Raw genomic sequence first — 144,179 nt, forward strand, 5'->3', positions numbered from 1 at the left:
ACTGTCATTTAACTGTTGTTGATTGATTTCTATCACTTAAATCTGTTTGTGTCTTGGGGTTTTTTCTCATATATTTACACTGCACTCCCTTGGCCAAACACAATTTTGCTTGTAACTTGATAGCTAGTAAACACAATTAAAAATTAAAAGAGTTTATGGCAAATCATATGAGATAATGAAGCAGTATATTTTGTTATCATTGAAGAGTGCATTTTCAGTTGCATAAATCTTGTTCAAGAATGGAATAGTAATAGGGTTATGGGCATGGCTGGTTAAGACAATGCTGCTAAACTTGCAGTTGTAGCAGGTCCCACCAGTGCCAGCAGGAGTTTAATGCTCATACTGCAGTGATGTGTGTTGTGAAGTACAAACTGCTTCTTGTTGTCTGAGAGCTCCTCAGGGTTAACTAAACTGGGAGAATGGCTCACTTTCTCTGATCTGGTTGTTTGCATTTGTTTTGTGTCAGCATTGTGCTCTAGCACAGAGCATTTTACCCCTCCAAAAGTATAGCCTGCCTGCACCACTCCCCTAACTATGTGTCAGTTCTGGACATACTTCTGCTCTGTGGGACTTCCACTCCCTTCTGGAATAGTTTAGGCGTTTGAGGCTTGAGCAGTGCAGGTGCAGGTGTAGGCAAGGCAGTGTTTGGCCTTCTTCCAGTACAGGGTTGGCTGGCTGCTGTAATCAAATATCACCTGCTCAAAAGGTAAGATGAACCCAGAATGCATTACTCAGTTCTCCCCACTGCCCTCAAAAATCCCTTGGATTTGCAAGGTTAGATAGAAGCTGTGAGTCCAGTGAAAGACAACCAGACCTGCAGAGAGATTTCAGGATAGAAATCTGTTGCAAGTTGGAGGATCTGTACGGATTCTCCTTTTTAACCTTAAAAAGGGTCAGATATGGTTTGAAATTGTAGGATTGTCTTATTTCAAACTGGTTTACCCATCTGTAGCTTTTTCCATAAGGGAAAAACCATTGAGTAAAATGCCTTAATATTGCAGGTGGTATAGATTGCTTAGAACCAACCATTAAACAATACAAGAGTAGAAGGAAACTATTTCTAAATAATCTTAAGAAACAAAATACGTTGTTTATATTTTGCTTTTTTAATAAAGGCGCCTTGTTTGGTTGGTTTTTCGGTATTTATTTGGAGTTCTTATAGAAATCAGGACTACGTGTGCTAACTGTTTATATTCCCCAGTTTGAATCTGCAGTTTGAAATCAGACCAGTCAATGATTCCTAGAAGCAGCTCCTCCCTATCTGTGCATGAGTGTATGTGGGTAGTGGGAAATCAGGTGACCATATTTCAGTGTACCCAGAGGAAGGACATAAGAATTCTGGAAGCAGCTGTAGCAGGCTTCTATTAGACATGGAGGGATTTTCACAGTCGGAGTCCTGATTACTGGAAAAGCCCTGCCTGCAGCCTAAGCCTTAATGAACCTCAGCCTGGAGAGAATGGACAGTCTTACTAATTTCAGTTGATTTGTTGGCATGCAAGACAAAACAGAATTTACATAGAATAAATATTTAAGAAATAGCATCAAACTGACTTTTCCGTAGATACCAAAAACATTTGTTAGAATCCAGAGCCAGCAAAAGAATCAGTGAGGTACTGTGCAACATAGGTCAGAGAATCCAACACGGTGTCTCTATTATATCATAGCTCCTCTAGTGATTTAATTATTTTTATTGCTCTTAAGCCACTCTCCAATGGTGATGTGGGTCATCTTCTTGATTTACAAAAGGAATTGAAACCCATACAGCATATTTGCTACCCCTTACTACGTGTGACAGGACACGCATACCCTGCACTGGGTTGGAAGGGGTTAACTCCACACTATGGGCTGAGGAAGTCCCATCCCTCAGGCCATGCTGCCCTGAATGCAAGGACTGCAGTATTGACTTTGGCTGCTAGGCCACGCTGTCCTGCACCTGAGGGCTGCCGTTTACACCCTGACCCTTGGATCTCATTGTGGCGAGACCTAAGACAGTCTGATAAGCTGTAACTGTGGTATCAGCACGCCTCCTGCCTACTTTGACCAGAGATTGGACATGCATACGCTGCCACATGATGCAACAGCCACCTCTATAATAGTAAAATTATAGACTAGGTTTAGTTACGGTAACTCCATGTGGACTAGTTCTACAACTGTAGTCCAGACCACTGAGTTCAAATTAACTTGACATAAGATTTGTTCCATCTGCAAACTGAACTACTTTCCTTGTACCAGACAGAATGGATCACTAGCAGGGAAGTTTTATTATTCATAACATAATATACGTAAGGAAAACAGTGCATGGCCACTTACACTGCTAATGCTGATTTCCTTTTTTCCAAGATGCAGCCTGTAAGCAGTGGGAGAGCCTCTCCCCATCAACATGGACACAGAGAACAGGGTCCAAACTTACCCCATTCTTGGGGTTTGCCTTTAGGCAAAGATTTTCAAAAGGTGATTTTTGAATTCCAACTGAAGGAACCCACATTTTCTGAAAAACAGGCACTTATCAGGTGTCATGTTGATCACACAGAATAACTGGTCACTCTTGAAAAATGTGGCTTCTTATTTTCTTAAACAAAATATAATGACTCAGCCTAGACTTTCTTTTTAATTTTTCTGTTCTTGGGGTTTATCCATGCAGGACTCCTCCATTTCTGCCTCTAGTAGGTGGGAAATAATAGGACTTCCCCAACCTGGCTGCTAAGGTGAATCAGAGAAATAGGTCTGCATCTTTGCATAGGGTTTTAGAACATGACACCAGTGAGGGTGAGAAGGAATGTTCTACATCTTTATCCATAGCCCTAGAATCTGACAATCCCATTACACAGATCATCTGAAATACATATCTGGTTTGTGGGCTGTAACAGGGGACTAGGAGGTCCAGGCGGCCTAGTGGTTGGTCCACTGCCCTGAGCTATGTACTACTGCTGTCTTTTCAGTTTGGGGCATGGCCCCTATAGCCCAAGTTGCTGTGCTAGCCTGTCTCTAGTGGTGCTCCTTGTGGAACCTGGGCAGCATACTTCTGCGCTCCCAGGCTCCTCCAGGTGGGGCAGCCACATGATTTTGGCAGGGTTGGAATGCCACAAGGCCTCCATGCTTTGGTCCCCTGCATTCCTCCCAGGCTGGATGCTCCTAGGCCTTTTTCTCAGTTTCCTTTGGCCCCAGAGATAGTGCTTGGTTCCCGCTGGCTACCTCAGCTGGCAGGCTTGTCATCCTTCCCCCCAGGTAGGGAAGTAACTAGTTCCTGCTCTTTTCCAGGCATGCCCAGACTGAACCAGGTCCCTCTTTTTTTCTCCCCTGCAGGCCTGGCATCAGCAGCAGGTATAACAGCTGGCTAGCTGGGTCCAAAGGCTCTCTTTAACCCCTTCCGTACTGGTAGGTGGTTTATCTGCTCCATTACACAGCCCCCCATCATTATTCAGATCCTCCCACCCCAACACACATCTGCTCTTCTTGACCCTATAAAAAGAAGTCAGCATTCGGGTGGGGTCTTCATCCCAGTATTGGAAAGAGAAAGGCTGGAGGAAGAGGTACCACCTCATAATTCGGGGTTTAGGCATGCCATGTAGCCATCAGAGAGGGGCATGGTCGGTGACTAATGCAAAGTGAGCACCCTGAAGGTGGTAGTGGAGTGAGCCCATAGCCCATTTTACTGCCAATGCTTCTTTTTCAATCACAGAGTAAGCTCTCTCTGAGGTTGGAGTGCTCATCACTTTCCACTGCATGGGATAAAATGGTTCCTATGACCACACCCGAAGCATTGGTCTGTAGCAGGAACTCTTTTGTGAAGTTTGGGCTGTATAAAGCAGGTTTTTGGCAGGGCTGGGATTTCAAGATTTGAAAAACCTCCTCACAGGATCTGGTCCACTGCATCTTCTTCGAGCTACCATTCTTCAGAAGATCAGTAAGAGCGGCCGCTATGTTTGAGAACCCTGGAATAAATTGGCAGTATACCTGGCCAGTCCTAAACACTGGCATATCTGTTTCCTGAGGAAAGCGTGTGACATGACTGGAGGGCCTGGACCTTATTGAATAACGGTTGCACTGTGCCTTTTCCTAAAGTGGACTCAAGGGGGGTTGTCTCATCCTTGCCCTGGTGACACTTAGCAGGGTTCATGCTCAGTAGCGTAGCTAGGTAGGGAGCGGGGCAGCGGCCGCTCCCCCACCGAGCAGAAGTGGTGCCTTTTTAATTCTTTGGTGCCTTTTACATTTTTACTCACCCGGCGGCGCTTTGGGTCTTCAGTGGCACTTCGGCATCGGGTCCTTCACTCGCTCCGGTTTTCGGCGGCATTGCGCTGGCGGGGTGGGGGGCATTGCGAACTCAGCCTCCCCTAGCTGGTCGAATAGTTCATCAACACAAGTCATTGGGTACACATCAAATTTTGACACTGCATTGACCTTTTGGAAATTCAGGCAAAACCGAATGGTCCCATCAGGCTCAGGGACCAGCACTGCTGGGCTTTCCCCGTCACTAAATGATTCTTCAATCAGTCCCAGGTCTAGCATTGATTGATCTAGTTCTTGTATCATAGTTTCCCTCAAATTCTGGGAGGGGGTAGAGGGTTTTCTTTGACCGTAACTCCTGCTTCCATCTGAATGTTATGAGTCATTAGATGGGTGCACCCAGCTTGGATAGAAAATACTGAGGAGAAGGTGATGATCAGTTGCTGAGCCTTGACTTTCTGGGGTAAGGATGTTCCCAATCTTGACCATCCCCTGCTTTGAGGCCTTGGCAGGCTGCGGGCCCAGTTCAGGTGCCAGAGGGTAGGGAACTGGCTTTCCTGAGTTTTCCATGGTTTTAAAAGAAACGTGATAGATTTGTCACATCTTTCACTTGTCTATTGTCAGATTTTGTAATTCACGTGCCCTGCCCATTGGATCACTTCATATGGCCTCTGCCAATGGTCTAGGAGCTTCGACTAAGAGATAGTAATAAGAAGACTAACTACTCACTGGGCTGGAGCTCCCGCAGGCAAACCCTTTTATTACAACTGGGGTAGGTTTGCTGGCTCTGCTGGAGTGCGTGGCTGTAGTATTGTGGCCACTTGCTGGACCTGCTGCTGTTAGCTTGCAGATCAACTGCTGCTGCTGCTGATTGGCCATCTGCTGAAGTAGTTGTTGCTGCTGTTGATGAGGGTTTAGTTCAGCCATCTATGTTAGCCGCTGTTCCATTTCAAGTCAGTGAGAGGGGAGGGTTGGGTGTGGTGGTTACTTGAGGGATTTTTTTTTTGTTTGTTTGTTTTCTAATTCCCTTAGGCAGGGAGAAGGGGATCTGTCAGCATTCTCCACCAAAACTGTAACCGGGGGCTTTGAGGTCCAGGCAGCCTAGTAGTTGGACTTCCAGCCCCCTTCTTTTCAGATTGAGTTGCCTCAGTCTTTAAGAAAGAGGGGATGGTGGGGGGACCCAGGCCCTCCCACTCCACTGTGTCCCAGCCCAGGAACCTGTGTAAGTCACCTCCTGTGTAGGTCACCTCCTAGCAAGAAGTCTATAGGTACTGCCCTGGGCTATTATCTACTGCTGTCCCTTCAGTTTGGAGTATAGCATGGCCCCTATAGTCCAAGTTGCTGTGGTGGCTTGTCTCGAATAGTGCCCCCTTGAGAACTCTGGGCGGCATCCTGTTGCGGCCCCAGATTCCTCCAGGCAGAACAGCCATGAGTTTGGTGGGGCTGGAACCCCACAGGGTCTCTGTGCTTTGGGTCCCCAGACTCCTCCTGGGCTGGGTGCTCCCAGGCCTTTTTCCTCAATCTCCTTTGGCCAGGGAGACAGTGCTTAGCTCTTGTTGACTGTCTCAGCTGGTAGGCTACTGATCCTTCCCCTCAAGTAGGGAAGCAGCTAGCTCTTGCCTTTTCGGGAGTCAGGCCTGAACTGAACTAGGCTCCCTCTTCTTCTCTCCCTTCCAGGCCTGACATTGGTTGCAGGTAAGTTCTCTTGCATGTTTATTCTTGATATTTGGGTGAACTATTCTATACTAGTTTTAGTAACAGTTCTGTTTTTTCAGTTTCATTACAGTTTTGAAGAAAAGTGCACTCCTCTGATTTTTTTCTTCGTAAAACTACAAAGCCATGTTTGACTCTGTCCTAACTGAGCTGGAAAGTACCAGTTAGGATCTGAGCTCAGTAAATCAGGTTCTCTAGATGAGGGCTCAAATAAAAATGTCCTTTTTTTTCTTTTCTTCTTTTTTTCTTTTTTTGAAACTGCTGTACCACTAGATAGTGACCTACAGGAAATGCTCATGGCTCACCTGAACTCTGTGCCTTTTATACTGTCTGAATCATCTGAGAAAAGAGCTGCAGTGACAGGGGCACATTAGGCCCTGTCATCAACATGCAGCCCAATTCCCACTGACTTCAGTCAGACTGGCATCTATTTACACCAGCCTTACTTTCGTTTGTTATTTTTAATGCAATGGAGGCGATATTTTGTATTCGGGGTATATCAGCTTCCTCCCCTCCTCACTAGCTCTTGTACTAACATTTTACTAGCTATCTCTAGCTGCAACCTTTATGTTGGCAATTATCTTGTGTGTAATGGTTGGTCTGCCTTGGACGATTAGGAATAGACTACAGAATGAGGAAGGGAAAGAACAATGATCAGCTGGTGTATGTAAATTTCAAACAGCTAGCGATGTCCCTAAGAAGGTCCTGTATTGCTGTCTTACATTTATGAATTGAACAGAACAGAACGTCATGCATATCTGCTCCCTTTAAAATTAGAGATGAGCCCCAAACTTCAAAGTTTGATCTGAGGCTGTACTGCGGGATGTTTTTGGTGCAAGATTTTGATTTAGGCTTCAGCATTGTACCTCTATTGCAGTGATACATACGATTAGTGTTGTTATTGCATGACTTAAGACATTTATTATTCCATAGACTGTTGAACCATGGTTTCAGAACTACTCAGTGAATTTTTTATTTCTTTTTTAAGGGATAAGCACCATAGCAGCTAAAGCACAACACTCGATATTCAAAGATCTGTGGGTTCTATATTTGACTCCATCAGTGACTCACTGCTCAACTTTGGGCAAATGACAGCCTCCCTGTGCCTCCATTTTCCCCATCATGAAAGATGTGAACAATATCCATATCATGAAGTTTGACAGCCCTCATTCATTATTTGGAAAGTGCTTGAAGATCCTCTCTTAGAACTGTAAAAATGCAAAGTACTTTTAAGAGAACAAATGATAAAATTAATCAATTTCAAGCTAGAATTTTCAGAGAAACATCAAAGAGAAATGTAAACGACACTTGTACAAAAGGAGGAAAACTTGATTGTTTAAAAAAAAGAAAAAAATTTTGGTACCGACTTTCTATCCCATTCCCTGCATATAGACAAGGGTGATTCACTATTGATAAAACTCTTACCTATGGTCTCACTGGAAGACTACAAAGTGAAACAGAAATATCCTGATGTGAGTATTGTTTTTGCATGTTAGTAGCGGAAAAAGTCTGCTCTTGTATGTATCAGCATCGCATACCATCAGATGCAGAAAAGCAGGACACATAGATTACACTGCTAAACACTTCCAGGCATCTCTGAGGATTGTAGGAACAATTTATTCCTGTATGTGTTTATCACTCTAGACGAAGGACAGTCAGATCCCATAGATCACTTTTGCATTAAATGAAAGCATTCAATGCCACCTGTGAATTTGGGACTCTGAAGGATTAAATAAGCATTCAGGGCACAAGAAGCACATGGGCAGGGATATAATTTTAAGGTAGACATTTACCCCTAACTTTCAGCCCATGAGACAATGTTCCCCTCTCCCCACACGTAAAGCAAAGTGAAGGACATGGGGGCAATATAAAGATCTTTAATGAAATAGCACTAAGCCCCTTCCAATGTTGATCAGCTGTTGGGCTGATTGGTTGGGCAAGAAGGAGGCGGCTGCATTGTACTTTCCTGCCACTAGGGATCACTGTCTCAGAACTGCACAGGCAGGAGGCAGTTCTCCGGAGTCTGCTCAGGTCCCTCACTGCACTCTTTGGAGAACAGGTGGAATGCAAGGGGGTGGATAGAGGCTGTGGGAGCCTTGGTGAGGGGAAAATGATGTGTGGTTGATAGGAGAGGGAGGACAAACTAGAAATCTGGAAGGGGAGAATATTCGCGGCTGGTGGGTGCTTAGATCTTTATTGGCAGAGTAGGAGGCAACTTATGCCTGGTAGTGGCGGTATTATGGGGTAACCCTCTCCCCCAACTTTGTTGGCAAAGTTATGCACTGAGATGCAGGTTCCGGATGAGGTTGCTGAGGAAAACCCAAAGCACATTCGCTATGTTACAGTCATGTCAGAAATGGTGAAATTGCAGAAATGCACCTGTGAAGGGTAAGTGTTGGTAATTCAGAGGAAGGAACAGGAAGTTATTTATAGTAAAGAATAGAAGAGAGAGAATATGTGGCACAAAGGCAGTCCAGCACAGACTAAAGAGGACCGTTAGCATGGTATTAGGCATGCTACAGGCAGAATGTTTAGGAATAGTTTGTAGAAAATAAAGATTTTTAAAAAATTCTTTTTGCGTAAGCCTAGAGGTAGGAAAGGCAGCAAAATGAGTTATTTTAAATCTGAAATCACACAGCTAAGTATATCCAGTGAATCTACATTCGGTATTACGCATTATGTAGCGGCAGTGAAAATCATGATAAAACAATGCTTCCTAATACTGCATCTGAAAGTGACAAGCACTATGCCAAATGGGCAGTGGCTTTGCATGTAATCTAGCCATGTACTAGAGATATGTGAAACTAATGACAGACTTTCTACAGAATTTTGTATTAAAATAGTTGTTTCATTCTGCTGGGTGATTTTCTTTCAGGTTGATCCAAAAACAAAATTTGTTCAATTTTTCATCAGGTCAGAAAGTAAAAAAGCCCCAATAATTTCAGGGCAAACAAAACATTTTGTTTGACCTCAAAAGAAAAATCTTGATTACATTTAAAGCTTTTTCTAATAATAGAATTTCTAATTTCTAATAATTTCAGCATATGAACTCAAATTTACAAAGTGTTTTAGAGGGCCAGAATATGCATTTCCTCCCCTTGCCTCCCCCCCAGAAATTTTGGTTGAAAAATTTCACCAGCTCTACCACGGACAAGGAGGTGCTTTAGACATGCTAGCCAATTGATCAAATGTTTTTGCAACCAAGTAAAGGAGCTGCTTATGACCCATAAAGTCCCCCACTCTGGTATGCACTTATTTCTAAAGAGAAGGCAAGACCATTTAACAGGAGATTATAATCACTGATTTCTAGGAGGCCAATCCATTTAAGAGCCACTGCTAAAATTACAAATTTTTACAAAAATAGTTTAGTCAACCAATATAGTGGTGACTGGTAATAGTCCACAACCTACGTGTGAAGAGTTTAATCATTCTGGAGTTTTCCCCAGCATATAAACTCATTTTAGTATGGTCATAGGTCAGTCTAATATTAAGGTCAAATCAGCAGTCCAAGCAAAGGTATATGGAACTTGCAGAATACCCCACCCAAATTCAGGAACAGCAATGCCATCTTTTTGTTCTGTGTTTAGTACAGTGCCTAGCACAATGATGTTCTTGTCTGTGACAGGGCTCCTAGGTGCAATAATGCAAATAAATAATAATAAATTATACTGAAGCTAATTGCAAAGCAAATCCAAGCTGGTAAACTAATGCTGGCATACCAAATAATCAACTGCTCTCATAATTAAAGGAATGCTACTGCCAAAGGAACAAGGAAAACCACCTGAGCTGCAGATAGACCTGAATACAAGGGTGAAGTCATGCACAATGGAATTATACCAGGGATGAATTTGGACCAGAGATCAGTGGCTACTAGAGATTTATAAAATGGACATTTTTGCTAGAGAAACTGCATTAATAATCAGTTGCCAAATGAAGCTGATGGTTTTGTTATATGTATTGGAACACCCTTTTATCCAATAAAAAAGGGGACATTTCAAGATAGTATACTAAGCACCGATGCACAGAAAAAGCTAATGGGTCTTACAGGTTAAATTGTTCACTTATGTTATCATTCTGCTCAGTGAAGTTTACAATGAAGGCTTTTCATTGAAAGACTGAGGACAGCAAAGTCAAAGTAAAAATAAAGGAACAGGTATGCGAAAATTAACACTAGATCCCTGTGGGTTAATTTTGTGGTTTCACACACAGGTTTTGGTTCTAGTGTTGATGGTTATTTTTAGTTAGAATATTTAGAGGTTTTTTTTAAACAATATCTGCTGAAGCTCTACAGCTGCTCTGCTGTATATTCTTGGGTTAAAAAAAGACAAAAAAATCATTCATTTGTTTAAGAGTACTAACACCATTTCCATTTGGCAAATATTGATTGTGTATATGCGTTTGAAATTTTAACAAGGCAGTTTTTGATTGTCAACAGCCTCAGATTCTACAGTGTCTATCATGCCAAAACGTCTGTTTGCTAATGTGCAGCAGCATCACTAATTGATGTCAGCACAGAATCATATTTAAGAGTTGCTGTAGAATCAGCAAAGAGAACATAGTGTGGACCCACAAAAAGATGCTCCTTTTATCTCTCAGCACTAATAATAGAAGTAAAAAGCAGCTAAACATTTTGGATAGGGTGTGTTTTCCTCATCAGGTTACTGCCATTCTAAGAAGTTCAAGCTTAGGGTAAAATCCTTAAGATGTTTGAAAATTATGTATTTATTTTTCAACATGTATCCACTGACGTGTCACATAAGTTGTATAATTCCTTTGTCTTTATTTTAAAGAAAGATGGGCCCACACGATGATTCTTTTTATGATCTGCATGGCTGGGTCTTTGTAAATAGAAAAAGGGGACATGTTCAGATAGTGACAGTGTCTAGAATTCAAGAGGATCAATTTCAGTTAAACATGTCTGTATTTTTGGCATAGCTGCTTTCAGAGCAAATGTAAACAAAGCAAAGAGATGAAGTGTCACTGTGAATTGATCTTTTTAGTATGTTTGCATGCACATTTTAATTGGCAATCATTCTTGAAATATTGATCCCCTCCCTCTCCAATGTGGCATCTTTACTTTCATATCCTCTTCTGCACTTTTCAGATGAAATCATTTGTTTCCTGAAATTATTTTTTCATTGTTTTCCTATAATGTGGATGTTGGGAAATGTTTAGTAGACAGGGCAGGATGTGAATCAGAATTGCTCTTTAGTTCATTATCAAGTCAGAAACTTGTTCTGAGAAAGAAATTTACAAAGTTGTCTCATCCTCTAAAATGAGCCTCAGTGAAAAGGAACCAAACAAACAGCTGATGTCCTTTAGGCAGAAGAATTATGCTGTTTGCAGAAGAAACTGTCACAGTTGGACATGCAATAAGATTCCTCTCGGGTGGAAGAATAATATCCATTCACCTTTCTTGTACGCTATTTTCATCCATTGTTCTCCAAGCTGAAATTTGTTTCAAACTTCTCTGTAAATAAATGAATTATGTATAAAACCAATGTAATTTTCAAATAACTGATATTTTGGTGCAGTTTTAATTAATATTTGTTTTCTTACTGCATAGGTTTCTGATATGTGCAGATAACATTCATATTGTATTGTGACCCGCATGCCAGTTGGCACACTGTTATTGGGACATACCCAAAATATGGCATGAAATATATAATTGGAAAACTAATAAGTCACCGAACATTTATATTCTTGAGTGATGTATGTCCAGTAAACCCACAAATAGATATGTGCTGGGAATGCCTAAGCCTAAGCCATGCCCGTTCCAGAAAAATAAATGAGGGTCTGTCTGCCTGAAAGTGTCTCTGATGTACATTAAACAAGGTGTGGCCAAAGACAAAGAAAAGCACATTTACATGCAAGGTAACCAAAGCCACCAGGAGAGCAAGTGGGGACAGATGAATACTTAATCTCAGTGTGGGATGGAGACTGCACCCTCAGGAAGCCTTCCTGCCTCTTGAAACAGGGTCAATGAACTTTGAGACGAGAGAGAGAGAAAAGGCCATTTTGTCATCCTTCCGAGCAGACAAAGGAACCAAGCACTTTAAACTCTGTGAAGGGTCCTGGCCAGAGAACCTGGTCAGCCATGTTGGAAAAGATACTTGATTTAAAACATTTCTTTGAACAAGAGACTCTAGTTTGTTAAGTCAGGTTGTAGTCTCAGAAGCATATTTTTACTTGTGTTTGCTTGTAAACAGTGGTGAGCTGGAGCTGGTTTACACCGGTTTGCACGAACTGGTTGTTAAATTTTGAAGCCGGTTTAGAACCGGTTGTTAAAGGGGTGGGCAAACTCCGGCCCGCATCCCCTGTCCAGCCCGCCTGAGCTCCCAGCTGGGGAGGCTCCCCTGGCCGAGAATCCCATTTTAATTTTGCTCCAGGTCTTTGGCGGCACTTTGGTGGCACGTCCTTCACTGAAGGACCCGCCGCCGAAGTGCTGCAGAAGACACGGAGCAACTGAAGGACCCGTCGGAAACCGGTTCTTAAGATTTTGGCAGCTCATCACTGCTTGTAACCCTTTCTATCTTTATTCCTTACACTTGATATCACTTAAACCTATCACTTTTTTAATAAACTGGTTTTATTTTTACTATAAACCAGTTCAGTGCTTTGATTAAAATTAACCCCAGTGAAGGTAATAAGCTGTGGGGTGCTCCCGGTTTAAGGGAGCAGCAAACTTAATTACTTCTGTATGTGTTCAGGGAGAGGGCTGAAAACTACAGGGCAGATAGTTTTGGAGAAATTCAGGACTGGGGAATGTTGGAGTCATCCTGCAAAAAGTAACTGGGTAGTGGAAGCCAGGCTGTGACCTGCATTCTTGTAGGCTGGCTATTGGTGTCAGAGCTATAAGCCACAGCAGCACAGCATTTAAGGCACCCAGCGTTACCGGGCAGGCAGTGACACAGCCCCTTACTGGTCTGGGTTGAACCACAAAGCAACACATATAGATAATTTTTTCCCCGCTTAGTTTCCACATGGCATGAAGGATGCGAAGGCTACACATTTGCAGTTATACATTGTCTGCTTTCAACAGCATTATCTGCTTTCAACAGCACTTCCAGGGCTGTATTCAGGATCTTAATTTATAAATGAGAAAGGCTAAGGTGTTTGATCACATAAGAAAAAAACTAAGTAGTCTCAACTCCTTCAATGGGAGCTGAGGGGACACATTACATTGCAGAATGTGGAATTTGTTTCTAAAATGTCATCGCTGTCATCTTTTAGAAAAAGAAAAAAGATAAAGTTGCTTATTTTTAATTAATTAAATTAATTAATTTATCTATTACTAGATTGACATATCTGCTCCTCACTCCTAGCCTTCTGCAACAGGGGAAATCCCCCAGCCTGGAATGGTAAGATTGGGAATTTCTTTTCATCTCTTAACTTAGGGTCTGATCTCAATCCGCATTGAAGACAATGGTACTGTTCACATGAGTAAAGTTTAACATGGGCATAGGTTTTTGCAGGGTCTGGGCCATAATTTGTGAAAAATGAAGTACTGCTCAGCATTCACAATAAAGGTTGGAGAGGCAGTTTTGAGTTAAATTCCATTTGTTAGGAAGACTTTTATTGCTATAACTGTTAGTTAGATATGAGCAATATATGTATATTTAACAAAAATCGGAGTCAATTATTTTCTTAGATTGTCAGCTCTTCAGGGCATGCCCTGTTTCTCTATATTTATTAACATTTTGGGTGCTATGAGAATGCTAATTAACAATAAAGGAATATAAATAATAAATAAGTTGGTAAGATTGGGTTCATTTCTTTGATCCAGTACAGCATGCGGTTGGGACAATGAGTTGACCCTTCTTGAAGGCCCTTCTAGAATCCCCCTCAGAAGTTCCTGCTGGTTAAGAAGTGATTTTTCCTCCCTGGAAATGAAGTTGCCTCAGACTTCAGGCAAGTGGAGCAGGGTTCTGTGTGTTGGTTGTAAAATGCCTCACATAAAGAAGAGTCACAGGGCACTCTACTTCTACAATCATAAGCAGCATTAACTTTCTTTCTGAGGAAGGCATTAGAACTTTCTGCTCTGTAATGTTGGAGGTCTGAACAAGTTTCCAGCCCTTGAAGGAATCAGACCAACAACTGTAATTTATGTGCCTTAGAGATGGACTCAAACTGCATAAATGGAACAAGGTACATGACGCCACTCAATCTCTTGAATTCTGTGGATGATCAGATCTGAAGTTTGTGACATGGCTTGTTTCTCTCTTTCCCCTCTTTCCAGCTAGTATTCGAACATAATTCTCTGTCATAACATGGAAGTACATTGAATTGCAAATAGAGCACCATGAACCAAGTAGGGAAAGGAATTCAACAATTTCTGCAGATAGTGGTTAATTTGGGTTATGCAAAATAAAACACTAGAAGCTCTGTTTGCGAAATGTTTTGTTCCTCAAAGGATAAAGCCTACAACAGAGTCCTAGATAAGTGTTGGTTATCTCCTTTTTAAAATGAGCATTTATGTATCGATGGATAACGCAAAGTATACTAGGTTTCAATGTTCATTCTTCTGGCGTAAGTCAGAAGAGGAGTAGGTAGGATGCATAGCATGATACAAACTCTAATTCCCCTCATGTCCGATGTGCTATACAAGACTCCAGAAAAGAGTATGGCTAGATAGCATGTGTTCTAAAGTATTTTAGCACAAAATCATCTTCACGGAGGAAGAGAGAGTAGATTAGTAGGCTATGACATCAATGCGTGATTTCACAGTTCATGTTTGAGTTTCTATACAAACAACAAGTCCCAGTATTTATTTCCAGTGATATGGGAACATTTTTAAGCCATGTTTTTGTTAGAACAATTAATTCAAAGTTGTTTTTTCTAACCATCTCAGTACTATACTATAATAGCCCAATGTGACTCATGTGTTTAGTTATTTATTACAGTTATTTATAATAGCATTCTGTTCCTGTCCTTAGTATTTCAAAGGACATGTGCATGTAGGCTAATATTTCCATAGCTAGGTTCATGAAGTTTAGCTTCTTAGTCCATATTTAAGGACCTAAATAATAATGGCCTCACTTACGGAAATGTCTAGTACTCCAAAATTCCAATTAATTTTATGGGAGCTTCCAGCCTTTGAAATAAATCAATACATTCAAAAATGTTGGCCATAGGGTATAATTAAATTAATAAAATGCTGATATAAACAACCTATGATTAACATTTATAGCAAAAATTTTCATTTTGGAAATTCCCACACTGAAAATTGCTATTTTTTAAACTTCACCTTTGCCAATTAATTAAAATAGAATACAGATTTATTCAAACCAATACACTCCCATGAATGTATTTCCTACGGGTATTAACTTACACTGACTGTGTTTCTCTTCAAGTTGTGATTTTAATCCAGTTAAAAGAAAAGGAGTACTTGTGGCACCTTAGATACTAACCAATTTATTTGAGCATAAGCTTTCGTGAGCTACAGCTCACTTCATCGGATGCATACTGTGGAAAGTGTAGAAGATCTTTTTATATACACAAAAAGCATGAAAAAATACCTCCTCCCACCCCACTCTCCTGCTGGTAATAGCTTATCTAAAATGATCACTCTCCTTACAATGTGTATGATAATCAAGTTGGGCCATTTCCAGCACAAATCCATGTTTTCTCACCCCCCCCCACAAACCCACTCTCCTGCTGGTAATAGCTTATCTAAAGTGACCACTCTCCTTAAAGGAGAGTGGTCACTTTAGATAAGCTATTACCATAAAGCTATTACCAGCAGGAGAGTGGGTTTGTGAGGGGGTAGAGGGGGGGAAACCTGGATTTGTGCTGGAAATGGCCCAACTTGATTATCATACACATTGTAAGGAGAGTGATCACTTTAGATAAGCTATTACCAGCAGGAGAGTGGGGTGGGAGGAGGTATTTTTTCATGCTTTGTGTGTATATAAAAAGATCTTCTACACTTTCCACAGTATGCATCCGATGAAGTGAGCTGTAGCTCACGAAAGCTTATGCTCAAATAAATTGGTTCGTCTCTAAGGTGCCACAAGTACTCCTTTTCTTTTTGCGAATACAGACTAACACGGCTGTTACTCTGAACCCAGTTAAAGATCTTCATCCTTATTATATGTGATGGGAAAAGGACTCCTAATATATTTGGTTTCGCTTCTGTTTTGTATTAGGAGACTTAAAGTACAGAGAGTATGACTTCAAGTTGGCATGTATTTTTATACTAATTAAGCAAACAGGAAACCAGTATGTATTAATCCATTTCCTCTTGAAAGCAACCAAAGAGAGATTTTTGAGCTAAGGTTTGTTTCTAGAGCTGGTTGAATAGTGTTGACAAAGTTATTTGTGAATAATTCTTTCTCCAATTGATTGGGGAAAAAAAGTGACTAGTTTATTTGATAAAGGATTGCAACCAGTGGCGGATTAATGATTTTGCCACCCCTAGGCCCTGAAATAATTGCTGTCCCCTCCCCCGCAAGCTCCCAGCCCCCCCTCCACAGCTCACCTCCGCTCGGCCTAGGTGTTAATACGCCACTGATTGCAACATATGAAACCGGTATCCAGTTTTCAAGTTGTATTGACACATCTTTGATGTCCTTCAACCCCACACAATCCATACAAATGTTGTATACTATGGAGAAAATGGTCAGCTACCATTTTTGATAGTATATCAAAAACTGATGCCCAGTTCAACTGTAAATGCTAGATAATTGAAAATACAAAGTAAAGTGGAGTTGGATATTGCACAGCATGCATACAATTCTGTAGGGAGTCCTTCTTTAGCTGGAACTTTGCCAAGAAGAAATGCTCAGTTGTCATTTTAATTTCCTGTAATTATATACTCTGAAACCTGAGAGTTATTAGTTTTTCACTGCCCTCATTTAATAGCTAATTAAGAATGTCAGGGTTTTTTTTTTTCTCGCAGAAAGTTCAAACCAGCAAGGAAACCTATGCATCAATACATTGTTGAAAGCCTAACTGTGAGATGATATATTTAAAAGCAGCAATTCAAACATTGGTTGATTTGTTCAACATCATCTGAAGCAGATTTTTGTTGTTACCTCTTTTGAAGCATGACCCTGCTCATGTTTAGGCAGGTTGAGGCTCTTAAAACTTGATACTTTCAAGGGTCGAGCCCTCTGGCCCCAATGCAATGACATGCTTAAACATGTGTCTAACTTGAAGAACATGAGCAGTCCCATTCACTTCAATAATCCAGCTCATGTGCTTGAAGCAAGCACATAGAATCATAGAATAACAGAGTTGGAAGGGACCTCTGGAGGCCATCTAGTCCAACCCCCTGCCCAGAGCAGGACCAATCCCAACTAAATCATCCCAGCCAGGGCTTTGTCAAGCCTGACCTTAAGACATGTTTAAGTGTCTTACTAGACAAGGGCTCAGAGACTTCCTAGGAGCGAGACTTCAGAATGGTTATGATATAAGGGAACATTCCTTATTTTTCTATTGGTCTTTTGTGTTCTGCAGGATGGGAAAGCGTCCAGGAAACCTTGCCTGGTTTATCAGGCCCCCCATAGTGAGCTGTCAATCCTACTAAGACCAGGGGAGTTCTGAGGAGCCACCAAAGGCTTGAGAGAGGGTTGGGTTTTGGGACCCCCTCAGGTGAGCCTCGATCTCTCAGTGGGTCAGATTGTAGACTGTTTTGGCTTTAGGTGATGTCTCAGCAATGGGTGCAGTGCAGCAGGGACCATGACTGCAGTTATCACAGTTAGTTATGAACATGACATTGAACAGAACAGGGAATTAATGGAAATAAGGGTCTTCTCATAACAGGCCACATTAATGACAGTCCTTGAACCCCAGTCAAAATACTTTTAAAATAATCAGAGATATTATTTTCCACATTGGGGATGTGGGAGAATAAATTTTGTTTAACAATTTTTATTTTTTCCCCAGAAAACCTTGAGTACATCGTGTACACATGTGTGTTAGTAGGTCAGCAAGGAGGAATATATCAGGCTTTTTAATTTTCATTGTAGGCAGGTATGATTCTCTCCTCTGACAACTGCAAAAGCCTGCAGAGCTTTCTTCTGTAAGGTGGGTAGGGTGTGATGGGTAGGGGGCAAGGAGACACTACTCCTTTTCCTAGGACTCCTGGACTCTATTTGTGGCAGCTGACTCCCCGTACCTTGGATAGCAACATAATGCTACAGTTGAGCACTAACTGGTTTTGTCTCATGCTGTTTCTTGTAGAACTTATGTGGTATAGCCCTAATGTATTACTGTAATAAAGGAGACTGAGTTAATATTAATTTTTCACCTAGCCCTTTTAAAAAATCCTTATAGGAAACCACATTAGGGTCCGTAAGTAATGAAACATTAAAAAAACATCTGGAGGATGTAAAACAATTGCAATATAAAGAATTGTAGTAGCACTGGAGCATGACTGGAAAGACAGGGGATATGATCCATTGTTGTAAGAAGCACTCAGGAACATAAAATTAGGGTATTTCAGAAACAAGTCTTCTTAATATTGTTATAGTTGAGTTATTCCAAGATTACAAAGATTAATTTCTGCTTCGTGCACACAGTACAGTGTCCTTCATTGAGCTATACACAAAACTAAATAGAATGAATTGATTAGAGTGGGGAACTGGCATATATTTTACATTTTTTCCAAATCGTGCAAAGTACCTCTATAGTTAGTTATTCTAACTTTCAGCAACCAGTTCCAGTGATAGTTTTTTTCTTTTGGCACTTAAAAGTAAAACCCAATACTAGAGCTGTAAAAATGTGTTTATGGAGGGGATTTGCGTCCTGGACCTGTACAGAGCTCAGTTGTTTTCCCTTTTTCCACACAGGAAAAATAGCCTGGTTAAACCGTCTTTGAGGCCTGAAGACCTTATTTGCATTGCTGCCAAATTTTAGCCTATGTATTCTTGGGGATGTAGGTAAAGAGTGTGTGTTGATGTAAGTTACATAGTGAGTCTTCCCTGTCACTGATTGGCTGAGATTATCCTACCTGATCATTGTGATGTTTCCTATGGATGGATATGCAGAGACAGTTAAAAAAAGGTGGGAAATACTTCAAAAGCTGTGAGATTCTTCTTGCCCAATTTACTGAAGTAAATAAGTGTTGAAGGTGCTTCAGGATCCTGCAGAATCATGCCCTTTGCCAGAAAAACTCCTCCTGATGTCAATGGGAGTTGGACTGCCGCAGCCATGTGTGAGAGGTTCAGTATCACACATGGTACCCATACAACATGTGTATTTTCACTGCATTGCCACAGTTACCACAAAGTATTATAGGAGAAGCCCTAGTTTTCCCTTGCACATAGTACAGGAACTGTATATTATACGATGGGAATTTTTCTCTTTTTGATAGTAACCACTTTGTATATACCATAGCACCTGATTATGCTGTGAGGTAGTCAACAGGCAGTATATTTGTTGAAACAAATTGAATTTGGTTTTAGTTCAACAGACCTGAATGTGACTTATGCAGGCCAGCTTGGATTGTGACCCAACTGTCCTTCCAACTCAAAAAAGAGTCCAAATTTGTCACTAAAAGTTTTGTTAGCCATTTGTTTAGTAACTAAACCTAGTGATTATTGACTCTATAAATATCCACTCTGGCACTCTGATTAAATAAATCTCTTCAAGGAATACAGTAATTAAGATTTTTTCATATGAATTCTGATATCTTTCCTTGTTTGATCTTAACAATTTGATAACTTGTGTGTACATCCTCTTAATACCATTTTAACTTATCTGTACAAAGAAGGCTGCTTTCTGAAATAGCCAGAAAAAGGAAGGAGCTTTCCAAAAATTCAGGCAACTCTCTTGCTCAGCAAATTACTCTTTTTTATATGTTAAGTAGAACTGATCAACATTTTTCAAAAGGGTCACAGGTTTTTTGCCTTCCTCTACTGCATGGGGCACAGGTCACTTATGGGTGTAAACCAGTGTAAATGGCAGATTCTCTGTAACTTGAAGTCTTTAAGCCATGATTTGAGGACTTCAGTAGCTCAGCCAGAGGTTAGGGGTCTATTGCAGGAGTGGATGGATGAATTTCTGTGGCCTGCAATGCACAGTAGACTAGACTAGATGATCATGATGGTCTCTTCTGACCTTAAAGTCTTTGAGTCAGCAAGAATCTAGGAGCACCTTCCACTCAGTAGCCCATGCAGCTAAGCAGCACCCTCTTTTTCGTTTGTGTTTCATAAATTTTGTGTTCCTTCAAGATGTGGGGTTGAGAGGGGAAGGAGAGGGAAAAAACCCACCTCATTCCAAACTTTTGTTAAATAGCTTCAGTGAACATAGAAAATTATAAGAGCTGTAATATTAGGCTGCCTGTGGCAATGCATTAGGCTAAAGCACTGCATTTTACAAGAGCCAAAGCCAGGAAAAACAAACTTAAGGCTGCAAGTCTGTCCTTACCTCACCCTGTACTGCAGTGTATGCTGTATAAGTGAAGTCACGTGGTATTTGGAGACCTTTCAGTTCCTCACGTGATAGGGTGGGCTGAGGATAAAGTTACAGCTTGAACTCTGAAGTTTTCATGCTTCAGTAGGTATGAGTTTGTTAAGTGAATGTAGGTTAATTCCTTTTATTGTTCTAGTATTTACAAATAAAAGTGCAGAGCTAAGAAAGGAATGCAAACTATTGAATCCATTGAACTAGTAGGTCGTTAAGGATCAAAAGCTGTTGCCTTCTGAAGGCTGATTTAAGAAGTAAAATGGTGGATTAAGTCCTAGATGAGGAGATATCTCACAAGGTGGAGTGACCCTCTGAAGGGAGATGGGCTCAGCCCCCACCTATGATGGATCAGCTACCTCCCCGCGGGGATCTGTGGGGCTAGAGGCTAGGTGATAACTTGGAGGTCACCTGCTCTTCATAAGAACAAGCAGATAGCTCAGTTGCGAGGGACAGTTGCAATGAGTGGGAAGTTTGTACTTCAGGAGAATAATAGAGTTAGTTTGTAGAGTGCAGACTAAAACAGGGACATTTGGACTTCTGGGGTGTCAGAATTTTCTACAGTTTTAAGTGGACTTTCTCTGCCTTGTGCTGACTGAGTGTATGCTCCACTCCGCTACTGCCCTCCTCACAGTCTCTTCACCTCAGCCTCACTCCACTGCTGGACCTTGCACACATCTCTTTTCCCCTTTCCTGTCCTTCCCTTCAGTGTCCCCTCTCTTCTTGCCATATGGCTTAAACCCTAACTAACCCTCAACCCTGCCCCCCACCCAAACATGACATTTGCCACCCTCACATTCATTCCCACCCAGTGTCTGTTTTGTCTATAGAAATTGTAAGCTCTTCAGGGCAAGTGCTGTGTATTATTCTGTTTGTATAGTGCCGAACATCATGAAGCCCCATTCTTGGTTGGTCCTTGGGCACTATCATAATAAACATGGTTGATTAATAAATGTTACCTTTTACACAGATATCCAGGAACGTTATCCACACAGGGGGGCTTAGGGTCCCTGGTTTTTTAAGTATGGTACAAAAAGGTAGTAAAATACATTCTGGTCTCAGTCTTGGGAAATAATACAATCCTGAGGTGGCTCCTTTAGTCTTAAATACTCAGATGAGAAAACAAGTGCAAGGCAGTTTCCTTTTGTTTCATCTGCATACCCAGAAAGAATCAGGCAAAGGATGGCAAGAATCTTGGTTGTAGTCTGTACAGAGGTGAAAGTAAGATGGTCCGGTCCGGCATACCGGCAAGATCCAGTACACAGCTGAGCATACCGGCAGGGGGCAGCTTCCCCAGGTGGGCAATTTAAAAGGGCCCTGGGCTCCCAGCAGCGGCTGGAGCTCCTGGCACTTTAAATCACTGCCAGAGCCCCGGGGGCTCCTGCCCGCTGCTGCAGTTACAGCTACCATGGGGCTCCAGTGGTGATTTAAAGGGCCCTGGGCTCCCAGCCACGGCTACCACAGCCAGAGCCCCAGGGCTCTTTAAATCGCCACCAGAGCCCCAGAGTAGTGGTGATTTAAAGCCCCCACCCCTTTTGCCCAAACGCCCCCCCGCCCCCGCTCAGCACCCCGGCCCTGCATTCTGGTAGGTCCCTTAAGTTAGTTTCACCCCTGACTCTGTGGCTGTGGCATAGACCTCCTTCATTCAGGGCTGGCGGTCAGTTCTCCCCAGTTATGCCTGCCTCCTAGTTTGGAGTCTGTATTGGGAGCCTCTGTTTCCCGTTGATTGGTGCCCTCCTCCATTTCCCAGTTAGGAGGCACAGCTCTTAGTTCCTCCATCCTGCAGCTGAATGAGGAACAGCTGCCAGCTCTTCCTTTCTAGTTTGGCAGCACTGGAAAAGATGATGGGCCAGACCCTCAACTTGTGTAAATGGTATTAGCTCAAGTCAAGTTGATGGAGTATGAAAATGTACACTGTCTGAGGATCTGCCACCCATCTGCCTGACTGCCCAGAAAAAAAAAGGATTTAATCCCTTATTAGTTTCCACAGGGACAGGGCATTTACCCCTTGTGAAGGGGCCACACTGATTGGATAACAGAAAGAACTAGGAAAGGCATCTCAGATTTAGATAAAAGGAAATGGTATTGTGTGGGTGGGCCCAACTTAGCTAATTAAAGGGCCAAGGCTGCACCTGGGGCTCTAAAGAGATGTCAAAGGGCAGGAAGGGGAAAATGATGGAGGTAGGCTGTGCCTGGAGAGAGGAGCTGAGATACCTCCTGGGGAGAGGCCCTGGAACAAGGTGCCCAGGAAGAGTAGCAGAGCCAGTGGGGAACAGGACTGGCTGAGAAGCGTGAGCTGAAGAACTGTTTGTGTTTTCTTTTACTTATGTTTAGCCAATAAGCCTATTTAAAGAGTACTGGGTGGGGGCAGGGCATGCTTGAAAGCTAGGGAGAAGCCCTGTCTTGTGACAGGTACTGACAGGTAACTGCATCATCCGAAACAAGATAGAACACTGGATTACAGCTGTTACAGTGTCACTAAAATGGTCACTGAAGGGGGATTAAGAGAACTGGCAAACAAAATGCTTCATTTATTAATCAGTTATTTAGTATATTAATTTATGGGTCTAAAGACTGATGTATGGCCAAAACCAGGTGATTGTTCCCACTTGTTAATGATCTACCAGAGAGTCTAGACTCTGACTACTCTATCCCATGTGCTAAAGTGAATAATTAGTGGAGAGGGGAATGTCACACTGCACAAGATAAATACAAAAGAGTACAACCAGCAGCTTTTGATATTCAGCTGAATGCCAAGTGGAAGTGATCAGCATTCAACAAATAACTGATATAATTAGGTAAGCAGCAGCATTTTCCCTATGGCTGCCCATTTTCTCCTCCCCAAGAGTCATGGGCAGCTAAGTGCAACCAAAGTGCACTAATGCTAACTACCCCCTATCCCCGGGTGACTTGTTTCCTTATGCAAGTTGTAGTCCTGGGGGAGGGGGTCATTTTTGCACCCCTGTACAGACTTTTCGAAGCACTTTTTTTTATATTAATCAGTCTCTGAATCTTTTGAGGAAAATATCTATCTAGGTGAACAACATGGAATGCTCCGTTTGACCCCATGAGAACTGCAGGAAATGGTGGCGGAATAGCTTAATTCCATGCAACCTTTCATCAGAAATAGTTTGGGGGTATTTTTGTTTTTACACAAGGTTATGTTAAAGCACATTGGAAGGAATAACATGAAGTATTGCTGCACAATGTGTTCTGTGTTCACTGTAACCACTGAACGAAAGGAACTGTATGTCCTTTTGGACAACTTGGTTAAAACAACTTCTTGATGGGCATAATCATCAAATACAAACAGGTGGTCGGGCTTTAATAAAAAAAAATAGTATAATGCCGTATGTTATCAAGGGTAAGTCTTTACCTCATATAATATGTTTATTTTTAGTCACCCATCTCAGAGAAGATTTAACAAAAATAGATAGTGGACCAAGGATGGGTGATGAAAATGATCACAGGCAAAAATGGACTTCCTCTCTCTTGTTCAGACAGGAGATATTTTGTGGGATAGACTAATTACAAACTATGTGAGGATGGGAAAAGACTTCTCCTCCTATCATAAAAGCCATATTACTGCATAAAGGGTCAGTTATGGAAGTTTTTCATCTTCCTTTAAAGCATCTAAAATGGCCCACTATTGGAGACATGGTTTTTAACTCTGTCTATGATTGGTTTGACCTGGTGTAGCAATTGCTGTGTGTGTCTCTGTGTTAACAAGTTTGGGATCATTATTTAAAAAAAAATTGGAAGGAGTTAAAGGGCACATACAGATTCCCCACAAATATGAACAAAGTGAATGCTTTTCGAGTGGATTTGCATGCATTGTGAAGTCAGTGTACTACATATTAAAAATGTCAATGCTCACAGATCATACCAGTCATATTTTTGCTTAAAACTTTATTAAGCCAAATACCCAAACAAACAAACCGCCCCAACCCACAAAGATTCTATTCACATTCCTCACAAGTGTCTATACATTCTTTTTTACTTTAAAACACGGGCAGAATCAGCTTTTTCTATAATCTACTGACATGTACTCCATATTTTAAAGCATCTGACCTAAAACAGCAGGGTTTCTCAAGCTTCAGTTAAAGTCTCTATATAAGCAAGAAGACTAAGAAAGTAGATGGGGATACAGCATCAGTTTTACAAGGGGAGAAGGCAAAGTGGGGAGGGACAGTTCAATGGTTTGAGCATTGCCCTACAAACCCAGGGTTGTGAGTTCAATCCTTGAGGGGGCCATTTAGGGATCTGGGGCAAAAAAAAAAATAATTGGGGTTTGGCCCTGCTTTGAGCAGGGGGTTGGACTAGATGACCTCCTGAGATCCCTTCCAACTCTGATATTCTGTGATTCTATGAAAGCTCACTAAAATGATGAAATATACTATGACTCCAGGGAACCTGCTGCAGACTGGTATATTTTTGAATACCAATCAAGCATTAAAAATTAAGATTAGAATCACACTTCTCTAAATCAGAGAGAAAGGAAACAATGTCTCAGCTATCTGATCACTGCCATAATCAAGAAAATTACTGGAACTATACTGATTAATGTCATGTTCAAGAAAAACAATTAACCAAAAGTGATGTAGCATATCACGAAAAATAGTACTCTGCTTAATTTGTCTTAGATAAGCCGTCAACAGATATTGCTAACTTCAGGAACTATTACACTGAACAAACTGAGAAACTTGGGAAGGCTGTGTAAGTCCACAGGGAGTGATGGTGATTAAATGTTCTATGGCAATGGGAAACTTGCTGAAGTCCTTAACTATTCATTTCCAGATAACTGAACTCTCAGCTTTAAGTGTGTGTGTGTGTGTGTGTGTGTGTTTTGTTTTTTGTTTTTAAATTAGTGTGTTCAGAGAGCACTAATATCTGCTTCTTTGAGTTGACGTGTAGGGCTCACAGGAGGGGAGCCTTGCTTTGACTGATCTTATGTGATCCTATCATTGTTGTCTGCCAGAAGACAATACCTAAGAGTTGTGAGTGCAGGAATGTTGCGATATAGGGGTAGTGGAAGAAAATGGAGAGACTCCTATGCACACTGAAACTTTTTAAATGCTTTGAGTTCCAATCTTAAATTGTGTATATCTGTTTAAAGGCTAACGGAGGAGGGGAAAACCTCTGCCTTTCCCTATTCTCCTCCAAGCCTACCAAGTTTTCGGTACCTCCCTGCATCATTCTCTGCACCTACCTCATACAATCCCCTTCATCTTCTCTTCGTCCCCAATACCTTGTCAGTCTCCTGCCCCAGCCACTTCACCCAGAGATTCCATTCCAAGACTGGACAGGACATTTCTCTATCACCCCATACTTATTCTTCCTGATCCACTCTTCACACCCCACTTCTCCCCTTTTCCCCCCCTCAAGCCAACTTCCTGGACTCCTGCTACTTTCTCTATTCTGCATCTCCTACTCTCCCATGCGCTATGCCCAGAAGCTGCAGTTGCAGCAGCACAGCCTGGAGCTACTATTAGCATTAGTGTGCAATATTGTATTCGGGCACTGCCCAGAATGTGCTAGGCTCTGCCAAAACACAGGGGAAGAGACAGCCCATCCCAAAGATCTTCCCACCTAATAATACAAGCAATAAATGAAAGGGAAGGGCTCTCCATGTGTAAAGAGTAGTGTGAAGGAAGGTGCAAAGAGACACATGAGAAAAACAGACAAGGGCACCTAAGGGTAACATCATTTGCAGAGCATGTCAATTTATGGCCATGTTCATCCCTGGTGTAACACCATTGATTTCAGTGGAGTTATATAGAGATTGGTTGGTGGAGGAAGGGCAGGCAGACACTTCTGTTTTCATACACATTTTTATACCCTCCTCTTCACCTTCCTGCTAGAATCCAATCCCATCCTCCTCCTCCTCAGTATGTAAAAAGCCCCATTTACATCTGTAACCTTTGAGTTTAGCCAGATGTTTCAATTATTTTATTTTTTAATTAGGCTTTCAAATGTAGACAGGGTGAGTTTGGTGAAAGAATTGATCATCAGTGCACAACTATAAGAAGCTGTTTGCAGATGCAATAATAGAATATAATTCAATTTGCAGTTTAGATGATTAAGGCATCAAAGCAGCCCACATGAGCCCTATTTTGCACAGGAAGTTCTGTCACTGATTGGGGTAGTTAGTGGAAGAGGCAGAAGCCTCCGCTTTGTCACTGGGCATAGTGACACTCATTCTAATCACTGCCGTATGATTGTTTTCTTTTAGAGACTAATGCTAGAATTATATCAATACTTTCCCTAGCTAATAATTTTAGCAACTTTTCTTGAGTCACTTTTCTGGTCAGTAAGGACAGTGGGAATGTATTCTATGTAGAGCTGGCAGAAAGTTTTCTGTCAGAATTGTTCTTTGACAGAAAACTTGTTTTGTAACATTTTGTGGGGAGGGAATCAATTTGTATTTGCTTTCCATGGAAAATTAGTGGGTTTTTTTTTGCGGGGGGAGGCGATTAAAACTGTCCAAAAGCTTTTAGACCAAAAAAAAATATATTTTGATTCTGAAATGCTGTCATAAGGATTCATGGGAGTTGTATTTTGGGCACCTTGTGCTCCCATTCTCTGGGATCTCCCCATTAGATTTCACCTCCCATGATTCATCCTGGCGATGTGACTGCCATGACGCACTATCTCTTTCCACCAAGGAGGGAGACTATGGTGCATCATGACCAGGGAGCCCAGTCCTTGGGGTGGATGTGAATATGAGGCACCTTAACGACAATTCCTATGCACTGCATCAGCATTTCCAAATGGAAATATCAGATTTCATTCCCTGCCCCCACCCCAAAAAAGTATTGAAATTTGCCATGGAAAACTTCAAAGACTTTTTTGTTGTTGTTGAAATGCTGGGGGGGGGGGGGGGGGGGGAGAGGAGGAGGGAGGGAGAGAGAGGTGGAACCAAATAAATATTTTTGACCAGTTCTAATACTATAGATTGCTTAAGCTTTAATATCCTAGACTCTCTGAGAAGAAAACAACTGGCAACAGCTTTTGACTGTTTTAAACTTACTGTAATAGCTCTCAGCCATGCCATAAAGTAATATAAACGATGTGCAGGTTTCAAAATGTCAAATAATTTTGAAGAGAGCCAGGTACTGATTACAAATTTGAAGAGTCACAATTCACTGAATGAAGATTTACACAGACAGAAAACTTGACTGTCTGAAAATGTGCAGTTGTGTACAAGCACTTGAAAGAACTCCGGTCCCTAGTTAGAGAAGATTCCATATTAGAATTGGCAATGCGAGTAGCTTAAGAGGAGTTTCTGTCCTCTCCTTGATTCTTCCTCTTTGACGGTGCCATAGTTTTGAACCCAAACAAACTGTCGTTTACTGGGTATCCCCTTACTTCTTGTTCACTGAGTTCTCTTAAAGAAATGTTCTTCCTTCACTAAGATCTAGAAATGTGGAAAGATAGGATGGTTTCTTTGGAATTTCTCAGATTTATATCAATTTGAGCCCAAATCACCATTGGCCTATAACTTGCAAAGTGGGAGTAAGATGCTAAAACTGATTTAGCAGCATTTTACACTAGTATCAGTGACTACACAAGGTGCAGGGCAAGAATAAATAGGGCTCATTATCTTTACTTACTGTGAATGAGGAAATCTTTCGCAGGGTTTGCGTAAACATAAAGTTGTACCACATTAATCATACCAATATAGTTAAATTGGTACAACCCCCTAATGTGGGCACAGTTACTCTGGTATAGAAGTGTTGTACACTAGTATACCTTACTCATGTTCAGGAAAGGGAATAAGCTACACCAGGACAAGGCATCTGTGTCCATTATAGGGCTTGTAGTAGTATAACTTTTGGTTAAAAATGAAATAATCCACCCCCCCCACCTCCTAACCAAAATTGTTATAACAGACTTTGAAGTGTAGACCAGATCTTAATTAATACAACACAAATTTTTGCCATTTTGAGGGAGATGGTGAAGAAAAGCTGTAAGGGTTTAGACAACTTTGAGACGCCTCAAACATAAGCAGGATTTTTAATTATTTTTAAATATCTGGCTGTCGCAGCAGTAAATTGTAAAATTAGATACCCTTCTATAGTCAAATTAGAAACTTCAGGATGCAAAGCCACCCTTTTGTATAGCCATATGGTGACTGGAAGGCTCAGTGGCCAGACATTAACCTTTTATCCCAGAGAATGGAGTTCAGACTTTTTAATGTGATGAATATGGAAAAACAGTCAACCACTGTCAGACATATGATGATTAAAGATGAAAAGTCTAGCTGTGAATTAGCTCTTACTGAACCATTGTCAGTTCATGCTTAGATTATGGTTACAACTGTTCTGTTATTATTCCCACTGGGATTTTACTAGCATGGCAGATCATTTAGATTTGAATGGTGTGCTATATTACAGGAATGTGCTCAGAATTTCCTAGTGTTAAAAAAATCACAACAGAAATAGGTTTGAAGACCAAATTTTCATTTTAAAATTGTTTAAATGAGCTGACTTTTTTTTTTAAATTACAGAGAGTGAGCTTGTGTTACGGTAGGTCCATTAAATTAATTCAACATCAACGCTTACTTATTTAAAGGTGTTCTGTAAAGCTAAAGTTAAAATCAAGTAAAGAGTGAAGCATCCCCATCAAACAACCTGTTTTAACTCAATCTTATTTATTTTTGGCTTGTTTTGTAAGGGACTCATGGGAGAACTAGTTTATTCCAGGTGAAATTCAAATGGGCCTAGAGTGGTGCATATTTCTTGTGCAGCTCTGTGCAAAGAAGTGAATTTTTACCCCCTGAAGTTTTTAGTAAACTAGGATGTGTGAAAACTCCACAAAAAGGTAACGTAATGAGGGTGGAGGGACAAATTACTTACTTTGTACGTTTATGCAGAATGGCTCCTCTTTCTACCACTGCTTGATTAATAGAAACATACAAAACATTTTTATTGGCTTAGTTCAATTTAACTTTCCTTTAACGCTTGGTTTTCTTGGAATTTTATTTTGTCCTAAATGCTAGTTTGGAGACCTTCCACTCCAATTATGCCATTTTTATTTTTGTCCGATGAAGAGGGAGGCTATATCTTGCTTCTCTCTTCTTTGGGGTAAAGAGAAGTTATAAATCTGGTTTAACCAATGTGCACTTTAAAATCTATGTTTCGGTTTAAAATATAGGATAGTTGTAACCAGGAATATATTTTAAAGAGTCTCCTCTTCAGTGCAACACTTTATTTTAAGAGAAGTTTGTGAACTTAATGGTACATGCAATACAGTGAATCTGTTCTGCTCAATTTGCTTCAGAGATTTTGAACACTTACATTAATCAATCCATAAATGACCCCCACCGTTACGTCGGGAGTCTTGCATTAGAGGGCTGCTTCCCTCACACGCTTAACAACAACAGACGTATTAAGTGACACTTCAGTTGTCAAACCAAGAAATGTGAAGTTAGTAAATCAGAGTGATCCTATGAGATGTTGAGTATCCTTAAGACCATCTGACTTGGACCACTGGGAGTTGAGCACACTAACCATGTCACAAGCCTGGGCCATCCAAACTCTCACTCTCATTTGAATGTCATGTTTTACACTTTTCTGATTTAGTCTCCTTTAGTATTGCACTTTCCTTCATAATTTAAAAAGTGAAGCCTCAATTTTTCTCCCATAAATTCAGCTGTATTGTAGATTCTGAAGTAGCTGTAGTACAGATGTTTTTGATCCTATTGGGCTCTATTTTCTAAATTTTTTTGTAAATACTTTTTGGCAAACTTGTAGTTGCATGTTTACTGTGCACACTTCTCACTTTTTCATTATTTGTTTGCAACTGTAAATGCAATTGCATGTCTTGCACATACAGCACACTTGTATGAGACGTCCGTCCATTGTGTCTACAATCTGCGTAGGATCAACAAGCTCATGTTTGAGGAGTCTGTTAATGACTCACTCAATTATCTTGGTAATCAAGAAATGGCAGAGAATGAGCCCACGTCAGAGTTCAACAAATTTTCCTGATTAAAAATATTGCCATGGACACTTCCCCCTGGGTCTGATCCACGCCATAACTTGTAACCTGATTTTGCAAACTGATCCACGTGCAAGGACACTTACACCGGGGATAAGCCCTGTTCACCTCAGTGGGGGCTTTTGTGGACAAGTCTGTCCATGTGGATCAGCATGAAGGATTAGGTCCAAAGATTGTAAACCCCAGAGGGCAGGGACAGTGTCTTATTTGTCTGTATAGTGTAATGCACATCAACGGCACTATATACATAGGCTATGTTTGATTGACATCCACTAGCAGTGCGGTGACTTGCAGAAGAAATGGTTCTGGAGTAATTACCGAGTGAGAAGCACTAACTGATTAGGGTTGTGAAGAGTGCCTCTCTCGTTTGGAGAGAAGGGATAGACTGAGTTTGAGTGCTGGGAAATATTGTGTAGAGCTATGGGAACATTTCCAAAAAAAATAAATGGTGCAAACAGTCACTTTAAAAAGAAGAGATGTTTATCAAGCCACAGGCAGAAGAGGAGCTTATCCAAAAACATTGTCTCTCTCAGACATGCCAAAAAAAAGTGCATACCGCTATCCTCTGGGGCTGCCCCGCTCTGTCAAAAAGAAATCCTTCAAGTGGGGTCAGTCTCTTCTTCCCCTCTTTTTCTTCTTCACTACATCTTTTAAACCCTGCATGTGGACACTAAAGAAAGAAGCCTACAGTCAGAAGGGATGGGAGAGATTATGAATACAATGATTCTGTTCACAATGGCATCTTTTTGTCTCAGCAGCTCCGTTTGCTCAGTGCACTGATGCTCTCTGGTTGAAATTTATCCCAGTCTTCTGAGGGTTAGCACAAAGCCTGTGGACCACTAAATCCTAATTTTGAGTGCTTATAGGCAGGGACATCATTTGCTATATGGCAAGAGGGGCAGTAGTCCCTTCTGACTTTTCATATGCTCCACTATGTATTCCATTTTTGCCCCCACCCCCAAGAATTTGCAGGATGTAATATAATCACGTATGTGTTCTGTACTGACAAAACTTTGCCTGCTTCTCCCCTTCTCCTGAATATTTTTGAAATGATGCCCCTGCCTACATGGGACTTAACGCAACAAAGCCTACATATCAGTATTCTGCTGGAGATAACCTTTAAAAACAGTTTGACCCTGATACTAATCTGATAAACCCTGATGTCAATTCAGAGTAACTCCACAAAAGGCAATGGAATTTCTCTGGATTTACACTGCTGTAAAGAAGATCAGTAATCTGTTGTCTGTTAGATTTTGTCTACAATACAATCTGTTTTTAATTTGTGTTAGCGAAAATGTTAAGCAATATGATTGTAAACTGCAGTGTAGACAAGGAACAATACAGTTTGACTGCACTGTAGTTGCTAGTAGAAGTTGTGGTATGGGCAAGGGTAACACTTACAAAAGCACCTAAGTCAAGTGACTTGTCACATTTTCAAAAGTCACTAAGGCATGTAGGAGCCTAAAATTCCCATTGATTTCAATGGACTTTCGGCTCCTGTGTGTCGCTCTCGAAAGCTTTACCTAAGTTCTCAGGCTGTTACTTCCATTTGTCCGTCTGATCAGCAGCTGAAGATTTCATAAGCAGCTAATTTTTTTTTAAAAGAAGCAGCTCTACAAGCTGTGACCCTATGAGTCCATCAGTGCCCACAGGCAGAGAGTTCTCGGGCGGTAGCAAATGTTACCAGTCCTGACAGGCTGCCGACACAAAACACCCTGCAGTCATAATATTCATCCTAAGAGTATCTTGTAAGGTACTATGAAAACTGTTGACACGCTGGTAATGAATATCTTTGTGTTATACGTCTGGGTTCTGTATAAACAGTTACATGTATGTCGAGTGACACTCAGGTATGGATAAACCAAGCAATCAACGTACAGCTGATAAACAAGTTTGTCCTAGGCAAAGGAATGTTTTGTCTGTGTTTCCAATGCAGATTGAGCAAGGTGATGCCAGAGATTAGGGAAGATACCTTTGCCTCTAAGGGCTTGGCTACACTTACATTTTATAGCACTGTAACTTGCTGGCTCAGGAGTGTGAAAAATCAGTTCCTGAGCGCAGCAAGTCTTAAAGCGCTAGTGTAGACAGGCTCCGAGCGCTGGGTGCTGTGCTCCCAGGGCTTGGAGCTAATCCGCTCGTGGAGGTGGAGTATCAGGAGCGCTGGGAGAACTCTCTCCCAGCGCTCGCGCGCGACCACACTCACATTTCAAAGCACTGCCATGGGAGCGTTCCCGTGACAGCGCTTTGAAGTTTCCAGTGTAGCCATGCCCTCAGTCAACAGTAAAAGCAAATTAAGAAAAGGCTGCAAAGACAGCATGCTGTCAGCTTCCTGAAACAGCAGGGGTGAAAAACTTTGAGTCTATTTCAAAAGAATATCTTTCAAAAATTTAGTGGACTATAAAAAGGGGAGAACCCCTTAGTTGTCCATCACTTAATGCACAAAAAAGAGGCCCACACTCTTGATATGTGTGAAAAGTGGATCCTTCAATTGTATGGGTTGAAGATGCTGAGAACTGACTATCGGTGAGAAATTCCTTGTGATGAGGATTGTAATCTGTTAAATTTAAAACTCTAGAAAGTTTTTTTTTACTTGAAGCCATTTGTCTGTTACTCTTACTTAGTATCAGTTAAGCTTGTTAATAAAGAACATAGACTTATGCTTAGATTTACAGTAAAATTATCTCAGTGCTGTGTATTAAGATAAAGCTTGTGTCCTCAGTGAGCCAAGAGGCTGATTGGTATTCTGTCTCTTTTTGGAGATAGCGGACTTCCTTAATTTCTGTGAGTGGCCTGTAAGAGGGACTGGACACTGCAGAGACTTGCCTCTGGGGAACTTGGGAACTGTGTTCAGTGAGTGTTACCTGCAAGGCAAGGTTTAGACTGGCAGGGTCTCAAGGGATGTGCTGGTAAAATGGATAAACTGGGGTGGCAAGGAGCTGAAGCTCTCTTGGTGAAGCACTCTTGGTGAAGAGTGACAGTGGCTTACAATTCTGGGCCCCCTGAAAGAGCATCACACAATCTAAAGAGGATAAAGAAACATTAATTATAGAGCATTTCTTGCCAGAATGCTTGGAAATCTTACTGAGCTATCTTTAACATGACATACTCTCAGCTATAGCAACACCTCGTCTATATTTTATTTGTATCTGACATATTTAATGAAAACATGCAAACCTCAAGAGTAAATCAAGCTAAAAATGACAGAGGAAAAGAAATCCCCACAATCTAGCCTCTTCACTGCCAACTTATTAAAACTATAAGGCTTACACTAGCATGTTCCAATTTTGCAGGTTCCACATTAACCATTGTGAAAGCTTCGTTTCCCTTTAGGTGAATGATGGCTTCAGGTTGGTTTTTTTTTTTTTTTTTAATTTTAGAAGATAACTAAAAATGTATTTGGTTGCAACAACTGGATAGATGCTGGGAAAAACTTACTTGTGTGCTTACTGTTGAATTAGAAACTGACTTTTTTAAAACATGGTCTGGCCTTGTAAAGTAATTTTTCCATTATATAATACAAGTGTTCAAACGAATAATATCAATTATTTCTGAACACATCATCTGTGCTGCAAAAATATATTAAAAACAAATAAAGGATGATAGCTACCCATTTGAATATTTTATTTTAAAGTCTGGCATCAAACTAAATAAGTAGCAGTGAATTTTCTTTTTAATCACTACAGTTCAGGTCCTAGAAATGCAGACTAGAAACTTGTGACTAGCACAGATTTTGTGCTTATTGGTAGCTGGATAGCTGCTAACGTCTTTCATTAAAAGTGGATCTTATCAATGATGTCATCACTAGATAAGAAAGAATTACTGAGAGAAAACAGTGGGTGTTTAGTTATTAAATCACTGAAATAATGCTGAAAAACAGCCTAATTTATGGGAATTATAAACTCTCAAGTATTCACTTCAACAGTTTTTCTTCAACCATTCTTGCATGCTTTTTGCTTTTCACCAATAATTGAGAAGTGGAGTTTTACTGGCAAAAGTGTTCCCAAAATATTGTATTCTATATAGATTATTGTACTGCCCTCATCCCTATTGATCAAATTCAGGTGCATTAATCAATGTGATGTACACGTCACATCTGGTTCATTTTCTCTGTAAATACAAATTTACGTTGTTTTGGACAGGTACTCACAAAAAAAAAACAATTTTAAATTTTATCAGAGGCAATGCTTGTGCATTCATCCTATCAAATAATGGTAAAAATATCTTATGACCTATATTACCAATAACAACACAGCTAAAATTTTTCATATGCATTATTAAGCCACAGACTAAGAAATCTGAAGAGCTGTTTAAATACATTTTGAATAATGATGTTCCATTTAAAGAAAAGGAGGACTTGTGGCACCTTAGAGATTAACCAATTTATTTGAGCATACGCTTTCGTGAGCTACAGCTCACTTCATCGGATGTATGCATCCGAGACTAACCAATTTATTTGAGCATAAGCTTTCGTGAGCTACAGCTCACTTCATCGGATGTATGCATGAGCTGTAGCTCATGAAAGCTTATGCTCAAATAAATTGGTTAGTCTCTAAGGTGCCACAAGTCCTCCTTTTCTTCTTGCGAATACAGACTAACACGGCTGTTACTCTGAAACCTGATGTTCCATTTGCAGATATTCTACAAGCGGGAGACAAAAAGGGATTTTTTAAAAAAAATAATTTGTTGCAAATTATTCACTCACTCCTAACTAGTATACAACAGAAACTGTGTTTTGTACACTGGTAAACCTGCTTTTCAATTACTTCCTCTGTAGCAACTGTAAAACGTAATACATATTGGGGAGGTACCATACTTACCTCTCACACAAGCTAGTTCATCAGAAATACACTACTGTAGCTGCAGGCCATATCATCATTTTCTGCCTTATCCCCAGCTCAATTAAGACAATTATGCTTTTTATTTATTTATTAATGCATATTTTCAATTATGCTTTTTCTTCCTCACTATTCTCCTTTTATCTCCCCTTCTTCTCATGTTTCTATGGTTTTGTTTTTCTCTCTCATGCTACTGGACTGGTGCTGAATACTGATCAGGGAAAAGTTACTGTAAATGCCCATAGGAATGGGTGAGTCTCATGGAGTGTGACATCTTGTAAACATCAAGCTTTATTGGGTTCACAAGATTTGAAGAACTAGTCTAAATATGCAAACTCCTCCCCCCTCATGGTAATTTGAACTCAAGGGTATTTTTCTTTTTTCTCCTCTCCCTAAGTTTTCCCGTGAAGACTCAACTTAAAGAAAACATTCTACCTAGAGCAAAGCCTCAGCCATATATTAGAGACAAAAAGAAATACAACCACAAAAGTTAGCTAGTATACAGTAAATATACAATTCCTCAGACAGAGACAAGCACCTACAAGATCTCTATGAAGCATTCTTGAAACTACAATACAAGCATTCTTGAAACTACAATACCCACCTGCTGAAGTGAAAAAACAGATTGACAGAGCCAGAAGAGTACCCAGAAGTCACCTACTACAGGACAGGCCCAACAAGGAAAATATCAGAATGCCACTAGCTGTCACCTTCAGCCTCCAACTAAAACTTCTGCAGGGCATCATCAAACATCTACAACCCATCCTGAAAAATGATCCCTCACTCTCACAGATCTTGGGAGACAGACCAGTCCCCACTTACTTAATATGCAAACTAGATACCGTTAACTTGGATTTGAATACAGACTGGGAGTGGCTGAGTCATTACACATATTGAATCTATTTCCCCATATTAAGTATCCTCACACCTTCTTGTCAACTGTCTAAATGGGCCATCTTGATTATCACTACAAAAGTTTTTTTTCTCCCGCTGATAATAGCTCATCTTAATTAATTAGCCTCTTACAGTTGGTATGGCTACTTCCACCTTTTCATGTTCTCTCTCTCTCTCTCCCTCTGTGTGTGTATGTAATTTTCTTACTATATGTCCCATTCTATGCATCCGATGAAGTGAGCTGTAGCTCACGAAAGCTTATGCTCAAATAAATTTGTTAGTCTCTAAGGTGCCACAAATACTCCTGTTCTTTTAGTAAATATACTGTTGCTTTTTACAATTAGAGACTCTCAGCTCTGCTCCGTTTCCTCAGGCACTTGTATGTGTTTTTTTTGTGCTCTGCCAGCCCTGTGCTCCATTTTCTACCCCACATTTTGACTGGCTTTCCGCCCTCCCCTGTAGTCTTTAAGAACAGTGTCCTAATTGCAAAGGAATAAATTTGAACGCTGAACCTTTGAACTCACAATGGTGTTCTTCTAAAACGAAATCATACCAACATTTTAAAGACAGACAAGCCAGGCTAGGTCATGGACTCAGTGTATAGTCTGTCTGCAGTTATTTCATGTCTATTATAAATAAATTCTCCATTTTCCTTTTCGTCCCATATCTGTAATTTTCACTTAGTAAGCAGCTCCATATCTGTGAGCTACTCCTCAGGCAGCCTGACTCGTCTATGCCAGAGTCACTGGCTAGCAAAGAAAATCTGGAGTAGCAGTGAAGCATATAACGAAGACATCTTCTAAAAATTCTGTATTAATTAGAGCATTTTTTCCTCTTTCTGTATTTCAAGCCCTGTTTTTTAGTACGTTTTAAAAGGGTGTATTTAGAAAGGTGACCTGTAAATGTTTGTTAGAAACTAATGAGAGTGCATGTGACTAGACTGTGGAATAGTCTTTCAGAACAAGTGGTGTGATACCCATCACTTTGTGTTAGAACCAGATTGGATAGTGCATTCAATAAAGGCACTATCCAATCTGGCTCTGTCAGGAGGAATTGCGTGTACCCTGAAAAAGCAAAATATGACACTATTGGTCTCTGAGCTCCAAGAGCCTATCAGCACCCCACTGAAATCAATGTCAAAACTTAAATTGCTATCAATGGTGCAGGATCAAACCCTAATTTTCCCCATCCCCTTTTTATAGAATTAATTTGTTTTAGCTCTAACCACTAAACTATGGGTGAGGAATGCTCAGTTATATTATAAACTGTGCAAGTTGTGCACCGTGGAACCCACTCCCTCTGATAATTTTCCCCAGCTGTGAAATGGAATGAACAGTACTTCTTAATAAGGCTTTGGAGAAGCTGAACTAACTAATATTTGTAAAGTGGTTTTAATGTTCTACAGAGAGGTAAAGTATTACTACCAGATTCTTAGTCTGTGATGATTGTAATATTATACACGGAGATAAACTAGGCACCACTGCACTCTCTGTGCAGGAGGTATTTCAAAATACAAATTCCAGTCTAGATTTTGCAAATGTCTCCAATATTTATAATGGCGCAAACCCGAGATTTAAACACACCTTACTTTTGCGGTGTTTGCATCTGGATTCAAATGCTGTATGTGTTTCATCTCTAGATGTTGGGAAAAGGCCTCCTATACCACAGGTAAGAGAAATTCATCACAGGTGATTCTGAATTTGCTTCCTTCTTTTGGTTTGTGTTTGTGATTCAGCAGAAATGCACCAGCAACAATGAGCAGGAGAAACTCTATCCCAATAAATTAAAAACATACATAAAACAAAGCATTCCCAACCTTAGCTTCACTTAGCCTTCAGCACCGGGGTACAAAACATTGCCTTCCTGCAAACACTATGCTCCCTCTTGTCTCTTCCAGCTATTCCAAAATCTCTTCTCTTGAGCACCTGTGCAAACGGAAGGGCAAGTGAAGCCAGAGTTAATTTCTTGTGTGTCCCTATACTGTCCTCCAAAGTGATGGCTTGATAAATTCATGGAGGGGATGGTATGATGGGATTGCCCACAATGGTATGTGGCCCATCAGCAACAGCTAGTGGCAGATATCCCCAGATGGGGCACTAGAGGGGCAAGGCCCTGAGTTACTACCATGAATTCTTTCCCAGGTGTTCCAGGATTGGGGCTACAGAATATAAATGACTGAGCATTATTGTATTCTTTGATGCAATGGCCAAATTGGAAGAGTTCCATAAAATGTTAAGGATACCTAGCCACTGAAGCTGACATCTGAAGCTCTCCAAGACACACAAGCCTCAGGAGGGTTGCAGTGCTCACTCTGCAGGCTAACCCATTCAGAAGAAAGTTCCATTTGCCAAGGAAGTAAATCCCTCAGTGCTACTAATGCAGCCTCTCATATGCACACCATGATGTCAATTTCTCTGGACACCCAACTGCAATTTTTGGGTGCCCAACTTGAAAAACCTTAAGGAGGTCTGATTTCAGAGGATTCGGGGTTCAGTACTTGGTTTCTCAAGTTGGGCACCCAAGATCATGGCTTGAACTAAAGTTAATAGGAGCTACATGTTTAGCACCTCCCGACATCTGCTTTTGTAGTAGCATGTTAACAAACTTGCCTGAGAAGATAGGAAATTTCTCAAGTTTAAAACTAGCTTTTTATTGTTTTTAAATTGATTCATGCAGATCCTACGACACACACCTAAGATTCTAGAAAGACAACAATTGCTATAGCTAGCCAGGAGAGGGTAGCTGGTCTTCAGCCAGTACTGCTACTCTGTTTACCCATCAGCCCAATTTTTCAAATACAAAGCCACATAAGTGGAAGCGGAAGTGTACAACTGAAGTTTACTGAACACTGTGAATTCTCCCATTCTATTACATGAAAACCTTTGGTAAATAACTTCTGCTGATCCGTTGTGAAAATTCAGTGTTCAATAGCTCTCAATTGCTCATTTCTTTACCTGTGGTGAAGGGCTCTAGTGATTGCACTTTGGGCTGCAATATAGCATGCAGGGACATTTGGTAGCAGGATTTCCTTCTGCACTGATAGCAATAAAGATGCTCTCCTTTGTAACAATAGATAGCTCTTGATTTTAATTTACATTCCAGCAGTTTAAAAGATGGCCAAAATATATTTCAAAAGTGCTTTACTATATGTGTAAGAAGAGGAAATACCAGCAGAGTGTTGGGGGAGGGACGGGGGACCAAAACCCCATGTAAAAGAATAATACAAGGATAGATTTGAAATAGGGAATCTCTTCTATAAAGGCTAATAAATTACCCACAGATGTACGCTGTGTCATTAGGCAACAATGTGATGGTGGTGTCTTCCTCTGTCTGACACATGCACATGGGCTGGGGGAAATAATAATTTGGATTACTTGTCCACAGGCAGCAGTGACTTAAAATTTGGCTGTCTGACAAGAAGATAGGGTTGTCCCCATTTTCAAGCTGTAGTCTCATTCTCTCAAGGTTCTACATCTATCTTCTGTGTTACAGGGCTGCTGGTTCTCTCATTATTCCCAATGCGAGAGAAGCCAGGCTGCTCTAAATAAAGATGGCCACCCCTTCCTCTTCTTGTGAGGGTTTGAAAGGAGCTGTCAATGGGAATGTGTGGGGAGCAGGAAAAGAGAAAGTGGAGAGTAGAAAGAGCAATTGCAAGGAAATGGGAATGGGTGGGGGAAGGTGAAGAAAGAGAAACTGAGGAAGGCAGGGAAGGAGAGTGTGAGGTGCAGGTACCAGTGTAAAGAGAGGAGAATGTGAAGGCAACAGGGGTACTGGACATTAGATGAGAGTAGGAGGTCAGGCAGGACAGCTTCCACTAGGATGAGGCAAGAGACGGATGGGGGAAACATGATGGAGGTGTAAGTAAGAGTTGGGGAGGTGGGCAGTATGACAACAGGGGAAGAGTTAGGAGAAGGAGGACCGGAGTCCCCCACTGAGCAGCCAGCTGGGGCAGTCTTGTGTGTTTGTTTTAGATTGCCTTTTCAAATTGAAACGATCACACACACACATTGTGTGGTAGCTTTCACCATATATTAAAAAAAAAAAGTGAGTCAGGATACAGAGCAAAACAACCAACCAGAAAACTCGACCAATTATGTCGTGAGTGTAATAAGTGGGATCAACTTGAATTCACTGGAATTGCACCCACTTAAACTAGGTCTGAATTTGGTCCATGAAGGTTCAGTTAAAGTTCATAGTCACCTAGCGGGTCAATTATGGTTGGGAATAAGCTACCATGTCCTGACTCCCTGTCTCCTGCTCTGAGCACTGGACCAAGTTCCATTCTGTCATCTCTTGTCTAGTGGGCTCATGAGCATTATAATGGGAGCTTTAACACCTTCTTGACTTCATTAATTTCGGAGTTTATATTTAAGGGGGAAAATGATTGATTGCAGAGTTACATACCTCAACCATAATTCAGATTAGCCAAGAGAGAAGGCTGATCATGGAGGCACAGATATGTACTTTATTTTAACTAATGTGTATATGTGTTATGGTGGAAGTGTAAACCAACATTTAAAGTACCTTAATAATCTTAATATAGTTATACATAGGGGACAAAGTTTAAGAACTGGTGTAATTAAATATTGAGTCAATATAGCTAACATGTAAACTGTAACTAATATAACAAAATATGATTATCCATATTTGAGAAATACACCTTAACATGCTATCCCCATATGACATTTGTAAGTTATTCATGGTCTAAGATTTAATATCCCCTTGTAACTAGTTAACAAATTTCCAGACTAGTATGTCTAGCTAAGCTTTATTAGTGTTTTGATTTGACTTTTAGATTTCCAATTTATTTTGAAGGTCTAGATTTTAAAGGTGATTTTTTAAAACTTAAAAATTCAGATTTTAAATAAAAAAAACCCACCATGAATCAGTAAAGAGAGTCTTGAAAATAGGAAGCTTTTAATGTGCTCCTAGGCTGCTCTTTTCCCAGCTCCCTTCTTCCGTGACTACTGCAAGGTAACTGGGCTGATGCTAATTTAGAAGGACAGTCACACCTCATGAAAGAATCATCACTGCTAATCAAATCAGAGTGAAAACCCACCACTCTGCATCACTGGAGACATTTCATGTGCTGAATATTTCATGGGATGGGGCTGTGGCCACAGACAAAACACTTTCAACAGCTCCTCGTTGCGTGCAAATATTTACTTAAACACTCTGGTGCGGTCAAACTGGTGTGCAGGAACACCAAGAAGCCTTGAGTAATTCTTATAAATAATGGTAATTACATGTGACACCACACTTGCTAGGTCACAGTGGCTTGCAGTCAGCCCCCGTGCTCTGTCAGCACTCCCCTTGCCTGCATGATTAAGTGGGCAGTGTGCCACAGGAAATTTGATGCATACGAGATGACAAATGTCTGTTTTGGCTGCTGAGAATTGAACTCAATCGTAGATCTGCAGAAACATCAAAACACAATCAAGAGCTGACATCAAACCCGTGAGCCAGGAGAATTCCTCAGGCAAAAAGGGTTGAACTTGAAAGCAGAAGAAAAGAGTGCTTTAGTTCTTCTTAAGCTGCTACACCAATTCATTTCTGCTGAGTTGTTGCAAGGGGGAAAAAACCTGTCTCTCTTCCTTTTCAGTTAATCTTTAGATTAGGGTTGTAGCATATGACTGACAGAAGAGTAAAACAATGAATCTGCCTCCAGTGTTCTTATGTTTTATCTTTTTTATAAAGTATGCAATACCAGATCTTAAACATATGCAATGAAAAACACATGCATTTATATTTACAACATGATTAATTCTTAAGGTGCCCTCCTTCATAAATTTGTGGGATCAATGGCATTCCCTTATGAACAGAATGGGCCTGATCCTCCACAGACCTGCCCCTTGCATACCCATTTAGCTCTGTGCAAATGTACCTAAAAATATTACCAAACCAGAATGACACTCCTTTGCTCATGTTTTGCATAGATATAATGGGCACGGTGGGGCAGTGGAGAATCAGGCTCAAGATATTTAGGGCCAGATTTTCTGCTATCTCTGCTCCTGTTGGGTAGCACCTTCCTACCCAAGTATTCCCAGAGATGTATTCCACTCCCAACCTCCAGGCAGGATACAGGGCTGCAACACAGCTATTATTGTGGGCAGAATAGCAACCTCTGCCCCTTCTTGCGCCAAGTAGGTGAGGGTAGAATGATGATTTTGGGGACACTAGATCTGAGCATGGGGTCTTTGCTATACCCCGGCCACCTCTGCACAAGTCTGTCTGGAGGCCCAGAGCCCACGTTTGCAAGATACAAGAAGTTCAGAGGGCCCTGGCAGAGTCATTCAACACCCCCATCTCCTCCTGTGCAGAGGTACTGCAGGTGCTTGATGGAGCAGAGAACCTTACCTTGGTCCTATGTCCTGGGCTTGATCCTGTTGTAATCACTGCATCTAAAGGGAGGTTTTCCTGAGCAACAACTGAGCATGGGCTGCAGGAGTTGGCATATGGTACAGTGCCCAGTACAAGGTGGTCCTGGTCCTTGACTGGGGCTCCTAGATTCTACAGTAATGCAATAATCATAATAGTCTAATGAGTGCAGGGGACTGTAATAGATGACCTCTCGAGGTCCTTTCCAGTCCTATGATTCTATGAAATTATTCAGCATGGAAAAATAACAGGTTTAAAGATTAAATTTTGTATTATTATTAGCATTGTTTTCTCTTAATGGATTAACTTTTTATAGAAGTTGGTTTTATATAAGAAATATGAGAATCAATGTTCAGTGGAAAATGCATTAATGGGTAATATGAAAATAATTATTTGGATTTAAGTAGCACCAAGGGGTCCCAGTCACGGGTCTCATTGTGCTAGGTGCTGTACAAACACATACAAATGGTCTCGCCCTCCAAACGCTGACACTGTAATCAGTAAAGCTAGGGTTGCTACAACATACTTGGTAAATAGTAGAGCTAGTCAAATAATGAAAAGTATTATTGTGGAATAAACAATTAAAGAAGTGGTGGAAAGAATGTGCTGACTGAATTTGGCAAACTATGGAGCTCGTCAAATGTTGACGAAAATATCAATATTGGTCAGATAGCTTGATGCCAATGAATAATTTGTCCAGCTCTAGTATACAATCATAGGTACAATTATACCTATACACCAAAGTTCTTCTTTAGGGGCACAGTAATGCCATTCCAGGAATTACTCTGTGAAGCCATCTAGCACAAGGAAGGCAGAATTCCTCCCAGAATTCACAGGCAAGTAGAGATATTTATATTGAGGTCCAATATTTTACCACTAGATTATGGAGTTATTTGATTTAATTAAAATACTATATATTCCTCTGTCCACAAGCATGCCATCCTATTCAAAATATAGTTGATTCTGCAAAGGTGATTGTACATTGTCCTGTCACTGAAAACTAGTTGACACTCTACCCATTCTCTTAGCTTCCATTTGTGTTGACATTTTCAAGAAACATTTTGGATATTATAAGTTTTATTCCTCATCTGAGTCAATATGTAAACTTCTCTGCAGATAGGAAATCTGAGGAGCAATTAGGCTTTTTGGAGAATTTCTCCTGTAAGTACTCTTGCCTAGGGATTCGCTCCTTTTTCATATGTACTGTTGTCGAATGACACAGGTTCATTTTGTTCCTGTCAAGAGATTTTTGCATGTGATATGGTACATGTTATGGCAAGTTTCCCTAGCAATGAGCTTTAGTATTTCAGATTGCGGGGAGGGGTTAACAGGCTATTAATATTGATTGCAGGCATTTGCAGCATCTCATGATATTTAAGAAATTAAAATGTCACTACCAAGAATACTAAGTGACTATGCAGAGTCACTAAATAAGATTAAAATCGGGCTTTTTGCCAATTGCTTGGAAATTCGGGAAGCAGTGGCTTTTAATTTAAGCAAAAATATGATTCTATAAAGAGTATTGCATATATTTGAATTTTTATTCCATTTCTTTTTTGTTTGCCACTTCATTATGGGCCACATTCTGCCATGTTTATTCCCACTGAGTAGTACTTTGCTCTAAGAATGTTCCTCTGAACCTAGGTGAATGTTCCTTAGTGAAAGGAACTACTCACTATGAACGAGGGTTGCAGATTGTGCTCATATGAGAGGAGAGAAGCCAAACTCAAAATGTTCCCTTAAACATGTTTTGGACTTTAGAGTAAACAGTTCTAGGATGGAGAAAGTCTCTTCTGCATGGGTGAATTACAGGCACATACATCAAGGCCCGGGGTGATTAAAGCCAGAGTTTTCCAAGGTTTGTCTCATGCCTAAACTGTATTTAGGAACCTACAGTCCTTTTATATTGTGTTCCATTTTGAAAGATTGTTACCGTTTCTAGTAGAATTCCCTATCGTTGGAAATATCATTCCAAAATAATATCTCCCAAACCAATAGAACTTTTTAAGTGTACGTTGTAAATAAGTGCCCTGATTTTCAAAAGAACCAAGCCTTCACAATTTATATTTAAATCAGTAGGCATGGCTGGTGCTCAGGCCACTTATTTAGAGTACCAGAGATGATTTCAGTGCCTAGCTTTAGATACCTAATTTTGAAAACTGAAAACTAAATATTTCATGAAGTTCACACAGTGACTCTGTGGTAGAATTTGGAATACAGACTTGAAATCCTGACTCCCAGCATTGTGCTTGCTCAGTTAACTTGCCTCTCTATACCTTCACCCATTTTGATCTTTAGTATGCAGCAAAGCGTGATATGTGCTTATTGAAAATCCAGGAAGCCCTGAGCCGTTTGTCAGTCCTGAGTGGAGCTGCCTGCTTTTATGTGCTTTAAAAACTGGATAAAGAAATATGAATACATTGTCCTGCTCTTCTTTGTTTTAATGAAAAAATTTGAGATAAATCATTTTCTGTTAGTCACCCACTTTATAAAGAACTCAGGCATATATTAGACATATTTAAGTTTGTCTCTATCAGGGTTTCTCCCCCTACCTCCCCCTGTCCGCCTTCTGCTATGGGCCTTCATCCCCAGAAGGCTGAAATGAGATAGGTGCATTCGGATTTAATGTGGACTATTTACCATTTCTGTTGATAAGCTGGGATGATACATTAAATCAGCCTTAGCAAGTGGCAGTCAAGTTTAAAATTATAACAAGGACAGCTGCATCTTTCACTGACTCCTGAAGGTCAAGCATTTCTAAATCCTGTCCCTGCTTATAAATAAGACCACTGATGGGATTCAATTAGTTACAGAAACTGCAACCTCAAGGATCTTTTCAACCTTTTGTACTGTTGGAAATAGTAGGTTTAGTTGTTATGATATTCCAGATAGTGCTCTAGAGTACATCTAGTTTGTGTCAAGGAGGCTACGTATGTTAAATGAGCTGTGACACCGCCCAGATTTTAGTTGAAAAAAACCTGAGCGCCAGGTACAAATACAATAGAGAATGGAAACAGAGGGTCAAAGCACTCAACCAGTTTAAGCTTGTACCTTTGAGACATTGTGGTTCAGTTGCTGCCTGTGGTTGCTGGTTGGAAGAGAAAACAATAATGATTAGTTGTAAGTATACACGCCCTTGACACGCCTGTCAAGGGGAAGCTTTTAGCAAATTTAATAAAGATATCATTTGTAAGAAACTAAAGAGCAACAGAAAATTTAGATATGGAACACAAAGGCAACTCTAATCCCCATTTGAGACCAGGATGTAAGGAAGCAGTAACACCTTCCATTGTTTAAAAGGAGGAGAGTAGCAGTTTATTAATCTCACAGGCTAAGGCCCTGTCTACATTAGAGATATTTGCCTGGTGTCACTACATTGTTGTAGTTATACAAATACAAATCCCTATTGCACTGGTGCAGCACATCTATAAAGAAGGCTTCCCCCAGTTGGCTGCAAGGCTAAATGTCTTCATTTGGGGTTTGCACTGTTGTAATTTCTCTTGTGTAGGTAGGACCTAGATGCTGAAAAACCAGCAGCTCACAAAAGGTAAAATTCACCTCTGTGCATAGTGGGCCAGCACCCCTTATACAGCTGCCAGTTTTGCTTGACACCATGTGATAGTTTATGCAAATTTTAATGTTCTAATTAGTGTATTTGCAAGCAGTTTGCATATATCCATTAATTTAGGAGCATAGAAATTGGCATACTTGTTCAGAACTGTACACTGTCTCTAACTGTGGCCAATACAAAATGCTTCAGAGGAAGGTCTCAGAACCCTACAATAGACAGATGTGGGATAATCTGTCTCATTCTGGTCTCTGATAGCTAGAGATTGGCTTAAGCTCTGAAGTATGAGGTTTAATACTCCTTCCATAAAATGCGTTATCATTAATTGTGATAACTTTGGCTATTCTGGTTATCTATATGTGTCCAATCCCTTTTGAATCATAAGTTCTGGACCTCAATGACTTTCTGTGGCAATGAGTTCCATAGTCTAATTACACAGTGTGCTTAAAAGTATTTCCTTTTAGTATGTGTCAAATTGTACATAGTTTAAGCTTATTGTTAACATACCCTGCCCCAAACAGTTGGTGGGGGGGAAGTAGAATGTGGAGCAGCACAGATCTTGGCAACTCTGGTGAGGTCGTTAAATGTGGGGATGTTTGAGGATATCTAGGAGGGGATGGAGTCTGTGTCAGAAGCTAGGGGCAGTGGGGTGGGTGGTTCCTGATGTTGTTAATATTTCTGGGGATGTAGAAGGTGCTGGGGGAAGGGAAGCAGGGAATTCTATGGTTGTGCTGCAGTGCTACTGTCATGAAGGTGTAAAAATTAACTCTGATTTTTGGGTAAAATTCCTTCCCCCTGACAACCATAGAAAACCTCTCTGTTTTCCAAAGTGAGGCCAGTCACTTTTTGGGGGGTACGTTATCAGTGCTGTTTCATAGACAAAGTTGCAAAAGGACGAGAACATGAAATCATCATAAGCTAGAAACTTCATTAATACATTGCTATAGCTTGGGATGGGGATAATTTCCTCAGCTAGTACTGAAGACAAGTTGTGTATTCTATCTTTTTGCTAGGGGTTCATACTGCAAACTCTTTCTGTTAGGGTTACATACCTCCCTGATTTCATTTCACATATGGTAGGGTGTGTGCTCCACGCTAACCCTGATAGGGTTAACTAGGGCCTGAGAAGCCAGTTAGCTTATCAGTTATCATCTGAGAGGAGGAGGACCAGGGTTAATTAAGTGTTAAATTCAGCTGTAGAAAGGCTGGGACAGCACTACAAAGCCAAGATGCTGGATGCAGAAGAGGGCTTCGGGGGAAGGAGGTTGTCAGGAGCAAGAATGACAGGTTTCAGAGGAACAGCCGTGTTAGTCTGTATTCGCAAAAAGAAAAGGAGTACTTGTGGCACCTTAGAGACTAACCAATTTATTTGAGCATGAGCTTTCGTGAGCTACAGCTCACTTCATCAGATGTATACCGTGGAAACTGCAGCAGACTTTATATACACACAGAGAATATGAAACAATACCTCCTCCCACCCCACTGTCCTGCTAGTAATAGCTTATCTAAAGTGATCAACAGGTGGGCCATTTCCAGCACAAATCCAGGTTTTCTCACCCTCCACCCCCCCACACAAATTCACTCTCCTGCTGGAAGCAAGAATGAAGCCCAGGGGGAAAGTAAGTGTTGGGATTCTGCCCTGGAGTATAGAGTCTAATAAGAGGCTAGGAAGGGGTGAAGTAGCAACAGGGAGTAGAGTAGGCTCTTGTGGTAAACCATAGGCAGGCAAGAGAAGATAAACTGGGTAGGAAGGAGGCCAGGTAAACAGCAACAGGGACTAGGACTGAGCAGACCTGGATTGCTGATTGTAGACTTCCTGAGCTGGGACCTAGTGTAGTGGGTGGGCCTCCCCTGCCTGGCACGGTTAGGTTGGCATGGAGCCCTGGGCCAGGGCTGAACACTGTCTGGACAGGCATTGCAACAGTGGTCCTGTTGGACTTTGTGGCTGCAGAAGGGATGGACTAAATGGTGACCTGGATGGAAAGCGAAGATATCGGAAGAAAGATTATTGCATAGTGAGCAACCAGCAGCAAAGGGGCACCTGAAGCAGTGACAACTACTTTTCCTGATGTAGACACGAGGAAGTGCATTAGCAGTGAGTAGCATCCTGTTGCCTAGGGCTTAAGCGAGCCTTAAGAAGTATACAAGCACAGTGTTGTCCCTCTGCACAGCAATCGATTTCACCCTTAGCTCTTTAGCCAACCTAATAAACAGTACATCAGGAGAGCGTAAGAGCAGTACATGTGACTAGTCCAGTTCCTGTAAAAGCTCCTTATGGAGTTAAGACACATATGTCTAATTCTTCAAGAGCTCAGTGGAAGCTTTAAAAGGAGAGAGAATTGACAGTTATGCAGACTGGCAGAGGACTTCTCCTTGTTAATCGCTTGCAAAGCAGGAAAAAAATACTTGAACTAGGTTTATTTGCCTCTCCAAGTTGGACCCTGGTTCTGACAGGTTTGCATTATCAGAGCTACCCCAGCATTGATTATTAAATGTATTACTGTCATTTAATTAGTTGTACACTGGTTTTAATTTACTGTGGAATAGAACATGGCATATAGTTGCCTATGGCTTGTATGCATTTCACTAGTAGTTTCTGTATCGAGACAGCTGAATAAGAGCAGTCAGTCATATCTGTGAATAGATGTAAAAAGGTCATCAGCTATCCATGTGGACGTGATCCTCCGTTTAATCCACTAAAATGAAATTTCTAGTAGTACTCAGCTCGTAACCTTTACAAACTCCTGGAGGCAGGGCCAGAACAGTTCTTAAATAGCAGACAAACATGGGTACTGCAGGATAATTTTTTCCCTCTTGCCAGAAAGGAACATTTATGTGGTCCACTGGCTTAATGTCCCAAAAGGGACTTGAGACCAAGATTAAGCTAGGCTTGAGAATGTGTTCATGTGCACACCCCTACTTTAAAGACCTAAGGTTTAAACATGGGGGGCTAGGTTCTGATCTGTTTCACCCTTCCACAACAGAGTTATGAATTACATGTGTGAATAAGGTCAGAATCAGGCTTGAGGGCTTTGTTTTATGATGCTTAATATCTATAAATAAAACTCGGTTCTTTATCCAGCAAGTGAATACCTTATTTTGCCATTGGTGTCAACGCCTATGAGAACTACCAACACAGTAGTATTATGTCTGTGGAAATGATAAATAGACTGGTAAAAATTGAGGTGTGTATATATAAACACTTTCTGCCTTTTAACTTTTTCATCTTCCACTCATTTAAGCTTCATAAATTTTGATCCAGTAAGTGCTCTAGCCAATACTGCCAGGCAGGATAAAAAGTGGTTAATATACTCCATAACAAATAAAAAAGTCCAAATTAATGTATTTATAAACGTAAGATTGTGGGTATATAGCTAATTTTATGCATGTTTATTCTAAGACCTAGTAAAGGCTCTATCTAAGAACCAGTTTCTTCTCTCTGTGCCACTTTTCTCCAATTCTAAAATACCATATCACTATGCCTTTTCCCCCGATGTAACTTGTCATCCTGTGTGAATGCAGGTGTATGGCCACTGTTAAATCATCCTCATTTGTGAAATTTATCTCACTGAAAGCAGTAATTTAACTACTCAAATTGTCTTTTAGTATTTAAATTACATGGTGAAGAGAAGACATCAATGTTGCACCTCAGAAACCTTCATAATGACAAATAGAAAAAGTAGCATTTCTTCAACTGTGATTTTCTTGATGGTGGTAGTACAAGCTGAACAATATTAACTATTTTTCTTTATTTTCCGTGTGTAACGTCTTTGGGGTTGATACTGTATTTATAGTTTTAGCACAAGGTTGAATGCATTCATCACACCTCATTGGTTGCACATTTTACCCTTAGAAAGAGTGTTAAGAGTCCTTTCTTATTGATTCTCAAACTAAGCAATTTCATTTTTTTGTTTTCATACTCTGACCTGTAACCCTAGGATCCATTAGGACACTAAACCAGCAAGGTGTAGACACATCAACTGCAAAGGAATAGAACTAAAATGACACTGTCTCCAGCTAGGGACGCATTAATAGACCTGAATTCAAACATAGAAAAGGCAATTTTTTTTCCTGCTGGGAAGTGAAGTCCTCAAGAGAGTCATTTCAGACTGAAGAACATGATATGAAAATCAATAAAGGCCCCATTGTGCTAGTGATGTGTCCGGGAAGTGTCATTTTATATCTTGCTAGTGGACATCTAAAGGAAGTTAAAGCTACTTTGCTCATAATAATTGGATAAATCCTTTTTCATCAGTGGTCTATTTTGCTGTTCAAAGTAAAAGTGGAAAAACTGTGCAGAGTCTAATACGAAACCAGATATGGTGAAGCTGAATGAATAAGATTGGTGTTAGTTTGTTCATTAATTTAATAGTATTTCTTTTCCAAAAATGATTCCCAGCTATACTCCTAACAGAGCTATAAAGCAGAAATTAAAAATATAAAGGTTTCTTCCTGATATACTAATTGGCAGAAAGCTGCAGTGCTAACCCTTTTACTACATCTGTTTGTGGCCCAGACATAGGAATAATAAATAGGTAATTTGCTTTGCAGCAGTTGAGGGATACCTGATCTTGTTTTTTATTTGTTTGCATTAATATAGGTTAGAATAGATGAACCCCAATAGTAACTGTACTTAAAGTTATCTCAAAGCAATAGGGTTTTGTACAACAATCAAATTTATACAGCTCAGTTATCAATTAAAACTAAAACCACAAAATAAAGTTCAAATTTATGGGGTTGGAGGCACTACAAGGGAGGGAGGGAACAAGGGAAAGTTCTACATAAAGGGGCTGAGTTGTGTGCATTATAGTGTATATATAAGCCACCACATATTTCAGCAGTTGGAAGACATGGAGTTATATTGATTATTCATTTTTGGCTGGGTAGGTCACTGAAATTTACTGAATAACTCTAGACTGTATACTTAACTGTGGAGTTTTTTTTACATTCTCTTTGCTTTTCAAGTCAGATTTGTATATGCTCACATATACAATTGCATGGAATATGAGTTAGAAAATATCTACAGTACCAAATATTTCTTTAAACTTTATTAATGGCAGAATGACAAAGAGGAAGACCTACTCTATGGTCCTTCCTTACAGAGGGAAAGTTGCATGTCAGTGTGCTAGACAGGCCTACCCTTTTACCTTATATGGGAAATTAGGACAGGTATGCTCTCCATACCCATCAAATTCCTGCTCTTGCAACATTCAGAGCAAGCATTTTTGACCTTAGCTCCCACTTCCATTGCTTTGGGCCTGTTAGAATGCTGACATGTTTTATTTATTTATCCTCTCAATAACTTTCAGCAATCCTCCTTTGCTTTTGCTGTCTTTCCCCTCCCTCTTTCTGTATTCAGTCTCCTGGAGAAATTGAAGAGACACTTCCCCAGTCAGTTGTTCTAGGAATCCATTTTTCCTGCAATGGTAAATCAACATTGCCCCTCCCACACACATCCAAACTATTTTTTTCAAAAAAAGGTTCCTTCTCCCTGAGATTATTTTTTTTAAATCAACCAGAAAAGATACAAAGCAAAAGTGTATACTTTTCTTTTAAGCAAGAACTCGAGTGAGAAACAAATGTGATGATCAAGAAATAGAGTCCTCTCTCAGTATAGATGGCTGTATATACACACGGATGGTGGTGGGTAGATTAGTGGTGTGAGAGGCCAGTTGGGAAACAATGGATAAAACTGATCTTTCCCTTTGATTTTTCTTAATGGCTGGCTGAGGGGTTGGATAGTGGGAGTAAGACACTGGAGGCAAAATCAGTGCGAAAAATTTGTGTGGTTTTCTCCCCCGCCCTCATCAACCACAGGCATGCGCTGTAGAGCTAGAAGACACAAGAATTGTCAGACTGGATCAGATCCAGGGTCCATCTAGTTCAGTACTGTGTCTGCCAGTGGCCTGTAGGAGAAGCTTCAGATGAGGGTGTAAGAACCTTGTAATAACACATGTGGGATAAGCTGCTCTTACATTAGATCAAATCCTGCTCTCTAAGACCTTGTTTTCACTATTAAAAATAGTGTTCTTGAGTTATTTAACTCAAAGTAAGATACTAGTCAAGAAAAGGCAGTTTGCAGTTTAAAGACTAGGCTCCCACATTAAGCCTGACAAGTGCTACTGGCTGAGCCTCATGAGTCATCCCTCAGCCTGAATCTGATGAGGCATATCTGAGATGGATTACCTGATGGCTCCACATCAACCAACCAAGACTCAGCTGATCCACAGGCTCATGTCTAACCAGGTGAGCCCGTGGCCAGGAATATAGTCTCCCGGTGAAAGCAGCTCCACTCTGCTCAACGTTGATACCTCATTGGGAGTATCCCCTGTCACTTGGTGCTCCTGACAGACTGCTCCTGTTCCAGTCCCAGCTCATGCCAGCTTCTGCTCCAGCCATGTTCCAACCCTGTTCTGGATTCCTGTCTGACCCCTGGCTCCAGTCCCTGGTCCGGCCAGTAGGTCAGATCCCTGTTGCTTCAACCACTAGGCATGATCACCCACTTCCCAGTTTCTGGCAGTTTGACCAGACGCTTCCTTTTGTGCCTGGATCCAGCAGCTGAGATGGAGACCCTGGAGTGTCCATTTCTGAGATGACAGTTGGTTCAGAGCCTTCTGGGTCAAGTTGCCCTTTCACATCATTTTCAACAGGGTCTGAATGACAACACGAAAGATGAATTGCATGGATTGAACCTCCCACTAATTTGGACCTGTATATTGAACTGTGCCTCCAACTTGAATCATTTGTTTGAATGATGCTAAGGAAAGAAGTTATTGTACCCCCAACTCCAGCCTTGTCCTGTTTCTTTCCAGCCATCCCCTGAAGCTGTCCCAGAGCTAGAGACCATGCGGATTGATGTGAAGTGAAGACACCTCACAGAGAGAAAGGCCTGAGAAGTAAAATTTGACTGCCCTTATGTTGACTTTTTAGGCTATGACATTTCCTCTGGTATGGATCCCTGGAAAGTGTCCATGATTTTGGGTTGGCCAGCCCCAGGGGACTTTTGTGATGTCCAGTGCTTCTTGGGATTTGCCAGTTTTTAACCAAAGATTCATCAATGGCTTTTTGAAGGTGGTGGCCCCAATTACCAAGCTGCTCTGGAAGAACACCATGGTTACTTGGATGCAGGAAGCCCAATTTATCTTTGATCTACTGAGAGGAAGTATTTACAACTGGTGCCCATCTTGATACATCCAGACCCAGCAAAAAACTTCATTGCTGAAGCAGATGCCTCAGATTATGTGATTGGATCAGCATTGTCACAGAAGCATGGGCTCCAGAATGTGCTTCACCCTTGTGTTTTTTATTCCCAGAAACTGATGCCTGTGGAACAAAACTATGAAATCTGCAACCAAGAACTACGGGCCATCAAGGCTGCTTTTGAGAAATGGCACCACCACCTGGAAGGTGCATTTTTCCCAGGCCAGGTATATACAGGTCACAATACCCTGGAATACCTGTGAACTGCAAAGGCTCTCAACCAACATCAGCTCTGGTGTTTCCTTCCCCTTCCCACAGGTTTGATTTCATCCTGACCTATTGCCAAGGTACCTACAATGGTAAACCCAATGAACTGTCCTGCAAGGGTGAGTATCTGAACAAAAAAAATTGGCTCTTAAACCTGCCACTGTCCTGAAACTTTGCCATTTTATCAATGTGACAATGAACAATGACTTGCTTTCTCATGAAGCCCCTTCTACTCCATGATCCAATTGCATGTTATGTTAACCAGTATGGACTTAGGTCCTCATTCAAAATGTTTGGTCATGAACTGGATTCTCAATTTTAAAGACTGCATTTATGTCCCTGATAGTGATCCACATCTAGAGATACTCCAGCCATGCCTTACTTCACCCCGGCAGCCACTTGGGCAGTCACTTGAAAACATGGAAGCAATATCTTACTTCTGGGGCCAAAACTACATTTGTCCATTCAGTCCTACACAGACTCCTGTGATGTCTGTGCTTGAACAAAGACCCCTCACCCATTAGTGGTCTGATTCCACTGCCAAATCCATCTCAGCCCTAGTTGTCCATCTCTGTGGATTTAATTGTTAACCTTCCCAATTCTCAGTGCCTCATGTCAGACTTGAGTTATTGTCTACCTATTTGCAAAGTCTCATTTGTTTCCATGCCTTAAAATTCCTACTATTGAAGTAACCAACTGTTTTTCACCTCTGTCTTCAAACTCCGTGGCCTACCTTCTAATATTACATCTGACTAAGGATCACAGTTTGTTTTGCACTTCTGAGAGGAATTGTTCAAGCTCCTGGATGGTGAACTAGGGGCTTCCTCAGCTTATCACCTTCAGACCAGACAGAGTGAACCCAATTCTGGAGCAGTACCTCTGCTGCTTTATAATTTATCAGAATGACTGGGTTTCCCTTCTGCCCCTGGCCCAATTAATGTACAATAATTCAGATCAATGATCAACCTACCAGAGACCATTTTATGCCAGCTATGGCTTCCACTCTGTTTCACCTTTCCACCCCACAAAACTCTGACTAGGTCAGAGCCTTCAAGTATGTAAAACATTTTCACTGTATCCAGAAAGAATTGAAAACCCACCTACTTGCCCAAAAGAGATTGCAAGGGTTACACTGACCTTCACTGATGGTCAAATCATAGTTGGAGATAAATTATTGCTCTCAACACAACACCTGGCCTTCAAGGAAGTTGGATTACCGATATATTGGCCCATTTTGGGTCATCCAACTGATCAATCCTGTGGCCTTCAAATGCCAAATATCCAGGGTAATGAGAACACAAACCCAGTATTCCCCATCTTCTAGCTGAAAAAGCACATCAACTCCTTCCCAAGACAAGTACAACCATCACCTCCACCTGTCATGGTCCAGGGGAATGAGGAATGATCTTGGACTCCAAAATTGTCCAAGGAAAGATCATGTACCTTGTTGATTGGGAGGGTCATGTTGCAGCTGATCATTCATGGGAACCAACTGAAAACCTACAGGCCCCTGACCTGCTTTGAGAAGTCCATCAGTCACATCACGAATAACCTAGTCTGAAGATCTCTGGTAGATGTCTTTTTACGGGGGGTGGGGATGTCGGGTAATGACTCATCTTTGAGCCTGATGAGTGCTGCTAGTTGCGCTGATGAGTCATCCCTCAGCCTGAGCCTGATTAGAGGGCTCCATGTCAATCAACCAGGGCTCAACCAATCCACAGGTGCAGGTCTAACCAGGTGATGCCAAGACCAGACATAGATTCCCAATAAGAGCAGCCACTCAAGTGTGCTCAATGTTAGTACCTCACTTAAAGTATGCCCTGCCACTTGGTGGTTCTGACAGACTGCTTCTGTTCCAGCCTCAGCCTATTCCTCCTCCAGCCTTGTTCCGACCTTGTTCTTGATTCTGCATACTCTTGGTTGTGGTCCTCAGCCCAACCACTAGACTTGACCATCCACTTCTCTGTTTGACACCCATACCCTTAACCTTCACTAGGATGTTAATTCAAGTTAAAAACATACCTTTTTTGTAGTAAAGACAAGGCTTAATAGTTAGAGATGTGGCTTATGCCCTGAAGCGCGAGGTTTAATATTTGTTCTCACTAATCATGATAACTCTGGATATTCCTGATGTCTGTATAAATATCTATTATGTTGTGAATCTAAAATTCTTGACCTCCAACAGCTGCCTATGGCAAAGCAGACATTTTCCTCAGAGGTTCCTTTGTCAGTAACAGTAAACGGATTTTTATCCAGGTGTTCATACCTCTGAAGTTTTTGGATTCTCAGCTTAGCCACACAGAGTAGGTCAGAAGTTTCTACTCTGCTTTTCTGTTGAACTCTTCTGCACATCTCATCTCTGTTTAACATAAATTCAACTGAACAATAGGACTATGTTAACATCTCCTGTTAAATTACTTGTTCCTGAATTTAAACGACTGTCTTCAATGGACATCCTCATTAATGTGACTAATGCATTTTATTAAAATCAGGCTCTAAATTCAGAACTATCCCTGCCACACTAGCGTCTTACTTCACCTTGTCCATTGGAGAAAAATAGCTACAATGGTAGTTAAAGTTCTATTTTAAAAAAGCAGTTTTCCTCATAGTCTATTGTGAAACTTTAAATTCTGACTTTTTGAACTTACATTCCAGTTTCTTAAGAAGAGCAAGAAAACACAAGAGGTTACAGGTCTCTTGCTAGGGGTGGGCTATCATTTTAATATGGGCACTGGAGTGAGATGGATTTATGTTAATAGGGGGGTGCGACTCTTATTTTATCTATGTCTGGGAGACTGGAACCACCTTGGAGAGTATGATTGTGCTCCTGAGCTCCCCGTGTGCATCTCCTCATCCTGTATAGCAGGTAGATTCAGCCACCTCGGTAGCGGTGTTCCATTCCATCCTCCCACATACACTTCCCTTACCCAGGGCTCCTTGAAAGGAGGGGATGGAGAATGGATGGGTAGAGTGCCCAGGCTGGGGGCAGGACTGTGACTAATCCCTCACCCCCTAAATGTTCCACAGAGAGTCACCAGGAAATCTAATATAGCCAAAACCCATATTACATTTCTTCATCCCCATATTGAGTGATGAACCTTCTTTAAGGGGGATAAGCATGGCAAGGAGAATCCCCAGCAATACAACAGAACAGTGCTGTCCAGCAATGTGATCAGAGCTGCTGCAGGGCACAGAATCTTTGAACAAGTGGCCTTGTGCTACAGGGAGTTGAATAGATCAGTGGAGATCTGCAGAGTAGGGAAGTTAGACCAAGGGCCTGTTCCCAAGGGACTGAGAACTTCTCCCTCAAACAGAATGATACAGACTAAAGCCATGCAAGGCTAATTTTATTATTGATTTCTTCTACTGTACCCCTCTTATGGGTTTGCCTACAGAAGGGATTAATTGGAACCAATATCTCCCATGTGCTTTTCCCTTTATTCACTAATAGAGCAGCTGTCCTAAGTCCCAGGAGGCTATATCTTCTTTTAAGATGTTTAGAAAAGGAGTTCCCAGCAACAAGATCAAACTACACAAGAGTAAGCTGGGGCTCTCTGATGCCTTTGTACAACTGAAATGCTGATAGACCATTTAGGGCATCAGTGCTAGAAGGGGGCTCTTAAAATTAATCACTGTGAAAAACTCATTACAATTTTGATTATTTAAGTCATAAATTTCATTCTGTTCTGTGCCTACCTTCGCTGCCTTAATAATTTACTAAACAGACTGTCTAACTTGCAGGATAATATTTCCTGTACCAGCACACTGCAAAATGGTTTCTTGAAATAGATACTAGAGAAAATAACATTTTCTATAAATCAGACCAAGAGTAAGATGGAATATTCCAGATCTGAGTCATTTCTCCCCCTTCCCCCCTGCTCCACTCCATGTTCATTTACCATAACTTTTTCCTTGGTCATGATTAGTGAAAACTGGTATTTAATTGCATAGAAATTGCTTAAAAATGCTTCAAAACAGACAAATAAAATGGAGAAATATTTTCCAAGCAGTATATGTCCAATTTCAATTATAGTGTGCTATGGAGGAGATATACAATAATCATGTATATGAATATCATGAATATATCATGTAATTAGAAACAGAACCAGGAAAATTGAATACACTATAAATCAAATTAAAATAGATGTAGCATTGCCTAGTAGTTAGAGCAGGGGTTGACTAATATATTCATATGCTAACCAGCACATATTATATGCATTAAGTACCTACAACATTAAGAACAAATATTGTAACAGTGATGTAGCATAATCTGGTTTATGCCATAATCCTATTCACTTATGTATCTATAACTCCTTGCATTTGCTGAAGTAAGCATTTGGCATAAGCAGATAGAAAACTTGTCAGAATCGCAATACATGCATCCCGTGTCTTAGTCCAAGCTAGGGAAGTACCTTCGCAGATCTGCACCTGAAATGTTAGTAGCAAAACAGAGAAAAGGAAGAAACAGAACAGTTAGGGAACTGGAACAAACTCATGGGTTGGATTTCAGCGATGTGTAAAGAAATATGTAACTTGTAAAATCAAATAATGCCAGCAGAAATGTGTAAGCTGGAGAGCACACATTCTGTGTAAGGTGAATGTAACATTGCTGCATGAGACTTGTATAGCATAGAACCTTTCTCCTGCACTGTATTAATAAATCTGACGGACATTAGTTATTTGATCTTGAGTATATTTCATAACTAAACAAATGTGGTCAAGCATTTGACTATGCAATTTATCCACACAGGATCCTGGGAATCAGGAAATCTATTCCCACTCTGCCACTGCTTAGTTGTATGACACTGAGTCTTTTAACCTGCCTGTATCTCAGTTTACCAAACAGGGGGAGATAAATTATGATATTTTGACTACAAGGAAGCACTTTCCAATTGTGATGACCCCTTATCACTGTTTCTGTATTATGTATTTTTGTATTCACATAAGAGTCTTGATTTCACGATTAGGAAATCAATCATTTGTCTGGCACTGCCTTCCTATCATACAATGCTCACACCAACAGATCAGTCTTTATATAAGTGGCTCTTTCTAATGAAGTCAACTTATTTCTGGCCAGTACTCCAGATTGTAGCCTAGAAGTAAATTCTCAGGCTTGTAGATAAGTGAGTTTTGACTATGTGTTTAGTTGGCTTTTTGCAGAATTATAACTCTTTATTTCATTTACAACTGACACTTTATGCAAATAGTTAACAGTCGTACTGGACCAAAAATTCCCCAATTTATTTCCCTTTGGGGACCTTGGAGAATCTAGTATGTCAAACTTGGGGGAAAAAAGATGCATTTAAAACTGACTTTATCATAATCAGAGAACTATAAAACCATGAACAAGTAAAAATTCCCTGACTTGGAAGCACATTGCATAGTACCTGGGTTGGCAGCTAACTGTCCTCATGATCAAACACATTTTAAAAAAGGCTTTACACTAAATGAGTTACACCTGGCAAGGAACATAAAGGTAATAAGAAAAGATTTTTTACATACATTAGGAGCAAGAGAAAGACCGAGGAAAGTGTAGGTCCTTTACTTTGCAGGTAAGGAGAGATAACTGAAGACATCAAGAAAGCTGAGGTGCTTCATGCATATTTTGCTTCAGTCTTCACTAACAAAATTAATTATAATATACTCAGCACAATTAATATTGACAACCGGGGGAAGGAATGCAAACCAAAATAGGAAAAGAACAGGTTAAAGAATATTTAGGTAAATTAGATGTATTCAAGTCAGCAGGGCCTGATGAAATTCATCCTAGGGTATGTAAGGCACTAGCTGAAGCAATCTTAGAGCCATTAACAACTATCTTTGAGAATTCCTGGAGCACAGGAGAGGTCTGAGAAGATTGGAGTAGGGAAACATAGTACCTATATTTAAAAAGAGGGAACAAGGAAGACCCAGGGAACTATAGAACGGATCTAGGTTAGATGTGAGAGAAAACTTTACAACTATAGGGGTAGTTAAGCTCTGGAACAGGCTTCCAAGGAAGGTCATGGAGTCCCCATCATTGGCAGCTTTTAAACACAAGTTGGACAAATAGCTATCAAAGATGGTCTAGGTTTACTTGGTCCTGCCACAGTGCAGGGGGCTGGACTCTAACTTCAAGATCCCATCCAGATCTAATTTTTTATAATTCTATACCAGTGGGGGAGTCCAACTGAACACATCTTTGGACAATGAAAATAGGTGGTAACAGAAACATATATAATGCACAAACACAGCAAAGTGGCACTAAATGGCCTGTTATAGTAGAACCTCAGAGTTATGAAAACCAGATTATGAACTGACCTGTCAACCACCCACCTCATTTGGAACCAGAAGTACGCAAGCAGGCAGCAGAGAGACAGAGAGAGAGACACACACACACACACAAAAGCAAGTGCAGCACAGTACTGTGTTAAATGTAAACTATTAAAAAATAAAGGGAACGTTTAAAAAAATTGACAAGGTAAAGAAACGGTTTCTGCACTTGTTTCATTTAAAAAAAATGGTTAAAAGCAGCATTTTTCTTCTGCATAGTAAAGTTTCAAAACTGTATTAAGTCAATATTCAATTGTAAACTTTTGAAAGAACCACTATAACGTTTTGTTCAGAGTTATGAACATTTCAGAGTTATGAACAGCCTCCCTTAATGAGGTGTTTGTAACTGAGGTTCTACTATATTTGGAAAAAATGGAGCAAATAGTGACATCTTCTGAATGCAAGTTTTTACACTTCACACATTATTGATTTTTTTTTCTGTCTCATTCTCTGGCACAGATGTAACATCTTCCCCATTTCTTAGGCTCTGGATCAGTACCCAACACAGCAGTTGGTGCTTCCCTTGAAGCAGGAGTCAAAGTTGTAATGATCCTTTCCTGCACCAGTGGTTTCACCATATCTGTACACAGATCACTGAGGAACATCAATCTTACTCACAGCTTTATAATGTCATGTGAGATTCAACAAAATCCAAATAGATGCATTTAGACACCATGTCATGTGCAATGCAACAGTGAGTCTTTTCCCCAGCAATTCTTTCTCTGAGCAACAGCAACTGTCAACTGTGGACAGGCCAGAAACTGTATCTGACAATTGTGGCTTCCCCAGAAACTCTTCCTAGCAAGTTGTAGGCTTCCCAGGAAGAAGGAGGAAAAAAAATTGACAGCATTATCTTTGAAGAAACTCAATCTGTTGGACAGTTGTGATGATATATGAGGCAAATGTTACCTGGGGTTTCTCAAGCTCCAAGACTCTTTCAGTGCAATTTTTGAAAAACAAAAAACAAACATTTGAAATTATAATGATAAAAACAATGTTGAAAAATTCATATAATAACTATTTATTTTGGGGCAGCAATCTGATGTTGGAATACCTGTGAAGTCGGGGTCTTACCAACTATTATCTTTTTAACGGCTTGTTTTGCTTCACAAAATCCACAACAGGTAGGATGATAAAACCAAAGTGGAAAGATTGGTCTCATCGTGGTGTGAAAAAGACAGGTTTGGCATGAAGATTTGTATTGGCATGTCTTTGTGGGTTGGGATCAAATAGAACCCAAAACATTAGGAGGGTTAAGAAAAATAATTTTTAATGGCTACAGGTAGGGCACTACACCATTTCTGGAAAGTACTTCAGACCAGCAGATAAAAAGTGGGACAGTTCCAAGGTAGGTTTTCCATAGTTCTTTCAAGGCTGCATGTTTCTTCAGCAATTATCAGAGGATGTGTCTTACATAAGACTTGGTGTCCAGCACCGTCCTTTTGTATTGTTTTTATTATTTGAAACCCAGTTCTGCCAGCCTTACTCATGCTGAGTAGTACCATACTAAACATGAATTAGGGAATACTCATCAATGGAACTACTCATGTAGTAGATTACCCCAGCTCACGTTGAGTAGTAGGGGGACAGAATCAAGGTTTTAGTGATTTTCAATTTACGGGCTAGATTGCACAATCTTGCCCAGATTGGTGAGCACTTAGTCACCTGAGGAATCCATTAGTGTCAATGTGATTTCCCCATGTGACTAAGTGCTCACCAACTTGAATGATGATTGTATGCTGTGACCAAGAGTGTTGGGTTTTTTCCAATATTTCAGCAAGCAACATGGATGCTTCCAGTGTTTTGCTTATCGGTTGTGCTCCCTTTGGAATGTATCAGAGAGTTAGGTAGGTGACAGTCACTGGCTGAAATGCTAATAGCAATCTAATAACTGACATTTATATACCACTGTAACAAGGCGGCTTGCCCTGTGAGCTGCAGAGCCTGGGGTTTAGTCAGCCCTGATTATAGAATGAATCCCACCTGGCAGAAATCAGGTAATTGCTGTATAAAAAAAGAGATGGGTTTAAGTACTGGTAGAGCTCACCTGGGGGGAAGAATTGGAGGGAAGAGCCTGTAAGGAGCAAGAAAGTTCCTGAGGGGCCCTCAGTCAGCAGGAGAGGAAGAGAGTGAAGAAGAAAAGGTCTATAGGTAGGGAGGCTTGGGAGAGTCCCTGATTCAGCAAGGTAGGGATTGAAAAGGTCTCCAGGCAAGGAGGCCTCAGGACCACTGACTAACCAGGAAAATGACTGGGAGATGCAGAGAGGAACTTGAGAAAATAAGTGGCACAGGGAAAAGTGCAGTAAGGGTAAAGAAGCTCTAACTATTTGGTACCGGGCAATAGGCTGGAATCCAAAGCAGACAGTGGGACTGAGTTCCTCTACTGGCCCCAAGGAAGGGGACATACAAGCCCATGGAAAGGGTTGTCAAGTCCAGCAAGGGGGCAGCAGGCTGAGCTGAAGATTGGCTGAGGAAGAGCCCAGAGAGAGCAGAAGGATTCCTGTTTCTGTTAACAGTGGTGCAAGTAGAACTCATTTCTTGCCGGTACTGCACTCATGGGAGGGACACAAGGAGGGTGGTGGGGGGGCACGTGACCTCCCCAAGTGACCCTTCATGTGACTCCTCCTCACCCCAGCCCAGGGCTCCCACGCTCCTCCCGTCCCCTCTGACACCCCCCTTACCTGCCTAAATTTTTTAAATGATGCTTTGGGCCCCTGGTGCCATGTGTACTTCCAGGTGACATTGAGGATCCAGCAGCACCCCAAATAGAAATTTCTTAAAATGAAAGAAGGAGAATCACCCCACTTTCTCTTAACACACTATCAGTGTTCCCCTTATGTCCAAACTAGGCTTCTGACAACTTATCTTCATAGAACATCAGGGTTGGAAGGGACCTCAGGAAGTCATCTAGTCCAACCCCCTGCTCAAAGCAGGACCAATCCCCAATTTTTTTTGCCCCAGATCCCTAAATGGCCCCCTCAAGGATTGAACTCATAACCCCGGGTTTAGCAGGCCAATGCTCAAACCACTGAGCTGTCCCTCCCATCGCTGTTCTCAGTGGTAGCAGAGGACAGAACAAGGAGCAATGGTCTCAAGTTGCAGTGGGGGAGGTCTAAGCTGGATATTAGGAAAAACTCTCTCACTAGGAAGGTGGTGAAGCACTGGAATGGGTTACCCAGGGAGGTGGTGGAATCTCCTTCCTTAGAGGTTTTTAAGGTCAGGCTTGCCAAAGCCCTGGCTGGGATGATTTAGTTGGGGATGGGTCCTGCTTTGAGCAGGGGGTTGGACTAGATGACCTCCTGAGGTCCCTTCCAACCCGGATCTTCTATGATGCTGTGTCTTCACTACCAACATTAAAGTGCTGCTGTGGCAGCGCTTTAACGTGGCTGTGTAGTTGTGGCACTAGTGGTGGGAGAGAGCTCTCCCAGCACTGTAAAAAACCCACCCCCACGAGGGGAGTGGCTCCCAGCACCGGTGGACTGTCTACACTGCCACTTTACAGCGCTGAAACTTGCGTTGCTTGGGGGGGGGGGGCGGGGGAGGGGGTGTTTTCACACCCCTGAGTGAGAAAGTTTCAGCGCTGTAAAGTGGCAGTGTAGACGAGGCCTAAGTATTGCTCTCCGCCAGGCATTAGGAAAGCAAAGATGCTGTGCCATCTGGGCTTGATGGAAAAGAGGCATAGAGCTGTGTGTGTCGTGTGCATCTTGATAGAACTACAGCCCATATTGTTTTATTATTTTCCTCAGCATGACATACATGAGGGGCAATCAAAACCAGCCTGGCAGAACGTGCATGAAAACGGTCTCTGGACAGATAAGCAATTGATCAAAATCACATTCTCTAATCTCTTGGGGCCAAATCCTGTTCCCATTGAAATCAAAAGAAGTTTTCCGATTGAGTTCAGTGGGAACAGGCTTTGACATTTTGAGAGGAAAGAACAAAACCACTCTAGCGAGGTCTATGTTACTTATACCACAGGTATCAAAGGCTGCTGACTCGTGAGAAAGTGAGCAGACGTCTGATCTTTGTTCATTGCAAGGGAGAAATCAGCAATCAATGAGACTAGAACAGTCTGTGTACCATATCCAATTCATAAGTCCATTTGCAAAGGACCAAGGAAATATGAAGGCTCCAAATTATCTTAAAGTCCTCAGTCCCTTGGTTAGAATGCTCCCATCCAGTATAAGTTCATAATCCAGAGGCTGGAGCAGGAATCAAAAACACTGTTTAAAGCTCTTCCGTCCCCCCCATCCCTGCTCTCTTGAGGACTCCTGACCAATTTAACAGCACAATATGTATGCTAACAAACTTAAACAAAGCCTTTGTTTAAGTTTGCTAGCCTATATATTGTGCTGTTAAACGCATATAAAGAATGAATCCCCTTCCTAGCCGCATTCTGCCCCTTTAAGGAGCAGAGTGCAGCTCCACCACAGCATGGGGGGACTAGCCTCCCCAAGTCTTTCCGGTACCCTGTACCTGCTAAAAATCTCTTGCCAGTACTGCGTGCTGGAGCGTACCACCCTACTTGCACTCTGTCTGTGAAAGACATTTTTAGACTTAGTTTAGGACAATGGGGACCCTCGAAGGGTGGACTGAAGATGGTGACCTGGCTGGAGGACCAAGTTACCAGGCAGAGAAACCTCCACTGCACTAGAGTGATTGCCAGCCAGTGGTGCTGCCATGCCTGACCGTGAGGGTGCCTAGTGGTGAGTGGACTGTGTCTCAGAGTGCTTAGCAAGCTTTACATTATAAAGATAGTGAATTGGCCAAGAAAAAGAAGGGGATATTTGACAGTGCCTCCACTGAAAGAAAAAGCAGTATCATGAAAAGGCTGCATCAGCTTGTATAACTGCTTGGACCAGTGTCAAACTAACTCTTTGACAGAGTTACAACGGCTACCCTCAAATTAAACAGCCGGCCAAAAAAAAAAAACTGATTATACTACTAAGCTGAAGGAAAATAAAGACTTCTCTTTTCAAACAAAACGTTGTATGGATCATATTATGGAGTGTGGTGTATAACACAAATACAGTACTTTTTCTGTTTGATTTATACCACACAAAGTCAAACTAGGAAGTTCAGAGGAAAGAGTGGGGGAGAGGTGGAAAGACAATCTTTAAGTAAAATAAAAAACCTGTAAAATTATTAAGAGAACAGAATGGACAGGAAACGAGATTAGGGAGATGTAATAACTGCAAAAATAATTAGCATTTACATTCGGATATCAGTGCATTTTGCAAATACTAATCTTACCTCAGAACACTTACGAGGCATATGTATCGTTATTCCCATTTATGGGTGGGGAAACTGGCACAGACAGGCAAAGTGACATTGCTGGTACTTTTAGCAGATTTAGGAATGGAACTCTGATCCCTTGATTTCCCATCCCATGTGTTAAGGAGAAGCACTACTGAAAGTGGCACTCTGAAGAGGACAGGGGAAAGAATACTTTTACTCAGCCAACAGGACAAACCAATAGTAGTAGGTCTGAACTATAAGTGAGAAACTTTAGATATTTAGAAAAAAACATTATGGGCTAGATTCTCTGGGCAGCTCCATCTCTTCACCTTAATCTGAAGAATATTTCTCATTGCATTTTGGATCTTCCATTCTCCTTTTTCTTAGATTGGTTTGAGAGAGAGAGAGTTCTCTTATTTTTCTTAATTTTTAAGAAACCCTTGATTTAAGGGTTTGAGTGGTTAAATTCCACTCTTTCCTCTGTCTCTTCACAAATCCAACCCCAAACTTCACTTGCACTGCTCAATGAAGACCCATACCACCACAATGGCAACACTGTATTATTCAGGCATAATCTCTGCCATACTTATATTTCTGCACTTCTTTACCAAAAAGGGTAAAGTACCTCTTTTGAGCAAAAGTGTCACTGATCATATTGAATATATAATCCACCATAATACCTATATCTTTTAGTGTGGTACTTAGCTACTAAATTCCTGTACAATGGTCCAAAAATCTGCCCTCAGTTCGAAGTAAACAGCAGATAGTTAGCCATGTATTTTTGCATTTGAGTAGTCCCTCCTTATATGAAACACTTTTTAGATGAAATCCTGGCCACATTGAAGTCAGTGGGAGTTAAAATTTCACTGTTTGCATTTTTACATTTTAAGTTCTGTTTTAATTCAACTACTATACATTTGCTGAATCAATCAAGGCCATGCTATTGTAATCTTTAATTTTGGTTAGGGAAAAAATATCTGAAGCATGTTTTAGTGGTTCCATTTGAAATCTTACATTAGGAGAAGACATCAGTCAATCCCCCTCACTTCAGTTTCCTCTGCATCCTTGCAGAATGAGAAGGCAATGAAGCCTGAAAACAGAGGACAGCCAGAAAGCTTCAGTAACTATTCACAGGCTTCTCTCAAAGCTACTTATATGGCCTCCATTACTGTAGTAAGGATGCCTCATATTTTTTAGAGTATATATCCTCTTCACCAATGTGGTGAATGGAAAGACTGCTATTCCCATCTGTAAAGTGAGGGGTTACAGTGCAGAAAGACTTAACTCCGCTAAAGTCATACAGGCAGTCTGTGAGCAGAGTAGGGAAACTGAACCTACATCTCTTGAGTCATAGCTTAGTTTCTGGAACATCTGTCCTCTCAGAGTTGCACTATATCCCTTCACTTTCTACCAGAGTATTATGGTTCCCGTAGCAGATATGTTGCCACTGACCATTCCCTCCATGCCTCCATCCTATGCTCCATCCCCAGTGGAGGTTGAAAGGTGGAGAATTAATTAATGCTTTTCTAGCAGCTTTAATTCCATATGAATATTCAGAATCACAAGGGGAGTATGCTGGACTCCATCCCAGGTCTTACTGCTTCAGCTTCTGGATCCTGAGCTGCACAGAATTACCACAGAGGGCCTTCGAGCTGGGCCTGAAACTCAGTTCATCAACATGGCAGCAGTTTTGGAACAACAAGCTAAGACCTGCTGTTGTCACTTATCTCAAATAGTTCCTCAGGAGTACAGGATGTTGACAGGAAAGAACTGCATCAGGTAGTGTTCAAGTTTTTAACTTAGTCTCTCCTCATTCACATTTTCGGGTCATTCCTCAGCTTCCACTTGGTCATATTGCCACCAGTCATTGCCAATATAGTGTACCCCAGTGTTTGAGGTCAGTGCCTGAGGGCAGCTATTCTGAAGTAATTAGGTTCTCCAAGATTATTGGCATCTCTTGACATTTTGCTAGATGAAGTCACCTATGACAAGATCTATTTTTTTTGGCTGGGGAAAGTTGATTGTTCACCTGGTGGTTTGTTAACAGAAACTACTGCTGTTTAAGTTCAACTGTGAAAAATTCCATTGTAGCATGGTGTTTCTCAGCAGTTTTTTCACCAGTCTTGTCACATAAGTATTTTGTTACCATATGTTACTTTTGATGTTTGCAGAAATATGCATGCCAGCGATGTTTGGTGCTCTTGTCTCTTTAGGTCTCTTGCAAGCACACAATGTCTATTTTCATGCCATATAGAATGTCCGCTTTCTCTGCAGAGAATTCCGTCATGCTGAAAACTGATGATTTAAGTGTCATCTTTGGCTGAGGCCCTGAAAGAGGCTCTTTATGTTAACATTGTTGTCTGTCTTCTATTGTGATCTCAGTGTGTATTGTCAGATTTGGTCTCTTTCTCCTGAGTAGTTGCAGTGGGAGATGAACAGGGGTCATGAGGTGAATGAGTCAGAAGCAACACCCACCCAACTTCAGTTAGGATTCACTCAGGGACGGAGCCATATATGCATCCAGTAAGTGATTCTACAATTTCTCCAATAGTTGGATGTTAGAGCAACTAGAATCAAACATTTTAAATTATATCAAGAAGATCGGCAATACTGGGTTTACTGCAAAGACTAATGGCAGAGACATAACTCTGAAGTTTTGCTGAACTTTATTAGCATCTAGAACATCTCTTATATGTTGTGAGGAGGAGTCATGAACTAACACCCAGATTGGGGCGGGGGGGGGTGTTGTTTCCCTCCACCCCCACACCTTATTTTTCCCCTATCTCACTTTAAGATTTATTGCACTAGTCTTTTCCCAGAGTTGTTAGTTTGATGCACTTGACTTTTTTGAAGAAGTTAAGTTTGTTCTGATTGCTTTGGTTTAGACTTGAAGTCCCTTTGCTTCAGTTACATAACATTAGCCAACAATTTCTTTGTTAGTCTGGTGACCGTGTGCTGAGATAAAAAGCTATCCATTTACCAGTCATCTGTTCAAAAGGCTATAAAGCCCTAATCAGAAGTAGTCAAGCAGCACTTGTCTCACAGGTATTCATATAACAATTGCTATAATCACTGGTACTAATAAATACTAGTCCTGCATTAACTGCCAGGTAAGGACAACAAAACAAGATTTATTTATTTATTTATTTTTTACTACTAAGTGTAGCATAATCCTGGACAAAATGTCAAGCTATATTAAGCACTGTATTCAATATGTTCACAGAGCAGTCCATAAGAATACTTTTTCCATAAGAATACTCCTTTCTTTAAGCCGCAGATTTACCCCAGAATGCTATCTTAAGATAAAAAAACAAACACTAAGAATTTAGGAAGTAAGGGAGGACTGCATAGCTACAACAAGCTTAATGTTTGAAAGTGATCAAATTTTCAGTTAAAGTTCCCCTAACCAATCTGAGCTTTGCTCCTGGATTCCCACCAAACCTCAACCAATAGGCAGGAAAGATGTGTAAGGCCCTATCACACCTCATGTATATTTCCAATATGAGTAAAAGTACAGACCAGAGACTAACCATAGTTAAAGGTGGAACTTGACTCTATCTCACTTCAGCTTTTCACTATGATCAACTAGCCAACATACTTCATCCTAGTCACTCTATACTCCTGACACATTGTTCCTCATCTTCCCTCCACTATGTACCAGAAAGCCTATACTATCTCATTTACCCCACCTATGCACCAATTTCCTCTACAAGCATACCCACTGAAATGAATGTTACTATGTGTGGAGTAAGATGCTACTCTGTGTGAGCAAGGTTATTCGACTCTGGTCCTATATGAAATGGGAAATCCTTCTTTATGTTCTATACAAGTCCTCACAGTGTGAACCAATGACATCACCCACCAGATACAGAGGAAGTTATTGTCCAACAGAAAATCATATTTAACAGTAAAGAGGCTTATCAAGTTTAAAACCATTAAAACTACCATTAAAACTCTGACTAGTTCTATTTGATATATAATAAATCAGCTGTTAAGTTAGAATTTTGGATAATGTCATGCTGTGATTACATTAACAATTAAGAAATGCAGAGATGCCCTCAGATGTAGGGCAATGCTTGCCTAAATCTCTCAAAAATAGCATACAAGCTTCTAATTGCAAGTTTTGTTTCTCAAGAGAAGAAAGGATTCCTTAGAAATAATTGGTAAATAATGGATTTATGTATGGAATGGAAGATGTATGTCTTTCATTAACTATTGTATACTCCTGATTATTGTGTCAGAAAGGAAGTAGCAATAACCCAACATAGAAATACTGGGCTTGAAAAAAACCTCATTGGCAATCACACAATACAAAAGATAATTGGTTAAAATTCTAGTAGTTCATACTTGCATGTCAATGTAGCCTGAGAGACCTTTAGAGAATTGGGAAAGGGTTACTTGACACAGAATTAGGTGTTTGAAACATAGGAATATTAAGGATCTGGGGAAGCTGAGAAATAGACCTGACACCATTCAGGCCCATTGGAGAAATCCAAATTAGGACTTTCCAGAGATTTAAAAAAAGATAATTTTGATTCATCATGTGATTAAACAATAATAGAATACCATTTATTTAAATATTTTGATGTTTTCTACATTTTCAAATATATTGATTTCAATTACCACACAGAATACAAAGTGCACAGTGCTCACTTTATATTTATTTTTGATTACAAATATTTGCACTGTAAAAAACAAAAGAAATTGTATTTTTCAATTCACCTCATACAATTACTGTGGTGTAATCTCTTTATCATGAAACTTGAACTTACAAATGTAGAATTATGTACAACCCCCCCCTGTATTCAAAAATAAAACAACATAAAACTTTAGAGCCTACAAGTCCAATCAATCCTACTTCTTGTTCAGCCAATTACTCAGACAAACAAGTTTGTTTACATTTGTGGGAGATGTTGCTGCGAGCTGCAAGTTATTTGTATGCCAGATGCACGAAAGATTCATATGTTCCCTTCATGCTTCAACCACCATTCCAGAGGACATGTGTCCGTGCTGATGACTGGTTCTGCTTGATAACAATCCAAAGCAGTGCAAACCGACGCATGTTCATTTTCATCATCTGAGTCTGATGCCACCAGTAGAAAGTTGATTTTCTTTCTTGGTGGTTTGGGTTCTGTAGTTTCTGCATCACAGTGTTGCTCTTTTTCAGACTTCTGAAAGCATGCTCCCTACCTCGTCCCTCTAAGATTTTGGAAGGAACTTCAGATTCTTAATCTTTAGAAATTTCACATTGATATCTTCTTTACATTTTGTCAAATTTGCAGTGAAAGTGTTCTTAAAACAAACGTGCAGAATCATCATCTGAGCCTGCTATAACATGAAATATATGGCAGAATGTGTGTAAAACAGAGCTGGATAAATTTAGTTCTCCCCCAATGAGTTCAGACACAAATTTAATTAACACATTGTTATTATTCTCCTCATCATTATGGAAGCATGTCCTCTGGAATGATGGCCGAAGCATGAAGAGGCATATGAATCTTTAGCACATCTGGCACATAAATATCTTGCCACACCAGCTACAACAGTGCCATGCAAATGCCTGTTCTCAATTTCAGGTGACATTGTAATTACAAAAGTGGGCAGCATTATCTCCCGTAAATGTAAACAAACTTTTTTCTCTTAGCGATTGGCTGAACAAGAAGTAGGACTGAGTGTACTTGCAGCCTCTAAAGTTTTACATTGTTTTGGTTTTGAGTGCAGTTATGTTACAAAAAACCCTACATTTGTAAGTTGCACTTTCATGATAAAGAGATTGCACTACAGTACTTGTATGAGGTGATTTAAAAATACTATTTTCATTTTTACAGTGCAAGTATTTGTAATAAAAAATACTAATATAAAGTGAGCATTGTACACTTCGTATTCTGTGTTTTAATTGAAATCGATATATTTGAAAATGTAGAAAAACATCCAAAAATATTTAATAAATTTCAATTGGCATTGTATTGTTTAATGGTGTGGTTAATTGCAGTTAATTCACGCGATTAACTCAAAAAAATTAACTGAGATTAATCGACAGCTCTAGTCCAAATATTATTATCTGACTTTACTATAGAAATTCTGAGCTACCAAGGTGAGACTGTGTGGAGTTTTAGGCCCAGGTACGTTTTACACCTCTTGGGCCTGGTACAAAGGTGACCTGGGCTGGGATGTCTCATCCAAAAAATAAAGGATGTGTCAAAGAGCACCTTTTCAATGAGCCAATCTTCCAGGACAGAACTCAGCTATTCTGGCTAGTGCACAAGGATAGAAACCAAAGCTTTGTTTAACCCATTTTTCTACTGATCCCACTGTCAAACCTAGACAGGCTCACTTTAATGAGAGGAAATGAGAATGAAAGGAAAATGAACAGTCTTACCTAAGAATTTCTAACATGAAGTTCTACTTTGTAGCAGACACAAAGCAGTCCAATTCCCAGAGTCTCTAGTCCCCAAATCAAGCCTGACTTGGGAAGCCTCCTTGTTGCTATCTCTTTCAACTCTTTCAAGCACCATTCTCAGTTAGAAAAAGTCAGTCTCTTTCAGGATCAGACACTGGAGCTATAGCATTACCAATTCTTGTGCTTTAATCGCAAGTCTCATGATATTTGATGTTTTTCTTAGAGCCCCAGTTCCTGAAATCAAATGCTTGTGAGAATCTCAGGTGCTTTTAAAAACAAAAATAAAAAGACATTTCTAGTCCTCATGATTGCAGAGAAGTTTGAAAATGAGAACTCTACAGCTCAAAAACCAGAAGGAAAATAAAAAAAACAAAACATTAAAAAAAATTTTCATTTTTTTGGCGGGGGGGAGGGAAGGGTGACCTTATGATTTTTAAATTCTTGGGAGTGGTAATACTGAAGGTCCTTAACTCTACTGTCTCCATACATCAGTAAACAAAACACTTCCCCCTAATATCTCCCTCACAGATTCCCCCTCCACTTTACATCTCAGCCTATGTGAATCCGGGTGGCAAGCTAAGCAGCTTCTCTAACCTGGGTCAGGCCTTCTGTCTGGTTTCATGAGAAGATAATCAGTTCCTTCTCTGGCTGTTGTCTTTGCATAGTGCATGTATATCCCACCTCAGGTTTGATTGTTCTCACTTATGCTACTGTAATCCAATGACGTTAGCGGGACTTGAGTTCCTAAATTACTCAGGTGCCTTAGAACAGCAGTTCTCAACCAGGGTCAAGGGGCCCCCAGGGGGGCTGCCAAGCAGGGCCAGTGTTAGACTTGCTAGGGCCCAGAGCAGGAAGTTGAAGCCCCATTGTGTGGGGCTGAAGCCCGGGGCTTCCAGCCCTGTCACCTTGGGCAGAAGCCGAAGCCTGAGCAACTTAGCTTTATGGGGACCCCTATTTCCCTGCTTGCTACTGCCTAATGCTGGCCCTAGCTTTTGTATGCAGAAACACAGTTGGTGTGGCACTGGTGGGCTTTGGAGTTTTTATAGCATGTTGGGGGCCATAAAGAGAAGGAGGTTGAGAACCCCTGCCTTAGAAAATCCCACCATGAATCACTTCTTAAGGCATCTTTCCACAATTAAATTGTAGAATTAAAATTGTTTATTACATGCAGAACAAACAAGAGAACACCACATGATTTTTCCAGCAGGAATCCTTCATAGACCAGGTGGCTTCTTTGAAGAAGAAGCCTTGTCATATATAGTAAGATAAGCAGGGAGCTTTTCTGAGCATAAGAGGCAGGCGGGGAGATTAGAGATTTGGCCTCTGCGAATGTGAGAGGGAGAAGTTTGTAACTTTATGTGGAAAATAATGGGAAGCTGGTACAGTTACTTAAGAAGGGGACAAATGTGGTCAAAGAATCAGGAAAAAAAATTCTCTTGATGTTGTCTTAGAAAAGTAGCTTGTATTTGATGCATAGTATCTTATGTATTTAATATGTTAAGAAACTACACATCAGTCATAATGTAGGGCCAAAGCTTCAGCCCCTAATAAGCTAGGTTTTGAGCAGTGGTAGAGCTGGGAGTAGCGGGGGCAGCAATGGGTCATTGGTGGGGTCACTTTCGCTTTTACCTATTGGCTTGAAAAGGCATCACACATATACCTACAGGCCTATTAGCTCTGCCACTCTGTAGTGGTGCAAAGGGAACTAAAAGCAGCCCCAAAACAGCAACTGAGGATCCCCCCCCTATTTTAGGCATAGGGGTATGCTGAGATCAGGGCTGGAGTATGATCTGCTTTAGCAACCTTGACCTATGGAGTGACTCCATGGAAGACACTATTCACTGACACAAGTAAGAGCAGTCCTGGTAGCCCACAAACATCAAGTGGGAGGGGTGTAGCATATAAAGCCACCCATGAGTCTGCACACAACATACATTGAGAAACGTACACGTGCCAGAGCCAATGTGACTCGTAATACCTACAAAAAAAATAAAAAAATAAAAAAAAATATCCTTACACAGTCCTGCCACAATTGCTCTGGATTATCTGTACTCTAATATTGATGTTTTAGCAGAGAACATATGGAGATGACATTATGTTAAAGGTTGCTTACTAATGACCTAAATGGATTAGATAAAGGGTACCTGGCAATCTAAATTCTACTGGATTACAATTGTCTGTTTTAGGCAAAGTCCTGTTTATCATTTTCAGGGAGGATATATTCTATATATCTTAAAGGAGTTGCAAGGATGAAAATAATGACTAGGATTTGTGCATTTATCTCACACACAGTATTGGAAAATGTATACCTAATGGCAAGTTTAAAAGTCTAATTTTAAAAAATGGGAAACACAAGATGGAAAGGACCATAATGACAATACCGTGGCTGCATTTTTTTTTAAAGTTGGGCTGTTTTCAAACACCTCAAATGTCTACAAAGCAAACAAACAAAATGTATGAAAAACAAGGACAGTATTCAGACACACTGCAAGAGCAGACTAATACAAATCGAAGGAAGTCGTGCTGACATTAAACAATGTGCCAGTCTGATTCCATTTAAAGGGCTCTCACTTCTAGTCAGTGCACTGGGGGAGGGATATTCTTCTTCCTTGCGTTAATCCCATCAAATTAGATCTGCTGTGCCAAGTACTCTTCCTCCAAAGTGCTTTCTTTGTTCAATGTCATATAATCTATCTCTCCACATACTAACATGTCTTCCTACATGACATCCTGCCACTTCTTCTTGGGTTGGACTCTCTTCTTCCTTTCTATTTTGGACTCTTACCCATATGGATGTCAGGACTATGCTTTACATGCCCATGCCAGCTGAGCCTGCACTCCCTCATTTTTTCATTTATGAGTGTTACTCTGAGCATATCTCTAACATACACAGTACTCATCTGGTATTTCTTGCTTATGCCATCATCCATCTCAACTTTCTCTTTTCTGTTGATCAGTTCATTTGCTTGTGTTTCTTCTTTGTTGCCAAACATTCAGCATCATACTTCAAAACTGGATGGACCAGTTTTATAGACTTTCCATTTTAATCTTACTAATATCTTTGTCACATACTACACCATTTATCTCTCCTTTTGAGCCAGGCATTCATTAGCTTCATTCTAATTTTGTCTTCCATTTCCCCATTTCTCTGGATTCTGGAATGTAGATATTTGAAGCATGGTATTGTCTGTCCATCTAGTTTCAAGTATTATTCTTCAGCCAAAAAAAAAAAAAGATTTTCGCATTTATAAAAACAGTGCAGAGAAGGTCAGCCTTATTGATCTTGGCATTAAAGCAAAGAGGTTATAATGATGGACTAAAGAACTTTAACCCATATAAGTTAAGAAAAATGGCATTTAAGTTATAATTGAAGTGTACTATCTTGTACACAAAATATCAACTAGTATGGATAATGAAGCCTTAGTTAATTCTTTTTGTTAGACATGGAAAGTAGGAACAGAGAGCATTCAGAAAAAGGAAGCTTCATACACAACCTTTCCCCCCACCCCCCAATACTCTCTGAGCCCATAAAAAGAAGCACTTAATTTTCTTCAACAAACAGATTTCTGAACGGAGGTTTACGGGTAAATATATGAAAAGAAAGCAAGAGGGTCATTCAAAAAGGATTTTCTGGCTCTGGAAAAAATGGAGCTACATGTTTAAAATGGGCTAATCTCAAAGGACAAAATAGCTCACTCATTCTCAAGATAAAGTTTCCATATTAACCACAAATCTCCTGTTTATTGTCAAAGGCTAGTTTTACAATATTCCATAAGCCAGATCTATCTAGTAAATGCATTTTGGAAATTTCATTTCAGTCTCCTCTCAATTTTTGATATTTTTGTTTGATTTGCAACAAGCTATGTTATGTGACCTCTTAAAAGATTACAAAGATTAAATATGGGTGAACCAGTTCAGAAAGCTACCAAAAAAACAAAAAACAAACAAACAAAAAACCCAAAACAAAACACAAAACACACACAGGAAAAAAAACCTGAACTTTTGTCCAGGACTCAAACTGAATCTGAACTGAATCTTTTTAAGAGGGTAGAAAATGTTTGAATAACTTTATTTTCTTTGAAGAAGAATACAACTCTAAAACTAAAAATCTATCAAGAAAGGCAATTCCTGCTATATATCTGGCCTGACCCTAAGAAGCAAGGTTCCATAAACTTCTGAGAGAAGGTTTCTCTCTTGTGGTTTCAGCCTGGTTTTTGCAGACACATGTGGTTCAGACAAGGTTTGAACCTCCATCTGAACATTTGGGTGCTTATCTGAACCGAATCACTCAACCATGTAGGTGTTCACTCATCCCTAATGAAAACCAGAGAAAACTGTCTGTCTCCCTTGCTTCATAAGACATTTTTCAAGGAACAGTAGTTTTATAAGTTTCAGCTGCTAAAAATGCAGTTCATTATGCTTCAGCTGAACAAATTGCTATACTAATCCCTCTTCTAAGAGTGAGTTATAGTACTTCGCCTTGGGTTCCCAATCATATTAAAAGCAATTTGAACATTCTTGTCAGAACAAAAACTTCAAGCAACCCATAAGAAGACTGACTCTGAAGAAGCACCTAATCAGGAAAGATGTAGTTAAGTATGGTATCAGGTAATTTTGTCGTGGCAAATGCGTTACGACAGCTCACTACTCAAGAGTTACAAAGGTATGACATTGCTGGAGAAAGTTATTTATCAGAAGTCTGATCATACACTGGAAATAAACAAGAGTCTTCTAAATGAAGTGGATATTGAAATATTTGGTTTTATTTTAATCCATGTGACTGGATTTGAGTTTTCAAAGCATTTGACAACAAATTGAACAGTTAAAAAAAAAGTTGCAGCTGTTTAGTCCTGCCATAAAAGAAAACAATTATAGAATGATTTGGAGACCCTGCTCCCAAAATAAGAAACGCTGTAAAATGGGTAAATATTCTTCTGTGTTGGTCTTTGTGCTGTTGCACACCTCACAAATTTGTGCAAAGTACTTGTTTAGTAAATTCTAAAAGGCACTCACTTCGCTTTGGGTGGAACGCATTAGCCACACAGTTCTTCCTAGTAGTTGAACAGTGCAAAATACTATGTGCTTGATGCATGTTAATGCTTAGCAAGTTGTTAGTGATTGACGTTTTCCCCCCTGTGAATTGCAGAAGCCATTGATTTAATTTTCTATCCTAGAAGGTAGACAGAGCATTCACAGTAGTCACCTTAAAATACCATTTTGCCCTACATTAGGTTGAAAAGATCTGGGATAGAAATGAACAAGTGCTTTTCCTCACTTCACTTAAAGCCTAAATTCTGCACACCCTCCCTACCCCACCATCAAATGTTAGTATGAGGGTCTTGATATTTCAGCCTACTGTAAATGGACTCCAAAGCCTGCCATCTCTAGCTCTCTGATTCAAAGCCAGCCAATTCATTAGTGAACAAAAGTTGTTACCATCTCATGGTTAATTTCTCTGTATAAAATTAATTTAATAGTCTCAGCCCAGTTCCCAGTGAACACAAGTCCATTATACAAAGACAATGAAAATTGGCATTAATCGGCACCCTTGCTAGCAGTTTAAGATGCGAAAGAGACTGAAATATCATTTTTTCCAGGTCAGGATATTGATGGAGAATATATATAGGATGTCCTACCTCTAAACCTGTATATTTTCTTATTTCTGTTGACAGTAAACTTAGAAATTCTTATTGCCATCTGTGTGGTTGATACAGTGGTAACATAACAGCTAAGAGGTTCACATTTCGGTATGTACAGTATATTCAGAAATCTTAAATCACAATCTATGTAAGCTGAGCAAACAGCTGTTGGGTAGCTATTAATCACTTTGTAGCCATTCCAATCACTGCCAGCTTTGTACATCAAGTCTGGCTATGATAGAGGAATACCTTCTTACTGCCCAAAATGAAAGGATTTTGTGGTTTATATTCAACCTGGTAACTGTGCAAATTGAAAATAGCATAGTACTCCACAATGGATTCCCCGAATTTCATGGGTTACAATTAATAAGTATTTGGTCTAGCCTGTAACTCCATGATGGCAATTCGTGGACAGAAGTAAAGGCATGGAGAGGGCCTTTGTAGGAAAGTAGAGAGAAAGTTAGGTGTCAATAGCTTTCCACATGGTTTTCATTCACTTTTGCTTCTTTCTACTTTTTTTTTGTAAAGCCATTATCCTCATTTTGCAAATTTATTCTGACTTTAGTCAATTTAATGTGAAAGACAGTTTGTGGACTGAAGCTCTACCATAATAAGCTGTGATTTTTCCCCCACCATACTAAGAAACTAAGAAGGATATGACCTGCACAGTAAATCCTGATTCTGCTTCCATTGAAGTCAGTAGTAAAACTCCCAGTGATATAAGATCTCCATGCTCAACTCAGAATCTAGGTTGTTGCCAGAAGTGGTGTTAGCAATTCAATAAGGGACATGCTTTCTTCCAAGTGTGACAGGGTTGGGCCAGATGGCTACAGGAGAGTAATTTTTTTTTTGAAGCAAAAGATGTTTTTATTTGCATAACACACTTACAAAGTAAAAACAACAGCATATGCAATGTGTAACACAGCAACCAATCACAATTGTTTTCTCATTAGCTTCAGGGGACGGAAGTATTCAAACTTGCCTGGGCCCAGAGTGAGGGGCTTCCTCGACTCTTGTGGTCTTCTACCCTGCCGAGTTACCTGGTGGCCCAGAACGAGGGGGCTTCATCGACTCTCAAGGTCTGCCACCCCCTCGAGTTACCTGGCGCCACGCCCAGTGTCACCAACAATTCCCTCCTCTGAAAGCACCCAACAAGAGGGGCAGGCTGTGGGGTGGACAATCGGGGGGGGGGGGCACGTGTGAAAGGACCCCTCTAAGGTGGTGGTGTCCGCAGCAGCAATGGCTGGGGTTGGGGTCCCTTACTCTCTTCCCCAATCAAAGGGTCAAACAAAGGGAACCGGATGGGGACACCGAGCAGAGAACCTCGGACAGCGTCCACCGCTCCTCAAAAGCATCAAGGGAGTCGGTGGATGCCGCCCAGAGGAATTCCGCCCGGATTCGTGAACGGACCGAGGATCGGAAAATGGCCCCACAGTCACAGGAAACTCCATCGGCCAACCTCCTCTCTCTGGTTTTATAGATGGCCGTTTTAGCCAGGGCCAGGAGGAGGTTAACTAGGAGATCCCGTGACTTTGTGAGACCACAGATGGGGAGTGCATAAATAAAAAGGTGATGGGAAAAATGCAGCCAAAAATGTAATAGGAGATTTGTGAGGAGCTGGAACATGGGCTGCAGCCTGGCACACTCCAAATATACGTGCACCAGGGTTTCCCTCACACCACAAAAGGGACAAGTATTTGGGACGGGGGTGAACCGCGCCAAGTACGTGCCCGTGCTCACAGCTCCATGAAGGAGCCACCAACTGATGTCCCCAACAGGCCTCGGAACCAATGTGGAATATAGGCTGGCCCACCGTGGCTGCTCACCCGCCAAAGGTGGCAGAAGGTCTTGCCGCTTTGTGTCGGGATGGGACACTAGGGTGAGGGCATGAAGGGTGTGGAGCACGAGCATGTATAGATGTTTCCTTGGCGCGGTTTGGAAGCGTACCGGCTGCAGTTCATGCAGCTGGCTCGCAGTGAAGGGGTGAGGGGGTCGATTGGGTCTGCGGGGCAGGGGTCCAATTAAAAGGTCTGGCAGGCCTGGGGTAGAGGGTTGGCAGGGCGTGCCCTCGAGCAGGACCCGGTCGAGGTAAGCTTGAGCAGCGGGCAGCAAAGTGGCCTTCGCCTCCTGAAGTACGCGCCGGGGGGTACAAGGTCTGGAGAGCCCCATGCGCTGGGCGAGCATCAGAGGATCCAGCCAGTCTCTCCGGTCATAGTCCAGGAGGTCTCCGACTCTCGTGACTTCTGCCAGGATCAAGCTCTGGCGCACCGAGCGGGACTCCGCCACCTGCACATGGAGCTGGAGGTTTTGTAGCAGGGGCTCTGCGAGGAGATCTACCCCCTCAGTGGCCGCCATGGACCTGGTCATTAAAAACAGTTTCCAAGTCCGGAGGAGGTCCTGGTAGAAGACTGGCAGCCCGGAGAGGTCTTGCAGAAGACCTCCCGGACAGAGATAAAAGAGCTGCTGGTCATATTGGAGCCCTTGGATGCGGCGCAGGATGGCATGCGCCAGTGTGCTCCATGCCAAACTACCTGCACCATAGAGGAGCCTCTGTGGGGCCTGGAGGCGGAAGACACGGACCTGAGTGTGTAGACACTTCAGGCCCTGTCCTCCTTCCTTCAGGGGTAGATGAAGAACCCTTACAGGGGCCCAGTGCGTTCCTGATCAAAAGAACCCCAGAATCGATGTCCGGAGGTTGGTCAGGAAATCCAGGGCCGGGGCCAGGGTGTTGAGCCGGTACCAGAACATGGACAGGACTAGTTGGTTAAGCACCAGCGCTCTCCCTCGGAGGGAGAGACATCAGAGTAATCCTGTCCATTTCCGAAGCCGCTCTATCACCCCACCCTCTATATTTTCCCAGTTCTCCAGCGGAGAGGGATGCGTGGCAGAAAGGTAAACGCCTAGATAGAGCAGTGGACCCGCGCTCCACCGGATGGTCTGAAGCGCCGGTGGGAGGGAGCTCGCCTGCCGCCAGTCTCCTACCGCCAAGCCATAGCTCTTGACCCAGTTGACTCGCGTGGAGGAGGCTGCCGAACAGATAGCCTGGCAAGCCTTCACCCGCGCCAAGTCACCGGGGTCCTGGATCACAAGGACCACGTCATCAGCATATGCCGATAGGACCAGCCGCAGCTCTGGCTGCGCAGCATCAACCCTGTCAACCTCCTGTGGAGGAGACAGAGGAAGGGCTCGATCACCAGAGCGTACAGCTGGCCCGAGAGGGGGCACCCCTGCCTTACTCCTCGCCCGAAGCTGACTGGTTCGGTCAGGGTCCAGTTGAGCTTAACCAGACACTCTACGGAAGCGTGCAGCACCCGGAGAAAACCCACAAACTGGGGTCCGAAGCCAAACGCCTGCAGAGTGCTCAGGAGGTACTCGTGGTCCACCCTATTGAACGCCTTCTCCTGATCTAGGGACAGGAGGGCGAATGACAGACCGTCTCTACGCCCGAGTTCCAAAAGGTCCCGAACCATAAATAGGTTATCAAAGATACTGCGGTCCGGGATGGTGTAGGTCTGGTCTGGGTGGATCACGTCCGCCAGCACAGACCCTAGCCACAGCGAGATTGCTTTCGCTACAATTTTGTAGTCCGTGCTGAGGAGCAAGATGGGATGCCAATTTCGTAAATCATGGAGGTCCCCCTTCTTCGACAATAAGGCGAGCACAGCTTGCCTGCACGAAAGAGGGAGGACCCCGCTCTGCAGAGACTCAGCCCAGACGGTGACTAGGTCTGGGCCGAGGACGTCCCAGAACACATGGTAGAACTCCACGGTCAGCCCGTCCATGCCCGGAGACTTATTAGTGGGCATAGACGGAGGGCTTCCGAGAACTCGGCCAGAGTGAGAGGCAACTCTAGCCGGTCTCGGTCGCTTGCGCTGACCGTAGGGAGCTCCTCCAAAGCACTCTGCAAGCGCTAGGGTCGGTCGGATCTGGGGAGAAAAGACTTGCATAGAAGGCTCGGGCCCTCCCGCACATCTCCGCCGGTTCTGTGAGGGGGGTGCCGTCTTCTGCCAGGAGGCAGATGACATGTTTCTTGCCCACCCTTGTTTTCTCCAGGGCATAGAAGAAGCGGGAGCCGTGATCCATCTCCCGAAGGAGGCGGATGCGGGATCGAACAAAGGCGCCTTGGGCCCAATGGTTCTTGAGGGCCCGGAGCTCCTCCCGTTTCTCCTGGCACGCTCTGCAGAGGAGCGGGTCTTCGGGGCTGGTGGCCAAACGCCTTTCCAGCTCTAAGACCTCCCGTTCCAACTGCTCTATCACCACATTTCTCCATTGGCTGGTGCCCCGGGTGTAGTCGCGGCAGAAAAGCCGGGCGCGCACCTTCCCCAGGTCCCACCATCGCTGCACTGAGGGAAAGGCACGCTGCTGCCCTCACCAGGCCAGCCAGAATTCCCGGAAGGACGTCACAAAGCCCTCATCCTCCAACAGGCTGCTGTTAAAATGCCAGTAGGCCGGCCCTGGCCCCTCCGCATAGAGGGAGGCTGTCACGGTGGCTAGGTGATGGTCAGAAAATGGGGCCAGCCGAATGCTGGAGGAGTGGGCTCGTGAGAGATGGAAGCGTGATTAATAAATGCTGTCCAACCGGGAATGGCTCAACTGATGGGCTTGCACACGGACAAAGGTGAACGTGGAAGTGTCACCCGGGTGGTAGTCACGCCAGATGTCCACTAGGGAGTGATGTTCAACTATCTCTCGGAGGGTGTCTGCGGCGGCCGGGCTCTGCTCGGTCCCCGAGCGGTCTCACTCCTCGAGGGTGGTATTAAAATCCCCTCCCAGGACCAGGCACTCGTGAGAATCTAAGGTGTCAAGGAAGGCGGACGCCTGCTGATAGAATTGCAGCCGCTCCGGGCCTGATGTCGGGGCATAGACGTTAATGAGGTTAACCGTGAGCCCCTCTATACGGACCCAGAGATGCAGCAGGTGACCCGATATGGCCTTGGCGACCCCTAGCACCTCAGGCCGTAGGTCGGGGGAGAACAGGGTCACCACTCCAGCCTGCCGAATCGTGGAATTGCTAAAGTAGACCCTGTCCCCCCACTCCAGCCGCCAACTGTCTTCGGTGGTCAGATCCGTATGGGTCTCCTGCAGGAAAATCACAGAGTACCCTCCCTCCCGAAGGAAGGAGAGCACCTGGGACCTGCGGAGAGCCATCGTACAACCCCGGGTGTTCAACGTTGCGATGGTGAGAGGTGTCATGGGGGGGTCCGGGGGGGATCCTCACTGGCAGGGACGCTTGCATCCCCCAGCGGGCTGCGTAACAGTACTTGACCCATCCCATAGGTGAGTAATTGGTCACGGAAGATGCGGACCCGCCAGTAGGCCGTGGCATCCTGCTTCCCCGTCCCTTTACCTTCCCCCATGACGGCCCTTGTGGCTTGGAGGATTTGAAAAAAATCCCCCCCTTAGCTGGAGAGCAAGCTGTACCTTGTTGCGGGAGCCATGGACATCCTCTAAAAACATCTGCAGCTCTCCTTGCAGCTCATGGGGGGGTGGGGTTATGGTTTCCCAGTTGTTCCCTGGCGGGGCCCTTGGTGCAGCCCCGTGGTCCACTAAAACGGACAAGCAGTGTGCGGACCCCTGACGGGGTGCCTGATGGGCTGGAGCTTCTAGACCCGCCTCAAGCTCTGGGGTGATAGGGGGCGGTGGAAGGAAGATAGCAGCTCCTAATGTGTCGGGGTAGGAGAACACAAAGGCCGCTCCCTGGGGGTCATCAGTTGGGAAAGGGAAGGAGACAGCCCCGGTGGCGGCAATGACATTGCAGGAGGTAAACTGGATAGGGGTAGGGGCAGGGGCAGAGGCGAGGTTCTGGGTTTCAGGAGGTGAGCAGCTGGATGGTGGCGCCTCCCGATCAGACTCGAGGGTTAAGGGGGTGGGGAGGGAGCTCTCAGTGATACCGGGTGTGGGCTCTATGGTGGATTTAGTGGCCAGAGCATCAGGAGGTGGATTATCTTCTGTTGGGCCCCCACCCGGGAAGGAAATCGATTGCTCCGCACCAACAGGGGGTGCCCCTGGCGACTCGAGTACCAGCTGCATGGCACCGACTGTCACCTGAGCAGGCTCGGTGGTTGTCAGTGGGGTACCATCAGCGGCCGGGTCGATGGAGGAGTCCAGGGGCTCCTCAGAGGTGGGAGCAGAAGCAGCAGTTAGGGGGAGGGAGCATGGGGAAAAGAGGGGTGGAATGAGGCTGCCCAAATCGAGGTTTGCTGGCAAAAGGTCGTCCTCCCCCTGGGCGACCGGGGTCAGATCTAGGGCCTTGATCTCCTCAAACATGGAAGAGAGGACACTTTCCATCGCCCTGGGGTTCTCCCCGCCGGCACCCGTCATGACGGTTGCCTCGGGGTTCACAGGGGCTTCGGGTAGTGTCAGGACAGAAGGGGCTTCCTTGAGGGTCTCGGAGGGGAGGGTCTCCTGTGGAGGGGAGACACTACCTTCCGGTGCTACCACGTCTTTCTCGGATGACGCCGGTGGATGGGACGTACTCGTGGGCAAAGCGGAAGGTTCGGCATCAGTGCCCCCCTTCCTGGTCTTCTGGGGCGCCTCTGCCTCAGGTAGACGAGGCGGAGCTCGAGCCTTCCGCTTGCCTCGCTTCCCCTGGACTAGGGCTCAGCCCTCCTTGGCATCATCTTTGGGTTGGTTAGCAGGGGTCGTGTCAGGGGGTAAAGGCGATGGCTCAAGGACTTGGGTGGAGGGCGGTGGGGCGGCATAAGGGAGGGAGGATTCTCCCTGGGGCAGGCTCTCTCCCATGCCTGGTGGTATCTCTGCCACACTCTCCTCCATAGACCCCGCCAGATTGTCAGCAGCCAGGGCGGGGCTCTCCCACTCGTCTGGGCGTTGTAGGGGAGGTGCCCCTTGGGCCTGAGCGGGAGAAGTGGTGGTCCGAAGAGGAGGGGGGCAGGTTCGGGTATCAGGCGGCCAGGGGCGTCGGCAATGATGGGGCCGATGTCCTGCCGGGTCTTGGGGATCTCAGGTGCCCCTCCTTGCCGGGCTAAGGGGCAGTCCCTCCGGACATGCCCTGACGCCTGGCAAAGGTGGCACCGGGCTTCCCCTGAGGAGAAATACACCCGGTAACGGTCCCCCTAGTGGGGGACTAGGAAGGACCCCTCGAGTGCCTCTCCGTCACGCGCCGCCGACAGCTGTAGAAGCTGCACTTGCCGGCGGAAGGAAAAGATGTGATGGAGGGTGGGGTCCTTGCAGCCCAACGGGAGAGGGCTGATGACAGAAACGGGTTTCCCCAGGGTGGGAAGGGCGGGTAACAGGGCAGCACTGGGGAGAAAAGGAGGGACAGAGGTCAGGACCAGGCAGACCCCCAGGTCCTCTAGTGGCTCTAGGAGGACAAACACCACCCCCACCGCCAGGCCCCTCTCCACTGCCTCCTGGGTGGCAGCCTCCGATGCTAAGAAGAAGACAACCTTCCCATACATTTTGGAGGCCGCCACAATGGCCAAGGGCCCCACCACCCTCGCCAACGCCCGCACGTATGTCTCCACGTGGGGCGAGGCGGGCACCAGGAGGCATCGGACACCGTGCTTCCTTGTCATGGTGGGGAAGGGGCCCCGGCCGCTGTTGATGGTGGGAGTTGTAGCTGTTGCACAGCTGTTCCAGGAGGCACTCTAGACAGCTGCATTCCACAGGGCCCTGGGCTGGAACCCAGAGTAGAGGGCGGGCCTGGGTTCCCCCCAAACCTCCCAACTCCTGGTCAGACATAGGAGGAGTTGACCTGGACTGTGAGTTCATGAAAATGGCCAAACGGAGGGTTGCTGTGAAGCTCCAAAGCAAGCAAATCCTCCAGTAAGCGCAAGACCCATCAAGGTAGAGGAGGAACTTTGTCACACAAGTTAATATTGAACAAATGGTTTAATATGCTGTTAATGTGGCAATGGGCTGCTGGAAATGCTGTTTTTTGGATAGTAAAAATTGAGGTCTCTTTGGCCGTTAAAGATTCAATGAAACTTTTGCAAAAGTAGAGGCATTATTAACTTTGATTTCCTGGATAAATTTCCAAATCCATCAATTACATTATGTCTAGTTTTTAATTGAATAAGATATTCCTATCTAACTTTTGTGTAGTGTTGTCGTGTGCTTGTACAATACACAGTATTTGTACATAGCTGACATTCTAAATCAGATGTGGATGCATATTAATGACAGTTTTATTGACTCCTGTCAAAAGTAAAGCGTTTTGGAACATTTCTGGGATGAAAGCAGCCATATTTGTAGAGTATTCAATGGCAAAAACTGTGTTAATGCAGAGTTGAGGTTGTGTGGTAGCATGTAATCCCCTTGCAGAATGCTGAGTTGAGTAAGACCCCCCAACAAACTGCTGAAAACCAGGCAATACACAGTTAAGGTAGCCTACTATGCAGTCTTAACTCTGCCCTCATTCAGCAATGCCCATTATACCTTTACTCTGCCTGCTCCACAGTTGCTGAAATGTACAAGCTCTTCAGCTTCTTTTACAACCCCTTCACTTTAACCTACAGTAAGACAGGCTGGGCTTTTACCAGGTCCGCCTTAGGAATTTTCAGAGTCTCTTTCTCTTCCAAAGTCCATTTCCGCCTTTCTTATTCTAATCTTTCCAGATTCATAGGTCTAGGGACCTTCCAGTTAAGGGGACAATCAGTCTGAGTTTTCCTTAAAGAGTATGTCTGGAGGTTTTTGGTGATTAACTCTGACCTTGGGTTTAGCTGTTCTTAAGCTTCTACCCCTTCCTGCAGTGATTGGCTTGTACCTGGTTTTGTGAGTCCTTCTTGGCAGTGGATGTTTACAAGCAGTCTTCCTCTTTAGCAACTCTGTTGTAAGAGTCAGCTAACTCTGCAGTACAGCAACTTTCCTCCTGTTTGCCACCCCTGCCCGTGACAATTTTTCCCTCTTAAGCATGATTCCTTCATGGGGTGCAAGCTCTGCAGGTGTGCCTAGTTGGTATTGGTTGAGCCCAGTGGAGCTGATTAGCTGCCTTCTGACTGGGATGGCAGAATGCCCTGTCACATTCAGGATTCCATCTAACACTATTAAAGGGGGTGGATGGGGAGTTGCTGATGCCACCTTCACTCTGTTCCCCTGGAACTGGCAGACAACAGGAATTATTTGCATGCACTCCAGGTGCAGTCACTGTGTTAGATGTACTGCCACGAAATGGTGGAGATAGTAGTTGGGCTTGCTTGGTATAGATGTGTTTGATATGAGGACCTGTGTGAATTACTTTCAGATGTGTGACAGAGCTGTAATTATAGTATGAGGAGATCTGTTTTCTACCCTCTCATGTGAGGCAGAGGAAAAGCTGGATGTGTATCTTCAGGATGTAGTGTGCATCACTTCTATACAGAACTGTGTAGGTTATGTCAGTAGCAGGGCAAGGGCTTCTATTCTCAAGGCTGTTGTCAGCAGTGAAGTGGAATATGAGAGGCTTCCAAGGCTTTAATAATGTTTAAGTGAAAGTGTAGGTAGAGCTAGTATCCTGTGAATAAGCGTAAGGGAGTTGCAAAAGGCTGTGAAGTGGCTCTTACACAGCATACATGTGGTAACCCTTCTGGGGAGTTTGTTTGGTTTGAGTGTATGCCAGGATGTGGAACTTCTAGCATCTTATAGTGCCAAAGGCCAGTGTGACTCTGTGCCAATGCATTCCTTACAGAGGGTAGAGGGAAGGTGGCATGGACAGTGTTTTTCTTCTCCCTTTTAAATAGAATCATATGGGCGATTTAAAAATTATAGCCAACTCCAGTCACTCAATATATGTTGTGGTTCCAAGACAAGACAAAGCTTTAAGCAAGCAAGCAAGCTGGTCTGCTAACGGGCTTCTGCCTGTCAGCTTTCCACCTTCCCTTTTATTTCTCTCCCTCCTGCGCATTACATATTCTGACCGCAAAAGGCATCAACAAAGGAAATAATATGACTTTGATTAATATTCTTATTTACCCGCCTCTATCTACTACAGTCCTTTGTCTCAGGCCTTGAGCCCAGTCCAAGGAAGCTTCCCACGGTTCATGTCCTCTGGGCAACTTCCCATGGTCCATGTCCTTGGACAGAGCAGTGTGTGCATTGCTCCTACACAACACTCAGGGTGTGCCCTGAATGTTTTCAGGTGCATGAACTCTACATGAACCCTTCAAATACAAAAATTCCTTTTGTCTTGTGGGGAAGGGGCTTGTGATTAAACTTAACCTTAGTTATACAAACTTAAGGGTGAGTTCACAGCCATCAATTGAGAAGTCAGATAGGAAGGGATTGTTTTGTTAAAAGTGTTCACCCACAGATGATTTTTTTCTCTCTCTCTCATTTTCTGTGTCAGTTCATTCGAGAGCATAGTGAATGATTGGTTTCACCCAGTTAGTTGTTGGCGCCTCTGATGCATTGGATGAGGTATAACATATGTTGTGATCAGCATGTATAGCATCCCTGGATCTTGAAAGGCTTGTTGGGGAGAGAATTGATCATTGTAGCAGTACAGGTACAGTAGAACCTCAACATTAAGAACACCAGAGTTATAAACTGACCGGTCAACCGAACACCTCATTTGGAACTGGAAGCGCATAATCAGGCAGCAGCAGAGACAACAAACAAGAACAAAAAAGCAAATACAGTATAGTACTGAGTTAAATGTAAACTACTTAAAAAAAGGAAAGTAGTATTTTTCTTCTGCATAGTAAAGTGTCAAAGCTATATTAAGTCAATGTTCAGCTGTAAGCTTTTGAAAGAACAACCATAGTATGGCTTGTAATTGTTTGACACCCCTTTTGAGTTCTAGTGTTCGGTGTCTGGAGACAACTGGGGTTTGTGTGGTCACTGCATGTTTTCTTTTTTTTTTCTTTCAGTACTGAAACAGGTTCTCTTAAGGTATATGGGTGGCCCATTTCATGATGCACTCTACTTCTCTGATAAATGTCCTCGTTTGGTGAAGGCAGTTTTACGTGTGTTTATATGAGTATCTCAGACTTGCTCTTTGGAGGAACTACTGTGGTATCTGAGCACCTGGTTGTAGATAACAGGTTTTTTGTGTGTCTGGGGTGGTTGCTGCACTGTGGAGGCAAGTTTGGTGATCCATGAGTTTCTTGTATATGGTTGTTTTGTAGGGTTCCATTGTTGAAGCTGATTGTGGTGTCCAGGAAGTTGATGCTGGTGTGGAATTTGATGTATGGGTGATGGTCGTTGAAGTTGTGGTGGAAATATATGAGGGAGTTTAGGTCCTTTGTTCACAGGATGAAGATATCATCAGTGTATCTCATGTATAGTGCTGGTTTCATGGTGCAATCTGGAAATTCTTCCTTGAGGTGGGCCATGAAGAGATTGACACATTGGGAGCCAACCTAGTAACCATGGCTGTTCTCATAGTTGTACTAAATGTTAAGTTGTTATGGGTGGGGATGAAAAGGATGAGCTTGGTGATGTTGGGGTGGATTTCCATGCATTGTCTGTTATCTTGTAGGTATTTAAGGAAGGCTGTGATTCTGTCATTTGTGAGGGATGTTTGTGTACAGGGAGGTGACATCCATGGTGACAGAGATAATGTTCTGTGGGAATTTGTTAATACTGCAGAGTCTCTGGAGAACTGGCCCTTTGTGTGGTGACTACAAACAACTATTAGTGTATATGACTTTCAGGGTCACACAGATATACACATTACACCCAACTAAAGATGGGAACGCCAGATCTAAACTCCCCTGAACTTCGGAACATTTACATTTGGACAGGATCCGAGAATGCCTAAACTTTTTACTTGCCTTAAGGGTGAGCATTGGGGGAGAGGGTGGATAGAAGCAAACGGGCAGTGGGGTCTCAGAGGAAGAGGTGGGGCAGGGCCATGGTTCAAGTGCTGGTGCCCCCCCCCCACTTCTAGGGAGCTTCCGACCCTCCTGACAGGATCCAGATTCAAATGTTGTGGATTAGGCCTATTCATATATCATGTGAACTGGACCCTTGAATATGAACTTTGAGGGAAAGTTCGGAAATCTGACTCCAGGTCTGAAATTTTCAGCTTGAATCCATAAAAGCTAATTTGTTTACCTGTGAGTTGAGTGGCTAAATATGTCAAAGGACTCATGCTCTGGGGACACAGTCACTCTATCAGTAATTCCTCTTTTCAACACATAGGGCTATTTATCTCCCTGCTGTACATGCAAGTTCTGTACACACCTATGGGGGGAACCATTTCTCCTCCCCTCCAATCAAGGCTTCAGCTGCCTTTCACAGGGCTTCTTTAGTATGGAATCAGATAGACATAGTCTCCCGATTCAAGCCTTTAGTGGTACAAAATAGTTTGTTTGAGATTTAATGAATGGGTGAAACTTTCATTTAAGCTCCATCTCTTAAAGCTTTTAAAAACAACAATAAAATTTGTGAGGGTAAACACTTTCCCATTAAGTTCCACAGAGGCTGTGAAGGGTTAAAATCCATTGCTGATGTAATAACCTGATATATGGATTGTGTCAGCTCTTTCTACAGGCCCAAGGTCCAGAGTTTGGTCAAGAGGCCAGAGGCCTAGCAAATAGTGATTAGCTAAGAGAAAGCAGAATAACCAAAAGATAACCTTGCTTTTGCTAAGATATGCCTGGTCAGCAAAACGCCAGATGTTGGGGATAATAATTGTGTCTTATTCAAAGTTGCAAATAGAACAAAGAAGCCCTGTTTCTATTGTGTTAGTTTCTTCTGTAGGGAGATGTTCTTCCCACACATCCAACCTTGAGTTTATGAAAAAGGTTGAAATATGTCAGTATAAGATATGGCCTCCTCCCACCTCCTTTTCCCAGGGACCAATTTCTGTCTTAAAACACAAATGAGCAACTTGAAAGACAATCTTTATTGCCATATATTTTCACTGTTTCTTTGCTTTAACCCCTAGGAATGTACCTGTTGGATAATCAGAGGAGCTACTTCATTTCTATGGACCCCAAATCAAAATTCAACATATATATTTTATACTAATACATTTATTGAAGTACTAATTGTTAATTTGTCAACTTGAGACCATGGGTGGAGACATTATGTAACCTTTGACCATTGGCTACTGTGCTATCATGTCTTGAAGACCTATCTGGGGGTGTGGGACAGCCTACCCCGTCACTTTCCCCCACCCTTGGAAAATCCATATATTCCATTGTAATCAGTTGATTGACAGTGTCTCTGAGCCTAATAAGCGAGGTGACACTCCGTCAGCGCTGTACGTAATAAACTCCTGTGCTTGACCTCTACATGGTGTGGATTTCTGTCCTTCAGGCTGAATGTACCTTAATAGGCCTTCCTAATCACCAGAATAATTATTATTATCATGATGAAGGACTCCTGAGGCCATATAGTCTGCAAAAGGAAAATTCCATTCTTGTCTGTAAATTTAATCCACAGGTATCAGAAAAAAAATAAAATTGTATCCTTTGCTTTCAGTTGTTTTAAGAAATCTTGGGTCAGATTTTCAGCTGGTGTAAATCACTAGCTCCGTGATTTCAATGGAGCGACACCAATTTACACAAAGTGAGAATCTGGCCTCATACCTGGGTTCTTTATTTGTTCTGATTTTGGTATATATTTTTAAGCATATTTTTAATGTGAAGTACACATTAGGGGGGAAACCTCAATCTTTGTTTCTTTTCAGGAGACTGTAAAAGTTTTCAGGTCTTAAAGATCAGTAAGTGTCATTCAGAAACTACTCACTCCTCTGAGAGACTGTCAGACACATAATTAGTACACTTTTATGGAGAGAAATTACTCCTGGGATCAAAAACAGTCTCTGCACAAGTAGTAACCTATTGAACTAATGGAACACACATCTAGCAAGACACTGTTATGCATTACCCTTGAGCCCCAAATTTCTAAATACACATACAATAGTATCAATCACCAGTAACGTGCCAATGGATGATTATAAACTTCTGTGGCCCAGGAACCTCTTAATGCCAACTGGTAAGGAGCACAGAGGGGGTGTATAAGGATAACAGGAATCTCCTGACTTGGTATTTATATTCTAGCTCACCAAAAGAATCTCATATGAGGTCTTCAGTACAAGCCTGTGTCACTCTGGTCATCAATATCATGGTGAAATGTATGCACAGATACTATGTATGTAGTTATTAATTTATACTGAAAATACATTCTTAAAGTCTTTGTCTAGGGGACTGGTCACCAGCGAAGGTGAAAAGCAGATTTTCTGTGAGAAGAGATGCTTAACCATCTATCTGTTTACATGGAAATTGAATATTATCTCATTCACACAAGGTCTCCTATCATATGTCTGTATTGAGTGCAAATGAAGGATTGTGCAGACTTCAGAAAGAAATTAACAGTAAGAGAGGAAAATGGATATGGGTGAGGGGAACCCTATGTGAAGGTGTACATCAAAGGCTTGCTTTCCTTATTTAGGAGGCAAAGGAGATGCCTGAGCACCTTTCACTGGGAAAGGAAAAGAACAGTGAATTTGCTTCAGGAAAAAGGGTTTTCAGCCAGGCTTGGCTGAAAATGCTGGAGAAGGCTTTAGATGAGATAAGCTTCTTTCGACAGAAGATTAGCCTGTTAGTTTAGTCTCTAGAAAGCCATATTATGATTTTGGTTTATAAGTAACCATTTGTTTCCAAAATTCTTACTCACTATCACCAGAATCTCTGTTCTTAGATAAACTTCTTCTTCTCACTATAAATATCATCATAGTGCTGTGGTGTTAAGCAAAGTGGTGATCCTGAGTTGAATCTCACAAGCTGGGGTATACTGTTTCTTCAGGAACAGAAGGCCTGGTACTTCTGAGTGTTCAATAGATAAGAGGTTGGATGCTGCAGGAAATGATCTGAGGACTTGGGGACTGGTGTGTACATCTCATTACTTGTACAGAGGAGAGCGAGGCCTGTGGAGGCCTAAAAAGCAGTGCTTGGGTTGCCAAAGGCTGATGGTTTCAGGGAGCTGATCTGCAGCAGGCACAGACAAGACTGTTTCATGCTAAGAGCAGATAGTGGCGAGGTTCCACACATCCCTGGGGAGCATCACAACTTCCTTTCTTTCATCTTCATTTAATTGGCTATCCACTTGTTCTTTTATTTTGAGACGGGATTAATAGAATTGCCCACCATCTCTTAACTATATTGTTCATAATTTTATATATCAAGTCCACGCTTACTGATCTCTCTAAAGTTAAAGAACATACTCTTTAACCCTGTCTTCATTAGGAAGCTGTTCTATGTCCATTAGTCATTCTTGTTGCCTGTCTCTGAACCCCCTCTATTTTTATATCTTTTTTGAGATGGGATAACCAGAACTGGACATAGTACTACAGGTGAGGGAATATAATGGATTTCTATAATCATTTGCGTTCTTGAAGTGCCATACAGTGCAAAAAAGTGATTGCTAAGATGCAAAGGTATATCAGGTATAGCAACTTTAACTTTTTTTTTTAAATAAATTGACTAGACTTTAACTTTATAATTTAATTTATTTTGTTTTGTGACATAGAAATTTATTGAGCCTCAGGGGGTTAGTGAACTAGAAGGACTCTTCCAAAGAGTTTTTTTGAGCTTGAATCATTTCTTGTGACCTCAAGTTTGCCAGACACTTAATTTCACATCCATTCTTTCAGTTTCGTAAATTTATGCAGAATTAGTGAACCCATTTGACAACTAGAGTCCAAAATAATGACCATCTATCCTGTGCACCAACTTCATGGGCAGTCACCTGCTCTTATGCAGAATCAGTTTGCTACATCATTTCAATCTGGAAAGCCAATATAGCATAGGAATAGCAAAATCATTTACATGGAAAATGATGTGCTATATGCTACTTCAAATTGCTAGCATGTATAATGTTCTCATAGGAGGGTCTTCATGTACATGTTTTTTGTCCGCTATGTTGTTAACTTTGCCTGCACAGATCAGGATAGGCATCTCCTGAGATTAAAATGTCTTGTTTTCCAACATTCTTAACCTTATCTAAACCATCTTAATGCAGGAGTGTTAGGGTACGCAAGTTTGTTTGACCTTTACCTTCTCATATGTTGAACTAGAAAAAAGTACAAGTTGAAGTAACAGCCTACTTTAAATTATTTATTCTTACTCACCCCTGTTTGCTGCTTTTCCTGCTACATTTCTCTCCTCTGGCCCCTTGGAATGAGAGCTGCACCAGATTATACTCTCCTAAACACTGGTACAGTCAGACTCAGTGAGCCATGTTCAGTTCACTTTAAGTAAGTGGATGACAGTCTAAGTGGGAGTTAAAGTTGGGGGAGGGGCAAGTGGCTTGGGGATCAGAATAGGTTTTTAATTACACCAATGAAGACTCTGTTTGGCATCACATACTCAACTCTAAATTTACAGCAAACAGCTCAAGACATGATTTATATGCATTTACAAAACAACCCAAAAGGAAAAAAATACAAGTTCAAGACCGCTCTCTGCCTCACCATTTCTAAATGGGTTTATTCATGATACAATGAAAACAACCCTTTCATGCCATTCTCTTCTGCCTCCAGTCAGATAGTAGAACATGAAAGGGGGAGTATCTATTTACAGTACAAGGGGGTATTACTGGGGGTCAGTTTTTGCCCCATGTTCCAGGTAAACTACACAGCATCCTGTTTGTGAGATGAAATGAAGACCATGTATAACTTACATTAATCATTTTAATGAGTTACATTTTGAAGATTTACTAAAAGACCATTATTTGTGACATCTGACATATATGGCAACTGCCCAATGCACCTTTGGGTGTTCAACCTATCCAGACCCAGTTACCTTTTTAGAATGAAAGGCTGGTGTTGCTGTTATCTGAAACTACTAAAATGTTTCACTTTTTGTCCAGAGGCGTGGATCTCACCTGAGAATTTAGTCAAAAATATTGTTGCAGTACTGAGGACACTGCAATTTCCCAGCCACACTTTCAGTCTGTCCCCAAGTAATGGATGACCTACAGAAACTCTCAGCAGAACAATATAAAAATCACATTAAATTCTAAAAAAATGTAACATCCAATAAAGTAGATGAAATGGTAAAAAAAAATAATTTTTAAATCCGTTCTCAAATAAAGATTCAAACATGATGGAAAGCAAAATATTTTAACAAGCAGAAACGGAAGCACTTAATTTTAACCACTGTTTGTGGTTACACATTGCAATTCATTTAACCACTTTAATAATTTATTCATTCTAAATCACTCAATATAATTCATTTACCCAATAATATAATTCATTTGCCACTTAGTTAATTTACTCAGTATAATTAAGTCTCCCGAAATGAATATATTTATAAAGATTCACTGTTCTTTTTATCAAGGCATTAAGATGTCTCAGTTAAGTCAAAAGAAAAATAAAGACTATTGTCATAAAGATAAGCTGCTTCATGATAATTTCTGCCATTTATAGCTCATCTTTTGTCTGAATTGATATTGGTCAGCAGTTTTCCCTCCCCAGAAAAGCATTTCTTCTAAAGTATAATTGGTTCAAATAAGAACTACGTCAAATACAGCTGGCAGAGACATGGAACAGTGGCAAGCTTTGGGGCATGACATACATTTTCGAGACATGTTGCATAGATACCATGCACCTGAGATTGTAAACTGGCCACATGAGACACCCCAAATGATGACTAACCTTCTACTGAGATGGCCTGTATAGTTCCCAAGTAAAACCTGCTGGCTGCACTGAATATATTTAATCAAATAATATTGGGCAAGGCCAGCTCTGTCAGAGAGGCATCCTAAGGCCATGTCTCCATCCTTTAAAAAGGTGTACTTTATTTTTAACACATGGTAACTGACATGCCTGAGCTATCCTGAAGTAAAAGCACTGTGCAGAGAAGGCAGTTTAGTTTTACTGTGAGACAAACTAGATAAGATCAACCTGAGGTGGAGATATAGTGCTGACCTCACCTAGTTTGCTCACGGTAAAACTACAGTGCAGACAATGCACTCTGGTGTTAGTGTGGGGTAGCTCATGCACATTAGTTACCCAGAATTTTAAAAATACACTTTATTTTTTTTTAAAAGCAGTGAAGACCAGGCCTAAACCAGAGTGGTCTTTTGTGGCAAGTTGCTGTGCAATTAACACTGGTCTGGGAGGAGCATTCCTATTTGAGTTTTTCAATAGCAACACAGACCCTAGAGTCAGTGATGAGGGAGCAAGGAAGTGATCCTGGCATTAATTTTGGAATGTGCTACTCCCATGAACGTATGGAACTTAATAAATGGATTAAAGCTAGCTTTCCCACTCCTTGGTTACCTGTATGGGAGGGGCAGTTGTGAACCTGTGCAGACTGTGCTCAAGCCCCACAATATAAACCCTAGGAAGCAGGTAGTCTGTACAGGCTAATAAGGGGCTGCTTATGCACACAGGTTGTGCCACAGTGTAGTCTAGAGTTTGTAAGAATTTGTCTTGCCACATCTGGATGTATTGTTCTGACATAACGTTCCTGTGTTCCTCCTTGCTGAGGAATTGTCTTTTTCAATTAAGTTCTGAGGGACAAGTGCAATTCTTTGACATAAGTTTGCATTGAATAGTTCTTGTGGCTACTCACTTAGCTTTAGTAGGTTTCCATGTTATTTTCAGGACCTTTGGTGACATTCCTGTGTGATATCCTCCCAGTCCCTTCTTACCTCTGACACAATACTTCTGTTGCCAGCCACTCTTACCAATGCCTTTGGCCTTTTCATTCTTCTTAGCCACACACCTTCCTGCCTTCCAGCTTCTGGAGCCCTTTCACACAATATGCCTCCTTCCAGAGTGCAAACTTGCTGGCCTGTGCAACTGAGTTCCTGAGGCAAAAAAGTAATTTATGCCAGGCGAGGAGCTGGCCTAGATTATTTTCCACTCCGGGGGAACCTGGAACGCTTAGTTGCAACTCAGACTATGGTCTGATTCTGGGGTCGTACAGCTGCATGCTTCTGCCTTTCTGAGTGCTGGTGTAACTCCATAATATAGCCCTCTGTTTGGAAACAAAGCTTATTTTTGCTGAAAAGGAAGGGGAACAGCATGGCCATGTGATATAAATATGGGAATAATATAAAAGTAGTATAATAAGGTGATTAAAAAGCTTGCTAACATTAAATACAAAGAATCAGTCCAACTTCAGTATTTACATACACATGTGGAAATTGGTGACAATCCTATTTGCATTACCGATCATGTTTTATACCATGCTATTATAGCTGGAATAAATCCTCTTTTCTTCCAGTTAATTTTGATGAACTGCCACATAACCACATACATTAAGTTTATATTTCTGTGCTCCTATGTAAACTAAGTTCTTTGTTTGCATAGTCCAGCCAGTAAAAGATGTTGTAATACTTCTCTAAAATTCTGGTTAGTATATTAGATTGCATAACATACCCCATCACAACAGAGTAGCATGTGAAGAAGATTCAATACACAGTGCTGAAAATTAACACATTTGACATTAAAGTTTCACAGTTGTCCTGGTAAGATTCAATCTTTTGAATGTATTCCATTATAAATGCTGTCCCTTTAAGACAAACTGTGAAGGAGAGAATTTAAAGTCAGTTTGTCCTCTACAACTTAATTTTATGGCTTGGGTGAGCAGCAGAGCTCAAAGCAGTGGTTGGAGCAGGCTTGGCAGATAAGTGAAGGTAGCATCAAGCTAGAAAGTCGTCTTGACAATATTAGTGAGGAGTGGTTACACGGAAGACTTTGGGGGAGTGAAAGAGACCAAAAAGGATACAGAGAAGAAAGGGTCAGGAAAGGAGAGAATGAGTATTATGATTTATTTATTATTTCCATTTCGGTAGCACCTACAAATCAATCAAGTGAGCCATTGAGTGAGCAATCAAGTGAGCCATTGAGGGTGCAGAGCAAAGGTGGGGATTTGATATCTTGATAAGATAGCAGATCTGAGGGATGGGGTAGTGTTAAATGAGAGAATATTTTTTCAGCATGCAGGAGCTACTGCAGAGAGGTGGTGATATTTAACTGATGGAAAATGAGTGAGGAATGAACAAGCAGGCAGGGTACTTGGTATCTGGCAGAGAGGACCTGGTGGAAACCAGAGAATGACCATTATTAGCCTACAGTGATGGCCAAGAGCCTGGCAGCAAAAAGAATGAGAAGGCATTACCTGATAGCAGAAAAGAGATGAGACAAGAGTGTGAGAAACTGGCATTGGAATTGGAAGAAAAGATTGCACGGCCCTGAAAGTAAAGAGAGAGTAAAGCTGTGTGGAATTAACTGGTTCCTATTGGCAAGGCGGTTGGTACATTTTTCTTCTAATTTTGTCTCCCCTGGTTTTACATTCTTTGTCTTTTTTTTTTTCACTTTGAGCTTAAATGAACCGACAACTCTAAAAGAAGAAACATTCTGGATTGAAGCTACAAGAAATCTGCTTTTTCTCAAGGTTTCACAGAAAATATGAAGTCCTTCCCTTGAACCTGAGGGAAAGGAGGGAGATTTTGTGAAACTCTACCCCTATTTGCCCCAAAGCTTTACAGACCTGTGACTTTTGGATTTGTAATTAACCCAAAACCCAGGCAAGGAAAAGATGATCTGAATGAACAACTTACCTCCCTGATAATATAATAAGCATAGCCAAAGGATGCTGTTTTGGGAGATATCCCCAGGTTTCAAGGTTAAGCACAGCTGGTTGGATTGTTTGTTACTCTTTTACAAACCTTAAGTATTTGCAATAATTTTTAATTATTTCAATCTTATTTTCATGAAACAAATCTAATTTTTTCCAGTTTTTCCCAATTTTCCAATTTTCCCTTATTCTTTTTTGGAAAAGTTACAAAGCTGCAAAAGAAAAAAATATAACTAACTGTGCCACTCAACTTTTCAAAATTCCTACAAGTTTTGAAAAGTTACAATATGGCAAAAGGAAAAACAAAAATATGGAAAAAAATAATCCTGAAGAATGTTCATTTTAGTACACTCAGTGGTAAAAGGGGGAGAAAATGGAAAAGTTCAAAATAAATTCCAAAATTTTCACAATTTTTTAATTTAAAATATTCTGTTCCAAACCCTATGAAGCAGAAACAGTTGGATAATATTGCAAAAATTTTTTTCTATTTTTCAACTAGTTATAGCTATAAACAAGATTTTTTAATTGCTATGTTGTCCTATAATATGCAATTTATCAAGATACACCTTGCTGATTTCTCAGTGAGGAGGGGAGCTGCTATCCACTCTGTCCTTGCTGCTGAATAAAGAAAACAGACTAAACTCTCATACTCCTCCACTGTCTCTTCTAGGATGCTTCCTCTCTCTGAGGCCTTCAGGTCTCTGACACTTTCAGAAGAGCTTGAGCTAAGTAGACAGTCACCATCTCTGGGATCTTTTTAGCAGCTATATAAAAAGAAAAAAACTTGCCTTTAGTTTCCTCCTTTCCACATGGGAATAATAGAAGGCCCACACTCCTTGTCAACAGATAGCAAATGTCAAATCCTGATCCTGATGTCAAGTGGAATTTTGCCATTTACTTGAATCAGGGCCATGATTTCAACCCAAGAGTCTTAATTCTCTCCTTTTCCTAGAAGGAGGATGTCAGGTTGAACGGACTACCTACAGAAGAACTGTGGAAGCCTCTCTGAACAGGCCTGGGGAAGTTGAAAAAACTTTAGCCCAGGTAAAGTGACTATTCGAACCCCGCAATAACGAGTGTGAAAGCTGTGGTCTGGGAAGAGCAAAGAATGTATTGTATTCATGTTTGGATTTTCATACCCCAGAACGGAAGGAGATTTGTTTTGGCTTGAGGGCCAAAGCACTAAGGTCAGATTAACTATTCTACAAGAGGGAGACTGCAGAACTAAGGGAAAATCAATTCACAGTAATAACGTGTCAATGGAAAGGTCAGAACTCTTTGCAAAAGGAAAACCACTATTTCTTTTCTCTTTTTCAAAGTCTAAAGCTCAGAGTAACAAAAGAAAACCAGAAATCATACTAAAAAAAGTTGCAGCATTTCATGTAGAGCTGTTTGGGAACCAGAATTTCTGAACGGCAAGAAATTGTGACATTTATCTTTTTTCTTACCAAATCAGAATGAAAACCTGAAATTTCAAAATTTTCTCTGAAATGCAAATTCAGAAATGTTTTGTTTTGCTAAAGATGTTTCGATTATGATTGTTTTTACATATTATATTAATATGCATGGTTTTATACCAATAATATAAAATATTTCCGCATAATATAAGTTGAAGCAAAATCATTCAAAACCACTCAAATCATGTCCATTTTGATGAAACTGCATTTTTTTTAATAGAATAGTTTTCCATCAAACTTCCTGATCAGTTCTACTTTCAGGTATCCTGTATATTGAGCAAAATAAGCTTTCTCAACTCCGGGCATGGGGGACTACCTCTCCATTGCCAGTAACCTACCACATAACTTCATCTTCCTTGAGTGAGCTACGAACAGGCTAATTGGCTTCATGTATTTCCCATCTGTTTATTAAGCCTTCCCTGGTCAAAATAGGGAATAGTCCCTGTGCTTCCTGTGCTGGTCAGCCGCTGCTGCCCTTCAGGACTCATTGCTATCTTTCTATCTTATTTCATTCTCAACTGCAGTGGCAGTATGTGGCCTCTAATAAGGACATGAATAGCAGGTTACCAGCCTATTCTCAATAGCACACCACTTGGGTTACCTATGGACAATTATTGACTGTATCCACTCATTTAGTGTGGTACTGTTGCCAAGATTTTCAACAAAGACTAGTGATTTTCAGTGCTTCAGTTTTTGGCTGTCCAACTTCAGATAGCTTAAAGGGTCTGATTTTCAGAGGTGGGTGCTTGACGTTTTTTTGTCATTTGGGCCTCTTTAAGGTGTTTCAAGGCTGGGCAGCCAAAAGTCACTTTTAAAAATCTTGGGCTGTGTCTTTATGCTTGTAGCTGCCCAATTTGATGAGAACATATTTTGCAGTACACAATAACTGATGATTAGGCAGAATCTGGAAGGGAAAGCAATAGTTTATGATCATTTTTAGGTTATTTTGCCCCTTTGTTTTATTGCAGTTTTACAGTATTACAACTGTAAAGTCCACAAGAAATATGGCAAAGAGACAATGTTTTGAAGTTCAGTTGTATTCTGATAAATAGCCAGGTACGTTTGTATTTAGTTAATCTCCATATTTCCATATTCAGTTGGCTCAGTTTACCAGTGTAAGCATGAAAGGGAATCAATTCTTATGAACCTGCCGACATGCCAGTTAGATTTTAAAGATGAAATCTAACAAACTCGGTTTGCCAGCTGGATAAGCATTAAAGCCAATATAGCATGGAACCTAACAGAATCATCCCTTTTTAATGAGTCCAGGGAGTATTAACTTACTAATTTTAATGCTGGCTTCTCTTCATGTCAACCTTTTAAGCACTGGTCTACCCTGCAAATGTATGTCCGTATAACTACGGTGCTCAGGGGTGTGGAAAATCCACAGTTGTACCAACCTAACTCCTGGTGTAGAAAGTGCTATATCAACACGAGGGCTTCTCCAGTCGACATAGCTGTTGCCTCACAGGGAGGTGGACTACCTAAGCCGGCGCGAGAAACTCTCCTGTGGCTGTAGGTAGTATCTCCACTAAGCGCTGCACTGCACTGGTATAAGTGTAGATGAGCTCTAACTTGAACAGAATTTCTCAGACCAGGGCATTTTGCTTATTCTTAACAACCCAACAATTTATTAATTAACCCAGAATCACATTAGTGGTGAACTATTGATTTGATATTAAAGTGTAGACACAACTAATGTTGTAGGTATATACCAGTTCATGTTTTTTTCAAAGTGCTAATGCTGTAAGCCTGGGTTTGGATCTGAATGTCGGACTTGCTGTTTCTAATCATAATGGCCAATAAGAAAGAACCTGCAATCAGGAATGATTTGACAATTGTGTTGATGATACATAACACTCAGGACCTACTTCTATTTAAATCAATGGCAAAATTCCCATTTGCTCTAAGGGTGGATAAGCGTGCCGTTACACATAATATGCACCCTTTGTTGAGGCAGCTTTCTTGGCTCTGCAGCAGTAACAGGAGACGATGGGAAGGAAGCCCTGCCCATGTGCCCGCCACTACATATGTGACTATAAAATGAGCACATAATGTGAGTAAGATGGCCAAAATAGCCTATTTTTACATAGCCCCTATCACCCCATATATTTTAAAACAATTTATTTTTGTCACATTAGAAGATTTATTGCAGAGTTATATAATTTGGGGTTGCTGAGTTCAGATTAAATGGATCCAGAATGCTTCCAAATTCACAGAGCTCTGGGAATTTAAAAGTCAAGTATTAAAAAAACCCCTCCAATTTATTGTGTTTGATTTTGCATTTTATTCCATCTTTTGCAATGAAGAGCTGTAACAATTTGCTATCTTGGCAGGAAGCATACAGTACAGATGAAATAAATTGTGATTTGAGATGCGGGGAAAAAAGCAGGACAGAAACACTTTACTACAGAAAAGCTGAAAGGAAAAAAAGACTGATTCTGCTATTAAAAAGTTATTGCTAAAAACAATAACCTTTATGAAGTCATCATGCTTTTGATTTACCAAAGCAAAGAACTGATATTTTGCAAGTGAGTCACTGACACTGCGGTAATATTTAACAAAGATAAATGATACTTTGGATCAGAAGAGGCTTTTCTTATTACTTCACACTTCAGCAACCTAAACTTTTCCCACTTACTTTGCTTTATTAATTTTAAAGACTATGACACTTAAGGGCTGTGTTCTTACAGCTCTGGATACGTTTGCTGAATTCTGTAGACCTGTGGGATTTTAGCTGAAAAGAGAATTAATTCTTACTGTATAGTTAAAACAACCAACTGTTTGAGAATGGGAGATAAATTGTTATGTTTTCAGTGCTTTACTCTTATGTTTTTAATTGTATAAAAAGCAAACATTTTTTGCAAATATTTGTGGTACACACAGTGAAACAAATTAGCATTATAATACTAGATTTCTTTTTCTTGAATAGATGAAAAGGTCAAAAGAATTCTAACTGTACGTCTTGGTCTTTATCAAACAGGCTTTTTGTTCCATTGAGGATGCAGTCATTGTCTCAGACAAGAATGAAAACATGATGTGCCATTTACAACTCTGAGATATATATGAAATACTTAGCATTTAATTATATTAATTGCTATTATGCCAACAGTAAGAAAAAAAGAGGACAAATAACACGTTTGGTAGGTGGGTGGGGGAAGGAGGGAAAGTATGTGTAGTTGTTGAATTGGACCCATATCTCTATAATTAGAAAAGGATATAACTGTGGTAACTCACATACCAATGAGTCAATGTTGACTTTTTACTGTTGACCATCATATATTCTATATTACACACACAATCGCTATGTTAAAAGAACATTATCAAGGTTGAAAAGCTGAAATTTGGGAAATGCCAGAATAAATGTTACCTGTGGAGCCTTAATTCAGCCATGATACAGCTTTTAATTACACGATCACATACGATTTTTTTCCACGGAACCTCATTCAGCACACAGTTGGACAATGCTCAGTGAACGAGCAGCTATTCAATATTTTATTTTCCCCTCATTGTTCAGTGTGTAGCCCTAGGCTTATTTACTGCACATTATTCAGACCCTGCTCTCAAGACAGAATTTTTAATTTCCACATTGGTTTTTTTGTGGTGCTTTTCACTGTGCTACCTCAGTGCTTCACAATCAATCTTCAATCTTCACAATCTTCTGGGTAATTAGGGGGTATTATTGTCCCCATTTTACAGATGAGGAACAAGACACAGAGAGATTAAGGTCCAAAGTATCCACTAACATTGGGCGCTCACTTTGAGCGTACTTAACATTATATAGCACTTTATATATTCAAAGAACTTTATGTGTTCATTGACTTCAGTTGCAGCTGTGAGTGCTCAGCACTTGCACAAATAAGACTAAGGGGCTCCATTAGTCTTATTAGTACAATTAGTGACCGTGTTTAAATAACTTGCCCAGCATTGCAAAGGAACTCTGTGGCAGAGACAGAGGTAGCATCTAATATTCCAGGGCACTATTCATCTCCATAATCCTGAAACCTTTCTCTTTCTGCAGTTGCCTGCCTCCTTCACTCCCCTTCTTGTTTTCTGTTACGTTGTCCCCAGCAATCAACTGTAGCCTGGATTTAGTGGTGCCTCCCTCCTAAACTGAGAGGGAGGCCTTTAGTTAAGGGCAGGCCTAGACCAGCCTGTCCCACTACTATAAATAGTATACAGATTCCCACTTCTGCAACAAATGAAGCAGGTATCTCCTAGACAGCAGTCTCCTGAATTGCACAACCCTGTTTCACCTCTAGAGCAGGTCCATCCTGTGAACTGAATAAAGCTGGGCTCCAGTGTAAAAAATACATGTTCATATAATTCAAGACTGTATCAATATTGTTATACACCTGGGGGGGCCCAGGCAACCTTAATTCTGGCATTTTCTAAACTCTGAGTGCTTCACTTTGCGACCGTAATGTTCTTTTAACTTAGATGTTTATGTGTAATTTCCTAGTCTTTTATAAAAGCAAACTGAAAAAAACAAATCTATCATGTGCCATCATATTGATACCCAGATGATTGTTCAGCAGGCTTGAAACACTCAGATGGACCACACATACTTCTGCCGCCTGAGCTAATGGAGTAACTGATACTAGTAGTAGGTTATCTTCTATGTGCCCCAGCACCAAAGGGGGATGAGACACTTTGACAGTGAGTTGTCACAAATATTGCTGACAGCAGAGGAATGATGAGACTTGGGAATCTTGGATTCCATGCCAAGCTCTGAAGGGGAGTGTACTCTAATAGGCTCAGACTCTTCTGCCTGTTTCCCCAAGCTGCTTCTGTCCTGTCCCCTCCAACCTGTCTCTATCCAAGTCCTGTCCCTCCCCTCACCCAGGACTCCTCTACACTAGTCCCATCCTCCTCACCTAGCCAGTCACAGTCTGCGCTCCTCATGCTTATTATCCCAGTCATCTCGACCTTCAAATCCCAGTGTTTCCCTACCCTCTAGCTCATTGTCTACTTGTCTAGCCAATCCTTGCCACTGCTCTGTCATCATTCCAGGCCTCCAGTTGCCCCCATCCCCACATTCTGCATCCCCTTTAGCTCCTAGTCTCCCTTCTAAGTGTCTCATTCAATCTCAGAGTCCTCATCTCTTCATTCAGCTCCCTGTCCCAATCTCTTTGTCCAGCCATCCCTAATTCTCTCTCCACACCCTTGCTCTGCATTAGATTGGCCTGCCTTCCCCCTGCCCCCTGGTTCACTCTCTCCCAGCACCCCATCCAATCTGTCTCTCCATAACTGAGTCCTCATTCCCCTTTTCTCTCGTTGGTTTCCCATCCTAAACTCCTTGATCAACCAGTCCCAGGCTCTCCATCCAAGTCTTCTCTTATCAACTCTCAGTTTTCCTCTCCCTGCACCTTGCCAGTCTCCAGTTCCATCTCCCCCACCTCCAGGCTCTTTCTCCCAGTCTACTCCCTCCTTGCCCCCATGCCCATCTCTTGCCCACTTTGTACTCAAGTCAGGCAGCTTCCTCCTCCACTGTGCCTGAGCATCAGCAGAAGGGAATCACTGAGAGCACAAGAGAGACAGGCTTTTTGCCCTCATTATGGTGCCTGGCCCCAGCCTGGTCTGAACAGCCATTACAAGGAAAGCCCTATTTTGCCCTTGTACACCTGTTTCTCTGTCAGCTGGGCAGTAGTCAGATCGGAGCTAGGAGCTGTGAGAGGCTGGAGTATGATTAGAGTACACATATTTTTTATAGATTTTAGCTTCCCAAATCTACAAAGTCTTCATTGAGCATGTGCAAACTGAGATTTTTCAAATGCTTATAACTTGGCCAAATTTGAGCAGATTTTCATGGAAAGAGCAAAAAGGCAAATCCCTGTCATGTCCTGCCACACATATCAAGTGCTTGAACCAAACCATAGGGGGGATTAGAGGTTTTAAAAGAAAAGGTTACCAGATTTTTTTTTTAACATTGCAAAACAATATATTTTTACCAGCCTTGTTCTTGGAAATAAAGTATCCAAAATCATGCAGTCTGAGGCAGACACCCAGCATGGAAAATTTCAGCCCAAATAGTTAAGGTTTGGTAAAGTTATAAGCAATTGCAAAGAGAGTATTATAATGGGAAATGCCTGGCTGTAAACTACTCTCAAATCACTCAGCCTTGCTGTCTAGTTCCATGGAACGGTGTAAGGAGCATGCACTGTAGTCCAGTTAACACCCCATTTTAGAGAAAAGGGCAGAGCAATTGGCAGGTGCAGGTGTCATCAAGAAAGGAGACAGAAAATGAAATGTTGGGTTTCTGGGTTCCAGCACCATGGTGAATTATATGCCAAAAATGCTGAATTTTGTGGCATTTTGAAAATAAAATGTCCAATATACTAGCCACAGACTCATAGAGTCTAAGGCAGTGGTGGACAACCAGTGGCCCATCAGGGTAATCCGCTGGCAGGCCACGAGACAGTTTGTTTACATTTGCACAGCTGCCCGCGGCTCCCAGTGGCCGTGGTTCGCCATTCCCGGCCAATGGGAGTTGTGAACCGTGGCCACTGGGAGCTGCAGGCACCATGCAGATATAAACAAATTGTCTCGTGGCCTGCCAGTGGATTATCCTGTTGGGCCATGTGCGGCCCGCCAGGTTGCCAACCACTGGTCTAAGATGCACAGACCCATATTAATTGAGCAGACCACACCTCTCAGAACGATTGTTTCAGGCTGTCTGCAGATTCAGGCATGCATCGCTGACTGGTAACCTTGAAAATACAAATCTGGTCTCTCCATAACCAAAAGGGTTAGAAACCCATGAGCACATGCACATGCGCATATTTAAACAAAAGCTAACATTCTGGAGAACTCTTCTGAGGCAATGGGTAAAGGCTGCATCAAATTCTGCAGCCGCAGAATATACTGCGCCCTGACAATAAAGTCATTGTGACCTGAGTGTCAGAATCAGTGGTAGAAGTGGTTTCTAATGAGAATTATTTAGAATTCGTTTAAGTGAATTATTGAACAGCAGTAAATTCTTAGTCATTACCCTGATAAGTCATAATGCAGCAGCCCTACAGTTAGTTACGAATCTACGAAGACAGACACTTTTAATGTATATATCTCTAGAGAAAGATGCTGCAGGGGAACACTTTTAGTTTTCCAGATCAACAACCAATATAAAAGGGAAACTGCCAAGAATTAAAAAAAAATAAAAATAAAAACAAATTATTTTTTTTCTTTCTAATTTATTTTTCTTCAGGAGAGAATTTGACAAAAGGCATTATTATTCGAGCATAACTATTATTTGCCACCTTTTTGTTCTTCTTCCACAGATTTGGCTGCTTTCCCATCCCCTTCTCTCTGCTGTATATAATCAAGACTCTGTTCCTGAGGATGTTGTTAGTTGTTTGGTTAATGAGAAAGACATGGTGGCAATATTCTAAGTGTGTTTAGGTTCAGAGGGCACATTCTGATACTTTACATGGGCATTACCTTATTCTAAAAGTAGTCTTGCCGACACCACTGGACAGCTTGCAGAGTAAAGCACAAGCCACTGTGAGTATAGGTGCCAGATTTAGGCCTAGAAAGGGGGAGATGGATATACATTTATATCATGTAGCTGATTAGTAAATAATTGTTTTTGTCAATAATCTTAGCTCAAGAGCTCATTGGGAAAATTCTGATTTTTTTCCCCTGGAATTTGACCATTTAGCAAAATCAAAATGTTCCAAGAACACAGCTCAATTTTAACTAAGATCTCATGGAAACAGGGCAGGTTGGAACCTGTCCACCTGGTTTCCTGCCAGCTCACAAACCCTGCTCCTTGGAAGCCCTGGAATTCCTAAGACCTTCAGGGTCCATGGCTCCAGGGCACCCTACTGGGTTTTGTGAAGAATTTTGAAAATTTTGGTTTTCATTCTAAATCAGAACTAAGCCTAAACTATTTTGAAATAGCAAAATCCTTTGTGAAACAGAATTACTATGCTCAACTGTACTTTTTACAGTGGAGCCAATAGCTACTGGAAGATTGAATGTCTCTCTTTTTCTTCATCATACATTTTTAAGAAGATTGCCAGCTGAACTCTGTTTATAGAATCCTTACCACTGGTGCTGGAGCAAGAGACAGAAAGAACATATCTGGAATTTCAGATACCAACATGAATGCGCGATGACAAAGACTGTCATTTATGCCACTGCCGTGTATCGGGGGGAGGGGAGGCTGAGCTGCATAGCCCCAGGAGGACCTTGGAGAGACTATGCTTGAGGCAATCACAGTCTCTTCTGGGAATGCTCTGGGGACGGGGGGAAGGTGAGCAATCTGTGCCATCCATTCGGTATGGATAGCTCCCTCAGTGTGTTATCCTGCTGGCTTTACAGGCTGGAGTAGGCCCTATCCTTTCTGCCCGTTTTTCAAAATCCTGCTACCAGGATGGAGAGAGGAAGAAGCAGGGGCAAGAGGTCCCCACTCTCAATATGGACGTGAAGAAATCCTCTCAAATGTGACCAAATGCTGAGCACCTATCACACATATAAATGCTGTAGAACAGTAACAGTTGCTTCTTTTTGATCAGTCCTGATTTCGATGAATGCATTCATTATTGGCAAGTTTTGTCTAATTGTTTGTGAACACATTGCAGCCTATTGGCCAGATTCTTAAATCTCTCTGAGTTGTACTTGGGAAAAGACTGGAGGGGAAAAGAAGAAAGTAGTTTTAAGGCTAACAGAATATGATCTTAATCAAACTAATCAACCATGGTCATCTGTTATGCATTTGTTTCAGTGACAGCAGAAACAGGAAGGTTCTTTACTAATTAAGGATATTATGAATTAGTACATGGCTATGAAAAATTAAAATTGTATCCTGACTCAACTGAGAAGTTTCTGAATTTGAGTTTGAGCTGAATGAGTCCCCATCCAAGAGAAACTGAACCATCTGATAGCACTGCACTTTTTAGCTCAAGGTTGTAGCAAAGAAATTTGTCTGATCCATCTAGTAATAATTTAATCTATTGATAGCACATCCAGAGCTTAAATGCAAATATTTTATTCCATTGACTCAAAAGATAATTTTGAAGTGTATGAAGAGCTTGTGATTTTGGCATTAATTCAGTGCAAACAAAGGGCCACAGTCTTTTTCAAGAATCCTCTGAAACAGGTGAAATCTCTGAATCCGGACTGGTCTTAACTTGCAGACATAGTAATTGATATGTTGCTTTTGGAACTCATAGAGGTGTGATATCACTTCTCTGTGCCCATTTGGGTGATCCTCAATAAAAAAAACCTGTTTGGTACCACTGCATCTTACACCAGACAAAGCAGTGAGAGGAAAAATATAGCCACAATAATGTCACTCTCTGACTTTTATGGAAGAGAGCTTCATTAGGTCACATAGCCCAAATTGCTGCCAATTTAGTTCCCCTTAAGAAAATTAAATCTGCATATAGCGGTCAGATGTATTAGTCTGAGATGTGCTGGCTCAGCAGAATGATGAATTTGGTAACGTGTTGTGCTTCTGGTAAAAGTTAAGGGACTTTTAACTGAGAAAGGCTATCTGTTAAACTGAAGATTTTGATTCACTGTTTCATCTTGCATTTTAAATTCTGGCTAGCATTACATCACATCAGAAAGACATGAACCCCTACCTTCAGGGAACGAATCAACTAGTTTCTGATTTTGCTTGCTTTCTAAACAAAGATGAGGCTTTCTCAGACACGTAAGCAGAATGACCTTTCCCACTTTCTGAGTTATTAACAAAGGTTCAATAAACGGGCATATGATAATTGTTCCTTTTCTGAATAGATCAAGGAGCTTCAAGATTCATTTCATCAAGGTTCAGAGTCTTTCAAAGGACCAAGAGAAATACTTGACTCAGTTACAGAATTATTTCTGGCTGAACCTGAAGAAGCCAAGGGCAATATTCACCCTGAATTGACTGAATTACTGTACTTTCATCTAAGTATCATGAAGGAAATGTTTTGAGTTTCTATAATTACTTGCCTGATGATAAATTGAGAGTTTTATAAAAGCCTGCTATTTGAGCAAGTCCCTGGGGACGTACTCCTTTGTTAAGAGACCTTTCCTGTTATGACTCTAAACAAATCAGATCATGACAGTCATTGTATTCCACAACATGTTATCTATTTGGTAAAATGGGGAACTGCAGCAAATACAGACATCCATGATCTAATATTTCAGCCTATTTGTCTGACATCTCTTTGTGGCATTGATATAGACACTGCAGCAAATGAGGCTAGACACAGGGATGGATTTTATGCAGCAGGCCTCAACTTTCTTAAACCTAACACAGGTATGGGGTGTTACCCCCACATTTCCCAGACTCTCACATACTAGGCATTTTAAGTGGTTCCAAGGTTCCTATCACATACCCCATCACCCAGGATAGACTACCCCAGGACTCAACTCACTTTTTTGAGTCCTACCACACAACCCCCAGCAAGGGGGGCAGAGGGTACCAAACGGGAAACCTCGGTCCACGAAGCTCACAAGGTTACCCCCATCTCATGAGCACAAGGCCCATCAACAAAACCCCAGGTCTTTTACTTTTTGGAATTGTCCCTTTTAACTGCACTGGAAATCGGCCACTGGGGTGCACAAGTGACAAGCCTGGTCACACCCCTTACCAACACCTCCTCAGGTCAGAATTCCTGCCCATCCATTCCCCCACATTTCAGAGCTAGAGGTTGTGTCCTGTGTTGAACAAATGTATTCCATCATCCCTGAATAGCTCAGGCTGATTTTAACAGATTCCCGATGCTGGACCACTGAACTACCAGTGTCCAAGAATATCCTGCTAACCTCAACGTTCACCTTCTTCTGAGCCTTATCTATATGGGCCAATTCTGTGGCTCCCACCAAACCCTCCTCATGAGCATTTCTGACCAGACCAATCTAACGTATGTCCTGAACTGCTTGATTCACACAACATCCCTCTGAATTTTATCCCTCAAAGTGATTCCTGTGCAGGCCCCAAAATCATTTGTCTCAAGGTGAATAAGCAGAACGTTAGGTGTGTGTGTCTGTGTGTGGGCGGAGGGGGTGTAATTTGTCAATGAGTGCAGAAGACAAATGAGATGATTGCATAGTATGCCTCTCTGTCGAACAACTGAATGTGTACAGCTTTGGCCTTGAAGCCCAGCTGTGACCTGGATGCTACCTTGTGGCCTAAATGCACTATTGATTGCCCACAAATCCAAACGTTGACTATGTTTTGCATATCCCCATGAATCAGAAAGATTGGATTAGTTGCACTTATTGCCTGTCCCAGTAATTTTTCTCCTGGGGCAGACAAAATCCTGTAACAATTCAATTTCCAGTGCCCTATAGCCTGAACATTCTGAGATTTGACATCTTCCAATACTACCGATGTTGCTGCCCCAGTCTTGAGAGAATGTGTACCAAAGTTAGCTGGCTTGAGACTGCAGTAGGCTAAAGCTTTTGTCATTACTGCAGCAAACTGTTATCTTAGTGCCATTCTTGTGGTCCAGTCCTGGTTTCAGAGGGCTAGGAAAACTTCGATTGGGCACTGGCATTCATCCGCACATTCCCGAACTGTTGGCAAAGCTCCATTCCCATTTTGATCTGTTTTTGAGTACCTTAAGTGATAACCGTATATCTGATAGTTCTAACGCCCACCTGGAACTATCTGTGGATGCTTGAGGCACCAGCTCACTTACCCTGAAAGCATCAAAGAAGGCCACAATGAATGCTGCCTTAAATAAAACAGCCTCCATCCCACACTGCATATCCTATGTAGAGAATTTAATAACCCTGTAAGAATTTCTATAGTTATGGAGTACCTATCATCTCCTCTGTGTCCACTCATTGCCTCTGGACCATCGCTCCAGGAGCTTCCGCAATAAGAAATCTCTACATGGGTTCAGGAAACCTACTAGTTTACACCAAAATGACAGGCAATCCAGTCAACCTGATATAGTGGAGGAAGCTAACACACGGGGAAGGATGGGCCATAGATGCCGGTGCCCTTCCCAAGCTTTACATTCCGTAAACTCAGTAAGGCAGGCCTTAGAGTCATTGCACGTCCTCAGGACAACCACACGATCAACTAGTCCTATGGTTGTTAGGATCCAAGGTTTCACAGTTGGTGGGGTGCCACCAGTGGAGCTCTGCTGGCAAATGGGGCGAGTTCTCAGAATCTTCTGTTATGAAATCGAGACCGAGCATTGGCAATGCCATTGTTGATTGGTGAAACATGCCCTGCACAGACAGGAAGGTTAAACAAGAGGCAGTGCAATATGAAAATCCTTGCTAGCCTCATTACCTGAGCAAACTTAACCAACTGTCTGTTCTATATGTTCTGGTTGTCAGACCAGAAACAAATCCTTTTATTCCTAAATGGATCTCCCCAAATAGTGACTGCCACCAACATTGGAAAAAAATTCAAGGACTGTAATATTCTTTCTAATACCTTGAGCCACCCCATTCTCTGGCCACTTCTGAACACACTGCTTGCTGTGGTAGGACACCCCCGAAACCTATTCTCTCTGAGGCACTGGATTGCACTTGAAGCTCTGTCCACAGTATCCAGTCCGAATGCGCAATTGAAAGCCCATTAAACTGTTTAAAAAATGTCTCCCATACCTCTAAACCTTCTGTCATTTTCCTGGGCACTCTGACAAAATAACGGGGTTTTTCACACTCCTGAGGTGTCAGCCACCCAAAAGCTGTCTACGGGGCCACCACCCAGCACACAGATTTTAAGTGCCCCATGCCCACCTATTGCTGTTTTTATTTAACTTTTTTACTATCTTGGATTTTCCTTATCAATGTCCTCACAGTATCCAACCTTTCTGCAAGTAGCTAAGAAATACCCTGAACTTCATCCAGTTTGATTCCCTTCTGGACCTCCAGTTTTTTCGGTGGTGGTGGGGACCCCAAGGAACTCAGATAAATCTTGGAACACCATCAGTAGTTAGGCACAATCACCTGATCTTAATTTTCATGCAAATAAGACATCATTACAACAGTGCACTATAGGATGCAAGCCTGCCTCTCTCAGAATTGTGCTCTCCAGGTTCTCTCCATGGTGCTGAACCTCTCAATAGCTCCACAAGACACTGCACACCCCTTGGCACTGCTTTATTGAAATAGAAATGGACCTTGAATTGAAAACCCAACACATTAAAATCTGTGGCGAGCATAGAAAGTAACCTGAACACAGACTATATATTGCATTTTTCTACCATAGCACCAGGACCATAACGCTCTAACCATGGCTGCTGCAGCATCAATCAAAGAATATTGAACTGAACATAATTGTGGGTCGATATAGTCATTTACAGAGGAGCCCCAGGGGTAAGATAAGTGATGAGTAATTGTGTGTTCTCTTTTGGCCTTCTTTGGTACCACATCCAATGGAGATATATGTAAGTCTGGCATTGGAAGGTTCAAACATGGGCAGTTACTCTCCTTTTGCTGCTAGCACTGCCAAAATTTTGGCCCACGTTATGGACTCGAATCCTTTAACACATTTCAAATTCTCTACCCAAATGTGATGCCTTGTTCTTTCATATGGGATTTGGAAACCAGCTGAAACTCCATTCCATAAATAAGCTGTGTCCATCCTTCTAGGCTATCCAATAACAAAGTAATTTAATTGGATAAGGGGCCTTTTTCATAAGTGCTACGTCCCCCCACTGACTCTGTCAAAGAACTGGGCCCTTGTTGAACTCATTTTTTTAACCACTGTGTTCGGCCTTTCACTTATCCCCACTGAAGTTAGAGTTCCATGCTGCCCCCTCACACTACCTACAGTAGTGTTTGTACTTGCAGTGGGAACAAAAATTCTTCATCATTAAATGCAAAGCAAACAGTGGACCTGATAGCTACATATGCTGCCCACAGTTTTGATACTGGCAACCCACTCTTTGTGAAAACCAGCTGGAGAGGATGATAAGGGGTTATGCATTCCAGCCAAAGGTCCTGGTCTTTTTTAGTCTATGGTAATTCTGACTCCTCTGCTGCCCTATGTCTGAATTCCTTATCATGCCTTAACGTAAGAACATAAGAACGGCCATACTGCATCACACCAATGGTCCATTTAGCCCAGTATCCTCTCTCCTGACAGTTGCCAGTGCCAGGTGCTTATCTATCCAATCCTTACCTCCACATATGTGGTGTGAGTCCTTACTTTTAAGGCCTCAAGCTTGAATAAGGAAACACTTCTGCCAGAGTTCCTCTCAGAAATTAAACTTGCATATATGCAAACATCTAGTTTTCAAAAGTCTGGGCTACCATAGGTTTGTCATCTTCTTTCTTTTCCCTTTTATCCATTTTTCTCTACCTAAGCCTCACCAAAACAAACAAACAACCCCCCCAAAACAAAAACAAAACCAAAACCACAAAAAGTGGAGTGAATAAATCCACAGACTCTCTTTTCTGTATTTTTTTCTTTACCCCTTTGGATAAAAAAATCCCAAGGTCCCAGAGCTTTGGCACCCATGTTCCCCACTTATGCCTTGTTAGTTGCTTGTCTTCTGACAAACCCAGAGGGTGTGCTGGTATTCAGAGGTGGGTGTATCATGTGCCCTAATTGCTCACTGGCCTGACCCCAAACCATCACAGTATTGCCCCTCCATCTGATAGGAAATACTCCTATCTGGCATGCTGCCGACAATTTGCCCTAATGCCATCTTCCATGAACTTTGATACAAATAAAACTGAACTTATGAATATTAATGGCAAGTTAAGCATGTGAACACAATCAAAGCCAAATTCTATTTAAATGTTACTGCAATGTTCATGCATGTTGAAAAAAAATTATCCACCCTGATGTACTGGTCATAAAGTATTTATACCATGGTATTGGGGATGTGACGTTTCACTCCATATTCTTTATGAAAATATCCTTATGATATGAATCTGACATAACTGAGATGTACTTTATTTGTGATGACTCATGTGACATATCATTGGGAAGGTTATGATTTACTGAACGTGATTATCCAATTTGTATGCCTGTATCATTTCTGTATCTGAAGTTAGGAATATTAACTATGTATCTGTATTTCAACTAGCCCTTCAGGTACAACAATGAAAAAGTCAGAAAGGGCTAATGGACCATTAGCAAAGACAATTGACTGTAAAAGAGCTTAGTCTTCCTGTGGACACTGGAGACAGCCGAGGAGCAATGGCTGCCACAGCCATTCAGAGACCGGGGTCTGAGTCACCTGGTACTGGATACCCATCCTCCTCTTTTGGAATGCCAGTGGTTTTCCACTAGAAGACAAATGGTTCCCTCCTTAGACAAGAGCTATATAAGCCAGGGGAGTGACATCATCATGGTTCTCCTCTGCTTCCCCACACAAACAGACACTGAAAAAAACACCTGGAAGCAAAAACTGAACTGAGGGGAGAAGGGTTGAACCCAAGCTGGAAGGGCGTCTAGCTTGTGAATAATAATACCTGAGGTCTCAAGAGGGAGACCAGTGCAGCTGCCTTGCAAGATTTTCTATAATCTGCCTGCAACAATATGTAGGCTGAGAAATACTATTTGTAACCAATTTCTTTAGTGAAACTAGCTTAGTTTGTGTGCTCGGTTTAATTTGCTTAGTAATTTGCTTTGTTCTCCCTGTTATCTCTTGTATTCACTTAAATTCCATCTTTGGTAGTTAATAAACTTATTTCTTTTTTATAATGAAACCCAGTTTATGCAATTTGTAACTGGTGGTGGTGGGGGAAGAAGTGTGCACATTTCTCTTCACATTGAGGAAGAGGGTGGATTTCATAATATGTCTTTGGGTCTGCACTCCAAGGAAGGTGGACACCTGCGTGCTGGGGCAGGTCCCTTAAGCTGAGCCTTCCTAGAACTGATCTCAGTGTCTGCTTCGTTCTGAAGTTTGGTGTGGCCCTGCCTGTGTGTGTGCTGGAGGAAGCTTAATAGTTTGGCTCTGCAAGACAGGTAAAAAGGGTGCTCAGGCTGGCATAACAGGCAGGCTTAGTGGTATCTCAGCACATCAGGTGGCATCCTAAGGGGTCCAACCCGTCACAGGGGAAATGTAAGTGTTTGGTTAAATTGAGCTTATTTACTTGTGTCATAAGATGATATGATATTAACCAACATTCTGGCATACAGGTATGATCACAGGGTGTTGAACCTAGGGAGTATAATAGTTCTACAAAGTCACATATTAAACAATCTTAGCTAGCAAATCCCTACAGTTAGTTACAGGTGTGACTGCCTGCATCACCAGCTCACATAGCTTTGAAACTCTCAGAGCTGTTCCGTGGAGTATTATATGTATGTTGAGGTATTCTCAGGCACCGTTTCAGCGCCTGTGCTACCTGCCCCTGCAGCTAACACAAGGCAAGTTGCTAACGCATCCCTGCACCTCAGCAATCTCCAGCTGCTGCAACACCTCTTGGGGGCAATTGACAGCTGGCACAGGTTAGAACAAGCTTTGGGCTATGATAACCTCACCCAGGATTAGGACCTCTGCAGGGCAGCCCTCAAATTATGGAGTGCAGAACTGTAGGAGCTTCCCAATGGCAGCTGAGCATCTAGCCCATTATCTCTTTCAGTTTAATAAAGTGATTAAAACTATAATCAAAGAGTATCTAAATATTAAGTAAAGGTTTTTATGAAATTTGAACCTAAAGTTTGCCTGCTAAGTCCATATCTTGGTTCCCCACAGAAGCTGCTAGAACCTCCTGAGTATCAGGCTATTTACAAGATTTAGTAGGCACTCATTTTTGAAAATGTTGGTCTAAATTTTCAGTATCTTCCAAATATTGTTTTACTGACATCCTGAAGCACCACGTTTGGCTATAAAACTGACACATTTAGCAACACCAGCCTGCCAGTAACATATTTCAGCATCCTTAACTAACAGCTTTTATTTAGTTTCACCATTTTATTTTTCAAATATCTTACATAAGTAAGTGCTTATTTCAGGCTTTAAATTTATTGAAGGCTGCTCTGCAGACCTGAAGAATCTATTTCAAGTAGGTTACAAATATGATTTCATCTAGGAAAGCATTCATAAACCTGATTCCTCTTTCAGGCCTACGGAGTATTCCTGAGATATGCATTCTGCTTGTCAAAGCTATCAAAGGGCATCTGCCTCTATGATGGCTAAATGGCTTTTCCAGCAACTGATGTGAACTATCTCGAGATAATCTCTGTAAAAAAATGCTGTAATCTTTGTCCTCTTAGGGGGTATGAGATTTCTATAATGGCATCAAACTTAGAGTAAGTTATCTGAGATAATCTCAAGGAAAGGATCCAGACTTTCAAAAAATACTCGTAGCCCCATGAGAGTGATTGGTAAATGTGTACAAGGATGTTGCCTTGGCATGGTTTGAAATTGAGGAATCACAATAAAGCTGAAAACAGTTGCTTATGATTTTTACTTCCACATTGCTATCAAGGTTTGCAAGGAATGAGAAGATCGTTGTAAGGGAGATTTGTATGTTGCTCAGATAATAAAAAGCCCTTGTGTCTGATTTATAGAAGCAATATTCTGTTCAAGTACAGACTACAGTACATGAAAACCAATTGCCTGGAGACAGGTGGAGCATCATCTGTATCAAGGTATACCTCTTGAGATCAAGGAGACCTAATAAGCTTGTTTTATTTAGTATATGAAATTTATTTCACTTAAATGAGTCATGTTTGCCTCAGTCCTGCTGAGCACTCTCACCCCAATCCAGCAAAAAGCATTTCACTATGTGCTTAACTTCAGGTGGCAAAATCTTAGCTGATATAAACTGTCATAGCTCCACAAGCTTCAATTGTGGCTGTACAATGTATGCCGCCTGACTATCCTCCCCCAGGTGCATAGGTCCATTCATTTCAATCAAGCCCTTTGAAGAAGTAAGACCTTACGAAGTTTTACTAATCTATAATGCACTTGAAATGATATTTAATTCTCATAAACTGTTAATTTCACCCCGTATCTATATGGTCAATCCAAATGGTACAGACACTTTATATATGATTGTGTTCATTTATTTATTTTGGCTAAGGGTCTGTGATGGGGTGTACAAACCCTGCACCAATCAGGAGCTGTTATGAGCTCAAGTAGCCCCACTCCACCACACCTGCCAAGCATGTCAGGACTGCAGCAAAAGATAAAAACAGGAAAAGCCTAGCTGAGTAGGAGGCAGCTCTAGGAGGAGGATAGATCTTTATGTCCCTCAGCTCCTCAGGATAGGCCTGAGGGATGGCAGCACCAGCTCCTTGCCTGTAGACTGTCTGAGCATATTGAGACAAAGGCAGGCCGGAGTATAAACAGTCACCTCAAGACACTTTATAGTGGTTGGACAGAGGAAACTGAACTGTGGCTTTCCCAAGGCCCTGTGAAGGAAGAGAGTTTGATGGCTTGTTTGGGACTTCCCCTCCTCCCACCCTGTCCTCTTCCTTTTTGTATCCGTGGTATCCTGGAGGGGGTAACTCCAGAAGAGGAAACTTAGCCAGAAGGCTGAGTTTCTGTCACTACACATTTCATGCTAATACCCTAATCTGGATGAACAGAGCCTGAGTGAGTTTATGAGTCTGCCACTGACCAAAGGAGGTTGCAGGGGGACTAAGTCCTTGACAGGGCCGAAGCAGTGGTGCAGCATGTTATCTCTGTTCAGGAAACCATTAAGGCATCCACTTTTGGAAACTGTTTTTGTAATAGCTTGGTAATGAATAGTGATCTATGTCGTTAAACTAAATAACCAAACAGCTGGAAACTTGTCATAGATTCCAAGGCCAGAAGATACCACTGTGATCCTCTAGTCTGATCTCCTGTGTAAAACCGGTTATAGAACTTCCCCCAAATAATTCCTAGAGCAGATCTTTCAAAAAAAAAAATCCAATCTTGACTTAAAAATTGTCAGTGATGGAGAATCAACCATGACTCTCGATAAAATGTTCTAATAGTTAATTACTCTCACCATTAAAAATTTACACCTTATTCCAGTCTGAATTTGTTTAGCTTCAACTTCTGGCCATTGGCTCATGTTATACTTTTCTGTGCTGGAGTGAAGAACTGATTATTAAATATTTGTTCCCCATGTAGGTACTTATAGAATGTTATCAGGATACCGCTTTACCTTCTCTTTGTTAAGCTAAATAGATTGAGCTTCCTGAGTCTATCACTATAAGGTAAGTTTTCTAATCCTTTAATCATTCCTGTTGTCTTTTCTGATCCCTCTCAAATTTATCAAAATCCTTCTTGAATTGTTGGCACCAGCACTGGACATGATATTCCAGCAGCGGTTGCACCAGTGCAAGATATAGAGGTAAAATAACCTCTCTACTCTTACTCAATATTCCTCACTTTATGCATCTCAGGATTTCATCAGTTCTTTTGGCCACAGCATCACACTGGGAGCTCATGTTCAGCTCACTATCTGCCATGACCCCCAAATCTTTTTCAGTGTCTCTGTTTCCAGGATAGAGTCCCCAATCATGTAAGTATGGCCTACACTCTTTGTTCCTATGTGTATGTTGTTATGTTTGACCACATTAAAATGTGTAGTGTTTGCTTGGATCCAGTTAACCAACCAATCCAGATTGCTGTTACACAGTAGCCTGTACTCTTCATCATTTACCAGTCCCCCAATTTTTGTGTCAGCTGCAACCTTTGTCAGTGATGATATTGTTTTCCTTCAGGTCATTGATAAAAATGTTAATTAGTGTGGGACTAAGAACTGACCCCTGCAGGACATCTCTGGAAAGATTCCCCATTTACGTTTTGAGACCTATGAGTTAGCCAGTTTTTAATCCATTTAATCTGTGCTGTATTTATTTTATATTGTTCTCGCTTTTTTATTCAAAAGTTTGTGCAGTACCAAATCAAATGCGCACAGAAATATAAGTATATTGCATCATCACTATTGCCTTCATTGAACAAACTTGTAATCTGATAAAAAATCTAATAATTTGACAGGATCTGTTTTCCATAAACCCACATTGATTTTCATTCATTACATTACTCTCCTTTAATTCATTATAAATCGAGCCCCGTATCAACTGCTCCATTATCTTGCCCAAGACCGATGTTAGGCTGACATGTCTATAATTACTCAGGTCATCCCATTTTTGCTTTTTAAAATTTGGCAAAACATTAGTTTTTTCCCCCAGACTTCTGGGATGTCCTCAGTGCTTCAAGACTTATTGGAAATCAACATTAACTGTCCAGAAAGCTCCTCAGCCAGCTCTTTTAAAAGACTTGGATGCAAGTTATCTGATGATTTAAAAATTTTCTAGTTTCTGTTTAACATCCTCCAGAAGTACTAATGGAATGGAAAGAGTGCTATCACCATATGATGAGACTATATAATCTGTTTTTCCCCTCAAATATAGAACAGAAATATTTATTGAACATTTCTGCTTTTTCCCAATATATTTAAAAAAACCCTCCTTCTTACCATCTTTAATTCTCCTGGCCAATGACTTCTCCTTGTGTTCCTTTGCTTCCCTTATCAATTTTCTATAATTGCTAACCCAAGTCAATTTTCTGGTCAATAAATTTGTGGGGTTTTTTTTGTAATGCTCATTGAAACATGTTTTGTGTCTATATCTGGTTTTGGAGTACCTTGGTAAGTATTGTTTTGTTTTTGAACGTGTAGACTATTTTCTTTGTATTCCTCCATTGGCAAAGTCTGGTGCCTGAGATACTATGATCCCAGTTGTACAGGATTCAGAGGGAGAGCAATTAAAGGTAATAGTTACAAAAATCTCCTGGAAAATTGACAAAAATTAGCTAAAAATGTCACAACTTTATAGTTCAGTATATCAGGACCTTCCAAGCCTAGAAACACACGCTATGGGTCTCATTAGTAAGTTACAAATAAAGATTAATATATTTCCTTGATCAGATTTATTTCAGATTCTCTCAATGTTCCATATTAATTTCTCCCCCTCATCCCAACCTCCCCCCGCAAGATATTAAACTAATTTTATTATAAGCAGTCTAAAATCGATAATAATTGATTGCAATGTAAAAAGATAACTATTGGCATCTCTTTACTTTTATGACTATTAATGTATAGATAAATGCAATTTATAGTCCATAGCTAGCAACACAACAGAAATTCTCAATGCTGTTGGCTTGAAATGGAGCTACTGGCTCTATGTAACATAACTGTTATAATTTCTGCCAGTTTTTTCATAGGTTCAATCTAATGAACGGCTTGTCTACACAGAGAGACACAGGAAAGTTAATCCAAGTTAACCAAAAGTGTGAATTTAAAATGAATTAGTTATACTGCATTAAACCTTTGTGTGGACACTTTCAGAATTAAAGTGGTCTTAATTCAGGTTAATTTAATTCAAAGTGTCAGTTGTATTATAATATACAATAGAAAATTTAAAAATTCAGAGCACAAAGACATTTTGAAATTAAAAATTGTAACATTTCATTTTGAAAAAGATCAAAATGGGACATTTTGACATCAAAAGAACTTTTTTCTGGTTTTCTCCCAAAAAAGAAATTCTGGTTAAATTGACCCAGTTTCACAAAATGTTTTGATTTAGATGGAACCATATTCCATCAGAATATGCAAAGCTCCTCCAGTGAGCTCCAGTGTCAATTTATACCAGCTAAGGTTCTGGCCTGACCTTTTTTTATTTTTTTTTAAAATAAAGATACTTGTCTATAATTTGGGCCCTGCAAACCTGGGCACAGCAAGAGAGGCAGACAGTACACTGCCCACAATGGCTTAAAATTACAGGAATATGTTTGTGAAGTTGAACTACTTAATTTGTGGCCCAATCGCATCACTCTGCCCTTGTATTAGTAATCCTTTTGCACACAAGTAATACCATTGTATTCAGTGAGTAAATGTATGGATGATGAGACCTTAGATTGTAAACTCCTTGAAGCATGGAGTCTGTGTTTGTACGTTTTATAAATGCCATGTACATCCCTGCCTTTATATAAGCAATAATAATACTCACTAATAACCAGTAATCATTTGCACAAATAACATTCTCCTCTTCAAATCAAATCTCATTTTTTGTTTCAGGTAAAGCAAGCTGTAATGCAATGCATTTTCATGCTGCACCATACACAGGTAAACCATCTGCTTCTCTGCAGGCATTTTTAAATTCCCTCTTGTTAGTGTTTCACAGCTAATTAAAGTTGATAATTTTAAGAGTATGTACATATTATTAGCATGGTACAATGCTGCACAAAACAGTGAAGTTAAGAAAACAGTATACTAAATAAACTTCCATTTATCAGTCCACCAATAACTGTCTTAAAACTTTATCACACCATATGCAGACTGGAATGGCAGTGTCATATAATTCCAAGGAGTAGGGTGAATATCATCTGTACTTTTCCTGTGGTCTGATTCTCCCCTACAAGAAATTCTCATTCAGTTCTAGGAGGGCATGAGTGCAATTGCAGATGGGTTCCTCTCCAGATGATTGGCAGAGCTTTTTGACGGAGCTGGTCCAAAACAATAAGATAGAGATTGGATGCTTGAAGTCCATATTTAGGTACTCTAGTAAAAGTAGACTGGTTTTCAGAGTTGAAATCAGTCAGAGACAGGACATTTTGAAAATTGGGCCAATTTTACGTATGTTGACTAAATATGAGTTGAGGACTCTAACTTTAGGCCCTCATGGTTGAAAATGTGGGCCCAAATCTTCTGTTTTATGACTGATGTTCATAAATTTTCTCGATGCGCTGTCTCTTAGCAATAAAACCTCAGAACATTGAAGGTGAAGTGTTACTCTACAGTTTTATCAAGGTGAACAGAAATTTTGTAAAAACTGAAGAGAATATCTATCTAAAAAACTCAGGTAGAAAGAAACATTTTAAAATCACTTCTTTGTCCCCGGTTGATTGTCCGTTCACTGGTGATATCTGAGGTAACAATATGTTACTGGATTGTGCATATGCTGTCGACAACTTATGGGATATGCTATTAATGTTTTTACTATTTGTAATTTGTTTTTGACAGAGCAGTTTATCATTAAGTACCTGGTAAAGAATCATTGCAAACACTCTTGAGTTTCCCTTCAAAAGGAGTAAATGCAAATATCCCTTTGTTCAAAACTATATATATATATAGAGAGAGATTAGATTAGATGAGATTTCTATCATCTGCCCAGGGTCCCCTTTCAATCATTTTAAATGCACCATTAAGTAGCACTGAGGGGCAAAAATTGAAGGGTTGGTACTGTAAATGTCCCTGCTTGTGAAAATAGCTCTAATATTTCAGCAGCTGCCATGCTACTGTATTAGCTTTACCCCTTGTCAAATGCGTCACTTACCTTTTCATAAATGCAGCCCATAATATTTTAAAGAAGAAAGTTATCCCCGGAAGTGTCAAAAATGTCATTTTCAGTAAACTTGGGAAACATGGTATAATTGCGTGGAAAATGCAGATTAAGGATAAACGGCCCAGTGGTCATTCTCCTTCATCTTATTAAAACCAGGTCACTGGAAATGAAATGATCTGCTTGAAGCAAAGCTTTAATAAATCTCCAACTACCTGTGCTTTGCATTAATTTTTATTGGTTAGTTCTTATCTCCTAACTTGCAGTACACACTATTTGATGCATGTTTCAGGCACAATGATAAAAACTGAGTAGCAGAAGATCAGTGATATGTCAGTGTGCACTAGGGAACTTTTAGGGCACATCAGCAGAGTCAACATGGATAGTTAGTGCATGGAACATGGGAACGCTGTAGATTTACACTCCAACTAGCTGTGCAGTAAGTGCTCTTGCCGACGTGCCCTAAATTAAATAAGGTTGGTCCAGATCTTCAGCTGGTGTGAATCACATGAAACAATGGAGCTGTCCTGATTTACACTAGCTTAGTATTCATCTCACCATATTTAAGTAAGTGCTACACAGCTTTTCCCTGAAAAGGCAAGTTGAGAGAAATGTTCTTTATCTCCTTAGCATTCCTCCTAATCTAGTAAAGCAAAGAATTCTAGAATTATGGGCATAGAATGAAATTGAACAACACAGTCTTCATATACTATCTCAGAATTGAATAATAGCTCAAGAACACAACGTAGTAAGTGCTAAGGAATACTTTTCCTTGGTAGTACTGGGAGTTAGCCATAGCTCTTCCAGATAAGAATCATAAGATCAATTCTAAACACTACCACGGGAAAAAACCCAGAAAAATTATTATGCTCCAGGAAGAGACTCCAGAGGGCAGGCAGGGAAGGTACTGCCAATTCTGTTTTGTGTTGGACAAATTATGATCTTTACCTACTGCTGTTCATTGCATCTGTGTGCACCTTTACCTGTCAACTTCACCTAACCATTTTCAGATGTCACCAGCCTCCACTGAATATTGCTAAATTGAATTTGACTGTGGCACATAAATTGTATATAATCCAATGAATGAACAGAAATGCTTGTGAATTACAACCCAATATGGATATAAAAATGTGTATTAAACTCTTCGTCTTCAAGACAAGACTAGTCAGTCTTCAAACACTCCTGAAATAGTAGTATAAATGTTAAGCTATGTAAATGAATTGACTAGCAACCACTAGAGAATAAACTGTATAAGATTATAGCATAAAGGAATAAATAATACTGTAATAAAAACATGGACTATATACTTGCATACTATTCCTGTCAGTGCCCATGCATTTGAAAAGACTCCTGCATTACAGCATAGTATGCAAGCTCTAAAATTCCCCATCTAGTAGATTTTTACCAATCTCTTAGAAAGTTCAAATAGAAATAGAACAGTCATAATTGTTCTATAGAATTTTTAAACTAACCTATATAACCCTATAACAGTATCTACCTATTAAAGCAAGTAATTAGTCCCATTGAAATCACATGCTTGCTTTAGTAAAAGGGGTCATAGCACTTATATATTTTTTTCTCAATGTAATTTTAATTTTTAAACCTGAGTCTGACTGACAATACCAGTCCTGTATGAGGAGGGAACCCTGAGTTGAAGTGGATCACGAGCCATGTGCCTGAAAGAAACCTGCTTGCCTAAACTCCTTGATTCCCCCGCCACAACCTTTGAGGAGATGGTATGAGCTCAAAGGGTGAATTGTGGTCTCTGCTCTGTTGCCTGGTGTCAATCACTATGCTGGTCAGTGCTGCTGGGATGCTCTCCCACCCTGGCTGTGAATATGCCGAGGTCTGCTAGTTGGGCTGATCCCTCTAACTCTAGGTTCAGACTATATGTTGGCCTCTTCTTCCCAGCAGCAGCAGCAGGTGCTGTCACCTGAGCTGTGGTAGTTCCTCTCTCCAACTTTACCCCCAAATCCACCTGATTTGCCCAGAGCCAACTGGGTGGCCTGCAGCCAATTCCATTATCACTTGGGCAGAGCTGATAGATAGCTGGGCTGGCAGGAGGAAGTAAAGGGTGAGATTTCCTCCCAGTCCCCTAGGCAGCCAGGGTTCTGGTGCCAGCTTCTTTCTCTGCCTCTCCCAGGGCTTGTCCAGGTAAGGCTGGATCTTTCCTACTGTGTCCATGTGGAATGGGGAGCTCCAAGCTGGTTTTCTCATAGGCTGGATAGAGGTAGTCCATAGGTCAATCCAAAAAATGGCCCAAAAGATATGAAATAAATATGAATATTACCATTACATCACATTCCCTCATGTCATAGCAAGACCAGAATTGTGATAGAGTTCTTGTAAAGGCAACTGACCAGGTAGGTTTAGCCATTCAGTTCTTTAAGTGCAAAGGCTCCTCAGGGCGGACTGTGCGTTGTGTATTTTGAGTCAGACACTGGATGATTTTTTTACTTGCGGCTTCAAATTGGTTCAGAGAGGATACCTTTACATGTCAGTTTTGCCTGTGCAATCTTAAATGTCCCCAGCTTCTCCTGTATTTAGTATTCAGCTCTGCTGCACAAGTGGAAAGCTCCTGGTACAAGATAGGTAGAAAGGATTGAGCGCACAATTAATATTTTTATTCTTCTAAATGTGTAGGCTATTGTATACATGAAGAATGTAATTTAGTTATTTTAAGCATTATTTTCCTACCTTTCATAAAGTGAGGAACTTGAGAAATACGATCAAGAGAAATCTTATAATCAAGGCTATCAACTTCAGAAAGAAAAAAAAACCCTTATGATTTCCTGAAATTGTTAAAAGAGCTTGGAAATGTTATTTTTAGATAATGACAAAAAGGAAAAATTTAGATTCCATAATTATGACATCTAGACATAGTCCTATGTTTTCAAAATGACAGGGGAACTACTGTGTCCAAGGCTCTTATGCTGCTAACACTGATGCAGGTGAAAAACGGCAGTTGAGGGACTATTGACTTAAATACATGTCAAAGAGTTTGCAGGATCAGGGCCAAACTTAGGAACAAACACTCCTTATTCTCCATTGCTTTTGCACATGGAGTATGATGGTCATTTACCTCTGTGCAAGCTGACTTATATGTGTATAAAATGCTGCCATTCTCACTGGGTAGCATTTTACATGCACTTCACACAAATACAAATGATTACGCAAGATGCAAGGCGATAGAGAAGTGGGCCATGGCATGATTCTTCTGAAGATCCAAAAGCATATGCAGAGGGTTGATTTCACAGAGGTAATGCTCTTCCAGTGATAATGAAAGTAACATCTGCTACACTATGGTTCTTTGGTAGCCATAGATTCATTCAAGACCACAACAGGTGATATTACTAGATTTAGACAATCTGGTTTCTCCCCACGCACGACACACAGTAGTTCACTTCATAAGTGCACTTACTTCTTAGGATACTAATCTTTATTATGTTTCTTTTCAAAATTACTGGTATCAACAAGAAGAAATGCATAGATTTTATGGCAATGCAATAGATTGCACGCATGTGGCAATTAGAGCACCTGAAGAAAATGAGGTCAGCTACACAAACAGAAAATCATTTTACTAATTTAGCATGCTGGTGTTATGTGATCAAAATGTAAAATAACAGATGTAACTTCCCAAGTACCCAGATCATATCATGATTCCTTCATAATTACACAAATCAGGATTAGCAAATACCTTTGTAACAGATCACAGACAAAGAAGCTGGATACAATAGATAAATAAGAGTTCCAACTAGTACACATAAAAACTCAACATACACACAAATTTGTCTAAATTACTTAAGGTGACAGTGATTAGGAAACTTCTTGCAACTGAAGTTCTATGACATCAAATGGATTATAAATTATATTATAATGAAGAATAGAAACTTTACCAGGATTTGTACAGGACAGAAACCAATTCTGAATCATGAAATTTTCATACATTTTAGTATGAATTATTTTGTTTGAAAATTGGAAGATAATTGGTAAAATTATTTGTTCATTATTATATTTAATTCATCATTGCCCTGTTAGAGTTCCAGCCACTCAATCAGAGCAGAAAAAATATCATATGACCTAGGGGGCTAAACATACAACATGAATAGGCAATAGCAGATAGCTGGAGAGGGAGACTTTCAGAGGCACAAATGGGAGCTAGATGCCAAATTTCCAGTGGAAGTTAATGAGAACTTAGTTGGGCACTTAACTACTATTAACTACAATTTGTGCCAAACTTCCCTGAAAAGAGCAGCTTCTGAACAATACATGTGCCAAAATGTATTTGCTACAACTACTTAGAAACTACTGGTACTTAAGATCTCAGATACCATGGGGATGTGTGCAATAAACGTAGACAGATGGAAAAAATAACTCATATGTTTGCAGAAAAGATAATTGACTGGTAAATAATCTGTGAATTGAGAAAAGCTCTTTTGGCACATTATATCTCAGTGGGAGAAATATATCAGAAAGACCAAACGTTCCTTTTTTAACATGTACCAATGAATTATAACTTTCATTTTTTGACAATAACACAATTAACATACCTAGCTGCAAATTTGCTGTTTCTATTTCCTGTATTTTGGAATTTTGACAAAAATATCATTGTTTGCTATGAGAATGAGCTGTTTTCAGTGTAGTAAGTTTTCAGTTTGACTGAGGGCTAAACTGAGCCGTTAACACAGCCCTGAGTTTGGAGACGCGCATAGTTGTGCCACCCCTGGAGAAGCATGGGGAATGCTCCCTTCTTGCACTGGGGGTGAGGGGCAATCATTTACTGACTCACTTTTCTGGGTGCAGCATATTCTCCCCAGCATGCCAAGGCTCCACTTGATTTCAGCACCCTCTGGCCACTCACTCCTGCAGAAAGTTAGAGTATATCCTGTGCTTATTAGTGCTCAGAAACTGTAATCCTGGGAGCCCTTGTGTAGCTGTAGAAGAGGAGTGAATAATCCCTGTTCAGCCTCTATCCCTGCATAGTTAGAAAATACCAGATAAAGGGAGTGGTAAATAATGAATGGGATAGGTCACTGATATTTAGTAATCTGGATCACCTTGTAAGCCAGGTGAATGCAAACAATATGTGTTTTAATATGCCTAAAAAATACATTCTTTGTTCCTAAAAGTAGGCCATACTTATAGGACAGGGGACTCTATCCTGGGGATGAATGAAAAAGATTTGGGGAGGTCAGGGTATATAATTAGCTGAACATGAGCTCTCAGTGCAATGCTGTGGCTAAAAGGGCTAATGCAATCCTTGGATGCGTAAACGGGGAATCTTGAGTAGGAGTACAGAGGTTATTTTACCTCTGTATTTGGCACTGGTGTCACTGTCACTGCTGCTGGAATACTGGGTCCAGTTCTGGTGCCCACAATTCAAGCAGGATGTCGATTTATTTGGAGAGGGCTCAGAGAAGTGCCACAAGAATGATTAAAGGATAAGAAAACATGCCTTATAGTGATAGACTCAAGGAGCTCAATCTATTTATCTTAGCAAAGAAAAGGTTAATGGGTGACTTGATTACAGTCTATAAGTACCTACATGATGAACAAATATTTAATACTGGGCTCCTCAGTTTAGTACAGAAAGGTATAAACATGATCCAAAGGCTGGAAATTGAAGCTAGACAAATTCAGACTGGAAATAAGGTGTACATTTTTAATGGTAAGGGTAATTAGCCATCAGAAAAATGTACCAAGAGTTGTGGTGGAGTCTCCATCACTGAAAATTTTTAAATCATGATTGGATATTTTTCTAAAAGATATTCTCTAGGAATTATTTTAGGACATTCTATGGTCTGTGTTGCACAGAGGTCAGACTAGATGATTACAATTGTCCCTTCTGGTCTTGGAATCTATTAATCTAGTCCTAAGTGTAGATAAGTCAATGCTACCCAGAAACATACCGATTTGGGAAAGTTTAAAGATAATTAAACCAATTATATCACATGCAGGGAAATGGAACACAAGTCTCTCTAGACAGTACCTACAACCCAAATGATTCTATGATTCTGTAGTCCCTCATATTTTCTATCAAAGTAGGAGTTAGTTTGGGATTGGATAAATCGAGAGAGTAAGCCTGCCACAAGGTAGTGGGCCAAATTCTCTGCTGGCATTGAGTTCAAACTTTCTGATGCATGTTTGGCTGTCTTTGTTAACCAACAGAATAAAATTCCCCCAAGTAAGGTGGAGTCTTGTGATTTCAAGTACCTCTAGAGCCGATCCAGGAAATTCTTATTCTTCATCCTCAAATCACATGATCTGTAGCAGATGCCCAGAATTTTTAGTGCTTTTTATTTTTTTCAGTTGCCACCATACCTAAAGGGATAACTACAATGAAATTATTGCCTGTGCCTCCAGCAGCATCTGTTCTCCATCCTCATTATTGGGGTTTGTGGTCTTGAGCTTCTCATCAGGGAAGGCAAAGACCACTTCTTGGGAAAACCAGGGAAACTCCTGCAGCATGCTTCAGCTGATGTTTTCAGGAGATTCCTCTGTCACAGCTGCTGCTGAAGCCTGCTGTATAGGAATGGAAAACTTTAGTGAGATTCCTGACGTTGGAGCAATTTATTGCTTGTGGTCTGCAGCTGTTTAGAGCAATCAGTTGAAAAAGTCAGGAGTCTTTAAACACCACCCAACAATTTAGCAAGCATGATGAAATTTTTTAAACAGCCATCTGAATAAGGTACTACAGGTTCTCTAGTGAATGTGTCTATTTTTAAATAGATATTTTCTTGTGTTCTAACCTGTGTACAGATTTCTTTCTGTAATGCTGTCAACGCAAGCATCCCATCTGGTGGCAAACCTATGTATCCTTCCTCACCAGTGTGAATAGATATATTTTCCTTCTGTGTATTGTCAATAAGTTTGTTTGTTTTTTTTAGATCTGTTAGGAAAACAAACAAACAAGCAAGCAAAACCCCTCTCCATTCTCCATCAATCTATCTTTGCTGGGTGTCAGGTAGGAGTTTCTAAATTATCACTCATTCAGTGATGACACATTTATTATTCAATTTTTAGGTGACAACATGATGGCATTAACATACACCACCAGGAGTCAACATGGCTTGATGATAACGTGTATCAAAAAATATGCACTGTTATTGTGTAAAGTTAATGAACTCTTCTGTGAAGTAAGCCTTCATGGCAATGACTTTCAACACCTACTTCTGGGAGGGATTTATCTTTGCAGATGTCCAATAAAACAAATTTCTTATCAGACAGTAAAAATCAAACTTTAAATTTAAAATCCAGACAAAAATTGATGGATTTTGATGTGCCTTTTTATTTCTATAAACCCCCTTTTTTTCTTGAGGTAGGTATATTTTAAACTGTCAATCTTCAGCATAGTATCCTCTTTAAAAACAAAACAAATAACCTATTAAAAACGGACTATAAAGGCAATGAGATACCATCATCAAAACAGTGATATGTCCTTTGTTTGATATGTGAATTTATTGCAACATACCTCTCTTAGGCTTGAAGGTCTCAATTTCTTTTCAATAATGGATACTGTTTGTAAATGGTCCCCTAGTGGTTTTCGTGTAACAATCCCTCCTGGAGAATTAAAAATTAATATTCTACATAGTTTGATACCTCTGGTGCACAGGCTGTTGAGTCTTAGAGTATGCCTACACTGCAATTAAAAACCCACAGCTGGCCCATGCCAGCTGACTCGGGCTAAGGAGCTCAGGCTAAGAGGCTGTTTAATTGCAGTGCAGAGATTTGGGCGCAGGCTGGACCCCAGGCTCTGTGACCCTGAGAAGTGGGAGGGTCTTAGAGTTCAGGCTCCAGCCTGAGCCCGAACATCTACACTGCAATTAAACAGACCCTTAACCCAAGTCAGCAGGCATAGGCCAGCTGTGGGTGTCCAAAATTGCAACGTAGACATACCATTAGAACACTCATTAGCTGATGGAGCCCAGGAAGTAGACCCTCAGCAGCTGATCACGTTAATACTAATCTATGATTGACAGGGTCTCTGTCTGAAATTAAGCAGGTCACACTCTTTTGGCAGAGAAGATCCATACTAATAATATTTTGATACTGGTAGAGATTCACCCCTGCACAGAATCCTTAAGTGGTACATAGGCCTTGTGCCCATTCCCCAGCACAGGGTGCATTTCACCCTTGTAACTGAGCATTTAAATTCCATTCATGTCATTCCATGATCCCTCTTCTGTGTCCTTGATTCAGAAAACTACACAGAAAGTGAAAAATAGGTGTGAGAAAGAATATTGTAAGTCTTGGGCTTCTGCTATGACCTGATATATTATGTTGTGGCCCCTACAGAGCTATTATAGTCTGGATCTGGCTTCAGTTATGGAGAGCTTCTTTTCAGAGAGTGAAAATGCAGATCACCTTGGATATTGTTAAAACAGTGAACAGTTTCCTGTCATGTTGCAAGTAAGGAATTGGGTTTTAATTCTAGACTTAAGGATCTATAAAGGAATAAATGTGCTGGAAAGTCACATGTAGTAAACACACTCCAGGATTTTGATAAAAGAGTAATCTGGCAGAGTCAAGATTCAAACAGTGGATGAAATGGAACACTGTGGGTCCTACCAGAAAAATAAATACTTTTAACACTTGCTAGTATTATTTTGTCTTTCCATATTTACAGGTTAAGTGAATTCTGGTGAAATGTAAGAGATCCACAGTCCTGGAGACTCAAGTCCTCTGTTTATTAACAGAATAGGCACAACATGGGCAACCTTCCCGCTAACAAGCCACCAATGTGTCTGCATTTTCACCTGGAGTGAGAAGTGGGGAGAGGTTAGTCATTCCCCGTGATCTATTTGTTCCCAACTGTTTTGCATTGGGCCAAAGGATGGGGTGGATATTTTAATGGTAGGCTGGGCATCGAGTATTAATTGGCGGAGGAAGCTGCATTAATTATGTGTGTGTATGAGGGGGCTGCTGTGATAATTGGGCCTACAAATTTACCCTACTTGTGAGCTCAGCTATAAAAATGAGGTGAAAGTTCATAAGATGTTACAATAACCTAGAACAACAAATGTTGATGGGAAAAGGTATGAAAGGGAGACAGACTCAATTAGTCCAAACAAAAAGGCCTACCGCTATAACTCAAAGACTATGTAAAGATCATGCTTGGTAAATGAGAAGCATGTGGAGCCAGAAATCAGTGAACCAAAATTGATGTAATGGAAACTAGGCCTAATGAGTGGACAAAATAATGAGGGGATGGGCTATTCTGCCCACCATTCCACTTGAGAGTCCTTAAAGAAAGAAGCTCTGGGGAGAAAAAATGGCTACTGGAGTAAGCTTCACCATCATGGTAGCCACTCCCACCATCTCCTGGACCTTCATCAGCCTCATCCTGAGGTATGTCCTGGCCAGACTGCACCAGAAAGATGGTCCCAGATGACACCACCTCCTCTCCCAGCTGAATCCCAAACATCATCTGGGATGAAAGGGGAATCACCCTTTAGCAACAACAACTCCAGCCCATCTCAGCTAATTTCTTCTCTTTTCCTCAAAAGGACAGTTATTACTATTACGGATTTTATATCATGTGAGAGACAGTCAAATAAGGTTGTTTTTTTCAATGTATACAAACTCTCTCCAGCCAGAGGGAACAAGGGATATTGTTTAATATGAAAGCCTGATTTAATACTTTACATTTCAAATGCTTAACTGTTTTTCCTTCTATTCTGTATCTTTAATAAAAGGTTACAATGATTTTTAAGCAGGATGAGGCCTCTGTATACCAAACCCTGGTCTTTATTTACTATTGGGTAGTGACTGGGTTAGGTAAACATCTTTGGCCTATTTATGCCATCTAAATGAATACTTCAGGACATCATTAATAGTACAAAAAGGGGATGTACAAATTGAATTTGGAAGCCTGAGCTGGAATCATCTTTTCCCATAGACCCAGTGTTTTCCCTTGGATCCTATGAAAAGCTGAGCAGGGAAATCTTTGAACCAGGATCTCAGATACCAAAATCTGCCAAGCAAGGATATTTGGTTGGATATCATATTATAAACATCAGCTTACAATTTTTAAACATTGTAATACTTATTTAAGGATGTATGACTAAAATAAGCTAGTTTTGACATTGGTAACCACTGAACATGAGCTCCCAATGTGACACTGTGACCAAAAGAGCTCATGCAATCCTGGAATGCATAAAGAGGAGAATCTCGAGTAGGAGTAGAGTGGTTATTTTACCTCTGTATTTCACACTGATGAGACCACTGCTGGAATACTGTGTTCAGTTCTGGTGCCCACAACTCAAGAAGAAGGTGGAGAAATTGGAGAGTGTACAGAGAAGAGCCATAAGAATGAATAAAGGATTAGAAAACAAGCCTTATAGTTAACTTAACAAAGAGACGGTTAAGAAGGGACATGATTAGTCTATAAGTATCTACATGGGGAATAAATATTTAATAATGGGCTCTCCAATCTAGCAAAGAAAGGTATAACATGATCCAATGGCTGAAATTTGAAGCTAGACAAATTCAGACTGGAAATAAGGTGTAAATTTTTTAGTGAGGGTAATTAGCCACTCCTAAAAATATTAAGTGCCTCAAGCAGCCACCTACATAGCCTGCTTCTAATGCTGGCCCTGATAATAAATTCAAATTAACAGCAGGCTGCTCAGGAAACATGAACTATTTCTTAATAGTTCACGTTCCACAGAATTTTCAGAGAATGAAGCACCTTAGTATTGTCTTTTAACAAGCCCACTCTTTTATCAAACGCTCATTTAAACAGGTTTTGTTGCATTTCATTATGTAGACTGCTGTGAAGAAAAGTTAAAATTAAATTTGGATAATGGCCATGATTTCCATTTGTTGAAAATTGGATCTTGTAGCTGCCCCCCCACCCCCTTCCCCCCTGGGAAAGGGAAGGTGGGGGAGAAGAAGATGGTTTCAATGAAGACTTATCTGCTAAAACTGTACAAGTCTTTTCAAAATATCTTCTGCTGTTCAATTATAGAACACATTAAAACAGAAGTGATTTGACATAGATTGGAGGAAAGTCTCTCGGCTCTAGCTGGGTCACTGATTCATTCTTGACTGCATTTGCTTTTTGTGCCATCTAACAAAAGAGGTATTGCATGAAGAAGGCTTGGTGGTCCTTAGTTTTATTATTATATAATAGTTATATTACTTCATTTTCTTGAGTATAACAGCAAAAGCCAGGTGTGATGGAGGGGATTCTTGGGAGCCTCCTACCTCTGTTAGAATTCACTTGTTTCAGGGACACTGTTATTTCATCTCCACTAGGATGATTTACTCCTGGTTCTCCTAAAATTACATCTGAAGAGTAAAATTGCTCGCACGCACGATTGCACCAAAGGACAGGTATTAAAAACAAAATACACTATGGGAAGATATACTCTGACACCTCTTCTTGTATGGACTCTAGAAAAAAAATCATGTTTGAAAACTGTGCTATATAATCAGTATTCTTGGGAGTAAAGTATATGCCCTGTGCAGAGCACATCTTAATTGCCTCCACCACGTGACTTCAGCAGTGGGAAGGCTTTATAGGGGCAGCAAGGAAAGGGCCCCTTTAAGGTTTCTTATCTAAGCATGGTGTCTTTGTAGGCTTGGCTCAGAGGGGCTGTGTGCCTCCTAGAATTGCCAATTGGCTAGATTAAAGGGTATAGCAGTGCTCTAGAGCTCTTACAAACTCTTACTCCTGTGTAGGGTGATATTTTGTACCAGAAAGCAATGGATTCCACCTCTATCCTTAGAATTAGGGTAGGACTGAATTTCTGGGTACACTGAAGGGAAGATGCCAGCTGATTGTTGGAGCTGATAAGGAATTTTCCCCTCACTGTTGGGCTGGACTGGATGATATGATTTTCATCTTCTTCTCAGAGGCCCAGTAAGTAGGGTAGGTTGTTAAGGTGTTTGTTTCTTGCAAGTTGGCAGGGGTCCAGTGCAGATACTTGCTCAATATGGGGGGGTCCAATTTCCTGAGAAACTGGAAGTGGAAACAGGACTGGGGGAGGACAGCCTTCTAAAGCAGATGTGGAAGGGGTTTGGGACTCCTACTGGTACAACTAGAGGCCACCTATTTCCTCAAATGCTCAATCCTGGTATGAGGGGAGGGCAGTGGTTCTGGAATCAGGTCAAAGGTTTGTAGGAAAGTTGTATGGACTGCGGCCAACCCTCCCTCGAGTGGTACAGATTGTTGAAGGAAGTTTGACCTGCACTGCTTGGTTTATTGCAGGATAGTTACCCAGCTTGTCAATTAAGTTAACTTGGTTAACTAGGTTGCAATGTTATTAGCATTTGTGGTGTCTTATCTCTCTTCCACATTAATATGGGACACATTTGTGTCCATTTTCTTACATACAAACAAATAAGCAAACCCCACTCTCGTTCCCTCACTTTTCAGTGCAGGACACCCAACTCAAGTACCTTGGGCCTGGTTCTCTACTATCGTGCACATTTTGTAACCCTTTACATCTGTGCACAGTGTGTACCACTACCATTCTGATTTGGTAATATGCAAAAGGAGTTGGCCATAGGTTTAAATGATTATGCAAAGCAAAAGACCACCGAGAATCAAGCCTATTGGGATTATTACAGGGTAAGTAAGTGTGTGTGATACTTTGTTGAGCAGAAGGTTTTGTACTAACCTGTTTGCTAGTGCGAAACTACCAACAATGAGAAAATGGCAATAGATTGGATGAAGGAATAATTCCTAGTAAAGTTTAGTTTATTCAATGTTTTGGAGAGGTTAATATCAGAGGGTAGAAGTGGGGGAGGAGATGAAATATCAGAGTTAATCACAGATGACTTGTGCTTTCCGCTAATTCGTTTCCTTTTCATAGTGTCTTAAAGTGCAGGTTTATTTTTTTGCTATAAGGCAGAGATTGTAAACGAGTAGTGCCTCAAAACTCCCATGGAAAGCTGTCACTGTTTCCAGATTTGAAATGTAACTTATTCCTCCTTTTATATCAAACCAGCCGTCTTCTAATTTCATTGTCAACCACCTCATCATTCCGTTCACACCAATCTCCAGTCCTCTGGCTGTTCAAGTTATCTTTGTCTTTGATGAATGAGCATGGTGACCAGGGCGTGACCCTGTCACCTCTAGTTCATGGAGTTTTCAGATGACAGTCATGTGAGTGACATAGCAAACTGATCAGCTCTAAAAGAAAGTTCTCTGACAACGCACAAAGCTCCTCTCTTTCGGAGCTTAAAGCACACTGGGGACTTATGTGAAGAGAATTAATGCCATGATATAAAAAGCAGCCATAGGAAGACAAGAAACCAATGAATATGTATCTTATTCATAAAACACAACAATTTGGATCACAGCAGGGCTTGTTGTATGATTAAAGTCTTCTAGGAGACTGGTAATACTGCAAAGACTAATTGGTATTTTAATTAGACAAAAACAAATGAACTACAGGTGTCATCCTCTATATGAAAATCTTATGGAAGATTTCCTCCCTCACCCCCCCCCCCCAGAGATGTTTTAGAGATTTCTAAAATCTGGCAGTCACCCCTTGGGAAACTTTCTCATTTTCAATCTCTTTCTTTTCCTCCTCCCTACGCATTTGTCTTGACTGTAAACAGGTACCTCCTAGGCATTATAAACCAGCAGCATTAGCTTGATGAAAACAATCTAGATCTCCACCATGAAACGTATCTATCTTTCCAGTTTTTATGGTGGTGTACCTCCCTGGTCAAGTAAGAAATTTAGAAACGACAAAACACACTCTAAAAAATGCTGCAGAATTTCCTCATTTTGTTTACTTTTCTCATCTTTCCCCCACCCTCCAAATGTATCAAACCTATATGTTTAATTTTAGTCATAGCTGCTTAGACTCTGCAGCTTGAAAGGATAGAAGTGCAGCAGGAGGAAATGTTCACAGATGGACCTCTTCAGAAATTTACTCTTCCGTACTTGCTATCTCTAGCTGCACATTGACTACAGGAAGGGACAAATGAATTATAAGTATAAATACTGTTGGCTAATCAACAGCGTAACTCTGACAATATGCATTCTTCAGGAACTCAGTTTCATAGGGATGAAGCTGAATGTCATGGGTCTTCCCCAACCTTCCTTTTCTAGGCCCTATCTTCACAAGCTAAAGGGGTGTGTTTTCAGTCATTGAGGTAGCTTAACGTGAATAGAAAGCCCTGTTAAGTTTCAGGCAAAGTGCTGAAGCCAGCAGGGAAGCCTAGATTGTAACACAGGCTGTTACACAGTTTTAAACAAGGTAGCCTACATTTTAACAGTGCTTTTGAATCATGTTAAGCTCACACAATTGAGAAATGCTCTTTTTGTCCATTAACATGTATCCGTATATGATAAATCTGGTGAGTTACAAAAAATTGCTTGTATCCAGTGGATTAGTCATCTTTATGTAGAACTGGATCACATACTTATAAGCATGGGGATTAGACTGCTCTTGCTGTCCATAAAATAGTATGCCCTACTGCCCCTCAAATAGAAAGGCACTTCTCCAGGACAGCTGTCCCCTGCCGGATTGCTCTTTCTTCCTATCATTCATCTGTTTTATGACAACCTGAGGTTTTCATCCTTTTTTCTAAGATGACTGTTTCCTGGCCAGATTCATCTCCTTTAGTCCCAGATACTCAGACTTTCTTTCCTTCCACACCTCTTGACATGACCTATACATGTGCAGGTGTTCATTTATGTGTTACTGGTGGCAGTAGAGAAGAACAGCGGCTGAGCAGGAGGATGTTAAGCAAAGGTAGAGGCAGATCACTGGAAAGGAAGAACAGCTGTTTGACAGGAAGATAGAAGCAATTGCCACATGTGAAGGCAGTTTAAATTAATATGTGATTCAGACTGTCACATTTCAGGTAATCTGGAAATTTTTAGAATTAATCAGCCTCAAAGAACAGGGTGTTTTAAAATCCTTTAGAGCAGTGATACATAGACCTCAGTGGTTCAGGAGCCAAATTAGTGATCAACATTATCCAAAAGAGCCACTGTAGTGTGAATTCATTGTTTCATTTACTATAGTACTATATATTCATATTTAAACAGTATGACGGGGAAAAATATATATATATATATATTATTCTCACACCAAAACAACTGACCAAGTAATATTATTTTATCAACTATGATTGGTTAATAACATAATATAAGCATCCTAATTGGTTAATAACTTAGATTGGTTAATAATAAAGTCACAATGCTTTATTATCATATGCTGCAAAGAGCTGCAGGAGATGCATTAAAGGGCCACTTGTGGCTCCCGAGTCTCAGTATGAGTATCACTGTTTTCAAATATATGTTGCATGTTTGAGAGATCATAGATTGACCACATTGAGTGTATTAACAAACCAGGACAGTGGCAGTACAAGCTTAACCATGCTATCCCTTGTCAACATGCTTCTATCCTCTGCTGGAGGGACTTCTTGAGTGGGGAGAGGGTAACTCATTTTCCAAGCCCATTCATGTCTTGCCTGCCTCCAGATACTCATTGAAGATACCAGAAATGACAGAAGTTGAGTGTGTGTTGTGGAATGGGCAGAGCAGTGGATGTAGGGTGCTCTCCACATATTTTCAGAGCTTGAGGAGGTCTCTTCACAGGACAACTGTGTGGTTAAGGCTCTGCTGCTAATGGAGAGCGGTAAGAGTGGAGCAGAGTCTTGGGTCTGCTACTCTTTGTACATGTCTCTACCCAGGAAAACCAGGCATGTGGAACCATCCAGTGTGAGAGGTGTATGTTGGTGGAATCCCTCAGGAATCCCTCAGTTAAGAAAGCTGCAGGAGATGGTGGCTCATCTGCATAAAAGCTTGGCGCATGAAGACTTCATTTACAGAATGCACATGGAGACATCCAAGCTGGAGGATACTGGCTGACTAGAAAAGGCACCAGAGGAGGAAGGAGAAACAGCTGTTTTGACAATAGGAAATTGGATACCGGACACTTTGGGCAGTAGACAGTGCTCCACTATCCACTTAGGTCCCACTGTCCACTGAAGTCAAGAAAAAGCATTGACGTATTGCCAATCAGAGAATAGGAGGAGACCCCAATGGCTGAGAAAGAGGAGTCACCTTCCCTCAAGTCTTGGAGGGTCAGGACTACCACACCCAAGAGGAGCTGATGTAGGGTGGTGGTGGTTGGGGACTCCCTTCTGAAGGGGTAGTGGCATCCATCTGCTGCCCTGACCTGATGTCCCAAGAGATGTGCTTCCTGCCTGGAGCCCACATCTGAGATGTCACAGAAAGGTTGCTATGGTTCATCCATCCCTCTGAATGCTACCCCATGCTGCTCATGTGGACACTAATGATACTGTCTGAGCAGATCAGCAATGATTACCAGGCTCTGATAGTGAGTGTGAAGAAGTGAGAAGCACAGGGAGTGATCTTGTCCATCCTTCTAGTTGAGAGTAAGGGGCCAAGCAGGGACACAAGCATCATGGAGATGGATGCATAGATGGTGTTGACAGGAGGGCTTTAGCTTCCTTGACCCAGGGCGCTCTTCCAGGAAGGTGGACTACTGGGAACAGTTGGGATTGGTCACCTAGGTCAGACAGTATTGTTTCTGCTCCCTGGTTGCAGTACTGAAACTTTCATAGTGCAAACAGGAGGGAGGAAATCAAAGAGCTTCCAAGATGGCTGCCTAACTGCTTCTGGTGTGAACGTACATTTCCATGGATATTCCTGAGTCTTATCATTCCTCTGAGCATTCTTGCAAACAAAAAAATATTACTTGTATTATGACTGGTTGGTGACAACAAATAAAGAAGGTCAAGAATACTATCGAAGTGCATTTGTTTTTTATTCAAGCAAACGTCCTCCTTTTTTCTACGATATTTCCTCAGCTAGCTCAAGTCTCTCCTACATTTCTGGTAAAAGGATCAGATTAATGACCCAAGAGCTGACTGGAGGAAGATAGTTTTGTTTTACAGCATCTTTGGAGGTTTCCAAATTTGTTGTGGTTTACTGGTAGAAGTGTGTGTTTGTACCAGGCTATAGTGCAATGGTTGGAACACTGTCTTGAAAGTTGGGTTCTGTCTGATTGAGTGTAGAGCTTTCCATCTCAAACTACTCCAAATCAGGCAGAGTAGAGACTTGAACCTAGGTCTCCTATTCCTCAGGCTAGTGCTCTTACTACCAGTGTACAGGCTAACACAGCCACATGACTCCACTAGTGAACCACAACAATTTTGAAACTTCCCTCAAAAAAAAAAAATCCCCAGTTTCTGGGGTAGACAGATACATCTCCATTAAGTATTTCTGGTTTCAAGCAGCATTTTTTGCCAAAATGAAGTTTTTGGCAAAAACATTCCAAAATAAGAGTGAGACGATCTATTCCCAGCCCAATCTTTTGAGCCATCTATGTATGTATTAAAGTTTTCTTACTGGTTTATCACTGGATACATATAATATCAAGAAATGCAGGGCAAGATTTTTAAAAAGAACTGGTGATTTTTGGATGCTTCATTGACTGTGTGCCAAACTTGAGATACCCTGAAGGGACCAAATTTTCAGAAAATTACGAACATCCCCTCCACTTTAAAAAAATTAGGTCCCTTTGGTGTCACATTAAGCAAACAAAATGAAACAAAATGAAGGCACTGAAAAAAATTATCAATCTTAGCTCTAGCTTTTAAATGTACAAACTTTAAAAGATGTAGCTACCTGGGGTAGCTGGTAGGTGGTGAAAACAATATTTAAAACTTTTATTAGGGGCCTAATTCTGCCTCCCTTAAAGCCAATGTGAGTTTTGCTATTGACTTTAAAGGGTGAAGGATTAGACCTAAATCTTTGACATTAAAATTCCTTTATTTAGCCAGGTTCTTTGAATATTAACCTGATCCTGAATAAGTAATTTACAATGTAGTATGCTATTGTTTTATTATAAATTTACCTTAACAAAAAGTTTTTTTAATCCATTATCTACAATTAAAACATATTTTTAATTATTAGAAAAACTCACTATTTGTCAGTTTAGAACTCAGATGACTTTCCTAATGACTAATTGCTCTCCTAATGAGTGGAAAGACTTTCAGAGGAGTTGTAATTACTGATCTTTAGAGAAGATCTATATATTCTACTTAACAGCAAATATTATCTAAGCACCAGACTAAGGAACATACTCCCTTTCTGAAATGGTTAGTCAGACAAGTAGACATATTAAAGTCAATGGGACTACTTACATGAGTAAGTGCTAACCAGTGTGAGGAAAACAGTTCACAATTGGGCTCTAAATATTTCTTTGTTATAATACAATCTGTTATGTGAACTCTCTACTGCTCTGCATACTACACTAAAGCCTAGCTCTGAAGATATCATGATATACTGTGGGATTTTGTGTTTGCTTGGTGGAACTATCTTAGTGAGGAAAAAACAGACCAGAGTTATTGTTTTTTTTGTCTGAATATCAGGTGCATATATAATTTACTTTCTTCTCTTTGTGCAGAAATCAATACCTTTTCTGTTTGTACTTTTTAATAAAATGTGATTAGTGCAACAGTCAACAGAGTGCATAGAAATGTTGCAGATATGTCAGTCACAGTAATTCATTCAATAAAAAGCTAATGCTATTCTTCCTCCCCACACAAATATTGGGGAACCCTTTCCCCTAAATATTATGTTAACCCTTTAGCTGGGGGAGGCGTCTGCTTCCTAAATAACACAGACTTGATTAAATACAATGCTTATGACTAACGCTTAATGCTTAGAGTTAATCCTACTTTTTCAGATGTCCTACTTTGCACATAAATAATGTAATGTTTTCACCCTATTTTAACATTGCCCTTTTTTGTTTATTTTACATTAGGTCCTCTTCCACAGATAACCAATGACCATTTTACAGGCATGAAGCTATTTGAGAGAGATTCTTGACCTGGTAAATTACTAATTATTGCTAAATTGCCCTCAATCAACTTGAGTATAATTGAAATAGCATGCTTCTCTGACTAGGCAGGCAGTCTATTTAATGCTTGTTCATTACAGCTAAGCTGAAATTGTTAAGTATAATACTCTAAGAATCAATACAGACTCTCCTTTTTAATTTTCAATAATAACTTGTTAGGAAACTGTATGTCATCTATTTGTACACACATAGCAATAAGAGTCTGACCTACTCTACACAACTCAGATTGCCCTATAGAGTGGGATGAAAGTATTGTCACAACTTTTTTGGAGGTAAGGGTGTAACTCAAGGTATAACTATGTCTATTTTTATGATACACCTTCTTCTCTCTCACACACTTACAATAAATGATAGACCTGAGGAACAAATGCCTCTATCTTGACATATAGAAGAAAAGTACCTCTGGTGAAATGAGAAAAAAGGAATCCTGTGCTGAAATGAAGTAGAAGGATACAGACAATGGAATTCTGTTTGTTCTTATTGTTCAGTCCAGATGAAGAAAAATGTAGAGAATGACTTAGCAAAAACAGATTGTTTTGGAACATTAATACATTGATGAAATATAGTACACTGCCTTTCCTATATTCAGAAGCTGCCTGATTGTTTGGCTGTTGTATTACATAAAGCCCTAATTTTGTTGGGAATATTTTAATGCCTCCACAGTTTGGAGCAGGTACTTGAAATTTGGCTGAGTGGTTGCTCTGGTGTTAGGATTATGCCTTTTATTGTTACTGTGAGAAAAAAAACACCCATATTTTCCCCAGTTATAAGCCTATGAAAAGCCTTGGAGGCAGTTACACTGGGGGAGCATTTCTCATTAGTGGTGTCATTGTCTTCCAGGGTTTCTGCTATTGATTGTGTGGTTTAAATTCCATCCAGCTCTTAATAGGAGGCATCTAGTCAAGGCTGCCTAGGAACTGCACTGAATCTGAGCATCTCCTGGTTAGGCTGGAACACTTTATAGCCTGTATTGGAATAGAGGATTGAAAGTAGTTTGCATTGTTTTGCACCTCCTCTTCACCAACTTACTGCTTTTGGTGACCTGGGACACACGGTCTGTGTTGTGCCTGCTGAAGATATTGTGAAACTAGGATGTGAATAGGGTCTGTAGGTTTTTGAAGCTGTTTGAGGTCTTTTGATGAAAGGTAGCATAGTTGTGAGCATTATTATGTTCAATAATTTGGGTTTTTTTTGGTTTTTTTTAAAAGAAGGCTTTTGAAACACATTGCATGCACAAGAAATGTGAAATTTGGATAGAAAAGTATACAACAGACCATTAATATTTAGATGAGGTTTTTCTAATAGATAAGAGCAAGGCTGATATTTCTAGTAAAGGAACAGCACTGGTGCCAAGGTGTGCCGAATCAAGCTGCAAGTAGAGGTGAATGGCCAGGGGAAAAGTGTGTGTGTGTGTAAAAAAAAAAAAAAATAATTTCAAAGGCAATTCTCATTGCTTACCATAATGTAATTTCTAATATTGTTGTTAAAATTGAATTTAAAATGAGAATTTAGAGACTCTTACTCCCTCCCCTCCATTCTCTTTTGCTTTAAAAGGAGTGCTTGACTATCATGGATTAACTGGAGAGAGACCTAAGGTATCTTTAGGTTCTTAGAGACTCAATTAGTGATCGCTACCCAATGACTGTCCTGTTCTTTGGTTGGATATATGACGTTTCAACTCCCTCTATTGCTATTGTCTAAGTATTTTTGAGAAGTACAATATTACTCTAAGGTGCTACTCCCAGACCTCTTTCTGGGATTCAAATCTCTGTGTTTTGTTTATGATGGTATTTTAGAAACCGATGTGGGGTTGCATAACATGTACTCATTAGTTATCATCTAAAGGGTCTAGTCCCAAGCAATCCTAATCCTCTAAATTAAGGATGGATAAACACTGTGGAATTAGACGTTCATAGGCTTGTTGAATTTTCTTAAATGTTTTAAGTGCTTCACAGAAAACTTTGGCGTTGGCTTCATTGAAAAAAAGGAATTAAAAGACCATGCTGCCCTATTCAGGGATGCTGCTCTGATTAAATGTTGCCCAGCCCATAACTGGTATTTTGCCAGTGAAACTTGAACCTCAAATGTTTTGAGTTCTTTTCCTAACTTTCAACACAACTTAGTTTTCTAGTAATTGATGAGTTCAACATTAGGCAAAAGGAGCAATGTATCCATGGGTGCTGGGACAATTTGTATAGTGGGTGCTGAGAGCCACTGAACCAAACTGTAAACCTTGTATATGATGGAAACCATTTCAAGACGGGGGTGCAGTAACCTTTAGTACCTATTTTCCCTTAATATGTATGCATTTCCCCTATTAGCTACACACACATCAAAGGAATAAATGATTTTTATCAGTCTCATTTTCAGGTTTAATTAGTTTGTATTGTAGTTGTTCCTATTGTGTGGGTTATTCTTTGATATATTTGAGACATACTGGATCCTCCTTAATTATTTTAATAATCACATTTTTTAGTACTCTACTAAGTAATGCTACAGTAGCTACATATAAGGTACATACATATTTTGCTGCCTGACCATGGATATAGAAGGATTAAAGTTGTAATGCTATATAATTTTATTCCTTTTACTTTTAAAAAATATTGTAATGAAACAGTGTGTACGGTGCAACCAGATACATTTTAAAGAATTTAAACTGGTGGTTGGCAACCTGGGGCCAGCGGCCCATCACAGTAATCCACTGGCAGGCCGCAAGACAGTTTGTTTACATGTGCACGGCCACCTGTAGCTCTCAGTGGCCGCGGTTCACCGTTTCCGGCCAATGGGAGCTGTGGGAAGTGGTGGCCAGCACGTCCCTGCAGCCTGCACCACTTCCCGCAGCTCCCATTGGGTGGGAATGGCGAATCACAGCCACTAGGAGCTGTGGGCAGCCGTACACATGTAAACAAACTGTCTTGCGGCCTGCCAGTGGATTACCCTGGTGGGCTGCGTGCGGCCCGCTGGCTGCAGGTTGCCTACAACTGATTAAAACACTTTACCATTTCCTTAAACGCAAGTCTTTTCCAAATACTCCTGTTTTTCCTAAAGCCTTCCAACCTTTAAGATATTTCATGATTATACTGTGTTTTCAGGT

This window comes from Caretta caretta, chromosome 1 (assembly GCF_965140235.1).
Source record: "Caretta caretta isolate rCarCar2 chromosome 1, rCarCar1.hap1, whole genome shotgun sequence".
NCBI classification, from domain to species: domain Eukaryota; kingdom Metazoa; phylum Chordata; order Testudines; family Cheloniidae; genus Caretta; species Caretta caretta.